Source organism: Cebus imitator, unplaced genomic scaffold (genome assembly GCF_001604975.1).
Source record: "Cebus imitator isolate Cc_AM_T3 unplaced genomic scaffold, Cebus_imitator-1.0 Scaffold397, whole genome shotgun sequence".
Taxonomy (NCBI): Eukaryota; Metazoa; Chordata; class Mammalia; order Primates; family Cebidae; genus Cebus; species Cebus imitator.
Genome location: NW_016107712.1, coordinates 783284 through 917487, shown reverse-complemented (window position 1 = coordinate 917487; position 134204 = coordinate 783284). Strand labels below are relative to the sequence as shown.

General features: G+C 37.8%; 1 protein-coding gene across 1 annotated transcript; it reads right to left on the bottom strand.

The window, feature by feature from the left end:
* Nucleotides 1-15854: 15854 nt before the first annotated feature.
* Nucleotides 15855-85634, bottom strand: SLC39A8 (solute carrier family 39 member 8). Its single transcript, XM_017508663.2, has 9 exons — nucleotides 85480-85634; nucleotides 84575-85046; nucleotides 56679-56841; nucleotides 48174-48343; nucleotides 45702-45824; nucleotides 45051-45215; nucleotides 21756-21963; nucleotides 21378-21562; nucleotides 15855-17378 (listed from the first exon to the last, which is right to left on the bottom strand). The coding sequence occupies exons 2-9, from the start codon at nucleotides 84791-84793 to the stop codon at nucleotides 17229-17231; spliced, it is 1383 nt and encodes a 460-aa protein (XP_017364152.1). The 5' UTR covers nucleotides 84794-85046; nucleotides 85480-85634; the 3' UTR covers nucleotides 15855-17228.
* Nucleotides 85635-134204: the final 48570 nt, after the last annotated feature.

Genomic DNA, 134204 nt, shown 5'->3' with positions numbered 1-134204 from the left:
GTGCCTGGCTAATTTTTTTGTATTTTTAGTAGAGACAGGGTTTCAGCATATTGGCCTGGCTGGTCTCGATCTCCTGACCTTGTGATTCACCTGCCTCAGCTCTCAAAGTGCTGAGATTACAGGCGTGGGCCACTGCACACAACCTTGATGGCATAATTCTTAACTTCGCCACTCTCTTCCTCTTGGAGATTGCATGCAGCCTCCTAAGTGTATGAAGTTAATCACCACCACAAAAATGGCCTCCTTTCCTTACTCCCAGAGACGCCAGACCCAAAAGATAACTCCAAAAACTGAGAAACTAGAGCATAGGCCAGAAACTGCTTCTTTTCCACCTACCCTGCAATAACCAAGCACTCTCTAAGACATGGTCAAGAAACGAATGCAAAAGGATAAAAGAACTTATAGACAGGTCTGTCTATTCAGGCTTTTCTCATAAAATGTGGCCATCAAAATGTCATAACAGGAGTCACGGCTGGGCTTGACTTATACTGATGAGAAAAGTTAAGTAACATCCTTCTTTCTGTTTTTCACTGAAGCAGGGGAGATATCTTGGGAGAAGAAGGATATATCCTTCTTTTTCTTCTTTAAACATATAGAGAGACATCTGGGAACATAGTGGCCCAGGGCAGAGTGGGACATCAGAATTTAGACTGCAAAAAGGAACACAGGGGAGCGCTGACTTGGTTAGTTTGCTTTAATTACTAGTAGTCAAAGAGTAACTCAAAATGGTTTGCACCATTAGGAAAGTGATTATCCAAAAAAAAATCCCAAGGAAGAGGGACTACAGGAAAGAGGCTTGTCAATTCAACAGCTAAGGATGTCCTCATGGACCATCTCTCCACTTTCTGCTATGCTTCCTCAGCACATCACCTTCATCCCCATGCTATTTCCTCTCAAGGTAGTTGTATTAGTCTGCTAGGACTGCAGTAACAAAGTGTCACAACTGGGTGGCTTAACTAACAAAAATGTGGCTTTCTCTCCAAGATGGCCGAATAGATACAACTCTGGTGCACAACACCCAGAAAGAGAGATGCAGAAATCCAGAGATCTCCTAGCTCCAACCAAGGTACCAGGGGCATTTCAACGGGTCTGGTCCTACAGTGAGCAAAGCCCAGGCAAGGCAGACCAAGGTGGGGAAGGGTGCTGCTTCACCCAGAAAGTGCATCTGACTGGCAAGTCGGAGGCTCCCCCTCTGGCACTCCAGACCAGAAACAGTGATTCCCTCACAGCCTCAGCAATACACAGAACAGGGATCTTTGCCAGTCAAGCACCAGGAATTACAAGCATGGAGTTGAATAATAATCCAGGACGGTGTCCCGGATTGGTGCACAGACCTAAACAGACACATAAGCCCAAAAGCCATCTGGAGAGCCTGCAGACTGAGCTATCACCCCCTCCCTCTACCCAGAAAGAGAGGGAGCTATAAGCAGGAGGACAGACTAAGCAGCTCAGCAGGCCTCTACCCTACAACCAGAGAGAGGAAGCTGACAGGGGGAGATGGCTGGGTGCAGCTGGGCAGGTCTCTACCCTCCCCACAAACTCCAGAGAGCTGAGGCTCCGACTCTAGTGGGTTGTGCAACCAGTGCCACAGTCTGAGCTGAACCCTGAATGATCCAGCCCAGTGGAGGAAGGGAACAACCCACCATTAGAGGGGTGGGATTGGTCTACTTGTGTTAACAAAAAGCACAGGAAGCCTACGTAGCAACAGGACAGCATTCTTGACCAACCAGCAGTGCCTACAAGTCAGTGGGAGAGGCAGGCCTAGGCTCCTCTCCCAGTATGAACAAAGAAGACACAGGAAGCTTCCCTAGTAACCTGAAGGAGTCCCTAGAAACCCAGTATCACCTCCACGGGCAAACAAGCGACATCATCAAGCAGCTCCCTGACACCATAGCCAGGTAAATCCATGAAAATGGGACAAAACCTGTGAAAGAAAGATTAAACCTCAAAGACCATAACACCTGTTCTCCTTCAAGGGATCACAACTCCTCAACAACATAGGATCACAACATGACCAAGAAAAAGTACAATGAATTGACAGAAACAGGCTTCAGAAGGTGGATAATAACAAACTTTTCTGAGCTAAGGAGCATGTTCTAACTCAATGCAAAGAAACCAAAAACCTTGAAAAAAGGTTAGACGAAATGCTAACTAGAAAAACCAGGTTAGAGAAGAAGAGAAATGACCTGATGGAGTTGAAAAACACAGCATGAGAACTACATGAAGCAAACACAAGTTTTAATAGCTGAATCGATCAAGCAGAAGAAAGGATATCAGAGATTGAAGATCAATTCAATGAAATAAAACAAGAAAGCAAGATTAGAGAAAAAAGAGTAAAAAGAATTGAACAAAGCCTCCAAGAAATATGGGATTATGTGAAAAGATCTAATCTACGTTTGATAGGTGTACCTGAATGTGATGGAGAGAATAAATCCAAGCTGGAAAACACTCTTCAGGATATTATCCAGGAAAACCTCCCCAACCCAGCAAGGCAAGCCAATATTCAAGTCCAGGAAATACAGAGAACACCACAAAGATATTCCTCAAGAAGGGCAACCCCAAGGCACATAATCGTCAGATTCACCAGGGTTGAAATGAAGGAAAAAATGCTAAGAGTAGCAAGACAGAAAGGTCAGGTTGCCCACAAAAGAAAGCCCATCAGACTCACAGCAGATCTCTCAGCAGAAACTCTACAAGCCAGAAGAGAGTGGGACCAATATTCAACATCCTTAAAGAAAAGAACTTTCAGCCTAGAATTTTATATCCAGCCAAACTAAGTTTCATAAGTGAAGGAGAAATAAAAACCTTTACAAACAAGCAATTGCTCAGAGATTTCATCACCACCAGGCTTGCTTTACAAGAGCTCCTGAAAGAAGCACTAAACATAGAAAGGAATAACCACTACCAGCCAGTCCAAAAACATACCAAATGGTAAAGAGCATCGACACAATGAAGAAACTGCATCAACTAATGGGCAAAACAACCAGCTAGCATAAAAATGGCAGGATCAGATTCACACATAACAATATTAACCTTAAATGTAAATGGGCTAAATGCCCCAATCAAAAGACACAGACTGGCAAAGTGGATAAAAAGCCAAAACCCATTGGTGTGCTGTTTTCAGGAAATCCATCTCATATGCAAGGATGCACAAAGGCTCAAAATAAATGGATGGAGGAAGATTTACCAAGCAAATGGAGAGCAAAAAAAAGCAGGAGTTGCAATTCTCGTCTCTGATAAAATAGACTTTAAAGCAACAAAGATCAAAAGAGACAAAGAAGGACATTACATAATGGTAAAAGGATCAATGCAACAAGAAGAGCAAAAAATCCTAAATATATGCATGCAATACAGGAGCACCCAGATACATAAAGCAAGTTCTAAATAACTAACACAGAGACTTAGATTCCCACACTATAATAGTGGGAGATTTTAACACTCCATTGTCAATATTAGACAGATCGACGAGACAGAAAATTAACAAGGATATCCAGGACTTGAACTCAGACCTGGACCAAGCAAACCTAATAGACATTTACAGAACTGTCCACCCCAAATCCACAGAATATACATTCTTCTCAGCATCACATCACACCTACTCTAAAATTAACCACATGATTGGAAGTAAATCACTCCTCAGCAAATGCAAAAGAATGGAAATCATAACAAACACTCTCTCAGATGACAGTGCAATCAAGTTAGAACTCAGGATTCAGAAACTAACTCAGAACTGCACAGCTTCATGGAAACTGAACAACTGGCTCTGAATGTGACTGGATAAACAATGAAATTAAGGCAGATATAAAGATGATTTTTGAAACCAACAAGAATGAAGACACAACATACCAGAATCTCTGGGACACATTTAAAGCAGTGTCTAGAGGAAAATATATAGCAATAAATGCCCACAAGAGAAGCAAAGAAAGATCTAGAATTGACGCCTATCATCAAAATTGAAAGAGCTAGAGGAGCAAGATCAAAAACACTCAAAAGCTAGCAGAAGACAAGAAATATCTTAAGATCAGAGCAGAACTGAAGGAGATTGAGACACAAAAAAAATCCTTCAAAAAAATCAAGAAATCCAGGAGCTGGTTTTTTTTGAAAAGATCAACAAAATAGACCACTAGCCAACAAAATAGACCACTAGCCAGATTACTAAAAAAAAATAAAAATAATAAAATAAAAGAGAGAGAGAAGAATAAATAGATGCAATAAAAAATGATAAAAGAGGATATCACCACAGATTCCATAGAAATAAAAACTACCATCAGAAATAACTACAAACAACTCTTGCACATAAACCAGTAAACCTGGAAGAAATGGATAAATTCCTGGACACTTGAAATCTCCCAAGCCTAAACCAAGAAGAAGTTGAAACCCTGAGTAGACCGATAACAGGGCTGAAGTTGAGGCAGCAATTAATAGCCTATCAACCAAGTCCAGGTCCAGATGGGTTCACACGTGAATTCTACCAGACATACAAGGAGGAGCTGGTACTTCTGCTTCTGAAACTATTCCAAACAATCCAAAAAGAGGGAATCCTCCCCAAATCATACTATGAGACCAACATCATCCTAATACCAAAACCTGGCAGAGACTCAACACAAAAAGAAAACTTCAGGCCAATATCCATGATGAACATAGATGCAAAAATCTTCAATATACTACTGGCAAACTGACTGCAACAGCACGTCAAGAAGCTTATCCATCACGATCAAGTAGGCTTCATACTGGAGATGCAAGGCTGGTTCAATATATGCAAGTCTATAAACGTAATTCACCACATAAACAGAACCAAAGACAAAAACCACATGATTATCTCAATTGATGCAGAGAAGGCCTTTGACAAAATTCAACAGCCCTTTATGCTAAAAACTCTCAATAAACTAGGTACTGACAGAATGTATCTTAAAATAATAAAAACTATTTATGACAAACCCACAGCCAATTTCATACTGAATGGACAAAAACTGGAAGCATTCCCTTTGAAATCTGGCACTAGACAGGGATGTTCTCTTCCACCACTCCTATTCAATATAGTATTGAAAGTTCTAGCCAGAGCAATCAGGCAAGAAAAAGAAATAAAGTGTATTCAATTAGAAAAGGAGGAAGTCCAACTGTCTCTATTTGCAGATGACATGATTGTATATTTAGAAGACCCCATCGTCTCAGCCCAAAATCTCCTGAAACTGATAAGCAACTTCAGCAAAGTCTCAGGATACAAAATCAATGTGCAAAAATCACAAGCATTCCTATACACCAATAACAGACTTAAAGAGAGCCAAATCAAGAATGAACTGCCATTCACAATTGCAACAAAGAGAATAAAATACCTAGGAATACAACTAACAAAGGATCTAAAGGACCTCTTCAAGGAGAACTATGAACCACTGCTCAATGAAATAAGAGAGGACACAAACAGATGGAGAAACATTCCATGCTCATGGTTAGGAAGAATCGATATCATGAAAATGGCCATACTGCCCAAAGTAATTTACAGATTCAATGCTATCGCCATCAAGCTACCAATGACCTTCTTCACAGAACTGGAAAAAAAAAACCACCTTAAACTTCATATGGAACTGAAAGAGAACCTGCATAGCCAAGTCAATTCTAAGCAAAAAGAACAAAGCAGGAGGCATCACAGTATCAGACTTCAAACTATACTACAAGGCTACAGTAATCAAAACAGCATGGTACTGGTAGCAAAACAGAGATATAGACCAATGGAACATAACAGAGGCCTTGGAGGCAACACCACACATCTACAACCATCTGATCTTTGACAAACCTGACAAAAACAAGCAATGGGGAAAGGATTCCCTGTTTAATAAATGGTGTTGGGAAAACTGGCTATCTATGAGCAGAAAGCAGAAATTGGACACCTTCCTGACACCGCACACTAAAATTAACTCCAGATGGATTAAAGACTTAAACATAAGACCTAACATCATAAAAACCTAGGAGAAAACCTAGGCAAAACCATTCAGGACATAGGCATAGAGAAGGACTTCATGACTAAAATACCAAAAGCATTGGCAACAAAAGCCAAAATAGGCAAATGGGACCTAATTTTAAAAAATAACAAAAATGTATTGTCTCACAGTTGTGGAGGCTGGAAATGCAATATTCAGGTGTGCACAGAATTGGGTACTTCTTAGGGCTGAGAGAGAGCCCATTCCATACCCTTCTCCCAGATTCTGATGGTTTGCTGGCAATTGTTTACACTGTAGATGCATCACCAGGATATCTGCCTTCGTTTTTACCTGGTGTTCTCAGCATTCAAATTTCCGGTTTTTGATTTTTTTTTTTTTTTTTTTTTTTTTTTNATGAAATGGTCTTGCTCTTTCGGCCTCCCAAAGTGCTGGGATTACAGGTGTGAACCACTGCGCCTGGCCTCAACTTGCCTTCTTATTCAAGGATCAAAACTCCTGATTTTTTCTTTTCTGTTTCATACTTTTTAACTTACAGACTTCTAAGAATTTGAGAACTGTAAGCTATGCTAACTGATTAGCAAGAAAAGTGACTGGTTTCTCTTCAGCTCAGAAAAATTTCTCATATAGTCACTGTGTACCTTATTTGATAAGTCTTTGTGTCCTTGTTTTTTCATTAGAAAAATTAAGCTTGTAGAAATCTGTTATTCTACAGCATGAGTGTGACTCTTAGTATGTAAACTTTTAAACTAAATTTTAATTAGTTTTTATGTTATTTGAGTTTGTATTATTAAGAACAAGCTTGAATTAATTAACTAATTCCTAATACTAACTCAACTATGTGTCAACAATATGAAATTTGGAAAGCTACTTTCTTCTACAAAAAGAGACTAACATACCTATCTCATAGAATTTGAAGGTCAAAAGATTATTAGACTATTGGTAAAAACTCTCTTTTCATCTACCAAACTCCTTTTATTTTTTAAAGGATAAATAATTTGATGACTCTTAGTTTACTGGGTGTAATACGAGTTAGGTTAGGGTTAGAGTAACTTTTGTGTCCCCATCTTGGCAATTATGTTTATTTCAATAAAGTAATTTAATTGTCCTTTGATTAGTTTTATAACTTTTGACAGATAGTTGGCCTTTTTTTTTTTTTTTTTTTTTTGATATGGAGCCTCACTCTGTTGCCCAAGCTGGAGTGCAGTGGCACAATGTCAGCTCACTGCAACCTCCGTCTCCTGGGTTCAAACAATTCCCTGCCTCAGCCTCCCAAGTGGCTGGGATTGCAGGCACCCACCACCTCACCTAACTAATTTTTGTATTTTTAGTAGAAATGGGGTTTCACCATCTTGGCCAGGCTAGCCTTGAACTCCTGACTTCATGATCTACTCACCCCAGCCTCCCAAAGTGCTGGGATTATAGGCGTGAGCCACCGTATCCAACCCTATTTCCCTTTTTAATAAGAATACCAGTCACGCCAGATTAGGAACCCACTCTACTCCAGTATGAGCTCATCTCAATGAATTACATTTACAATGACTCTCTTTCCAAATTAGGTGACATTCTGAGATACTGGAGATTAGAATTCAAACATATCTTTTTTTTGAGTGGGTGGGAACAATTCAAAACAAAACAGTAGCAAAATGGCTGCTCCAGGTGTCACACCTACAAACAAAGTCCCTAGAAAGAAAGAAGAGTCTGTATCTCCCTTACTCCTTTTGAGAATCTTCACAGCGCAAACAGCATCTTGTCTCAGTGGTCCTAACCATGTCATATGCCTACCTCTAATCAATCACTGTTGAAGGGGCTTGTATTGCAGAGATGTGGAGGTGAAATACTCCAGATGATGCAATTACTACCTTGCCTGACAGACAAAGAGAAGGAACAGAGTCAAGTATTAAGCATGTGAGTTATCATGATTCCGTAATCTTTCAGTTCTCTAAGTTGTTAGGTTTTCTCCTTTTTCCTAATCATATTGCTTAGCTTTTTTAGAATACATGTTCATTGAAGAAAGTTGGAAAACATTAAAAACAATATATTTTGAATAATTCAAAAATTCCACTGAGACTTCTTCTAATTTCTTCTTCTAATTTATTGGTAAGCACATGTTTATTGAAAAAAGTTGAGACAATATTAACATTTTACAAAGAACAAATTTAAAATGATTCATAATCCCATGGAGATATCCCATACTAATATACACACACACACACACACACACACACACACACACACACACATAACAAAAAGTGTGGCTTTTGTGTGCCTACTGCTGAGTAGCCTGCCTTTTTTCAGTTAGTATTAATTTGATTGTTTGCATTTCTTTCCTCCTTGTGGTAACATTATTAATCACAACTATCTGGAACACCTTACCCCAACCCATATTTACACTGTACAATTCTCTTTTGGTATCATTCATTGCAAAAGAGTTTCAGCTCAAGTTATGTCACAGGATAAGGCTCCTGGTTCTAGTTGTGGGAGGAGAGAAAAGGTCTGGTTAGAAATGAATTAGATGTTCACTAAACCCAAATCAAATAGTCAACTGCTACCTCCTCTGTGAAGTATTTTTTACTGACTGACTCCTCTTCCAACCTAAGGAGAATTCTCCCACTTGTGCTCCATTACTATTGAGCTCTCTGTCTATGTTCTCTAACATAACACTATGATTTGTGGTTTCACTGGTTTTCCACATGCCATGGTAACCTTGAGAGCAGAGATAAGCTCTGATTTGTCTTTATATCCTCCAGCCCTAGCATCAGTAGACATTGACTATGTGTTTTATTGAGCAAATGAATTCATTCATTCAGTAGACATTGAATATGTGTTTTATTGAACAAATGAGTTCATTCATTCATTCATTCACAGAAGAACAAGCTCAGAATTATTTTCCTCATTCTCCAGAATAGTTCCCTACAATTGTTTATCATAATTTCAAAAAAGAAGGAAAGTTTGAACAATGAATTTTTAAGGTATCATTTGGAAGAAAGTAAAATATAATTATTTCAACATTAACCTAGATACTAGGCTTAAATATCAGTGAGGCATGTGCCTTAAAAAGCCAGATGTCTATAAAAATCAAATAACTTGACAACCAGGTGATGGTTGCTAAGAAACTGCATTTTTCTGTGAACATGTGATATATGAAAAGTGGCCTAGATTCATATCCTACATTAAACATCTTTCTTGGAGTTATCTATAAAGTCTGATTTTGCATGGTTTATCAAGGTATATAAGTTATTCCCACAGTTATCCTGCTCCTGCTCTTAAAAATCATATGGATCTATATATAGAATATTATTTCAACACCATTGTCTGTTCTGAACTCAGAGTTGTTTAGGTTATAGATTGAGGCCCATTTTGGCTGCAAAAATTTTCAGTGGCATCAAATGTTAGCTACCCTTTCATAGTTATCACTGAGGAACAAACTTCACTTTTGATGTATTAATTGTGCTTAATGGAAAAAGTAAAATGTGTACAACATTTCCGTGTATTCCAAAGTGAAATAAAAATAAATAGAAATTATCTGTGAGTTTTGAAAGATTTGTTTTTCACCACTACTGGAAGATAATAGAGATTTTACTATACTCTGTCTAGGAAGTTGACTCCGGACATTCACAGCAGAGTGTTCCAGAAAGTGCTGAGGAACTGTGCTAAACTCAAGAGCTGGGAACATTGTTTGAATGAAAGATCTCAATATTTAACTGCTGTATTAGTTAAAAAAAATTTATTGGAAGCAACAGAAACCCAAATCAAATTAGCTAAAGCCAAAAAGGACTTACTGAAGTATTAGATTACCTTGAGTAACTTACAAAATTGAAGGAACTAAAGAAAAATAACAGAAAAGTACTAAGAATGTCAGGAACTAGAACCAAAGACAACACAGCAACTCTCTCCATCCAGTCCCCATATTTTCTACTCTTTTCTCAGCATCCGTTTCACTGTCTCAAGTTTCTCCTTGTGCCAGGAACATGACCACCAGCAGCTCTGGAGTCACGTACAAGAGGGAGGAGCTTTGGCTCTGCACATCCTTAGAAGTTTCTGTGTAAAGATTACAATTGACTCAGACTGGGTGAGTTGCCCAGCTTATGGCAGATAGGTAAGGTTAAGTGCACTGGTTGACAATCTCCAGTAGGGGTTGGGAGAAATCAGTTTCTAAGAGGAAGAGTGAAGCTTTTACATGGAGAAGGGTGGAAGTCAAGATACGCAGGAAAAATCAACAGAAGTGCGTTACTTCAAACATCTCTGGCAATGATTTTAATACTACTTTCACCAGTTTTGTCACCACCAAGTGACAGGACAACCCAGCTCCTAACTTACACAATGTCATCTTTATGACTATTCTAAAATGCTTTGAACTTTTTCATCTTAAAACACCAAAGGATCACTGTGACAGTGCAGGTGCTTGTTCTCACATGCATCCTTCTATAAATTGCTTAGACATGAAATTCTGAGATTTACTTTCCACAAATTAAAAGATCTTTTCATGGAAACACAAAAGATACAAAAAGTAAAAAGATGCATGTGAAGCACCTTCCTCCACAGTTTCTAGGGCTTCTAAAATCAGTGTTTCCCAGTTTGTTAACAAGCTCGTACTTAATTATTAGAGGACCACCATTAAGGTTAGCACATATAATGACTCCCAAAGCAAAAACATTGTCTATTTATGAGCATTGCTGCAAGTGGGTGGAACTCGTCAGCTCTACAGTCACAAGCAGTGGTCCCAGTGTTCTCAGATATTCCACGTAGCACTTCATAGTACACTTTAGGTGAGGGAATGTGACCTACAGATACATCTACATGAGAAAGATACTCATAAGGCATAAACTGCTCAATAAACAATTATAAAAATATATTCATTCTTCCCCATCTAGAAATCTATGTCTTTATCTAAAAATAAGTGATGATTCATGCCTAGGGCCATGTTGTCAGATAGCTGGTTATAGTCTTTCATCTATTTTATTAAGATTCTTATCTTCAGAAATGTGAGGTCTACCTATAACTAGTCTCTCAAATATCCTAATATTCTTCTGTATGCATAGCTATTCATACAAATTAACCTAATTCCATCTTGTTACCCTAGAACATTTAATGCTAATGGCTTCTTATCATCTTTCACCCCCATAAATTTTCTCCTTGCTTTCCCCTGCCAAATTCAAGCTGTCACCTCTTCTTCCAGGATAAGACATTTACTGCTAATCAATCACAACCACAAGGGAAACAAACAACTGCCATGCTCAGTGAGGTTAAGGTGAGGCAGGGTCATTGATTTACAAAGGGACTAATTACAAATATGCAAGTGGGGTGTAGGGAAACCACAAGTGATGCTACGTGAACCCAGGGCTGAAGGCAGCAGAGCTGTTACTACCCCTAGGCCAAAGGGACAGAGAGATAGTGTGCACTAAAACCAATAGAGAGGAATCACAGGGAGGTGTTGGTCCAGCAACTGTTTTTCTAGATGAACTAGGTATGGAAATTGAGAATAAGCATTTATAAGCCTCAACAGCAATTCCATAGATTGTGTCTAATAAGAAATGGGGTTTATCTAATAATAAATATAGGGTTGGATTTCCTATGTATTTATTTTTAATTGTATTTCATTTTTCTAGTAATTTGCATTCCATCTATTTACACAAGTGCCAGCTATTGACAAATTGGAAATAAGGAAAACATGCTAGGCGTTCACCACAGATATTGTAAGAAGCTTTTCTCTGGAGAAGGCTTACTTGAGGAAAACAGACAGCTCAAGGATACCCAGCATGAGACTAGTCAAGGAAATCAATACTCTATTATTCCTCTCCTCACTTCCTCCAGTCTCTTGTTGAAGTTCTCAATTTGGCTATCCTCACTGAGGTCCATGTGGGTCAGTCTTTGGAGGCAAAAAGCAGAATACAGAAGGGTGGAGAGTGGATCTCCATCCTGTACAGTTGAAAAGTTTATGTCTCCAACATAGCAAATGCACGAAGTCCCATCACTACAGTGATATTATTTTGTCACAGAGTAATGTGTCCCTGTGCCACTTATCAACTTACTGCAACTGAACTCCAGATTCACTCTAAATACATGCTCTGTCCTAATGAACAGAATTCCTTTAGCACCCATCCTTTACAGTGAGCACGAGGTTGAGCTGTCTCAGTAGAGTCCGCTGGAGGGATACTGCAGGAGGAAGGGGCTCTCCTGCTGTTTGCAGCTGCTGAAGAGGTCAGCAATCTAAGTGGGAGGGCTTTGGTCATGCTTTTCTTCCCTGGCTGCACCCCTGAGCATGTGGTTCTTTTGCAACTTCTCAGCTGCAGCCTGGTCTAGTATTAAAAATAGAGCCCATTTCACAGGCTTGTTGTAAGTACTAATTTTTTAAGGGCAGATACAATCAGTATATTAACATGCAGTTCTCATGGGGTAACTAAACAACATTAATTTCAATCCTCACTGTCCTTGCAACTCGGCTTGGGGGAGAAGGGTAGCCCTTGCTAGCCCTTCTCCTACCCCTGGATGAAACTTGGGGTGGCACAATGACTGTTCTGACACAGGACTTTGGGGGAATATAAAATCCTACAATCACTTCCAGACAAACATACTCTCAACTATTGAAAGTGTCCAGTCCAATGCATCAATCAGTAATATAATTTGTATTCAAAGGTAAGACTTCTTAGAAGGAATCCTTCCCTTTAATTTCCTTACTTCCCACTGTTTGCTAATTGGCTTTTGGCCCCACCAGGGTTAAGTTCTTAGATGAAGGAAAGAAAAGAGGGGACAAAAAAGATCGTATTTGACAGATATTGTCAAAATGTGGCTTCATGCTGTCTGTCTGACAGATGCTTAAGACGAATTTTTCTCTTACAGGCACTTTTGGGATTCTTCAGGGGGGTTCCTGCCAAGTGATATATTCTAGTTCTCCAATTGCCCCACATGACTTAGTCCTTGGTTTTCCAGAAGTCCACTCAGTACTGACCTTCTATTTTCAAAATGGTAACCCTCTTACTCAAGATTTTAAATTGTTCCAAACAGATCTTACACACCACTCGGCTCACGCTAGACCAAGGGAATATTCATCTACCCTTTGTTCCAACAAACTCTAGGATTGAAGGTCAGGCTGAGGTAGCAGCAATTCTCATCCTCACTTCACCTGCAAAGGCACTTGCCAGCCCTCCTCTGAGTTCCTCCATTTTCCCGACACTATTTCCCCGACACTATTTCCCCGACACCATCCACAGTATCTCTGAAGTCTACTAATGGAGCTTGTCACAAAATACAGACTGAAACAAGTTTTATAAACTTCCTCAGCTTATTGAGAGAGGGAAGAATTTCCCATTTGAATACTTCCAAGGAGATTTCCCGCTGTACTCATAACTCTTCATCTTTCTTTCCTGTGACCCCTAAGCAAACATCCCTTTGGTGACCATAAGCATGGCAATAAATTACCTACATGTTGCCTCACTGGGGTTTTACTACCGGTTGGTCTATACCGTTGTGGGGCTAACATGCACAGTCACTGAAGTAGGAATTAAGCCATTGCATAAAATTTAAACAAGCAAGCCCTACCCATACAAATTGTTCTTTGGTATTCTTATGGTATATATCCAAAGTAAATGAAGTTGAGATTTGATATCACCAGTAGCCCACTTAATTATCTAACAAAATCAGATAACAAACTTTTCAGATATAACTTTTCTTGTACTGCCTAACTGTAATAACCCATATGGGGGCGGGGGGCGATAAGTGGTTTTTTACATTTATTTTTGCCAGTATGTGCTAATAGTATTTACTTTCATAGTTCTGGATATGGCTCCAGTAATCAGAAGAGCTTTAAATAGAAAGATCATAGAAAAAGTTTTGTTTCCATTTCCTTAGAATTTAGATCATCCTGCAAAAAACATAGGATTTATTCGCAGTAAATAAATAGTACTCGCAAGAAGCTAAGACAGAGAAACTATAAAGAGAAGTAGTACAAGCATGTAAAGAATAATACTGGTTATAAGGTAAGACTGCTCGGATGGGCCAGTATAATTAAAAGAGTTAAAGTGTCAAGAGTTGATCTGAAACAAGTCATGAGAATCTCTACAAAAAGCCGTTCCCTAAACTGACTGCATAAGAACCATCAGGAGTAATAAGCTTCCGAATTAAACTGATAAAAACTTGTCTGTACCTCAGACAGCCAATATCCATTCTGAGCTTCTTTTCAGTAAGATAATTCTGATTTTCTTGCTGGTAATGTATCCAGCTAAAAGCAATGTTTCCCATCTTCTCCTGCAGATTGATATGGCCATGTGACTAATTCTGGTCATTGAATACACGTGGAGATTGCTGGCTATTACTTCTGAAAAGGCTCGTTAGAGAGGGATAAAGAGCTGGGTGTGAATTTTTTGCCTTTCTACCCCTTCCTCCTTCTGGCTGTGTAGAATTTGGACCTTAAGGCTGAATCTCTAGCAGCCATCTTAGAGCATGAAGTAATCTTGAAGGTGGGAGTCACAAGCTAAAGACGGCAGAGCTGACAGATCGAAGGAGTCTGGGTTCCCAGTAACCATGGAGCTGCCATGCCAGCTCTGCACTGCTCCTTCCACATTTGTTTTATAAGAAGGAAGGTAAACCTAACATAGATAAGCCCCTGTTATCATACACCATCAAATCCTAAATCCTAAACGCCAGGAGCTACTGGCGTTTTCTTAGCCTTACCAGATTTCAACAGATGATTTTCATTTTCAGGGGAGTATAACGGCCTCCACAATGCTGCCCAGCTGTAGGTGATTACAGCATACCGTTTGGGGAAATGCATGTCTTGGAATTAATGAAACAGGTATTTGGAGTCTTTAGTTTATCCAGCTGCCTTAGCTTGCCTGAAATCTTACGAGTAAACTCACCGATTCTGGGACCATCCAGAATTTGGAAATTCCCAATATGAAAAAGAAATGGCCATGAGAGAATGCCTTGTGCATACCTGGCACAGAAAGGAAGCTAAGGAAAAGAAATTCAAAACAGACATTGCAACCCACAGTTGTATGGAAGGCAAAGTATCGGTGAGAAAGAAACTGTAGTAACATCAGTGTTGGAGAATTTATTTATTATAGGCGTAAGACCCTCTTCTCTGTAATGGACCTGAAATGAACACAGAAGTCTGGAAATCAAAGTAGCCTCCTGATGAAAACCAAAGTGAGACCTATAGGATGATGATGCCAACCAGAGCATGGAGAACAGACTGGCAGTTAATATCCCCCTGGCACAGCCCATCAGTAATTAGCTGTTAAAAAGCCTGTGATAACTGTCTGGTAAACTTGTGGTGTGTTTTGGCTCTTCTTGACTAGTTCACTTCTTAAAAATTTAAGCCCCTCATTAAAGAAACCCTTTCTGCCCAGGTGCGGAGGCTCACGCCTGTAATCCCAGCACTTTGGGAGGCTGAGGAGGGCGGATCATGAGGTCAGGAGATCGAGACCATTCTGGCCAACATGGTGAAACCCCGTCTCTACTAAAAATATAAAAATTAGCTAGGTGTGGTGGCACATGCCCATAATCTCAGCTACTCAGGAGGCTAAGGCAGGAGAATTGTTTGAACCTGAGAGGCGGAGGTTTCAGTGAGCTGAGATCACACCACTGCACTTCAGCCTGGCTACAGAGAGAGACTGTCTCAAAAAAAAAAAAAAAAGTAAAAGAAAGAAACTGTTTTGGATGTGGTAAATTAATTAGAAACAGTCTACTAGGTAAGGGCCCACTAACCAACTAGAGATCACCCTAATACCACTCAGGGACTATTAAAATAAGGGACTCTCAGGTTGGCCATGTTAAGCAACTGCTATAGAAATAAACCATGGCGGGGTTAGATTTATAGTTTGAGCACATCATTGATTTCCTGTTTATATCTCTCCCCCATAATACCAGATACATGGCAGTCATTCAACAGGACACATATTAAATAACAAATGACACAATAGATGGTTTCAAAAGGTGTTTACTATTCAAATAATTTTTTAATTGTCAGTCATAAAGTGAAATGCATACCAAAATATATATTAAATATTCACCAAATCTGCATTGCTGCTACATGAAAACATTTTTTGGTCTGTTGGAAAATGTAATTCCTGAGATCATTGTTGGGTTTTGTCCATCATTTTCCTCACCATCAAATCATCTTCCCTTAAGTGACTTGGGAGTGTGGATCTAAGAAGTTCAATTTTAGACAAATTTTCTCTATCTTCTAAATGAGTAAACAGGCTCTTTTATAAAAGGTTAAAAAAATAACCATGGTATGCTAATTTTTTCCAAGATATACCATATGGAAAAGTGTAGGGTGAACACAAAAGAAGTCTTTTCTGATCGGCTCCCGATCACAGATAAGGAACATATGTTTTCCAGTTAACCAGTCCTTGGTGTACAGCAGTCCAGTTGTTGTTTTGCATTTATTAAAATATTCTGTGCTAAATAATTATGTTCGTCTTTAAAAGTAAATTGCATAAAATTGCATCCAATTTATTTCTCTAAACCAACATATTCTTCACCTTCACAAAGCACACACATGGTGCACTGAAACTGAGGTGTTACCAGCTTTACATACTGTTCTGCCATTTGTGTGGGATGCAACCACAACATAAGTCAGAAAAGAAAGCTATCCAGCTTTTCACGGAATCTGGTGAAGTTTACATTTAGCAATAAGCTTCTAAGCCTGAACTTAGCAGGGCTAGCAAAACTTTATTAATTTCCTAACTCCTATATATTTTAGAATGGTTTTCAAAATAATCCTATAAATTCCTAATTGAAATACAAAACAGAACGAAAAGCTGTGAGAAATATTTTTTTTCTTTGGCTCCTTAAAGACTTGGATTCATTTATATTAGTGTTGCATACATTTTACCTTCTACATTTTGATGTACTTGCTCTTGAAAGCACTAGAACAAATTAATTGAAATAAAACCACTCTGAAATCACTTGAATCTTTGATCCTGCCATACAGTTTTAAAGGCTTTCAGGACATATCTTGTATTTTCCCCTGAGTCTGAGTGTCTACATGATTATGAAATGTATGTCTCTTGCTTCACGGTGATATCCAGTATGCATGAAATACTGAAAAATAGGTATTTCCCAAAGACTCCTCTATACCAGGCATCTCAGACTGACACTGAAAAACTTTTGAAGCATTTTTAACAACAAATAATGGACTATTTCACAGACTGAAGCCAATAATTAGTTTTCTTGACCTACAGTTGAAAGCAAAATTATCTTTTTAACTAACTAGGATCAGCTTCAAAATCCTTTTGGAGATGTTTTTATCTATTAAATGCCTTTATTAACAACACCATTTTCCATTTTCTATTACTCCAATTCGATTTCTCCTGCATATAAGGTAATGAGCAGAATGGCCGTGAATCCAGTTAACATTCCAGCATTCTGAATCATGAAGAAGGTGAAATCGGTTTTTCTTCCAGTTACCTTTTCTCTCAGCATATCATTCATCTCTGGAAACTGGAAGACAGATACATTGTTAGATAACTGTTGCCATCTTGTGGCAAACCACAAAACAGTCACTTAGAGGCATACCTCAGAGATAGTATGGGTTTGGTTCCAGACCAGTGTGATAAAGCAAACATCTCAATAAAGCAAGTTACATGAATTCTCAGGTTTTCCAGTGCATATAATAGATATATTTGCATTACAGTCTATTAAGTGTGCAATAGCATAATATCTAAAAAGGCAATGTACATACCATGATTTAAAAAAAAAATGCTTTATTGCTAAAAAATGCTACCAATCAGCTTTCAGTGAGTTGTAATCTTTTTGCTGGTGGAGTCTTGACTCCATCTTGATGGCTACTGACTGATTAGAGTAGTGGTTGCTGAAGATGAGAGTGGCTGTGGAAAATTCTAAGATAAGATAACAATGAAGTTTGTAAGATCAATTGACTGTTTCTTTCATGAAAGATTTCTCTGTAGTGTGCAATGCTGTTTGAAAGCATTAGTAGAACTTATTTACAAACTGGAGGCAATTCTCTCAAACTCTGTCCCTGCTCTATAAATTCTGTTTATAGAATATTCCAAATCCTTTGTTGTCATTTCAGCAATGTTCACAGCATTTGTAGATTCTGTCTCAAGAGTAGATTGCTCTGTCTCAGGAGTAGATTCTATCTCAAGAAATCACCGTTTGTTCTGGCATAAGAAGCAGCCCCTTATTCACTCAAGTTTAGTCATGAGATTGCAGCAATTCAGTCCTATCTTCAGGATCCACTTCTCATTCTAGCTGTCTTGCTATTTCCACTACATCTGCAGTTACTTCTTTCACTGAAGTCTTGAACACCTCAAAGTCATCCATGAGGGTTGAAATCAACTTCTTTCCAACTTCTGTTAATGTGAATGACTCCTCTCATAAATCATGAATGTTCTTAATATCATCTAGAATGATGAGTCCTTTCTAGAAGGTTTTCAACTTATTTTGCCCAGATTCATCAGAGGAATCACTATCTATAGCAACTATACACTTACAAATTATTCTTAAATACTATGACTTGTAAGTCAAAACTACTCCATGAACTGATCCCTGAACTGCAGAATAGATGTTGTGTTAGCAAGCACAAAAACAGCATTCATCTCCTTGTACATCTCCATAAGATCTTTTGGGTGGCTTGCACTGTCAATGAACAGTAATGTTCTGAATGGAATTTCTTTTATTTTTCTGAGCAGTAGGTCCTAACAATGGGTTTTAAATATTCATAAACCATGCTGTAAACAGATACATTATCATCCAGGCTGTATTGTTCCATTTCTAGAGCACAGAGTAGATTGAGCATAATTCTTAAGGGCCGTAGGATTTTTGAAATGGTAAATGATCATTGGCCTGAACTTAAAGTTATAGCTGCATTAGCCTGCGTGAGACAGTCAGCCTGTCCTTAGAAACTTTGCAACCAGGAGTTGACTTCTTCTCTCTAGCTAAGGAAAGTCCCGGATGGCATCTTCTTCCAACAGAAGGCTGTTTCAGCTACACTGAAAATCTGTCAGTTTACTGTAGCCACCTTCATCAGTGATCTTAGATTTTCTGTATAACTTTCTGCAGCTTCCCATCAGCACTTGCTGCTTCACCTGGCACTTTTATGTCATAGAGATGGCATCTTTCCTTAAACCTAATGAACACACCTCTGCTAATGTCCAGTTTCTCTCCTACAGCTTCCTTACTTCTGTAAGCTGTCATAGAATTGAAGAGCTTTTCCTTGCTCTGAAATAGGCTGTTGCTTAAGGGAATGTTGTAGTAGTTTTCATCTTCTAACCAGACCATTTAAATTTCATTCCTGTCAGCAATAAGACTGTTTTGCCTTCTTATTAAGTGTGTGTTCATTGGAGTAGCATTTTTAATTTCCTTCATCAATCCTTACTTTGCATTCACAACAGGGCTATTTAGCACACCAAGTCTAGCTTTTGGCTTATTGTGACTTTCAACATGCCCTCCTCAATAAGCTTAGTCATTTCTGGCCTTTGATTTAATATGATAGATATGCAGCTCTTCCTTTCACTTGAACACTTAGAGGCCACTGTAGGATTATTAATTTTTTAATTTCAACACTGTTGCATGTCAGGGAATGGGGAGGCCCAAGGAGAGGGAGGGAGATGGGGAAATGGCTGATTGGGGAGGCAGGCAGAACACACACAACATTTATCAATTAAGTTCACCATTTTATATGAATGTGGTTCATGGAGCCCCAAAACATAAATCACTGATCACAAATCACTATAAGAGATATAATAATAATGAAAAGTTTTGAAATATTTCAAAAATTACCAAAATGTGATATAGAGACAGAAAATAAGCACATGCTATTCAAAAAATGGCACTGACAGACTTGCTTGAGGCAGGGTTGCCAAAAACTTTCAATGTGCAAAAAACGCAGCATTTACAAAGTCCAACAAAGCCACATGCAATAAACCAAGATGCACCTGTAATAGAATTCTGGGATGGGTGGTATAATCATTTACTTTGGATGTTTAAAGGTTTTAGTATGGAGAGTTTAATGGGAATATCTAGTTCTTTCAGGCATCAACAAGAATAAAAGTAGTGAAGTAGTATTTTTCTCCATCTGAATCAATCAGTGGGATGGGGTTTACCTTATTTTATGTTCTCTTTCTCCTTCTCCATTACCTGCTCTCTGTGCTTCACCCACCACATTCTTTCATGACCTCAAGTGCATCCAGCAAAATCTCCACACCTGCCAACAACTCTACCTGAACTTGCATTTCTCTAATTTTTCAGTGGACTAAATCCTTCATGTTTCAACTTATATCTCGCTAAAACAATTATGTTAACCAATCCTAGTTTATTCTCGATTCCTTTATTACTATCTTTCATCATATATTCTACTTTGTCTCTTATTTCATAGCATTTTTTTATTATTTTTAATTATTTAGTCATCTGGGTGATTTTTTGTTGTTGTTGTTTTTGCTTAATTTTAGGATCCCCCCTTTCTAGAGGAAAAGCCCCATGAATGGAAAAGCCCATAAACTATGCCTGTTTTGCTCACTTCAGGATCAGTACTATTTATTAATGTTATTTCTTTAAACTGAAAAACTCTAATAAGATTCCATTCTTATATTAGAAAGTAAAATGACTATAAGATACTACAAGACAATAATTTTGCACAAAAAGTTATAGATGTAGCATTGGTTCTAAGAGATGAAATCCTTGCTCTGATGAGGGCCTTCAGGGAACAATGAGCAGAGCTAGACAATTATAATTTGGAGGTAAGAATGCAAATGAAGAAAATTAAATTATTAAATTATGTATGCTGTACATCCAGTTCCAAATGCAAAAGAAATATGCCTTGATTTTCGTACCCTATCATCATTTTCTAGAAAGATGTCCATGATTTATTTGAAAATTCACAGGATAGTCTCTCTCTTACACACACACATAAACACACACACACACTCTTTTGAGCACACACACACATACACACATAGATACAAAGACACAGACACTAAACAGATATAAATATATACTATGTCAAATAAGTATTGTCAAAATTTTACCAATTTTAGTGTACCAGGTTTAATCAAAAAGCTACCACTGTTTAGAACTTTGAAATAACAAAATGCTATTTAATAAGTTATTCCTCTTCCAAACATGACATAGACACAAAAGAGGGAGAAAAAGTCCTATAGGGACATACTGTAATACAAGACAAGGTTTACCAAACACAAAGGGAATAGAGATAGAGGAAAATATCTCTATTTCAGCAAAAACAAATCATTTCACCTTCAAACAACAGGATTATTTTTAAAGAACCAATAAGGATCAGTTCCAAATTACTATTAGTGTAAACTGCTCAAGTAGAATGATCTGTTGAAATGGGAATGTTCTGTACTACAACAGAAAGGACTTCCACACTGTGGAAAGCAGAAGGCCACCTTTAGTTAACTCATAATCAAGATACTCATTTCCAAATTTTAAATTAAAACAAAATAAAAAATTTACGCTTCTTACCATATCTGCCAGAGAAATATAGAGGAACATGCCTCCAGCAAGTGCAAATATAATATTTGGAGCAAAATTATTGCCCACCAAAATGCCAAAAGCTAGTCCAACATAGCAGGAACATGCAGAAAGGAAGTTGAATAACAAGGCTTGTCGAGTGCTCATCCCTGCATTGAGTAGGATCACAAAGTCTCCTAGAATAAGAAGAAAATATCAAGTGAATAGTTTTTTTCTATTTCTGGATGAGATCAAAGATAATTATCAATGTCCAACAAGTTCTTCATTTTAGTGCATCAGAAGGATTTTAAGAGCATGTCACGTAAACAATCTCATTCCACTAAAATCAAGAAGTAAGCAGACTTTCACAATATGAGCAGAGCTCCTTACCTAACTCGTGCGGAAACTCCTCACATAGGATTGCTATGGAAGTACTGAGTCCCTGAAGGAGAGACAAAGTGCAGGAAGCCCCAATCGCCAGGCCATCAATGAAATTGTGGAGGGCATCGCTGAGCGTTATCATCCAGGCAATCGTCCCTATTTCTGACAGTTTTGGCCCCTTCAAACAGGTACATGAACTTGGCTCTTTTTTTCCATCCTAGCAGAAAATCAATCATAATGATAACTAACATTTCTTGAATGTCTCAGAAATACGGACAAGTTGGAGATGGGTTATGTTTTGGGAAAAACAAATTGTTTCAACTAGAAAGTCTTTCAGGGTAGCTAGGAAACCCTAGCAATGCATAAAAGAGCAAAGAAAACTTATGGCAGAGAGAAATAAATTAATCAACTGACACACTTGAATAAGCCACTAACAGACATCTGCCTTTACTTTCCGTTTAAAACAATCTTTTTGACTTGTATGAACTTCTTCCTACTGCCTTTCTAAAATGTAGCAGATATTACCCTAAGAATTTTATTTATACACATAATTTAAAATGAAGGAAGTTATTCAAAGACTAAACTTAAAGTCTTTTTCATGTTACAACTTAAATATGAAATCCACAACTAAAGCATGATGACATCAGGAACATTTGTTCTAATCCCTCCTATGCCACTATATGACAGTGAGCAAGTTATCACAGACAGTTCCTTCAACTGTGAAATGAAGAGAATGTCCTAAATAATTCATTTATTTGTCAACAACTTACTGAGTCTCTGTTCCAGATACCGTGTAGAGAGTTTAGGCTGTATCAATATGGTCCCTACCAGCTCAAAGTTTAATTATTTTCTTAACAAACTGCATGAAGTGTAACTGAAACAGGCTAGCCTTTATACTAACACTTCTTTTCGTTTTGAAACAATAGAAAATCCTATGATGGATTCCTTGTAAAACTTAGATTTCCAGAAACTTTACAAAATTGTACAAAATCAAATGACAAATGCCAACTAAAACATTTTCCAGAGGTCGTAGAAAAAGATAAAATGCAAATTCATTTTTAAATAGGAAAGCAGTTTGCAATTAACTGGAGAACATTTTATTCCTAATTCTTCTCCTCTCACCTCAACCTAAGCAGCTAATCAGTACCTTCACTGAACATCTGAAATTTGTAAAACACTCTGCTGAATGCTATGGGAAATACATGGAAATGGAAAACACAGCTTCTGTCTTCAAGAGGTATATTTACATTGGAGAAACAAGTCATAATGTATAGGGATACATTTTTTCTAAACATGAAAAATGAGGGGCTTACTTCAGAGCAACAATCTAAGTGACATTTACTCCAATGTCATTTTACTACTCCAAACACTTTGGGGACCAACACTTTCAGAACCAACCTTAAATCTTGCAATACATCTCTTCACTGTTTCATTAGTGGCAAATCTGCACCTTTGGATTTTTGTTGCACAGACAAAAACATTTGGAGCAAATAAATGTTCTAATTAATATGAAATGAATTGGAAACTGTTAGTAATAGGAGTCATCATCATCGTCGTCATCAATGTGGTTGTAGTAGAAATAAAAACAGCAAAGGCACATAACATTTATAATGTGCTAGACACTGTTCTAAGTACTTCAGATATCTAATTTATTTGGAACAATTCAATAAGGAAAGTACAGCTACTACCATCATTTTACAGTTGAGGAAATTAAAGCACAAAAAGGTTTGTAAACTCACCCAGGGATACACACACACACAAAAAAAAAGTCCGCACTTTTGGTAAAGGTGCTTTATTACTACAAACATATTGGGGAGAGGAATTCTTCTTTGTAATAGGATCTGAAGGCAGTTCACAAGGAGACTTTCCTTCCTCTCAGAAAACTTTCCTGAATATTTGATGCAACATTGAATAAGTATCTAATCTCCTTTATTTTAAGAAACAAAGTTTATCTGCATAAAAATAATTCTATCTTTTCTTAAAATGTGGTCTTTTGACTTTATAACTATACCTTAAATGCACAACACAATAAACAATCATAATATAGCACAGGTAGATTGGGTTGGCTTGTATAAAAAATGCCTCAGGGTGGGAAGCAATTACAGCTAAAGGAGAAACAAAGGTGGTCTTAGTGAAAGCCACAGAGGAAGTGGCCCGGGGTTTGTAAAACGTACTGCCAAGATGCACTTAATGAAATTATTTTGAATTAAAGCAGTTGTTTCCATCTTCCAATCTATCTAATTACGTGTTTAAAACTTCCTTATTGTGATGATTTCAGAAGAATACTACAAAACCAAGTCTTGACTACCTGATATCACATACAGAGTCTGTATACAAACACCCTTAATTTTACAGAAGAAATTAAATTAATATATCAGAAATGATTCTCTTACCTCTAAGTACAGATATTATTGACTGTTTATTGTGCCTCCTATTAGCTGTATGAACTTAGGTCCCAAATGATACTGTTAAGCAGAGTAAGAGTTATACATTTTTAATAGTTTTGAAACAAACCAAAGTAGGCAAATGTTCACAGAAACATCTTTTTTAATTCACCAGAACTAAATGACTGAGCAGAGAGAACACTAAATTCAAGTTCCTGTACTTAAGTTAGTGAATATGCCTATCTCTCTTTTTTCATTTTTGTTTGCTGTTATTGTTGTTCGCTTGCTTGTCTTCTTGTCTGAGTTTTACTTTAAATATGAAGCTATTTCTATCCTCAGCCAAGATGAGGCAGCTCAACTTAATGAAAAGACCCTAAGTCTAGAATATAGAACTGAGTTCAAGCTTGGCTCTGAGAAGAATTACCATGTGATCTTCAGCAAGGTTCTTAACACCTTTCACTTAGTTATTAATGGTAATAAAAGTCAAAGCAACGTGTAGTGTTATCAGAATGGGTGAGAAAGAATATCATGCACCAAAGTTATGAAAATAGAGGGAGACTAAGTTGAATCCCAACATAAATTGGAGGGGAAAAAACAGAAAAAAAAATTTTAAGTACCTAAAAATTAAAATGGAGAAAACAAATGAGCTTATTGCAGAACAGTTTAACTTCAAGGAAGGAGGAGAAAGTAGAAGAGGAGAAGGAGGAGGCTTGGGGCAAGAGGGAGGACAAGGAAATGGAGAAGTAGCATGGAGTCTAATTAAACTAAAGAGCTTCTGCACAGCAAAAGAAACTGTCATCAGAGTGCACAGGCAATCTACAAAAGGGGAGAGAATTGTTGCAGTCTATCCATCTGACAAAGGCCTAATGTCCAGAATCTACAAGGAACTTAAACAAATTTACAAGAAAAAAAGACTCATCAAAAAGTGGGCAAAGGATATGAGCAGACACTTTTCAAAAGAAGACATTTATGTGGCCAACAACATGAAAAAAAAGCTCATCATTACTGGTCATTAGAGAAATGCAAATCAAAACAACAATGACATACCATCTCATGCCAGTTAGAATGACGATCATTAAAACGTCAGGAAACAACAAATGCTGGAGAGGATATGGAGAAATAGGAACACTTTTACACTGTTGGTTGGAGTGTAAATTAGTTCAACCACTGTGGAAGACAGTGTGGCAATTCCTCAAGGATCTAGAACCAGAAATACCATTTGACCCAGCAATCCCATTACTGGGTATATACCCAAAGGATTATAAATCATTCTACTATAAAGACACATGCACACGTATGTTTATTGCAGCACTATTCACAATAGCAAAGACTTGGAACCAACCCAAATGCTCATCAATGATAGGCTGGATAAAGAAAATGTGGCATATATACACCATGGGATACTATACAGCCATAAAAAAGAATGAGTTCATGTCCTTTGCAGGGATATGGATGAAGCTGGAAACCATCATTCTCAGCAAACTAACTCAAGAACAGAAAGCCAAACATCACATGTTCTTACTCATAAGTGGGCATTGAATAATGAGAACATACGTGTACAGGGAGGAGAACATCACACACTGGAGCCTGTTCAGGGGTGAGGGTCAAGGAGAGGGATAGCACTAGGAGAAATACCGAATGTAGGTGACGGGTTGATGAGTGCAGCAAACCACCATGGCACATGTATACCTATGTAACAAACCTGCATGTTCTGCACATGTAGCCCAGAACTTAAAGTACAATTTAAAAAGAAGAATTCTTGCCTCCTGTCCCCAAAACCTTGGAGTTGATGAGTTAGTTGGGCCTACTGTCTGAGGCAGTAATACTTATACCAGGAAACATGGTCATTTTCTGATTCATTGGAAGTAGAGACTAACCCCTGGCAATTTAAAGTTCTTTATGCCCCTAGACCAGCAGGTAGATGAGGAAATCAGTATAACTAGCTAGGGTAATCACACCAAATGATCAAGGGGAATTGATTTTTTGCTACAGAATGAAGACAAGGACAGTGCTTAGAACTTGGGGAATTCAGTGGGATGCCTCTTAAGTACTTCCTTCCCTATAGTCCTGTTCAAGGTAAAATAGCAACAATCCCCCAAATAAAAACAAGACTACCAAGCACTCAGATCTTACAGAAATGAAGATTTTGGTTGCCCTAACTGGAAAAAGACCAATCCAGTCAAGGTGATGTCAGATAGTATTGGTGGTATTGTCAATGCGGTTCCCTATAATGAGCAGGTTACGTCTCATGACCAGCTACAGAAGTAAGCTGCAGCTATAATTAATGTTCCTTAATTGCATCCTCTTCTCCAAGCATTTTATATGAAGAGTGTTGCTGGGGGCCAATATTTTAGTCAGGTTGCAGTACTTGTGAAAGGACATCACAGGAATTATATGGTAGTTGATGGGATTTTGTGCATCCTCTGTGTTAGGGCCATGTATTTTTCAACCACATGGAGGACAAGATTAGAGACTGATAGAGTGAAAAGGGGTAGAGTATTCAAGATATCTTTCATTTCTCCCTCCAGATCCACTTTCTGCTTTTCTTTTCCCATAAGACCTGTATGCACTCTTATCAAAGACCCTCAGTGCTCAGCAGGTTCCTGACAATGAGCTTTAACAAAACTGGAGGGAAGGTGGAGCAGGGATCAGGATATTTACTCCCTTGGCTCCCTCCTTGAAGGGTAACTTAGGCTGGCTATGCCCCCAACTAAAGATCACTGTTCCACTTACAGTGGCTTTCTAATCCAAAAGTAGCTCCTTTCATGTTCCAAAGAAGCTTCTTTCTTCCCTTTCCCCTTTGGACATACGTTGTTAACAGCTCCACTGTTACTAGTCTCAGGTTATTGCTCTGTTCCCTGTGGTTCACCTATAATATGCTCAGAGTTTTATATATTGTCTCTCCTCCATTTATTATTTATCCTTATTTGAGTGGGCCATCTCTCTCTGGAAAGGATTTGACTAATCCAAAGTCTAATGCTCATTCCACAACACAATGCTATGAACTATATACAGAATTAAATAAGTTTTAGTGAAAAAAGTGACAAAAAGGATTACATAGAGATGAATATATTAAAAAGAGTTGGCCGGGCGTGGTGGCTCAAGCCTGTAATCCCAGCACTTTGGGAGGCCGAGGCGGATGGATCACGAGGTCAAGAGATCGAGACCATCCTGGTCAACATGGTGAAACCCCGTCTCTACTAAAAATACAAAAAAATTAGCTGGGCATGGTGGTGCGTGCCTGTAATCCCAGCTACTCAGGAGGCTGAGGCAGGAGAATTGCCTGAACCCAGGAGGCGGAGGTTGCGGTGAGCCGAGATCGCGCCATTGCACTCCAGCCTGGGTAACAAGAGCGAAACTCCGACTCAAAAAAAAAAAAAAAAAAAAAAAAAAAAAAAGAGTTAAATGAAAAAAAAAAAAAAAAAAAAAAAAAAAGAGTTAAATGCATTCTACAAATATAAAATTTTGATAGGGTTTGCTTTTATTACTAAATTTTCCAATGATTTCAATGTTTATATTGTATAGCTGGTGATTACTTGATCTTTCTCCTCATGCTGAAAAGTCAGCTAACTACAACCAAAATGAAGCTTCACATGAGAAAGGAGAAATTATGTAATACATGTTACCAAATATAATTCAAATGTACTTAGCTTCCAGTCATTTGGTTTCAGGTAAAGCTCAAAACTATTTCCAAAACTGTCTTTGCTAATTAAAATAACCATGAACAAGAAAATAACAATTTCTAGAAACCTTGCAAGTTGTTTTCTTTCCCTCTAATCCTTCTGTGGAATGTGAATAAAGTTCTTTTGGTCTTTAGTAGTTTAATTAATAATCACTTATTTTCAGTTTGGGACCACAGCATTTTTACTGCCTTGAAAAGAACAATTTAGGAGAAATCTGAGAGGTTTTCAAGAAATCTGCTACCACTTTGCCAATGGAATCTGAATTACATAATGGTTAAATATTTACAGTTATCCAAATGGACTATTTATAACACTCTAAAAGGCTGCTTACTATTGCTACAGATGAGGATGGCATTAATGCACTGGTACATTCAGGATACAGGATATCACTTCTTATAAAAAGCCTGTAAAATGTACCTCCCAGCCTACACAACTCTAGTTGTTACTGCGACATCTTAAAGGGATTCAGCAGGCACCAGGAAATGTAAGTTTCAATATAAGCTGGAGAAATCAGTTGCTAGGATCCTGAAAAGTAGTGTTTCCAAAATATAGGAATATCAACATTGATCAGCATCAAGGCTTTCAGAATAATTCATATGAGAACACAGGGGTAGGATGGGTGCCAGGGAGAAACCAAACCTGTGCAGCAGCTGCCTGTCATGTCTTACCATTTGACATGAATTACGTCAAGAACTGAAATATTCAAGATCCCACTCAATATACTCCATGTGACTCACCTGCAAAAAAAGACTGCTTCCTGTGGCAGAGACGATCTAGAAACATGCAGTCAAGGAGTTTAGCAAAAGTGGTAAGAGGCAAAGAATAATAAATAGATAAGAGAGATTAGAGCCAGTGGTAACTGCAACCACCATGACAGAACAGGCACTTAGGACCAAGTGGGAATGATAAGCAAGAGGCAAGCTGCCAATAGAGAGGAAACAAGTAACAGAGACAAACACAAAGCTCTTCTCTGCAAGGGGCACTGGTACCCTCATTTATATTTCAATAGTTCAGAAAAACAGAGGCTGCCTCCACTCTGTACATGGAGTGTAAGAAATAGGAGCCACACAGGATAAGGGTACCAGGACCGCATTCCCTCTTAAAGCTGTCACTGTGCCACTCTGAAGATATGCTGACCCATTTAAGAAAAGAAGAATTGGGCATGAAAGATACAGAATACACTACTAGAGCACAGAACAGTAATGATGATAGTATTTATAGTAATAACAGAGCCTCCTTCAGCATTCTCACTATTTGCTCCTGGTACTGTCCTATGCACTTTACATATACCATCGTTTTATCTTCACAACAACCCTATATAGATATTATCCCTATTTTACAAATGAGGAAACTGAGGTATAGAAAGGTTAGATAAATTAACCAAAGTCATACCTCTAGAAACAAGCAGAGATAGGATTTGAACCTCTATGCCAAAGAAGATAAGCCTGTGATCCCTAGGAGATGTGGGATTTTATTTTCTGTGTTGTTTGTTCCTCTTCACCCAGAATGTAGCACTGTAGGCACTCAGTGTTTGTTGACTGACTAAACAAAGGTGTAGTAATAGTAAAAGTACATCTTCTCTCATGACATGTCCACAAATCATTATCCCATGAAGCATCTATTCCAATCTTTCCAAAGAGCAAAACATACAGACATTTACGTACAACAGGGAAAGGGTGTGCATTAAAAAGTTCATTAATCAATTCCAAATTGGTTCACCAACATAACATAAAACTCAGTGCAGAGATATTTTTGTTGTTGTTTGTTTGCCAGTTCTTAACTACTGAAAGTTGAGGAGCTGGATGAAAATCTCCTGGCAGGACAAGATTTTTTTTTTTCTTTTTAGCCAAGAGTTTAGCATTTAATGGGTGTTTGATAAATACTTTTTAATTAAATTGGGGGGGGGTGTTGGTGAATTAAGTAGAGAAATGAAATAGCAAAATACATTCCAGTCAACGGATCTCAGTCCTAGTGATGAAAGCAGAAGATTTTTATTGGCAACCATCTTGCAACTAACTTTGCAGACTTACACATTTTTTCAGAAGATTGTTCGAGAAGGGAGGGCATAAAAGTAAGAATATTAGCAGCGAAGGCAGATAACCTGTTGAAGACTTACTGTTTGCCAGATACTTGTCTAAATGCCTGTGATGAGTACATCATCCTGATTACAGAGGAAGTCAATGAGGACACTGGAAGAAAGGACTTGCCCAAAACCACACAGCTAGAAAATGGGAAAGTCAGGATTTGAGCCCAGACTATTTGACTCCTAAGCCCATGCAATAAGAGGCCAAGAGACTGCTCAAGAGAATTGAGATTTTCAGATGAAGAATTTCTGAATTCAGTAGCTTGTTGCTATAAAGTAAAGAAAATATTTTATTGCTATTTGCCAGTCTCCATCCTGGAAGGTGTCAGGATTCATGTAGCTCTGGTTTTGACTGGAATACACTGAACTGATGTGCTGAGGTGTTCTGAGGATTGCTAACACTTCACGCACACTTAAAATAATACTTCCAATCATTGAGGAGAAAAAAAAACACCATCCTAGAGCTTTCAAATCCACTACATATAATCTATTGTTTACAATTGTAAACACTGATTACAAAAGATAATTGTTTGCCTGATTGGCCCATTCTTAGTTTGCAACATTTAATAAAATATCATTTTGGAGCCAATGGCTTGTATTATTAACACTGTTTAAGTGTTAGAACACAAGAATCCTTACTTTGAGGAAGGATTTCTATCTAGAATGTTTTTCAACATCATTTATACAAGCATCCACTGTGCCTATCTACTCTGTTCAACTTTCTGTTCCTAAAACCCACTGAACTGTTTCCTATCTTAGAGACTTCTGGCTGTTTCCTCAGCCATAACATTATTCTCTCTGATATTCACATGAATCGCTCCTTCTTACAATTCAGATTTTAACTTAAATGTGTTCTCCTTGAGGAAGTCATCCCTGACCACCTACACTCACATAGTGATCCAGACATCATCATATCACATTTTAAGTCTCTGCACAACATTTTTAAATTTATTTTTGTCTTTTTATGTGTACAAATGTATGGGGTACAAATGTAATTTTGTTACATGTATAGATTGAATAGTGGTGATGTCAGGGTATCCATCACCCAAGTAAAATACATTGTAACCATTAAGTAATATCTTATCATGTACCCTCTTCCCCCTGTGAGGCCCAGTTTAAGATTGTCATTATTGTTTTAGTATAAAATGTACATGATTCTAGGATTTTGATCAAAGTCACAGACACTATAAAAATTACAGAAAAAATACAGACTATTTCTGCAAAAGCAATGTTTGTCCAAAAAAGAATTTTTGAGATTCTACTTTCTAAATGGAAACAATCTCTAGATTTGGATGTTTGTTTGCAACTTAGGAAACTATTAATGATGGTTGATCCCTCACTTATTTTTCCAATATATATTTTGTAACCTAGTAATAAAGGAGGACACACTGGAAAGCATAAGACCAGAGGCCTGAATGGTTTACAGTACCTTCAAATGTAATTTCTATTGGTGTTTCCTCTGCTGCTAAATGTTTCTGACTTTTATCCACTTTCACTAAGTTGGTATAAAGGTTCAATAAAGTTATGTTCATAAGCACTTTGATATTTCTAAGTAGAAAGAGAATCGGTAAAATAAAATCTGTTCTTTTTTTTTCTTTAATGTTCTGACATCTGATAACAAATAAAAAGTAATAATACCTGAACCACTTCCAAAAAGAATTGGGCTCACACATTGGTATCTCCTTCCTACTTATTAGAATTCAAAACTTCTAAATAATATTTCTAAATAAATTGAGCCACTAATTAGCATGGAGGGCAAATTTAAAGGCAGGAGAATGTCACTACTTAATTTAAATAAATGAGAAGTTATTAACTTGAGAGCCTTAGAACAAGACTGAAATTATCTAAAAAGCAGACATATAGTAGAATCAAATTTCACCACCCAATCATTGCCCTTACTCTAACCCTTCATACTTTTATTAAGAGTGGGCACTTAAATTGTTCTTCAAATACCTTCAATTGTTTTTTTATTCACTAAGATTATCAGTGAAGTATTAATAGTTATAAAAGTAAAATTCATTATCTTGAAATTTACTTCAGACATAAAACTGAATAGGTATGACTGTAGAGACAAATATTATAGGTAAAGGAGACAAATATTATATGTGCACGTGAGACAATCTGCTAATTACTACATAATTACTGCATAATACTTGCAAAAATAGTCTGTATTTTTTCTGTAACTTATATAGCGTTTGTGACTTTGATCAATCTATAATGTCAAACTCAAAAAGCAGTTTGGCAAGACCACACTTCATTTATAGGATGCTTTAGCTTTGTGGTCTTTTTAATATGGAATCCTTATCTTGAACATATAGAATAAATAAAAGATAGAATAAATTCTGCCTCTGCAAGTGCTTCTTCAAGGGAGATGGATTTTATTTATTACAATAAAACACATCATGGTTTGGCAAATCTTTCACCATGCAATCCACTGAGTAAAAGTTACTCACCAGATCTTGATTCAGTATTCCCAAACTGCAGAATGCAGCATGCAAAGAATAGAGCACAATATAAATATTTTTAAATAAGCAAATAGCAGAAGCCAAAGAAAACAAAAAGGCCTATTTTAGTCATCCAACAATTATGAAATGGACATCCTTTATAGGGCAATCTTTTAAAAAGCCGATGTTAAAGACTGACCAGCAATAGAATATGTATTTAAATATTCCATTGTTTATCCTGGTTTGCCACTGGGCTTTCCACACAGTAGAATAGCAATTCTTTCTTATGAGCAGAATAATTTACTTGTACTTCATATATTATTTGCTCATTTCTCAAGAGAAAATGTATTGGCATTCATTATTAACTTTTTTTATTAATCAGCATGCATGAAAGAACAACATAGCAATTCTTCATTACACTAATAGAGGAAAAATTAACTCGACATCAAGCCTAATTGACTAAAACCTCACTAATTCTTCTAAATAGGGATAGGTCCTGCTTGATTAGTGAAAGCAATTTAGTATAGAACGTTTTAGATAGATGCACTTTTATTGCTTTCCAGAACTTAAGACTAGCAAACTGGGCTCCAGCAGCAAAGATGAGATACAGTGAGGTTCTTAAGAAAACCTGCCACAGTGTATGGATAAGACTAACATAACATATCAAACACATAACAACTTGGAATTTCTCTAGAAAATTTAGAAACTTTACACACAATCTTGCCAAAAACAGTGTTTCAAAAGAAATTTTATAGATGCTGCCAAAATACTCTAGAGCCAAGCCCATAAGCAAAAGAGAACAAATCATGACTTATCAGCTATGACAGATTGGTAATCAAATCTAACAAGGTTTCATTATGAGTTGTAATACAAAAGTTCATTTGTAAGCTGCTAGAAATCATAACTTATTAAAGCAATATTCTCATTATGAAATTAGTGTCATGTATATTGAGCAAACATGGGTTCGGATGCAAGACCCCAGAAGGGGATCTCAGCATAGTTTTGCCGTTTCTTATCTGTGTGAACTTGAGGGAGTCACTGTACTTAACTGAATCTTAAGGCAACTTAATATCAACTTCACAGTGTTATTGTAGGAATTTAATATAATAATGGCTAAAAAGCTACCACAGTGACCTCTACTATTACCCCTAAGCATTTATGTTCCTTTTTCAAGTATTTCTCTATATAAGAGAATATTGGCGAGCAGGTCATAGAGGAGCATCAGTGAACCCCTTTAAATTGTATGCAAAATTTGGTAGGTCTGTTGCAAAAGGCAAGGGGCTTTGTCAAATGGCTGTCTAAGGGAATGTTTAAAAACCATTGTTCTATAGCCACGTTCCTGAATTTTTCAAAATTAGAAAATGCCAATTTTTTAAAAGTAGAATGATAAAGAACTGAATATTTATTGCTGTGAAAACCAATCTGTGGTACAGAAGTATGAATGTAGAGTATTAAGCATAATCAGGTGGGCCAAGTTAAGAAGCTGAAAATGTGATAAATTTCTGTGCGTGTGTGTGTGTGTGTTTATGTGTGTGCACACATGCGTGCATAAATCCATAAGCCAGTCGACTCAAGAACAACTGAAACATCTAATTTGTTCAGTTGAGATGAGACATTATGTTAAATTCCCATTGTTTTAGAAGGCAATTAAAAATTACAATTCCAACAGCCCACAAACCAAACAAACAAACAAAAAAAACTGCAGTGAGAAATTAAAACTATATTCAAAGAGCCTTTTTTTTTTTCAGCTCAATTTCAGCACCCCAAGGAAAATAAAATCATCCATGATTATCACAGATGAAAACAAAATGAATGACTGGAAGCATCATTTGCACATAGGTTGCTGTTCTGCCCAACTGTACGATCCCAGTAAGCTCTTACATATCTGTCAAGATGGACACAAGCATCATTTTCTCGGCAAAGCATCCCTGACCACTTCACTTTCACCATGTCACATCCCAATATGCACCACTCCACTTGCATCACGTCCCACCTCACCACGCGCCACAGTGACTTGTATATGCCTCTACTCTAGTACTCATGACACGACACAATAACTATGTTTACATTTCAGTAAGTTCTAGTTTTACATGTTCAAAAAGTTCTATTCAAATAAATAAGAATTTTTTCACAAAAATAAATGTATACTTGGATTTTATTTAGTCGTTTTAATTGATGAGAAGCATACAAATCAGGAAGCAATTTTGCTTTCTTAAAAGAACTTTGAGTGTAACAAATCTAAGTTCAAATCCTTACTCTGATGTTACACCTCCCTGAAATTCAGCTTTCCTATCTGTAAAATACGGATAATTACACCTAAATGAATGTTGCATATGCATAATGTATTGGTATATTCCTTGCACGTGGCAAGTACCACCAGCATCACACCACCAACTACCACCATTATTATTTCTATTAGTTATTCAGGAGGGACAGGTACACGTATACCTCTTTTTCCCCAACATCGCTTTATTGTGCTTCTCAGATATTGTGATTTTTACAAACTGAAGGTTTGTTGCAACCTTGTATTGAACAAGTCTATGTTAGATAGAGCACCATTCTTCTTTCAGCAGGTGCTCATTTCATGTCTGTCTCACATTTTGGTGATTCTCACAATATTTCAAACTTTTTCATTATTATTATAGTGATTTTTATGTTATTGTCATTGTTTTGGGGCACCATGACTGTACCCACATAAGATGGCAGACTTAACCAATTAATGTTGTATGTGTTCTGACGGCTCCAGTGACCAGCCACTCCCTTCTCCAGGGCCTCCCTATTCCCGGAGACACAAGAGTATTGAAATTATGCTAACAAATAATCCTAAAATAACCTCTGTGTGATCAGGTGAAAGGAGGAGTTGCATGTCTCTCGCTTAAAATCAAAAGCTAGAAAGGATTCAAGTTAGCGAGGAAAACATGTCAAATGCCAAGACAGGCCAAAAGCTAGGTTTTGTGTGCCAAATAGCCAAGCTGTGAACCCAAAGGAAAACTTCTTGAAGGAAATTAAAAGTGCTACTCCAATGAACACACAAATGATAAAAAAGCAAAACAGTGTTATTGCTGACATGAGTAAAATTTGAGTGGTTTAGACAGAAGACCAAACCAGCCACAGCATGCCCTAAAGTAGAAGCAAGCCCCTAACTCTCTTCAATTCTATGAAGGCTGAGAGAGGTGAGGAAGTTGAAGAAGAAAGATTGGAAGGTAGAACTGGTTTATTAGGTTTAAGAAAAAAAGCCATGTCCATGACATAAAAGTGCCAACTGAAGCAGCAAGTGCTGATGGAGAAGTTATCCAGAAGGTCTAACTAAAATCATTGATGAAAGTGACTACACTAAACACCAAATTTTCAATGTAGATAAAACAGCCTTCTGTTGGAAGAAGATGCCATCCAGGACTTACAGATAGAGAGGAGAAGTCAATGCCTGATTTCAAAGCTTCAAAGAACAGGCAGACTCTCTTGTCTGGGGCTATTGCAGTTGCTAACTTTAAACTGAGGCCAATAATCACTTACCATTCCAAAACTCCTAGGGCCCTTAAGAATTATGCTAAATCTACTCTGTCTGTGCTCTAGAAATGGAATAACACAGCCTGGATGGTAACACAACTGTTTACAGCATGGTTTACTGAATATTTACAGCTCAATGTTGGGACCTACTGCTCAGAAAAATAAAAGAAATTCCTTTCAAAATATTACTGCACATTGACAGTGCATCTAGTAACCTAAGAGCTCTTACGGAGATGTACAAAGAGATGAATGTCATTTTCCTGCCTGCTAACACAACATCCATCCTAAAGTCCGTGGATCAAAGAGTAGTTTTGACTTACAAGTCATATTATATAAAAATACATTGTGTAAGACTGTACCTGCCATAGTAGTGATTCCTGTAATGAATCTTGGCAAAGGACGTTGAAAACATTCTAGAAAGGATTCATCTTTCTAGATGCCATTAAGAATATTTATGATTCATGGGAGGAGATCAAAATATTTACATTTACAGAAATTGAGAACAAGTTGATTCCAACCTTCATGGATAACTTCAGTAAAGGAGGACTTCAGTAAAGGAAATAATTGTAGGTGTAGTGGAAATAGCAAGAGAACTACAATGAGAAGTGAAGCTTGAAATGGACTCAATTGCTGCAATCTCATGATCAATAAATGAGTAGTTGAATAACTTGAATAAATGAGTAGTTGTTCCTATGAATGAGCAAACAAAGTGGTTTCTTGAAACAGAATCTACTCCTGGTGTAGATGCTGTGAACAATGTTGAAATGACAACAAAGGATTTAGAATACTTCATAAACGTAGTTGAAAAGCAGTAGTAGAGTTTGAGAAGATTGCATCTAATGTGGAAAGAAGTTCTACTGTGGGTAAAATGCTGTCAAACAGCATCGCATGTGCAGAGAAATCTTTCATAATAGAAGCGATCAATTGATGTTGCAAATTTCATTGTGTTAAAGCACTTCCACAGCTGCTTCAACCTTTAGCAACCACCAGCCTGTTCAGTAGCCATCAACATCAGAGGCACGACCCTCCACCTACAAAAAGATTAGAACTTGCTGAAGGCCTGGATGATTAGTAGCACTTTTTAGCAATAAGGTATTTTTAAATTAAGATGTCAGTGTCATTTTTAGACATAATGCCATAAGTACACACTTAATAGATTACAGGGTAATGAAAACATACCTTTTTTATTCACTGGGAAACCAGAAAATCATGTGAACTGCTTTATTGTGATGTTTGCTTTACTGCAGTGGTCTGGAACCAAATTCACCTGATTTTGACACTGACTATGGTTCAGAGAAAATCTGAGCGGGGACAGCCTTCCAGGAGGTAAAGAACATAATGATCTTTCTGGAACTTCATACAAGGAAGAATACTTTCATGTGACTACTTTCTGGAACTTCATACAAGGAAGCAGACTATTTTCACCTGGCTCCTGGGGCACTCCAAAGTTTCAAGGCATACTGTTCTCCTTGTCTGTAACACTGTGTGATTCTAACTAGATGGGAGACACCCATCTGTGTCTCCCAACTGTGTAGTACATGGTTGAGTCGGTAGGTGTGAAGGATGTAAAAATCAACAGTTTGGCCCTTGAAAGTGAGGACACTGGCTCAGGGCTAAGGATTCTGACTTTCTACTCAGCAATGTATTATCATCTCTAGTCAACGTGAACCACACTAAGACAGAGCCTATTAAAGCCTTTCCCACTTTTCCCCAACCCCATAGTCCTTCATTCTCACTTCCTACCTGCCTGAAATTGGGAACATCTAACACACAATCCACCCACAAACACTTTCTCCATCTTCCATCCCATCATAGAATAGGAATCCTTCCCCTTTTCATTGTAAACAGCTCCACTTGTACTCTATTTTTATTTCTTTTCTAGATATTTGCTCCATAAGACATCCCTACCACAACTTCCACTCTCTTTTGAATCTTCAACGTCTCGCTGTCCACCTGGTCTTTCCTCACTGTCTTAAATCTCCCTCAGATTAACAAAATCCCAAATCCTGATACTCCAGTGAACTGCTGTTCTCCCTCATTTTCACTTCAATAACAAACTCCTTGAAATAGTTTACTTTTCTCCTGTATCTCTTTACCAGATCTAGCCTTTCCTCTTCTTTTAGCTTCTTGCTGCACAATAATATTCCCTAGAGTAACTTCAAAAGCATTGAAAATCTATACATTCTTTACCAAAGCATTTTGTAAACCAAGGAAGGAGCTATTCAGCACACACACAGACACACACACACACACACAGAGCAATGCTTCCTAAATCATTAAGAGGAAAAAAAACTCAACTAAAAATGTGCAAAACAGATGATAGGAAACATAAAAGTAAACTGATGACCAAAACACATATGAAAAGATGCTCAACTACATTAGTAATCAGAAAGACAAATCAGAAAAAGATATCATTTCAAACATATTAAATTGGTAATAATCTTTTTAAGTCTGAAATTTCCAAGTATTGCTAAAGATAAAGAGAAAACAGAAATTATTTTTTTGCTGTTCGTGAGAGGGTAACAAACCTAAGAGTCTGGAGAGCATTTTGTTGTTATTTAACAAAATTAAATATGCACATACTCTATGATTCATTTTTATACATCCATTTATTATAATGTATATATATATTAATCATGATTTTATATATAAAATATATTTGTATATTATAAATATTTAATATTTAAATTTTATATAAATATATATACACATATATATATATACTATACACAGAGGGGAAAGTAAAACCTAAATGTCTACAGGTTATTTCCAGAACTCAAAGCTCCATAACATTGGAATTATGTTTGCATGGACCTTAAAGCATATACCAAATGACTAAAATTATAAATTCCACAAAAATACTGACCATTTGAATGTTTATCACACAATTAATGAGAATGTTACCTTTACATATGGATATCAAAGTAGTCCATGACTGACACTGGTAAGCAGGGATGCCCTGAGATAGACCCAGCAAGAGGGAAATTCCACTAACAGCAAAGACAACCCAGAATTTCTCCTCATGATTGCCTCTAGTTACAGTTTGTATGTAAGTATCAGTCAAGCAAGATCAATGGAAATCATTACTTATGTCATTTTATTATTTGCATATAGTTTTTTATTTTAATTAATTGTTATTATAGAGGAAATTAATGAATTTCTGTTTTGAAATCTTGTGATGTTCAAGAATTATATGATTTAAAATAGTAAATGGGCTTTTAGTGAAATATGGTGGACTGGATATACATATTTAACTCTAGTCCCTCCTGAAATGCTCTCCTGAATCTATTTCCTTATAAAGGAATAAAGAAGACATAAATCTGCAAGTACAGGAAGAATGAGAGCCAATAGAACAGCACTTAGATTTGTATTTTGGAAGATGGAAAGAGGAAGACAAGTTCTAACTGACTTCACAGAGGAAGAAAGTCAACAAGAAGCAAAGCGATGCAAGACCCAGAAAAGTTCAGGGATTAGAGGCACCAAGTACTTCTGAAGGCAGAGAACGAGTGGAACTAAAACTAAGAGAAGTGGCTGCAAGTTTATTTAGAGAACAAGTAGAATCTTGTCCTTCCTCCCAAGCCAATGTGGCAAGGCAGCCACCCTAAATGATAATTGGAGATCTAACACTGGGGAAAGGGAACCAGACAGACTCTCGAGGACACAAAGCAAACTGAAGGCTGTTGTGAAGTACGGTACTAAAGAAAGGGGTGTAGCGTCAAATATTCTTAGTGCCCCAGTCCCCGCCTCCTCCCACTTCACTTCCCAAGTGGCAGCCAGGAGTATACTCCGCCCTTCCCACTGCCAGGCAAGAATGAGAAAAACCCACCACCCAAAAGACTGTGGACAAGCCCCACACATATATGTACACACAGAGCTTCCAGACAGGTTTTTTTTGTATTTCATACTTTAAAAAAATAGAATGCTTCATTTTTTTCTGTACAAAATGTGTAATATTTCAGTTATGCTATGGAAGGGTGGAAAGTTTAGAATCCGCGAACTCTGCTGTCTCACTTCATCTGTTACTTCTTGAAAACTGCTCTGGGTCCTCACTCCTCTCCACTGTCCCCTTTGTGCCAGTACTTACAATAGTACCAAGTATATGTCAAGTACTGGGAAAATACTTGTTGAATGAATTATGTGTATTTAAACTCTCATGGAGCCCCAACCACCTCAAAAATGTTATCATTCTATTAGTGTCACTTCATATCAGTCATCTACAAAGAAAATCTCCCTAACATCACCACACTTTACAGCTAAATTCTATTTCATTACACCTCAACTTTACACATAAAATTCATGATAGTCAACTTCTAAAAATCACTTTATATTTAATAGTATCTATTCTTAAATGAAAGCACAGGAAACATCACAAAATGAGAAACTGATGACAGACTGCTGGAGGAATGAGCTCCAGGGGCCCCCTAGTGGCCTTGAAGAACCAACACCCTCCCGAAAGTACCAAGCATTCCTCAGCCATCAACATCCAACACCAAGGCTGTGTCTTGGCAGAGGAGCCCCACCCGGCTGCATAGATACTAAAATGACTCCACCACTTGGCTACACAGGAAAGTCAAAGAGAAAAAAACAAACCATGTCACAAGGTGACAGGTGACACATTACCTAGCAACAATAACTGAATAACTGGGAAAGCAGCATCTTGTGCACCCCTCCTATTCCCTACGTCTTCCTTGTTACCCCTCTATAGCCCTCACTTTTCCCCAAAAAGCATGCATGTGCACACACACATGCTACATGGACTGCTGTCTCACATTTACTAGGCCTGGAGAAAAGGTATTAGGGAACTCTCAAATCATTTTGTCTAAATATTTTAAAGTTATAATCAAGTTAACTGTAAAATAAAATATCTTCTATTATTTTGCTGTGATAAATATGCTTCTATGAAAACAAAATAAAACAGATGTGTAAAGCTATGGTTTTTACATGACTAAACACAGATAAAACACCAGACACTTCTAAATTTAAATATTATTGCTTAGCTGAGTATTCTGTGATGAGCCAGAACTGCTTGGATGAATAATAAAGACATTCCTAAGTCATACAGTTTAAGTATTCTATAACATTACTTTGTTCCTTCTATATTTCAGCAAGATAAAAAATCATGTTTTTATAATCTAGATTTTCATATAATTTGAATTCTATTGATAGTAATCCAAATTAGACTACATTTCTTAACTCACTATAATTTTTAGATAGTTTCTTATTACTTTAAATTTGGAAAATCTTTACTCTTTTGAAGCAGTAACAACTGAGATTGTCAATAAAATTCTTAAATCCATACTTGTAACCCAAATTGAACCCTGAATTATATTATCATACTCAATCCTTTTAATGGGGTCACCTCAGTTAAATTTTTTTATAATATAAAATATTATAAAGTATTTTAATTTTATTATTAAAATCACTATCAATCACTTACATTGTAATACCTACTCTCTTAAAACAATATCCAGACCTATTTATTTCTTAAATTTCATTTCTTTTGATTTTTTTGTGCAATGTAAACAAAACTGAAAATAGCAGTCTGTTGCTCAATTTGTTTAAACGTCTGTTTATTTGAGACTATACCTTCAACCAGAATAGTAAGAAAATAGTCCCCATAAGAAATTAGCATAAAAACTATTACCTCAAGGCCTGGTGCATGACTGTCACCCTGGCATGCACCTTCTCTTCTTTCTTCAGCTGCCTTTTTATTCCTGGAAGTGTATTTCCAGAATCTTAGCTCCATTTTTCCCTCTCTCTAGATCAGTAGTTTACCTAGGTTTACAATTCCATGGTTGTTTTCATTCAGAATATTAAAGGAATTGTGCCACTGCTCTCCAGTGTTGATGTGGGGAAGTCCACTACATTTAGCTTCCAGGTGTCTTGAGTGTGACCTGTTTGATTATTCTCAAAGTCTTCAGCACATTTTCTTCCCTGATATTTGCATGACTGGTTGTTTCTCATTATACAATTCTCTGCTGACATCTTGAGGCACCTTTTCTGATCAGTCAATCAAAAGAAGCCCCACACATCACTCTCACATCATCACACTTTAGTTTCATCTAAGTAGTTATTACTATATGACATTTTTTGTTTTTCTTGTTTCTATATTATCTGTTTCCATTGAATAAATTATAAACTCCTCAAGAACTTGCTTCTGAATTTCCAGTGCTCAGGATGATGAACAGGAACTCGGTAAATGTTTATTGAGTAAATGAATGAGGCCAGGAGCATTGGCTTATGCCTGTAATCCCAGCACTGTGGGAGGCCGAGGCAGGCAGATCACAAGGTCAAGAGATCAAGACTTTCCTGGCCAACATGGTGAAACCCTGTGTCTACTAAAAATACAAAAATTAGCTGGGTGTGTTGGCGCATGCCTGTAGTCCCAGCTACTTGGGAGGCTGAGGCAGGAGAATCGCTTGAACCCCAGAGGCAGCAGTTGAAGTAAGCCAAGATCATGCCACTGCACTCTAGCCTGGGTGACAGAGCAAGACTCTGTCTCGAAAAAAAAATGAAAGCACCACTGTCACAAGTGGAGTAAAAACCGCCTTCTGATTGTATTTCTAAATTATGTAAAACAGGATCATGTCAAGGGCCTCATCTTTGTCATGGTGCTTAGATTTACTGCCAACATGTCTTCTGGCCATAGCTAATCCTAAATCAGGAGCCTTAAAGGTTTAACTAAAATATAACTTTTAAGAAGTTAAACATATTTGTTAATTATTATTTTAAAAAGAATTTAGTCGCTTGTAAAAGCTAAAGTCTTTGACAGCTACCCTCCTGTCTAAATATAAATATTCCTATCAGCTCATATTCTGATACTCAAGGAACATTTAGTAGCTAGTTTATCCGAGTGGGTTCATCAAAAGGAACTTTACTGAAAACAGGAGAGGTCACACTGAGTTTCTAGTACGGTCAAAGAGGTTATCAGCCCTTTAAATATTTTAAATCCCAAACTGAATCTCTTCCGTGCTTTGTGTTACAGGATTTGGGGATCCCAGGGGAGAACCTGCTTAAGGTTGGACCAGATTCAAAGCTCCTTCTCTGTAGAAGTGTAGCCCTACCTAAAGTTATCTTGTTAACTCTGGAAAGATACAGGAAAATCTTCCATCAGAGCAAGAATTCAAGTTAGGCTCCAAATTTCATGGCAGGTCATCCCTCTGCCATCTGGTATCTAAAGAATTATTAATCAGTGTTTAAATTAGCAATATGGCTGACTGGCACCTCTTGAATGACTTGTCAGAGTTCAACCACCATCTCACTATAATCCAGTATTTGCCAAAAGCTTGCATAAGGCAACTAGAATTTAGATACATGGTATAAGGAAGAGTTTTAACTACCATTCTTTAGGCTCTCTCTGCTGTGCCTTGCATTAAATTATATAACCTCAGAAAGCAATATCCTTGGGCCAAATTATCTTTCCTCACTATGAAAATAAATACTTAAGAGTTGATATTGTCATCTTCCTTATAGTAGAGTAGTAACATAAGGCAGGCAGTCCAGCAAAGTGTATAAGAACACAGGCTTCGGTATAAGGCAGCCTTGGTACTAATCCGAGCTTTGCCATTAGGAACTGTGCATCCTTGGGTTTGCTATTTAACCTCTCTAAGCCAGACTCTCCTAATTATAATAACACTTGCCCCCTAGGTTACTAGGAAGATCAAATGAAGTAATTCATCTAACATTCTAGGCGTAGTCCTTGAGCATTTAATAAATGTTAGCTGTAATTATTATTATAAGAAATTATATATTTGAACACTTCCAGTTTCTTTGCAAACTGTTGGCTGAAGGCATCATTCATGACACAGCAAAAAATATTTTCCTCTTAGCTTAGTGCTAACACAGAACTGCCTCTTAAAATACACTTGAGATTTTCCTTAATCAGGTAGAGAGAAGCATATGACCAATCATGTTTTCTCTCCAGAAGGAAACTCAGGTCATTTGCCATAATAATCTCTTCCAGATTGCTCTTTTTTTTTGCTTTTTTTCCCCTTAGCTGGCTTTCCTTTTCATTTTGTTTTTAACTGTTCACTTTTATATCATGTTTAACTATATAGCTTGTGGATCTGCCATTCACTAGCTGAGTAAACCTGGAGGGGTTATTCTACATCTAAAGTTCCACTTTCATCATCTGTCAAATGAGAATTGTTGTGGACACCAGTGATACTATCTTCTCAGCATCACTTTTTGATAACCACTCCTCTACTCCATCCACATTCTCTTGATACCATACAAGGGGCCCAACTGTCTCAGCACTTAAATTCGTCTAGAAGTGATCATTTAATTCAAACTGGAACAGGAAGACATTTGCCAGGGATTTTCGACTTAGGACTGAAACAGTCAGGTCAATTTCCTCCTAGTAGCTGTAATTATAAGACAAATCTCAGGAATTGCTAGTGGTTATGTATCCCACTTATGGAAAAGATAGCCTACAGTGAAAGAAAAGAATGATACTAAGAGGCAGGAAAGAGAAGGAGGGGGAGTCCTAGTGGTTCTAATGGTTCTAGGTTCTTGTTCTTCCTGTAGGTTGGCTGTTCCATTACTCATCTAGTATCTTTCCAGTAAGTTCTCCTTTGCGTATATATAATTTGGTTTGATTTCTATTACCTGAAACCAATATAGTTCTAATACATAAGAAATAATCCCTATATGAGTAGTTGTTACAGAAAGTAAATGAGATCAAATAATTAGGAGCTAAGCATATTATCTGGTATGTGTTACTTGCTCAAGAAATTGTGCCTATTAATATTATTTAGCAGATGTGGATATAAATATAAATTCTAAGTCAGACAATTAATAAAACCAATTTTAATATTTCTAAATCTTCTTTCTTCTTGCAGTTTCAAAATCAAAGGATTATTTTATTTTGGATCTTGAAAGAATTGTAAAATAAATGCTCTGAATTAATTTTGCTATGTAATATTATATAAATGCAATTGAGAGACTCTCATATAGTAAATAATCTTAGAGAATAATGAGGCCCAAACAAGGGATCCACAGTTTCTTTCTTAACACACTTGTTTAGAGTAAACATAGAGAGGGAAGGTGGAAAAACAATACAGACTTACATTCTAGTTACCCCACATATTTAGGAATAAGTCTTACATATATAAATGTACAAAATACTGACTTAGCTGCATACACAGTCGTGTTTACACAGTCTAAACAATGCTGAATAAAGGAAAAATTGATTCAACATATACCTGTAGAGATACCACACTGACATTATCAAAATGGATATGTCCATTAGCTTCTGTGACAGCAGGATTTGCATAGCACGTTACACCATTGATGGCAGGTAATGCTTTAGGTTGATGTGTTTTTTCTTGAGGACCAAAGCTATCATTCCCAAAGTGGGTATGACCATTCTACATGGGAATAAAAACCAAAGAGATTATAAGAAGAAAAAAGATGATTCATACAGAAGAAAATAGAGTTTACTGCTTTTTATTTATAAGGAGAAAATTGTATGTCTATTCTATATGTAAAGAAATATTTCAGATGTATAAAATTTCTCTTTTTTATATGTATTTTCATTTATTAGATTCTGTTGTTATTGTCTGTTCATGTTAGAACACATATACATTCTTATTTTGATGAATATGAACAGAATATGAACTATGCACATCTGTTATTCATTATTAAATTGCTGGTACTTGCTAGAAATCTTACAATACGAACCAGGTATTTATCTGATACTTGTCAATATAGCGACTCTTTTCATTCTTCTCAAAGTCACAAGCCTAATAACTGGACCGTTCTCATAATTCTAAGAATAAAATTCCTGTCTTTATTTACCTACATAAAGTAGCTTTAAGGAAAAAAATCAGATGTTTTAAATAAAGTCCATTTACCTGACCATACGTCTTTAATAACATCTTAAGCACTCTTTCAAAAAAGAAAAGTAGGTAAAATCCACCAAACACAGCAACTGCCTTCTCAACATAATTGTCGACTTTGGGATTAAATCCAAATGCCTAAGGGAGAAAAAGGGGCAATATAGGTAAAACCAAGAAATTTAACTTGATTTTTGGAAAATAATACCAGTAAACAGTTTTCACCAAGGTTCTAAGTCTCTTTTCACGTCCAAGTAATATTGGAACCCTACCTGCCAAAAATCATAAAACAAAAACTTTGAAATTTGAACAACCAAACTGTATGAGATAGCACAAAAATCTTACAACCAGAAGTCTCATTAAAGCCAACAGAGGATCTTACAGTTTGCCAGCTATAACACCTATGGCAATATTTGCCTTGAAGGAGCAAACTTTAAGCAGTAAAGCAGCAGCACTAATTCCCACCTTTAGAAGATAATATTAGGTCTAGATAATGAAGATAAATGAGATACTGCCTACCAACTTTCTCTAAAAGTAATGTATTTGTCTGTGATATCCAGAGTCAAACTTTTAAAACAAATATGGCAGGCCACTTAGATTACTGTTTTCCCAAGAGAAATCCTCTTATACCTACAGAACTGTGATAAATCCTAAAAAGATAAATAAATCAAGGGCTAGGCCCAAGAATAAAAGCAAAAAGAAGATTTAAAATTGCCTCCAATCTCTCTTTCTTTCTCTCTCTCTCTTTCTCTCTCACACACACACACACACACACACACACACACACACACCCCACAGCAATAAGAATGGAATAATCCTTTGTTTAAAGGACAAAGAGCTGGAGTTACAGTTTGAAGTTATAAAGAGTGAAGGTGTTCCTAACAGACTAGACAAATAAACTTCAGATAAATAGAATCAGAGGAGAGAGTAATGTGTGAAAAGCCACAACTTTATACCATTCCACACATTGTAAATTACCCCTCTGAAGCAGAATAGAGGATATCTGAGTTCTTGTGCTATGTTTGCCTCTGGGGAGACCTCATGGTCACATGTTCGTTTGAGTGACTTCTTTGTGCCTGTTTGTACAATGCAAAAATGGAAAAGAAAAAAAAAAACCTGTTCCATTTACCTAACATTGAGGTTATGAAAATAAAATGAAATAAGAAAAGGAAAACCATTTTGCCACAAAAAACTCTCTATGGAAATTTGAGATATTATTACAAAGACAGATTCTTTATATTGTCAAATTTCAATAAAATAGAAAACCTTAACATCATAAATGTAGTCTCTAGTCCATATACAGTATTAGTTTAATTCAATTTGACCCATAAAGCAGAAGAGATAATACATACACATATATCATATTAAATATATTATGTGTATAATACTCTTTCGAATCAGAAAATCTGCATTATCATCATACCTTTGTTGCTAGCTGATTATAAGGCTATAATCGAATTTTTTAGTCCCCCTGGATTTTAATATTTTTCATCTCTATAACTGAGGCTTTGAAATAGATATTATCTTAGGTCCTAGATCAAATAATGATAATAAATCTATAACTCTAAAAAGCTATATCCCCACTTTCAATTATAGCTTGAAAACTAAAGGAAACTTTAGTTATAATTTTCTAAACATTATGAGATGAGGGTGGTACTCCCTGAAATGGGGTTTGTCTCTCCCTCTTTGTGTATGCACTGTGGGTGGCAGATATAGTCCATGTATACATATATTTCCCTAGTTCCCCTTTGTAGTTCCTTTCTATGAAAGTCTCTTTCTCTCTTCCTTCCTCTTCAACATTGTCTCTCTTTTCCTTTCACTTATTTTCTTTCCTCCATTTCCTTTCCTTATATGGGCACAACACAGATTTGAAATAAAGCATACATATTATCTGTTGATTAATTGAATAGTGTGCACTTTAGTCAAGATCAGATCAATAACACATTTTATCAAAGCAAAAAATAAGTTGCTATTTATTTGTCCTCAATTGATATTTTTCCACAGTTGAAAAAAATAAAAAGGTTTGTCAGCCATGCTCTCATTTATTCTCTAGTCATTTATAGCTGTAGTAAATATATGAGGGAATTTAGTAGTATATCTTAAATTATAAATTTACATTTGACATTTGCAGTGCATTTGACATTGCACACTCTTTAGAAAAATAAATAAATAATGAAATCGTGTGTGGAAAAATTAAATTTGCCAAGTGCAAGGTAGAATAAAGTTTTAAGGCCTTCTGAGGTGTCCCAGAGCTGTCTGAGCACGTCCTAGTGGCTGGCCTCCTAGAATATTAATTTTGTCTCTGACACTGATATCCATTGCAGCTTGGGACAAGCCTTTACAATTGCTGTGATTCAGCTTTCTTTTATCCGAGACACTATAAACCAGACCATAAAACGCTGTAAGAATTATGGAGGCTAAAAACATACAAAGTGCTAAAATGTTCAAAAGAAACAATTATTCACAGAAACAAATAACCAAAATCCTTACCTCTGGAATAAGTTGGAAAATTGCATTTGAGAAAAGAGTCCCAATAGCCAGCCCCACAAAAAAGGTCAAGATCTTTGGAAAGTAAGATTTCTTTATCAGTGGAGTCAAAATCAATCCGAGGAGAGATGCCAGATTAATAATCGTCACTGACAGGAATCCATATCCCCAAACTGTGGGTCAGAGGAAAAAGAGAGTAGAAATTCATCAGAGCAAGGAACCAAATGAAGTTTTCCTGTACATTAAGCTTAAAAAGTATCTTTAAAAGTTTAAAACACTTATCTTCTTTAAAAGAACAAAATCTACTCAATGAAAAGTATATAGAAAACTGAGAATAAACATACAGCATAGTAAGCATTAATAGTAATATAGTTTATGTTTTAATCAGCTCTAAATCATCATTATGGGATTAATGAGTTTCACAGTTTGCAGGGAACTTGGAGAACACCTAGAATAGCAACAATCTGAGGTCCATAGGCTCCAACCCACCTAGTTTCATCTATGGCTCAAAGAATACATTAAAACACCATTTTGGAAAAAGCAGAAGCAGTGTGAGCTTCAGGGCAAAGGTATGGGATGACGGATGGAGAGCAGGGATGGAGATGGGTCAGAAGGGGTTAGCTTCAAGGTGACCATAGCTGCTAACACTGAATTTGTCATAATCATTTGCCTGCAGACTCCTGAGGACAGCACCTCCTTGGAGAAGGTCTCCTGAAAACTAAAGTCAGCCTAATGCAATAAGCACTCAGGAAGTGAGCACACAAGGGCAAGAGGGAGTGGCTGTGTTACATAACTCACTCCACCAGACACAGATTAGGCAAAAACGGTCTATACAGAAGAGATGCTGGTGACAGAAGTAGGTGGTGCATCTTTCATGTCTTGAGACCCAGGGCCTGGCACCCAATAGGTACACACTAAGTGTTGCTTAGAATGAAATGAATGAATACTATCCTAAGCTCTACAGCTAATGGTCCCTGTGACCTATTGCCTTTGGGCCTCAATTTCCCTCTCTCTATCCTAGAGGGGCTGGCTTAAGTACAAAATGGGAACACAAGTAAAACATACCCAAGACCATCACCTATGCGTGGGTGCAGACTGAGATACAACCTGGCCCCAGGGCTATGCAACATGAGGCTTTGTCTCTGGCCCCACACGCTGTACACAAAATACAATGTGACAGAGGAGAAAGCTGCCCCTGCATAACCACTGCTTTAAAATACCCACAAAGCATGTTGAAACGGTGGGCCACTTTTTTTCCATGGCACTGTCAGTGTAGTACACTAGCAACACCTATAGCTCAAGGAGCATTTGCCATGTGCCAGGCTCTGTGCTAAGTGACCAACATGTGTCAACTCACTTGATCCTCACAAAACCGTGTAAGAGAACTATTACTACGACCTTCATACAGTTGGGGAAACCAAAGCATATGGAGTTCAAGTAAGCTGGGTACAAAGCTGGATTTTGAACCTGGACAGTCTGGCTCCCAGGCCCACATTGTTTTAGCAATATCCTTTATTATTCCTGTAGAGGTAATCTCATTTTTAAAAAGCCCTAAGGACTCAACAAAATTAAAAATATTACCTGAATTAGACATATTTCATTAACATAAGACTGTTCACTATAATTACTGTTAGCCTAGAATTTATATGTACAAATCAACAAAGTTAGTAAATGTTCATTCAGCCTAGATGATGTGGACCAAACACACACACATACATACATGCAAACACACACACAGAGTGACACAAAGTCGCCTATGCTAAGCACCAAATGAAAAGGTCAGATTATAAATGGTACTATGTAACCCCAAGAATCACTACAGCACTGACCATGATGACTGCATCTTCTCCAGAAATTTTCCTTTCAGTTTCAGGTCCCGACCATGCCCTACAACTTCATCTAACAGCCCACTTTATTCTCATTTATTACCTTACCATCTAAAACAATACTACTATCCCCCGTAGGCATTCCACTTGGAGAGAGTTCTCAGTTTCACACCTTTTTTCATGGTATATCCACATGGAATTTCCCTTAACACAAACATACTTCTATCTAATCACTAGCCTACATGCATTCATTCATTCAACAAATATTTATAATCTCATTGGGCAGACAAGATATATACATGTTGAAAACTAAAATTAAAAGGCAAAGAAATTGTTAAGTTCCAAATAGAAGCAAAGCCACATGCACAAGTTAAACTCATCAGCTTCCCTACAAACACCTGCTCCATTATCCTTGCTCTACCTACATAAATAACAGGAACAGTAGGATCAATTCAGTTTCTCACTTTCCACTAATTAATTCCACAAACAATTGGTGATCAGACCCTACCAATTCTATTTCAGGTATCTCCACCTCCAGCTTCACCATCCTCATTACCAGTGCCTTGAAGTCAGACCCTCATCGCCTCACTCCCTCATCTTATATAAGGTGACAGTTAGCGATCTGGTGTCCCTTCTACTAGTTGACATGGCCTCCAGACTTACACTAAATCAAGAAAGTGATCATCTCATGCCGCCATTTGAAACTACTCCCTATTAATGCCCCTCCTACAACCTCTCAAGGGTTATTTATCCCCTTCTCAACATGGCCTTTACCCAAACACCATGTTTTCCCAACAAAGCTTTACCTTTACACTGTGGTTCTCTGTCTGAAAACACCTTCCTATCTTCCTTAAGAAACTCATACATGGCTTTCAAAGCCAACTCAAAGATCTTCTCTATGAAGCTCCAGGCAGTACGCCAGGGCTGGTCAGGATTCCCATCAGTGTGTGAAACTAATTGGTTCACTTACCACTTCTTGTATGCTACAGTAATTTTATCATTGATATACTTGTCTACATCATATAAACTGTGAGATTCTCAATGAGAAGCACTGTTTTATTCATCCTTAGTGCCTAGAAAATTGTCCAGGAAAAAATACACATTCCTTACTGAATGAATAAATTCCCTATTTCAAGGTGCAGCCCAGAACTCTGTCAAAAAGAAATACCAATCCATCCACTTATCCAACTTTCTAACTTTCTTTGCCCTTGCACATTTATTAGCACAACTTGGGGGGTGGTGAGAGTGTAATTCATCACATTCTAGGCACACAGCATAGCTTCCCTTTCTTGTATTGTTAGAACACTATTCAGAAAAAAATGTCTGGAGTTTCCACTCAACTGAAGCCCTTTCTACTCAACTGAAACACCAAAGAATAAATTGGTATAAATCTATTCCTTAGACCTCTCTATATACACATGGGACTTTCTCAAATGATCTGTTTCAGAGAGGGACCAGTCTCCTCAAAAGCGAACCCTGAAAAACTTTAATAGGTTTCAAAGAAATATAGTCATGATAGTTTGAATGTATTGAATGTCCACTGTGTGTTAATATAAGAACTTTACCTATTTTAACTCATTTATTCTCTCAACAACCCTATGAGATAGATACTATTATTATTTCTGTTTTACTTGTGAGGAAATATGGCTCTACTATTATGATTCTCATTTTGTAGATCTATGTACAGCCCAGGCTTCAATATCTGCTGCCTGGCCACATTCTGAGAAACTGTATAGAATGGTGTTTAACAATGTGAACTCTGGAGCCAGAGGATTTGTGTTCAAATCCCAGCTCTTCCCCTCATTGGCATCATAGGCTGGTTCCTTGATTTCTCTGTGTTTCCATTTTCTCATATTTAAAATGCAGATTAAAATAGCTCTGGCCGGGTGGGGTGGCTCACACCTGTAATCCCAGCACTTTTGGAGGCCAGGGTGGGTGGATCACAAGGTCGGGAGTTTCATACCAGCCTGGCCAACATGGTGAAACCTCATCTCTACTAAAAATACAAAAAATTAGCTGGGCGTGGTGGCACACACCTTTAGTCTCAGCTACTTGGGGGGCTGAGACAGGCGATCTGCTTGAACCTGGGAGGCAGAGGTTGCAGTGAGCTGAGATCACACCACTGCACTCCAGCCTGGAAACAGAGTGAGGTTCCATTTCAAAAAAATAAAAAGTAAATAAAATTAAATTTAAAATAGCTCCTATTTCGTAGAGTTTTTATAAGAATAAAATAAAACCAATTAATGCTGTCCCTGGAATACAGTAACCCTTAACTAAATGTTAATTATTATTATATTTTAAAAAATTAGTAAGTAGAACATGACATAAATGTTAATTCATTTAATTCACTGTTATTCAGTAACAAGAATAATAAACTAAGAATCAGGAGCTCTCATCTCACCTTAGGTACCACACCTACAAGAAGCCACTTAACCTCTGTGGAGTTTAGACTTATATCACTGGTTGTATTACACAGTTGGACAATATGATCTTCAAGGATGCTTCAAGTAATAGTCTTTATCTGCTATTTGAATTAAAGACTATTTTATAACTTCATCAAAAAGTGAGGCAATTTCAACCATTAAATTAGCACTAAAATGCAATTAATTTTTCTCCTAAGGAATTTAACTTATAAGTTTACTGTACTCATCAATATCATTTTATAAAGCACAGGAAATAAATTTCAAAAACAAAAGTATCTGAGAAATGATATTATTTTATCTACCCACTGAAAGGTCAACATAAACGTATTCATCAAATTCTTATATTGTGACCCCTTAAGATTACTCTTATTTTGATTTTTTATTTCTTCCGATGAGCTAAGACTTGACTCTTCATTAAGCGAAAAGTTATATGAAAAATCCAGTACATTTAATTATCTTAAAAAGTGTTTCTTAGTGAGAAAACAATAGGATTACACAGGGGCCAGAGAATGTGGTGAACCTATGAACATGTGTATAAGAACAAAGACAGTCGTCTTCCTCTGTGCCAGCCATTGTTCCAGGCACTTACGTATATTAACTCATTTGATACTTCCCACGATTCTGTAAAGGTACCATTATGAAATCCACTTAGAGATGAAGTAACTGACCCAAAGAGATATTAAATAATCATATGGCTGCACTAAAACAAAACAATCAAGACATCACATCAAAAAGGCAATAGATTGCCAAGTTAAACATCTTAGATGGGTGAGTAATAACAAGTACTCTACTCATTTCCCTAATTCCCCCAGAAACATTTCCGTATCTTCTCCTACCCTATCCCACTCCACTCCAGCCTGATTTCAATTCCTAAGACAATATGCACCCTAAGAGGTATTTATCTTTTTATTGAGTTTTCTGTCTGAATATTTCGTGCCTTTCTGATCTCGTAACTTAAAATTGTTGACTTTTCCATTTTATGACTTGGTAGTATTGTCCCTAGAATTCTCTCTCTCACTTCCTGCTTCTGACTTAGCAGTTCTCATCTCCTGGTTCCTGAAACAGAATAACCTAGGTAACTGGGGTTTATAAATTACTTTTGAATATGAGTAATTAACTTGCACAGAGCAACTGGGGTTAAAAAAAATTATTTTTGAATATAAGTAATTAACCTGCACAGAGTAGAGTATCTGCTTTTTCTGAAACCTCACTTCCTGTACCTAGAATTATGCACATGTTAGATGTAATTATTTAACAGACCTAACAGGCCTAATACAGCACCTATATGCCAAATAATGTTCGAAGTGTTTTACAAATATGAAGTCATTTAATCTTTACAGCAAGCCCATAAGAAAGGTACTATTTTAGATGAGGAAGCTGAAGCAAGAAAAGGTTAGTCATGTTCTCAACATATCTGGATGATTACAGAGCTGGCAATTGAGCCCAGATAAACTGACTTCAGAGTCTGTGCTTTTACTGTGTAATACAGTCAAGGGTAGTATCCTAAAGCATTGACTGAATTTACTTTTGAATGTAAAGTGCAAACTGTATTTAAAGTTAAATGGGCTTGTAGAACTACAAATACACTCTAGCAAAAATATGTGCTTGAACAATTAGCAGTTCAAAATTACTAGTATTTCAAAATTGAAATTACTGTTATTCACAAGTTACAAATTATATTGATAAATTATACTTGCTGATTTCTAGGCTTTGTATATATAAATTTAGAATATCAATGAGAACATGCGTTTTGAAGCCAAGACAACCTGGGTTAAATCTGGCTCTACCACATGTAAGTTGCGTAACTCTCAGCAAACGACTTTAAGCTCCCTGTACATTTGTTTTCTTGGCTGCAAAATGGGAATAGCAGTACCTACATCATATAGTTGCATGAGATTAATATATTAGCATGTAGAGTACTTCAAAGAATGCCTGTCACATAGAAAATACAACAACAGAATCGGTTATCATCATTCTTATTTTTGCAGTTGTTATTTCTTTTACTCATATAGAGAAAGACTGAAGTGGATATACACAAAGGAATCCAGAAATGAAAAGTCACTTCCTTTGTTAAGTCTTCCCTTTTCATCTCTCTTTACTCTCTTTATCTAGCTGTACTCATGTTAGATGAGCTTACTCAGAACAGCATCTTTACTTTTATTTTTTTGAGATGAGGTCTCCCTCTGTCACCCAGGCTGGAGTACAGTGGGGTAATCATAGCTCACTGCAGCCTTGACCTGCTGGGTTCAAGTGATCCTCCTGCCTCATCTTCCGAAACAGCTAGGACTACAAGTACATGCCACTATGCCCAGCTATTTTTTTTTTAAATTTTTGCTGTGATGGGGTCTTGCTATGTTTCCCAGGCTGGTCTTAAACTCCTGGCCTCAAGCAATCCTCCATCTCGGCATCCCAAAGTGCTGGGATTACAGGGATGAGTCACCATGCCCAGCCCAACATCTTTAAATATCATCACTAGACTGGCAAATCCTCAGTCTTGATCTCCTCTGAAAGCAATCTCCTCTCCAAATGTCTGTGTGCCTTTGCCTATCAGACCTCCCTGCCTACTGGCATATGTCAATGTCTCAAAGTGACCACACCAAAAATTATACCCCTCTTCATCCTCACCACTCCCTTCCTCTGTGATAAATGGCTCCTCCCAGTCTTTTCCATCCTAGGAAATGATATAACGATCTCTCCCATTTCTCTGGCTCAAGCCTTGACTCATCATTCCCTCCCCGACAATCAACACAGGGCAAACCATTTAGCATGATCTCCGGAACATCCTGAATCTGACTGTTTCTCCACACTTCTACTTCCCCCACCTTAGTCCAAGTCCTCATCATCCTGAGCATCAGTTCCTGGCAGTAGTTTCCTGACCAATCACCCTGCTTCTACTTTTGCCCCATTACAATCTGCGCTTCAGATTACAAGCAGGTGGAATGCCCTTTTATGGATTTGAATGAGATCACAGCACTACCCTCTCTAGAATGCTACAGTGATTTCACAGTATATTCAGAATAAAACCCAATCAATTTACCACCTCCCACAAGGCTTCCTCGCCTGGCCTCCATCTCCCACCAGGATGTATCGCCTCCTACCTTCCCTGCCAACTCACTAGGCTCCAGACACATAGGAGCCTTTTGCTGCTCCTCACTCATGCCAAGCTCATTGACAAGCTATGTTGGCTGAGCCCTCGACCAAGACCACTCTTCCCCTAGAGAAGACCTTGCTGTGGCCCTCTCCTTTTGCTAAGACGAAACTTCATCAGAGTGGGCTTCCTTGATCTATCCAAGATGACACTCACGCACCATCACCTTCTACCCCTTACCTACTAATATTTTATTTTATATAAAATATTATATAAAATACTTTTCAGAGCACCTTTAACTATGAAACTATGTTATTTATTTGCTTGTTTGTTTAAATGTTTATTATCTCTTTTCTCTACTATACTGTAAGCCTTAATAGGACAGAGAATTTTTCTTCTTGCTTAATGTTGATTCCTCAGTACACAGAACAATGCTTGGTATGTCATTCAATAATTATTTGCTTAATAGACAAATGAATGAAAATTTAAAATTCCAACATAATTGGCAGACTCCCTGAACAATTGGTTTATCTCATTGGTGAAAGTTACTCTTCTACACATTTAAGCATGTGAGCTGTATATTAAGCATACACTTATTTTATTATGTTTTAAAATTTCTTTGCAGCAGATCATACCTTTAAAATACCATATTCATGGCAATACCATTGTAGTAACTTAAAATAGCTGCTTGTATTTTCTTTCACCTATGAAAATTCAAACTAATAATTTGGTCCCTGAAGATTTCATCTAGAAACATGTTAGTTCTCTTATTTCTTCATTGGTAACTGCAGATAAACTAAACAGTTTTAAAATAATATGGTAAGCAAAAGATAATGGAAATGAAATGATCAATTATAAGCCAAATAATTAAAATGCAATCCAATACACATAGCACAAAATATATATTGTTTAAAATGAAGAACTGGATCTTATAAAATTTTTAAGTGTACTAAATATAATTTTGATTCAACAAAGAGAAGAGCAAAATTTATGAAACTTAAGTGAGTTATAATTCTTCTCATTCTAAATACTTTCTGAATATAGGTATTATTCTAAGAGGTTCTATGTAGATTAATTAAAAGCAATAAAGTAGAAAAAGCAGCATATTAACTTAATTTCATAATCATTCATAGACTCTTCAAATAAAAGAGAAAAAATGCTTCCAATATACCTTCTGAATGACTCGGTCTTGTTTTGTGTGGGGGCCGATCCTCACATGGGTGAAAGTTCAATTGCTGTAAGACTGCTGGACAGATGACAGAGAAGTTGGAGCTGGTTAATTGGGTAGCATTTGAAAAGCCATGAAGGGAAAAGATCTCTTCAGCAGATAAACACTGAAATAGAATAAATAACAACAAAAAAAATATGTTAGCATAGTAAAAGCACATAAGCAAAGATGCTATAAAGAGATACAGACTATGTCATCCAGATGCACAGCACTCTTTATGCAAAAGCCCACCACAGAAACTGATAGGCCCCCAAAGTTGTAAAACAGTCCACAGCAGTTTAAACCTAGAAACAAGAAAAAGAGCAAAAAAAGAAAAAGAAAACCTTCTTAATCAACAGTCTTCCTACAGCAGAAAAAATAAAATAAAAATCGCAATACCATTCAAACAAAGGGCTTTAAAACAATTTGTCAGTACCCTCTCTTAGTTTACTTCTCTTCAGTTTGAATGGATATTTTGTGTGAGTTACTGGCATGGCTCTCTACAGCATTTCTTGTAGACAAACACCTGGCTCCCTACAGTTTCATGTTAAGAAATTCTTCTCTTCTCTACACTGCAATAAATATAAATATATAAAAGTTGTTTCAAAATATGTATTTACATAAACTGTTTTTTTGTTAAAATATGCACTATTCTCAATGATGGTGGGTAGCTTTTCTATACTATATTAGGTTTTGAAAACAGTGCTGGGCTGTTTAGAAATTCAGTAACTACTATTTAGGAATAAAATCTGCATTAGAAAAAAACTGTGAAAATGACTTTTTAAAGGTATAACATTGTTCTCACATTTTAACTGTAAGCTATCTTCCATATACAGTACTTGCGTTATTAGGAAAAATATAAAATAAATGCTAATGAATGTCATAAGAATTATAGTGTGAAAAATATCCATTCACTCAAATGGAAGAGTCTGCCTTTAATAAATGCAATTTAGGAAAGTTATTTGCATGCTTCAGTCAATGCTTACACCCCACTAAGACCTTAGATATGTACTCTTATCTTAATTATGTCACCCCAAATTCATATGTTGAAGCCCTAATCTCCAGTGTGACAGTATCTGGAGATGGGGACTTTGAGAGGTAATCAAGTTTAGGTTAGTTCATGAAGGTGGGGCCCTGGTCCAGTGGAATTGGTGCACTTATAAGAAGAGACATCAAAGAGCTTGCTCACTTGCTCTTTCTCTGCTGCATAAGGAAATGAGATAATGCTCTCTGCAACCCAAGGACAGAGTGCTCAACAGACAGCAACCATCTGGCACCTTGGTCTTGGACTTCAAGTCTCCAGAACTGTGAGAAAACAAACTTCTGTTGCCTAAGCCACCTAGGCTATGGTATTTTGTTACGGCAGCCTGATCTGACTAATACACTATGAATGATATCAAGAACTCAAGAGTTGATGTTAATTGTTTGACCATAAGGTGTTGTAATTCCCTTTACAACAGAAACAATGAAATTTAAAATGTTGTAGTATTTTGATAAAAGGAGATCTCTACTGTTTATGAAGGAAAAATGAAAAAACATCAAATATACCAAGATCTATGCAGTTGTCCAAAGAATTAGCATTCTAAGACTCCCTAAAACTTGATGACTGTTAAACAGTTCTTTTTCACACTCACATTGTAACCCATTCCTGAATCAGGAAGTCCACTTGCTAAGGTACAGTCAGCACTGTTTAACGAAGTAAAACACAAAATAATAGAAACTATAGACTATATCACACATAATGGGGCAAGTATTGCTTCACCAAATTTTAGCTTCAGTTATACATCATACATAACATCCACATATATACTGGATCATGATGTAAAATGTATTTCTTACTGTAAACAGCAGTCAAGAACTTGAATGCCACTGCCCTTAAGGATCCCAGAATTGCCCACTGTACATCATTAAAGACACTCTCCTACATACAATTAGAAAAAAAAGAAATAGTACAGTCAAATAAACATATAATTAATACCATCAGATAGCTTAGCTGTGCAGCATTTGTGTTGAAATTTGAGCTGGACAGGTGGTCATGGATAGTTGTGGTAATCATGGAAAGTGGCAACTGTCCAATCACCAGAAAGAACATGCAGATGTAGAGACGATAAAACTCAAAGCCTCCCCTTGTGACAAGAGAATGAGAACAGAATACTAACAGTGTAGCAGAACTGAATTAATTGCAAGCTTGACTTATTTAAAATAGCTATCCACCAGCAACTGGAATGCACACAATTTTGGACAGCAGCCTATTTCTGGCTTCAAACAAACTTGATATTTATTATCCTTTGATTTAACAAAGTTGAACCCAAAACAAAAGAAAGCAGTTGTCTTAGAAAGGGTGGTGTCTCCCAGAACGAGAACAAACAGGATGAGAGTCCAGCGCCTGAAGAGTGAGGGCAACAAAACCAACCGGTTATACCGTGGACAAGGAGGCTCAAACACCCTCTCAAGCACACCCTTTCACCTCCAAAACAACGAACAAACAAATTACGGAAAGGGTAGGATCATCAAGTGCTCCTCAGAAAACAAATCAAGGTGATTCTACAGAATGCTATGTGCCTTCATAACGCCATGTGCTTTCACTATCTCCTTTACATTCATGTGCAGACAGCTTTACTTCTTTTTATGTTTGTTTTTATGACACTGCTAGTCTCAAGCATGCTAAGCATACTGCCCCGATGTTTGCTGTGGCCTTTCAAGGTTTCACATACCCTCGTGTTCAGCAGGTTGACTTTTTTCCTAAGTTTGAAGTTAAACTCCCATTCACTGGTCTCTTGCCACATTCAGGTGCCTCAAATGGGCCTTATATATATGAAACACCAAAGTAAGGTAGCATTAGAGGTAGGGGACTAGGTACATATTACGAAAGAGACTGCAAAATATGCTCAAAACCATTTCAGGAAATAGTTCTCTGCATCTTGGCTTCGGCTTCTGCTCTTCCTTCTTCCTCACCAGTTTTGATAAGCTGGAAGTTTTTCTGCATCTTTCCCAAACATGTCCTTATGGGAAAATGGGGGGCTGGTTCAGAAGGGGATGAAGGAAGTTCAAGGAATTAGGGCAAGTTCCTTCCTTAGCCTTTTAAACAACTGAAATCTGCTTATAATAAATGCTGAAGAGTGGCAAGATCTGAAAACTTCAATACTGACACAGATTCTGTCCTTAACTAAATTCCAGGCAGGCTCCTCTGAGCCCAGGCCTCAACTCTAGCATCCATTCTTTTCGGGACCTGCATCACCCAGTGTTAGCAAGAAACTTTCCAAGTCAGTTTAAAGAGAGTTCTCCCACTCTCCATATCTGATCACCCTCATCCTGCCTTCAGCAAGAATCCTGTTAGGTCTGTTTAACCAAAATCCCCCATACCCTTAATGTTTTCCCTTAGTAATTTTCTATTCATGACCGCCTCCCCACTCAGCCCCACTTGTCCGTGTTGTATTTGGCATTGAGCCAAGTTCCATACTTAGGTCTCTTTTCTCCTTGTGATTGTTAATTTTGTGTCAATTTGACTGGCCGCTGGGTTCCCAAATTAAACATTATTTCTTTGGTGTTAAACATTATTTCTGAGGTGCCTGCAAGGGTGGTTGAATCTGTGGATTCCGTGAAATAGACTGTCCTTCCCAGCATGAGTCCAACCCACTGAAGGCCTGAACAGAACAAAAGGCAGAGGAAGAAATTCGTTCCTTTTTTCATTCCTCACTGCTTGAACTGGGACATTTTATTTCATTTTCTCCAATCCTCCCTCTAGAGTTTACACCACTGGCTCCTCTGGTTCTCAGACTTTCAGACTCAGGGTAAATTACACATTGGCTTTCCCAGTCTGCAGCCTGCAAACAGCAGATCCTGGGATTTCTCAGCGTCCACAGTCACTATCACATGATAGTGATATGAGCCAATTCCTCATAATCTCTCTCTAATCTGTGTGTGTGAACATTACATAATGTTTATACACACACAGAGATTATGTTCATTTTTACACAGCATCTCTTACAAATATGATGATCTGCTTGATTATATCTATATCTATATCTATATCTATATCCTGCTGTTTTTGTGTCTCTGGAAAACTCTGACTAACCTACCCCTATTGCAATGCTTCCTGAATAAAATCTGTTTTTACCACTTAAAATTGCTGTTAGGCTCTGGTTTTTTAATGATATCAAGTATAATAGCCATGAAGTTATACTACACATTGCATTAACTCTTTCCTTTATTCTATAAATATTTATCAAACCATAAGGGTCTAGGTATAATATTGATGGGAGAAGTAGAAGGTGGAAAAAGCTGGAGGATGACAACCAGGAAGGAAATGGTACGAAAATAAATAAGTCAAAGTGCCTTCCATTAGCAAACTCAAATAGCTGTGGCAGAAATAAATCAGATACATCAAGATCTATAAAACTAGAGACAAAATGATAAATTCATGAAAAACATAATAATAAAAAACTATGAGAGTTCATTTGAGGGAGAAATGATATGCAGAGGAAATAGTCAAAAACAACGTTGACGATAGAATGCTGGGAGAGTGGAAAGAGGATGCTGCTACTGCTGGTGATACATACAGGAGTCAGATAAAAGGGAGGGTCCTGGGAGAATCTCAACCTGCCTGCACACTGGGAGAACAGGGTGGAGCCATGGGAAGTTCCCATGTGGGCAAGGGGGAGGAGCCTGCCCTCTTCAGTTCCTGTGTGTGTGGCCTGGAATCAACGTGTGAGATGGGGGCCTGTTAGCAGGAAACCCTCTCATTTTGCTGAGAGTTTTTTTTTTTCTTTTCCTTTTCGCCCAGTAAATTCCATTCCCCTTACCCTTCCATGTGTCTACGTGCCCTAATTTTTTCTGGTCATGTGATAAGAACCCAGTTTAAGCTAAACTAAGGAACAAAGTTCAGCAACACTTTGATTAGGGAACCTAGGAAAAGAAGCCCATTTGGCAGGATGGTGGCAACTTTGGTTTAGACATTTTAAGTAGCAGTGCTCCCGGGACCCCAAATGGAAATGATTGGTGAGCTTTCTCTGAGAAAGGTAGAGACGAGAGATAAAGATGTGGCTTCTTCTACAAAGAGATCATAGCTAAGTGGGAGTAGAGGAGCTGATCAGGAGGATCAGCATATAGAAAAAAGAACAAAGTCTTGGGAATACATACACAATTTGTGCAAAAGCAAGAAAAGGAGCCAGAGTACAAGCCCAAGTGAATTAGATCCAAAACATAAGAAATAATCCAGGCTAGTCAAATTTGGTGGATGTCTGTGGTTTTTGCCGTCCTGGAATGATGAAAGACATGTAACCCTTGGGTTTCTATCCCATCCTCTGGTAACAGAGCTCCTTACTGCTGTGGGAACTCCCTTCCATCTGATTTTGGTAAGCATAGGACCAGTCTGGGTCCTGTACTCACCTATGCTACTGAAAAACTCTTTCTCCACCAGTCCTGCTGTGAGTCTGGGGACACCTTAAGCCATTTATGCCGCCATGGGAAAGAAAGTTCACTAAGAAGTGGAGAAAGACAGATTTTCAATACAATCACTAAGACCCTGAATACAGCTGCACCTAAAGTGGATATGCACCTTGAGTCTTCAGTTATGTGGGCCAATGATTTCCCTTTTGGCTTATGCTAATTAATTTTTTTTTTACTCTTATAAATAAAAGAGTACTGATGGATACTTAATTATTTTAAAGTCACTTTTAAAAGCTAGTAAATGAATGCTACATCATAACCTATAGGGAAATAAAAAGATAAGCCTTTCCACTTTTTAAAGCTTCTCCACTTCTTCCTGTTCTCAACACATGGGCTGTTTTCTCTGCTTGGTTGTCTTGTCAAGTGGCACACATTAAGTAATACAATACAATAAAACTATCTGACCCTGTACCATTATATCAAGGCCTTCACACCACACCAGAAATGAAATATCATCCCATTCAAATACCATCCCAGAAACGGTTTCAGATTTTGTTTTGCAATAGGTTGGGATTCTGTGGGAGGCTGAACAGCTCACATTCCCAGTAAGGGCAGGGTTACGTGTAGTTGTATTCTCTCTGGGAGGTAAAGGCAGGAAGAGACCGATTATTGCAATGCATTTAGACTCAATGACAATCAACTTTAAATACCATTACAAAGCCTCAAAGGGAGCCAGCAGGAGAACTGGGGTTAGAATCCAAGTCTGAAAAAGTTCTAACTTCTTTCCTTTCAGCCACATCTACCTTTCCCTGCCCTGCCAGTGATTGCTACAGCTATTGTTATTCAGTAAGAACTATAGCTACTTTCTGGAATTCGCCATATATGCAGCAGTCATGAAACCCATCCTTCCTCCACTCCAAGTAAATGGCAATCTCCTGTTCTTTAAAGGTATGCAACAAGTAAGAGGTTTAACAAGAATTCACCTAAAATCTTTATCTGTTCTGCTCTTACAGAAGCACATTCCACTTCTCATTCATTCTCATTCATTTATTAAGCAAACAGGTTGCTCACACCTTCCCTGGGCCCGGTATTCTGGTAAATGTTGAGACTAAGACATTGTTTCTATCTTCAACGATCTCATCATTCAGCATAGAAAGGAGACACATATGAAACAGATAAGTAAATAAAAATATGCACAACATGTTGTGAGATTAAAGGGATGAGATCAGTGAAGGCTTCCTAGAGGAGGAGATATATGCACTAAGTTTGTTATTTTGATGCATCCGACTCTTGGGGAAATGAAACATGATACACAATAAAATTAATGGAGAGATCAGTAATGCAAATGAGTATGCGATTAGTTGGTGAATAAATGTTATAAACAATACTTATCATAAGAGTTCTGAGAGGCAAAGAAGGACTACAGTAATAGCAAACTATAATATATGCTTAGCACATATCATCTCTTTAATCAACCACTCATATAGATTTTAGGTTAAATTTGGATGAAGAAATTATGTCTTAGGTAAATTTCTTTGGTACAAGATTAAACGACTTCCGTCTTAAAGACAGAATTCCGATATATGTCTTCTCATGCCTTTTGACTTGTAAGCCAATACTCTGGCTGCTATGTCTTGGTTGAACACTGAGAAGGATTCAGTGAAGGAATTATTGAGACCCTGGCAGAGAATGTACTTTGTTGCCCCAGTCGTGAGCTGAATCACAAAATTAAATTAACTAGTAAACTATATTTAGAATCCTACTCAGAGACAGACTTCAAAAACAACCCTACAATAAGAAATTATTTAATGGGCACAATGTGCATTATTCAGGTGATGGCTACACTAAAAGCCCAGATATCACCACTACACAATATATTCATGTAACAAAACTTCCCTTCTATTCCTTATATTTATACAAACCAAAAAAAAAAAATCCTACAATTCAAACATCAGCCAACTTTTCTCACCAGGGTGAGAATTTGAGGTATACCTCACTCCCTGCACTTCATTTCTTTTGCTTTTTCATAATATTGTTTAGTTTGCTGCTATGAAAGTCAATCATTTTTCAAGTTGGCTCAAAAAATCCTATGAAAACAAGTGAGAAGTTCATTAATTCACTCATTCATTCATTCAACACATTTACTGAGCACTACTGCATGCCAGACACATAGTAATATTAGTAATAGTCTTAATAAATACTAAAGTAGATATGAATTCTGGGATTCCAGAGGTTCTTTCCTATTAAATAATCATTGGGATACCTAAAAGTGTTGCAAATATAGCAACTGGCCAAAGATCCCAAGAAAGCAATTGAAATACATAAATTTAAAACGGTAGTTTGAATTTAACAGTTGGGAGGTCACTTCTGACCCTTGAAACAAATGAATAGCCCCATAAATTTATCCTTTTTAGGGCTCATTGAACAATGGAATTGGTGATTTAAATGTTCCACACTCACAACAGGAACATTCAAAGCAGGAGTGACTGAGGAAATTGCTTCCAGATTTGTTATTCCTGCAATAATGGAACTGCCTCAATTACAAGAAACTCAAGTTTCACTTCCAAATCTCCCTGATACATGCAAATATAGACATATATATGTGTGTGAGTGTGTGTGTGTGTGCACATGTGTGCATGTGTAGGCGGAATCACACACTCCACCATCTCTTCAAGTTTTTCCCTCTTTAAAATACTCTTCAAAGTTTACTCATTATCACTTTATCAAGATAAAAGACTGTGTTTCTAAGTTTTGAGCCAAGAACACTCTACAAAAATAATCTCTAGGTTTAAGGTGGCTAGTCAAGTGACCCCCAACTGTTTCCCCAAGATTAATTTTTCCATTTTTCCCCAGATTTTCTTACACTTCTTACTAAAGCCACTCTGGCACTGATGCCACCCACAACACACACACACACACACACACACACACACACACACCACACACACTCTCTCTCTCTCTCACATACACATACACACTCATATAGAAACACACTCACATGCATACACACGCATACACCCACATATATTCACTGTCAAAACTCTTTTTGTAGAGGAGATGAAGAGCACTTTTCCTGAATATGTAATTTAAAGGAGAAAGATGCTTTGTTTTATGAGACACTGCTAGGAATAAAAAGATTATTATGAAACAATATATAGAGAATGCTGCTATAAATAAGAATAAAATTGTGCTCCAAAATGTTAACAGTGTTTATCTCTGGGTGGTAAAATTATGCGTCATATTTTTTTATTTTTCCTTTCTGCTTCTTTATATCTGCCAAAGTTTTTAACAATGTACTTGTATTTCAGTTTCTTTAAAGAAAAACAAAATTAAGTCATGGTTTGTTTGTTTAAAATCTCTTTTTCCAGGTTCCCCTAAACACAAGGCAGGCTGGAATTCTTTAAAGATTTTACTAAAGAAAAAGAAAAAGTGTTGAAAGCTACAACAATCTTTTAAAAAGAGGTTTACAAGGTTTTCTGTCTTTGTCATAGTGATAGACATGTTTCCCAGCCCTGCTCCATTCCACATTCAGCTTTTCAAGGTCCTCTCTTGAAAAGAGAAGGTCTTCTTTTAGACCCCTACAAGGCTGATGTGGTGTCAGAGCACAGACACAGAGCCTAGATTCTTGGCTTCCCACCCCTGACATGTCTTCAGGGAGCATGGACATATCGTCTGCCTACTTCCCATCATCTGCCAGGGAACCCCACGGACACCATCCCATTGTGCCAAGATCAAGAGCCTTTGTTTCCTTGCTGTATGTCAAGGGTCTCCTACTCAGTCCTTCCAGGGATAAAGTGTGGAGGGCATGGTGCTTCTTCAACTCAGGGCTGGGAAGATGCCACAAGAAATGAGTGCAACCTTCAAAGCCATGTCACCCACATATACAAGGATTGGCTGTGTCCATCACAGGCCCGATTATATGACACCTCTTTAGCATGGTGGTTCTCCAAGCATGGTCCGGGGACCTCTGGGGGTTGTCAAGAACCTGCCAGAGTATATGCAAGGTCAAAATTTCTCTCAAAATAATACGAAGACTGCATTTTCCTTTTCTACTATAACTCTTTTACATGTAAACAATAAAGTTTCCAGAGGCTACAAAAGGTATGTCACAACTGATTGAATGGGGCAGCATATATGAGATTCAAACTGTCTTCTTTTAAGCCAGATTTTGAAGGAATTTACAAAAATGTAAAACAATTCCATTCGTTTTACTAATTTTTTGGTCATGGAAAATGTAGTTATTTTTCATTTAAAAATATTAGCATGGAATGAGTTTATTATGTCTATTAAATATTTTCAAGTTTTCCTAACATTAATTTCTATAATGGTAAGTATTAATAGATATAAATCATATACACTAAGGCTCTTTGGTATTATCAATAATTTTTAAGAGTACAAGGGGCCGGGCGCGGTGGCTCACGCCTGTAATCCCAGCACTTTGGGAGGCCGAGGCGGGTGGATCACGAGGTCTAGTGATCGAGGCCATCCTGGTCAACATGGTGAAACCCCGTCTCTACTAAAAATACAAAAAATTAGCTGGGCATGGTGGTGCGTGCCTGTAATCCCAGCTACTCAGAAGGCTGAGGCAGGAGAATTGCCTGAACCCAGGAGGCGGAGGTTGCGGTGAGCCAAGATCGCGCCATTGCACTCCAGCCTGGGTAACAAGAGCAAAACTCCGTCTCAAAAAAAAAAAAAAAGAGTACAAGGGTTCCTGAGACTAAAAAGTTTGAGAATCTAGCACATAAGAGTGACACACAAACAGAGACCTTATATACCACTTCACTGAGGAGCTAGGAGCTTCTAATCTAATGATATCCAATACCCTTCTCATCCTGGTTATCCTACAATTCCACAAGATTGTTTCTACTATTGGATTACCCATCAGTATGTCCTTCTTCTGCCCAAACTGCCCATCTGCACACACACATACCAAATAACAAAACAAAACAAAAAACCTTCAAAAGTACACATTTCTGGCCTGGCATGGTGGCTCACACCCATAATCCTAGCACTTTGGGATGCCAAAGCAGGAGGATCACTTGAGCCCAAGAGTTCAAAACCAGCCTAGATGACAAAAAAATTTTTTTTAATTAGCCAAGCATGACAGTGCACACCGGTAGTCTCAGCTACTCAGGAGGCTGAGCAGGAGGATCACTTGAGCCCAGAAGGTCAAGGTTGCAGTGAGTCATGATCAAACCACTATAGTCCAACCTGGGTGACAGAGCGAGACGCTGTCTCAAAAAAATTGTACACATTTCTGCCAAGAGTCTAAAGTCCTAACACTTAAGAACCTCACTTACCTGTCTCTAATGTTCCTTTCCCCCTTAAGCACACTCTAAATAGATACATGAACACTCTATTCTAACCAAACAGTTATAATCGGCCTTGTATTTTACCTTCACTGTGACTTTGCATCTCCCATGACCCCTGCCTAGAATACAATACACCCCCTATCCAACTACCAACTCCTATCTGTCCTGCAAGGCCCATTTGGAATCCGTCTTCTCTGCCTAATATTGCTATACCCACCCCTTCTCCAGAATGGAGCCATTCCTGATATCTATTTGTTTAGCACTTAATGTGTGCTTCCATGTATTATTATTTTCTCATGAAATGGATATTTCTTCAATAAGATCATAAAAATCTGCAGAGGATGAAGTTCTTCCTTTTTATATCTTCCTCAGCCCCTAATAAGTCTTTGGACATGTAAGACACTCAATTTATAAACAATAGCTAATTTTGTAGATTAAGGAAGGGAGGTGAATGAAAGGAGATCACAAACTAGCACACAGTGTTTGACTATAATTCTGAGAAATACAAATCAATAACCCGGGAGTCATCTACCAGAACCTCTGAGGAGGCAAATATTCCAGCCATAAGTTTTTCTTCTCATTCTATTAAACTTTCCTAGAATCAGCTCAGTGTGGCCCTGATGCTACAAATAAGCTAATCCTGACATCAGTGTTTCTAAGTTACCCTAGAGAACATACTTATGGGCTATGGAGAAAATCCCAGGCTAAATGAAAACAAAAAAATTCCTGGAAAGTTCATAAACTAAAAGTAATAAAAACTTTATTTCTATTTAGATGACCCATGGGTTAAATTTTAATGTACTATTACTTTTATGTTTTTTATGTGTGTAACTGGACCATGAATATGTATGAATGCCTATTCCATTTCTTCACCTCTCAGTCATTCCTCAACCCATTGTGGTCTGGCTTCTATCCCCACCACTTCCTTGAACCTTCTTATTGCTAAGGAGGAAGTTTCTAATTGCTAAATACAATGGGTGTTTCTCAGGCCTTGTCTCTCTGTTAATTGAAAAAATAAAAATAAAAATACATGGTCTACAACAAGAAAAGGAATTGCTGGTTTATGTTAAATTAAATGGGGCATCTAGGTTGACGCATCTGCTGCCATTAAGCCAGCAGAATAGAGTTCATATGTCCTTTAAGAGGATGCTGAGGAGAGAAAGGAATATTAATTTAGAAAGTTATGTTGGTTTAAAATAAATCATTAAAAACTTATCAGTTAAAAAGGTTGAAGTTATTCATTCATTCAACAAATATTTCTTGAATATCACCTAAATGTCAGACTATCCTAGTTATGGGCATAGAAGAGGCTTTCCAGGTAAATCCAGTCCTTTGCTTCATGGACCATACAGACTATTGCAGGATCCATATTGAAACATATATAATTGCAGCATGGCCTGGTAAGTGTGGAGATAGACTCCATGAATTTGGAGAAGAGAGAGGAATTAACTCACTCTGAGGTAATGGGATTATCAAAGACTTCCCAGAAAAAGCACCGTTGAAGGTGAAATGTAAAGGAAAAAGTAGAAATAAGGCTGGAGAAATATGGCAGTGGAGGCAGATGCTTCAGGGCCATAAATACCAGGCAGAGTTTAGAGTTTATTTTAACAGTAATGGGAAGTCATGTGAGGATGGTGACATGCACAGATCTGTGTATTAAAGATTCAAGTCGCCTGGATGCAGTGGCTCACACCTGTAATCCCAGCACTTTGGAAGGCTGAGGCAGGCAGATCACCTGAGGTCAGGAGTTCGAGATGAGTCTGACCAATATGGTGAAACCTTCTCTCTACTAAAAATACAAAAATTAGTTGGACGTACTGGTGGACAACTCTAGTCCCAGCTACTCAGGAGGCTGAGACAGGAGAATTGCTTGAACCTGGGAGGAGGAGGTTGCAGTGAACCAGGATCATGCCACTGCACTCCAGCCTGGGCGACAGAGAGAGACTCCGTCTAAAAAACAAACAAACAGAAAAAAAAAGATTCAAGTCTGTGACCTCAGCTGTGGACCAAGCAGACCTAATAGACATCTACAGAACTCTCCACACCAAATCAACAGAATATACATTCTTCTCAGCACCACATCACACTTATTCTAAAACTGACCCCATTATTAGAAGTAAAACACTCCTCAGCAAATGCAAAAAAAACGGAAATCATAACTAACAGTCTGTCAGACCACAGTGCAATCATATTAGAACTCGGGATTAAGAAACTCACTCAAAACCATACAACTACATGGAAACTGAACAACCTGCTCCTGAATGACTACCAAATAAATAATAAAATTAAGGCAGAAATAAGTAAGTTCTTTGCAACCAATGAGAACAAAGACACAACATACCAGATCTCTAAGATACAGCTAAAGCAGTGCTTAGAGAAAAATTTATAGCACTGAATGCTCACAGAAGAAAGCAGGAAAGATCTAAAATTGACACCCTAACATCACAATTAAAAGAACTAGAGAAGCAAGGGCCAACAAATTCAAAAGCTAGCAGAAGACAAGAAATAACTAAGATCAGAGCAGAACTAAAGGAGATAGAGACACGAAAGACCCTTCAAAAAATCAATGAATCCAGGAGCTGATTTTTTGAAAAGATTAACAAAATAAATAGACCACTAGCCAGACTAATAAAGAGGAAAGGAGAAAAGAATCAAATAGCCACAATAAAAAATATTTAAGGGGATATCACCACTGATCCTGAAGAAACACCAACTACTACCAGAGAATATTATAAACACCTCTATGCAAATAAATAGAAAATCTAGAAGAAATGAATAAATTCCTGGACACATACACTCTCCCAAGACTAAACAAACAATAAGTTGAATCCCTGAATAGACCAAATAACAAGTTCTGAAACTGAGGCAGTAACTAATAGCCTACTAACCAAAAAAAGCCCCGGACCGGACAGACTCACAGCCCAATTCTACCAGAGGTACAAACAGGAGCTGGTACCATTCCTTCTGAAACTATTCCAAACAATAGAAAAAGAGGGACTCCTCCCTAACTCATTTTATGAGGCCAGCATCATCCTGATACTAAAATCTGGCAGAGACACAACAAAGAAAGAAAATTTCAAGCTCATACCCATGATAAACATTGATGCAAAAATCCTCAATAAAATACTGGCAAACTGAATCCTGTAGCATATCAAAAAGCTTATCCACCACAATCAAGTCAGCTTCATCCCTGGGATGTAAGCCTGGTTCAACATACACAAATCAATAAACGTAATCCATTACATAAAGAGAACCAATGACAAAAACCACAATTACCTCAATAGATGCAGAAAAGCATCTATTGAGGTAATTCAACACCTTTCATGCTAAAAACTCTCAATAAACTAGATATTAATGGAACATATCTCAATAATAAGAGCTATTTATGACAAACCCACAGCCAATATCATACTGAATGGGAAAAAGATGGAAGCATTTCTTTGAAAACCAGAACAAGACAAGGATGCCCTCTCTCACCATTCCTATTCAATACTGTATTGGAAGTTCTGGGCAGTCAGGCAAGAGAAAGAAATAGAGCGTATTCAAATAGGAAGAGAGGAAATCAAATTGTCTCTGCTTACAAACTACATGATTGTATATTGTTGTGATTCACTCAGGGTGGTTGACAAAATATTAAGGGAAATATCAGGGAAAGTTATAAGATTATAGTTTCAAATCTTTTGGAAGGCTGAAAGGTTTTCATCAACTTGTATAATGGAACAGGCTGAAGGCAGCCAGTTCTGACCTTAGAGCATTGGGTCATAGGGTGAAGATTAGGAATAATAGAAGCTTCCCCAGTTAAGTCTGTTTACCCCACATTCCTTTGTTTCTACTCTAACTATTTATCTACTCATATAAACTTTGTGTCAGATGGTCCTCTCAGAAGGGACGAAGGGGGATTACCTGTTAATGGTGTTTACTCTGGACCCCAGAACCAAAGCTTTTATCTTTCACAAAACAACTTTTTTAACCATGTTAATTATCCATAAGCATGTTGACTTAGAACCTCTGTAAGTAAATCTATACTGAATAAATGTGAGGAGGAACAGCGATAGGGGTTAAGTAGCAGCAATCGCCCTCTGAGCGCAGCTGACAACCTTCTTAGCCCACTCATTCACTCGTAATGGTGTGTGAGAGTATTTTATTCATCCGTCACAGAGTCAGGATTTGCAGGACAGACCCCCGCAGGTGATCAATGTGTCAGTATATTTAGAAAACCACATCGTCTCAGCCCAAAATCTCCTTAAGCTGATAAGCAGTTTCAGCAAAGTCTCAGAATACAAAATCAATGTGCAAAAATCAAAAGCATTCCTATACACCAATAATACACAGAGAACCAAATGATGCATGAACTCTCATTCACAATTGCTACAAAGAGAATAAAATACCTAGAAATATACTTACAAGGGATGTAAAGGACCTCTTCAAGGAGCACTACAAACCACTGCTGAAGGAACAAAGAGAGGATACAAAGAAATAGAAAAACATTCCATGCTTATGGAGAGGAAGAATCATGTCATGCAAGTGGCCTTATTGTCCAAAGTAATTTATGGATTCAATGATATCCCCTCAAGCTACCATTGACTTTCTTCACAGATAGAAAAAACTACTCTTAATTTCATATAGAACCAAAAAAGAACACTTATAGCCAAGACAATCCTAAGCAAAAAGAACAAAGCTGGAGGCATCACACTACCTGACTTCGAACTATACTACAAGTCTACAATAAACAAAACACCATGGTATTGGTACCAAAACATATATATAGACCAAAAGAACAGAACAGAGGCCTCAGAAATAACACCACACATTCACAACCATCTGATCTTCGACAAACCTGACAAAAACCAGCAATAGGGAAAGGATTCCCTATTTAATAAATGTTGTTGGGAAAACTGGCTAGCCCTATGCAGAAAACTGAAACTGGACCCCTTTCTTACATCTTACACAAAAATTAACTCAAGATGGATTAAAGACTTAAATGTAAGACCTAAAACCATAAAAGATCTAGAAGAAAACCCAGTCAAAACTTTTCAGGATGTAGGCATGGGCAAAGACTTCATGACTGAAACACCAAAAGCGTTTGCAACAAAAGCCAAAATTGACAAATAGAATTTAATTAAACTGAAGAGCTTCTGCACAGCAAAAGAAACTATCATCAGAGTGAACAGGCAACCTACAGAATGGGAGAGAATTGTTGCAATCTATTGACAAAATGCTAATATCCAGAATCTACAAGGAACTTGAACAAATTTACAAGAAAAAAAAAACCATCAAAAAGTGGGCAAAGGACATGAACTGACACCTCTCAAAAGACATTTATGTAGCCAACAAACATGAAAAAAAGCTCATCATCACTGGTCATCAGAGAAATGCAAATCAAAACCACAATGAGATACTATCGCACAGCAGTCAGAATTGCAATCAGTAAAAAGTAAACAACAGACGCTGGACAGGATGTGGAGAAACAGGAACACTTTTACACTGTTGGTGAGGGTATAAATCAGTTTAACCCTTGTGGAAGACAGTGTGGTAATTTCTCAAGGATCTAGAATCAGAAATACCATTTGACCCAGCAATCCCATTACTGGGTATATACCGAAAGGATTATAAATCATTCTACTATAAAGACACATGCAAATGTATGTTTATTGCAGCACTATACATAATAGCAAAGATTTAGAACCAACCCAAATGCCCATCAATGATAGACTAGATAAAGAAAATGTGGCACATATACACAATGGAATACTATGCAGCTATTAAATAGGATGAGTTTGTGTCCTCTGCAGGGATACGGAAGAAGATGGAAACCATAATTCTCAGCAAACTAATACAGGAACAGAAAACCGAACACCATATAACACCACTCATAAGTGGAAGCTGAACAATGAGAACACATGGACACGGGGGGGGAACATCACACACCCGGGCCTGTCATGGGGTGGGGGTCTAGGGGAGGGGTAGCATTAGGAGAAATACCTAATGTAGATGATGGGTTGATGGGTGCAGCAAACCACCATGGCACCTATGTCACAAACCTGCACATTCGGCACATGTATCCCACAACTTAAAGTATAATTTAAAAAAAAATCAAGTCTGGCAGAAATGCAGAGGAAAGAGAGACGTGAGGCAGGACTGGATGCAGAGGGCAGCAGCAGTAACAGAGTGGATGTGTATTAAATACTTACAGCCTGCCAGACACAGGACAGAGCAACCAGATATATTATCTGATTTTATCTCCACTACAATCCCATAAGGTAGGTATAATTTTCTACATTACACAAAAGAGGATTTGGGAGCTTCAAAAGATTAACTAAAAGATATTTAGAAGTTATTATGACAAGATTTATGTGCATTTAATATGGGAAGGGGAAAGAAAAAGGGAGGAGTCAATATTAATATCCAGTTTCTCAGTTTAGTTCAGTGAGTAGATGCTGATACCCATCACTAAGATGGGTAAAACAGGAATATCAAAAGCTTTTGATGGAGAAAGAGATGGAGTTAGAGATGGAGTTGATGAGTTTTGTCTGAGACAGGTTTAGACCTGCTGAATTGGGGAAAAGAAAAGAGTTAGACATCAATCGTCAGTTGGGTACGGAAGGCCGAATCTCAAGAAAGCAATCTGAAAGGAGCCAACTCATGTAGAAAGCATCTACAGATAGATAACCACAGACATATGAGTCATTGAAGATATACAGAAAGGGTGTGTGAAATCAAAAGAAAAGAGGCTTGAGATGGAAACCTGAGGAGCACTAATATTCAAAGAATGAGCAAAGGAAACTGAAAAGCAGCAGCAAGGGAAGTATGAAAAACATGGCACAAACAGCTGTAAACAAGGAAAGGATGTGTTTCAAGTAGGACGTAATCAACACCAACAAAATTACCGAGTGGTGAGGCCTGAAAAGCACCCACTATAGCTAACAGTAAGGAGGTTCCACATGACTTGGTATAGAATAATTTCAAGCAAGTGGTGGGGACAGAAAAAAACCAGGACCAATGGTTTGAGGAGTGAATGAGAGGTGAGAAAATGGAACACGCATTCGGACCTTTCTGTGGTCCAGTTATACACAGAAAACGAAGCACAAAGATCACGGAATATTCACGGGAGTCAGAGCACAGTGGCTTTGCTAATACTGCATCTGATTAAAATTAGCCCAAGGAAAAAAAACTGAGGACTCAAAACTGGAATGGCTGGTCTCCTCGACAAATCTGGGCACTTTGTCTAAATTTTACCAAATGACTTATTCGTATCTCAGTTTCTGGGAGAAATGATATGTCCTAATTTTCTCATAATATTATTTTGAGTATCAAATGTCAATTGTCATGAAATAACTTTGCAAGGTTGAAAACTAGTTTGCAGAGGAAGTAATAACGAGTTTTAGAGCCAGCCCTGATTATTCCAAGTACAACTTTAACAAGGGAAAGAAAAGATTTTTTTTTCCTTTTTTCACTCAAACAAGAGGGGAACATCAGCAGAGAATACCTTCCTGCTTCAAATAAATGATTGCACAGTTCCCAGTGGCTTCAAAAAAATGGCATCCATTCTACCTTGACATCTAGGCACTTGGATGATATAAGAGGCACTTGGCTTTTTGGAAAATAAGTCCCTCTGTGGGATGATACACTTCAGCATAAGAGGCAACAGTGGAAAATGCATCGGTTATAGGATCCACTCACCCTAGAATGGAATATTTTCTCTGCCACTATGAGTCCAAATTTCTACTGATTTAAAGTGAGTTATTTAACCTACATAAAGTTGAGTTTGCTCAAGGGAATAACAAGAGTATTTACCCCATTGGATCAGGATGATTAACAGAATGGCGTATAAGGAAGAACTGAGCAGGATGTCTGGAACACGGAAGTCCTCTATAATTGTTAGCAAATATTCTTAGTGGGACAGGACCTGTTTCCTCTGCCACGGTAAAGGCCCTGCCCAAAACATTTACTTAAACAGCGTTCATCCCAAGGCTAGAGACAGAGCCAGCATCTAGTTGTTCATGCTAATGAGTATAGGTGAAGTAACCAAATAATAGACTTTGTGCTCTGGGAACTCTGGTCCTGAAGAAAACTGTAGAGCATCATGATTTCATATTCAAACTCAATTATGTGGTACCATCATAGCATGGATGTCTTAACATAAGTGTGTTTTATAGAACATATGACAAATATTTATATAAAGCAGGATCTTTTGCCAAATTTAGAATCAGCCTACTAATTTTACTGTTCACTTTTCATCTGAAGTTTGGGCTGTTTCCTTGCCACTGAAGAGCTACATTTTCCCCTTCTCCCAGTTAGACTAAAATGGTGGTCATTCTCTTACCTGCTTTCTACCCAACAAAGTTTAGTTAAACACAGAGGGTCCTGGATTCTTTGGCTTGCAAAATCCATATAGAAGTTCATACAGATTTAGAAGTAGGTCTCAATTTAAAACCACAATTCTATCCATTTCTGGAAGTATAAGGTGGTTCCCCAAATACTCACATTTCAGTGGTGATGCCAATTTGGGGCAAAAATAATAAAACAAAGCCTACTCCTAAATAAAGCATCAGAAGTCCTCTGTAGGGGAGGTAATAATTTCAATGCATATTTTAGTACTCATATTATTTTATTTGTCTCTACACCTAAGATTTACATTGTCAAGAATTTACTACCAGTGTTTAGTGAAAGGGAAGTGGAGGTAAACAGCAAAAGCCTTTCTCAAGGTAGTCACCATGGAAACCAAGACTGAAATCAAAGTCACTGCACTTATGTCTCACTGGTCTTTTTATTTCATTAATTCTTGCTGTCTTTTTATAGCTGTGCTTTCTTCTTTAAGTTGACAGACCCTTGGGTGTTCAGATCTTCAATGAAAGACAATTTTGTTAAGGATAATGTAGCTGTATCAAGTAACATAGTATTATGATGATAATAACTATGTTTTGAACACATAATTTGAGCCAGACACAATGCTAAGTATTTTACATAAATTGTCTTTGTATTATTGGAAGCAATATACGTAAGGAAAAAAGTCTCATATTTTTATTGAGTTGGCATATGTAACATACTAAATATATGTGTCCAAAATATATTAAATGTTCAGTAAATGTTTAATATTGCTCTTATTTTCTAGTCCAAAAAAAACATCCTATGAGTAAAGTTCTTTTTTTTTCAATTCACAGATGTGAAAACTAAGGATTACGAAAAGAGGTTAGGTTACTTGCCTGTGATTTTTCAGGTGGTAAGCAAGAGAAATAGAATTTCAGCCCAGGCTTGCCTGACTCCAGAAGCCAAATTGTAAACCATTGTGTTGTATTCTCTTAAGATAGTTAGAGGTCTAAGAAGCTCACCAAATAAATTGGTTACAATTATGGATTATTTTTAATTAGGTTCACAGAACTAAAGACTTAGAGGCATTATCAACACTCACTTGATTTTTTTCTCTAGCTATTCAATTTATTATTTTTAAAAAAGTCAAGGGTTTTATTTGGCCTTGGAATGCATAATGCTACATTTCAGGTTCACCTTTAATCTACACTCACAGATTTTTATTTTTATTCTCCTTAAACTTCAGGCCAAGAAAAACAACAGAGTATCTTTAGAAACAGATGGAAGCCAAATTAAACAAGGCTCCACTCTTAAGGTTTCTATGCTCCCAAATCCTATCAACACAAAGGTAATTCAGTGAAAGTTTCATTTCTTTATAAAATAACTCTCAAGACTAACCCATTTGACTAATGAAACAGACAACTGGAAATAATTTGAGAATAAATTAATTAGTTTCAACTACAAACAGGAATCTACTATTATATAGAGTTGAAAATGGGAGAATTCTGAAAACTACATAGTTTTTTAGATAGTCTAGAATTTAGTAACATTCTTTTTCTAAAATAAATTGCATTCTAAATGACCCTAATACTAGCTGTTTGCACTTAGTAATGTGTACATCCCTTGAGCAAACACCAGTTGGAATACAAGTAACTTGCAAACCCATTACCAGCCACATTAAACTGCCTTCATTAGGGGTTGCTTTCCTTTTCCTGAGGAAAATTAATCCTTCTCAGCTTCAGGCCTTATTTTCCATTTCTATTTATATTCCTATTTTTCTCCCCCAACCCCTACTACCACCAAAAGAAATTCATTTTTCTCTTAAAAAGAATCAAAAGTATATCAAACTTAAAGAAAACACCTTTAAAGAACAGTTATGGTTGAAAAGTAATGGTATTTTATGATTAGGAAGCAGAAAACTAAGTCACTAACCCTCACTCAGTATCTCCCAAGACAAGAATAAACCATGGAAAGCATAACAGCTGCAACTCTCCCACCCAGATGAGAGAACATCACTAGAAAACATCCCTAGAGAGAAACAAAGATCTATCCCAATTAAGGAGAGTTCACTTGATTAACTGTGTGAGAAAGCTCAAACTGCCTCCTAGCAGCACTGTCTTACCTATAGTTAAGAGTCAGTGATTCTGTTGAAGTACTCAGTTCACCTTCTATTCCCTCCTTGCTTCAACTCATTCCCCAACACCTACACACAAACCACGTTCTCCAGTGTTCTGCAGTTCAGAATGCACTTGCTTCAGAGGCATCATAAGGGGAGATTTCCATTCTAAACTGCCAGAAGAGACAGTGGATTCATTGGCAGGAAACTTCTAGCATAAAAGTGAGAAATGGACAGAAAGGTTTCACACTAGACATACCTGAAGTCTATCCAAAGGAGAAAGTACTCTTTTTGCTCAAAATATAGTCCCTTAAAAAAATTCATTATATATGAAAGAATAAAAGAAAATTTCATGTTCTAAAAAAGAATTCATGTAATTCACATGAAAATTCATCACATTTGGAACAAGCAAAAGTTCCATCAATAATTTTTTTAAAAAACCAAACCAGATAAGCAGAATTGACTGAGTTGTAACTTTTCCAACGACCCACCCCCCTCCACAATAAAAATCCCTCACCTTTCTAAACTACTAGCAAATCCTTTCCAGCATCCAGGTGACAATCATATATGGCCTTGTGATATGTTTTACAACATCTGCTTTGGTGATTACTTTACTGCAGCTTTGCCTTGCATATTCACTTTTCACAAGTTTCCATCTTTTTTCTTAATTATAAGGTCTCTGAGGAGCAAGACAAGTCATCATCATTGTACCCTCTGCAGCTTCCTTAATGTGACTAATGTCACATTAGTCATTAGCAATGTAGCCAGATAAGCAGTTGATGACTAGTAACTTCTGTCCGTGGTTCAAAATCTGAGGTCACTGTTGCTCTAGCTAGAGAAAGTATAGTTTTCTAGATTGTAATTCAAAAAATGCACTATAGCACAGTTTGTAAGATTGCCTCAGGTTCTACCACTAACTTCATGACGTTGGTCCAGTTACTTAACCTCTCTGTGCCACATTTTTCTTATGCATAAAATGAAGATAATAATGGGACCTTTATCATAAGATTGGTATGAGTATGAAATGTGATAATACAAATAAATTGGTTAAGAGAATCATGCCACATAGTAAAATATTAATAAATTCTAGCTATAATTATTATATTATATGTAAAAGGGTTCATATGACTCCTAGGATAGTGGGTAAAGGTGTGATTTTGGGAGGTAGGTATGAAAGAAATGAAAAGCATTTTCCTAATGGATCCAAATCACACCTGGCATCAAGGCAAACCAAGCTCTTGACATCACAGTCAAATGAATTACGAATGTCCCTCATTTCCCCAAGGCCTTGAAATGTACACAATCAACTTATGTGACAGTGATCTAATAGATCAGAATGGGGCCATTGTCTTGGAGGACTCTTGACAAGAGACCCAGGTAACCTCATCCTCTGTCCTGCCCTTCCAGTTTCTCACCTGAACAAGCAGGTTAGAAGGCATTCCTAGAAGGTTTACCCCCACCATTTCGCAGCACATAAAGGGAAAAAAAAGAACAAGTGTTCTTTATCTCTTCTGTTCACAGTCCATGCTTCCCAGAAACGCCCTCATCTAACCCATCATTACCCCCACCCCAGGAAAAAGTGCAGTTGATGACAACAAGCAATGCAAACAACATGTTTGCAGTATTCACACACATACATACACTCCTGTTTGCTACATACCACTATCCTGGCTACATATCACCAGAAATCAGTAAATCATTGCTGGCTGTGACATCCCAGAAAGGCCATCCATTGATATAAGCCCAGAGTTATTCTTTCTCTCTCTTTCATCACAGGGCTAGAAGATAATGAAGGAAGGAATCTAACAATACTTAAATAAATAACCATTACAGGCAAAGGTTGAAATAGAAAAGGCCTATCTTTGGGGCCTTCTGCATACCCTTCAGCCATGCCTGCTCTTCTAGAAGGCTCTGGAAGCAGAGGCTTTATATTACTTTCTGATTTTCTCCAGATTCAAGTGATCTTTACATCTCATGCAATCCACTGCAGATGGCGCCTTAGATCCCCCCTTTGACCTACTCCAATACATTCCACACTTCCATGTAGATTAATTTTCTGAAAACACAGGTCTTATCTTACTTTAGTTTTTAAACACATTTATTCCTAGTGTTCCATTATTGGAACGCTAAGAATGTGGGAGTTATTTACATCCTACTGCTCAAGATCATTGCCAAGGTCTGACTGCAAAAATTCAAAAAGCCACAACCTCAGGCACAAACAGGTTAGTCCCTTAATCAGACATATCACTGTATTGTGCATTATAGTTATATGTGCATATGTCATATCTCTTCCAATAGACTGCAAAGTCATGTGAGAGCTCAAATTATCATACTCATCGTAAATAATCTTCACCTATTTATTCAAAAAAAATCCAACAAATACACATTATAAACCAGGTACTATACTACTCCCTAGAAAGGAGTCAGACGATGCCCTTCAACTTGTTAAAAATCTTTTGTAGGGTAGAGGGAGGCATCAGGGGTTATAGCCACATAAGCAGAAAACTGTAATACATACAAAATAATTTACATGGTATAATATAATATAATATGTTATAATTTCACAGGCACCAAGAAATATAGGATTGCATTGAAGGGACTTCTACCTTACTCTTGAGAAGATCAAGAAAGGCTTCTCAGAAGAAGTAATGTCTAAACTGATACCAGAGCATAATCAAGTGTTTCTAGAGAACCAGGCATTATAAATAGTCCATTAAAATTGGAACTGTGGCAAAGGATAAGGCTTAAGAAACATACAGGGATCAAATCATAAAAGGACTTTAAAGCCACTATAAGTGTTTGAAGTTTATCTAAAAAGCATTGAATTGTTTTAACAGGATGAGTGATACGATCAGATTTGTAGTTTAAAATAACCACTCTAATTAGAGTGCAGCAGTCATTCAAAATGTCTGTTGAACACATGAATAGTTAAGTGACATCAGGATGGTAAAAAATATTTCAGGAATCCAGAAAATAGAGAAATCAGTAAATCATTGCTGGCCGTGATACCCCAGAAAGGTTTTATGGTGAAGTTTAACTGGGCTTAAGAAAGTAGATTTTCAAAGCGCAATTCAAGGAGAAGAACATTCCAGTCAAAGGCAGGAAGGGTCCAAGAAAGATAATCAGCTAAGAAATGGTTGAGCAAAAGCATATGAAATCTATAGAACAGTGAGTAGTTTGGTTTAGTAGGTGCTAGGTCTGGAGAGGTAGGTTGACACAGGGAGATCAGGCCTTAAATGTTAGCCTCAAGATTTAGTTTGCCAGCTAAGAGACAGTTCATGGAGGCTTTCTGAAAGAAAGAGTGTTGCTTTGGGAAGACTGAATATGAATTGAAAAAGGTTAAAAACAGAATCTGGCAACCAGGTGAGAGTAGAAATGTGAGAAGAAAAAAACTACATGCAATGCAGAAGATAGGCCACAAGATATATATCAAAAAATATGTATCAAAAGAAGAAAGAGGTAGAAGAGAGAGAAGCAGAAGTGTCAGGTTGAGGGACAGCATGAAATAAAGGCCCTCCCTGCTTCAACCTGCCATACTCACTCCCACATTCCAGCACCCTCTATGACCCTCCTTGGGGGACTCTCTGAATGGAGGCATTTCTAGCAGCTCAGTGTGATAATTTAGAAAATAGGATCCTCCTTTTTAACAGGCTGTTTAATCACTATCTACACATAAGAACTTAAAAATACAGTGGTTGAAAAGAGGAAATGAGGAAAAGAAACATTTGAAGAATGAGAAAGGAACTTCTGAACAAACAAAAGTCAGCACTGAGGCCACTATTAAATGTCCTACATTAATAACCAGGGATATCCAGATATGTGGGGCTTCCCTGTGTATTCTAGGAACTCCCCTCAATAGATCAGACCTTTATCCAGAAATAAGGGCCCCAGAGACCCATTTGGCTAAAAGGGCTCCCTCCTCTTCGTTGTTTGGGTCACTGCTTCTACCTAACTTTGTACTGTCAGTCCCTATAAGATGCAAAACCATTGGCTCAATTGGTCTACTGTCTACAATTTGAACTCAGGTCTCTTTGATATCCCAAAGCAACAAGTTAATTTAACAGTACTTAAGGATGCAGAAGAAAAATATTTAGAAAACCTCCCAAAATTGTCTAACAAATCTCCAGAGTTGATTAGTCTATTACCTGAGAAAAGCTGACCTAATAAATATCACAGCCCTCAACCAAAAGACTAGTGTTATTTAAAAACTAGGTCTTGTAGAAGATTCAATAAATTCCTGGACCCTGTAAACAAATTTTAGTCTCTTAGCCTTTTTCAAAGTCAAAAACCAAGTGTCTCACAATAGACATATGCATTGTTTATTCTACCCTGTGAGGAAACTGAAGTTGTATTCCTTAGGGTATATAAACATTAATGACCCTAATATTTTACTCCAGATTGGATGGTTTCACACTGGAGCATACATGAATGCTCAAGTCCATCAATTACCAGCAAATCAATAGATTCTTTTGGATTAGCATTTCATTTGCCATCATTTAACCAATGATTATTGTTTTCATTCAGACTTTTTAGAACATCAGGCAGAGTGCAGTGGCTCACATCTGTAATCCCAGCACTTTGGGAGGCCAAGGCGGGTGGATCGCCTGAGGTCGGGAGTTCAAGACCAGCCTGACCAACATGGAGAAACCCTGTCTCTACTAAAAACACAAAATTAGCCAGGCGCAGTGGCGCACCTCTGTAATCCCAGCTACTCTGGAGGTTGAGACAAGAGAATCGCTTGAACACAGGAGGCGGAGGTTGCAGTGAGCTGAGATTGCCCCATTGCACTCCAGCCTGGGCAACAAGAGTGAAACTCTCAAAATAATAAAAAAATAAAAAAATAAAAAATAAAGCAAAAGAAAGGGAGAGAACATCAGAAAGATGTTTATTATGTTGATTAAGTGGTAAATCTTCCTTTTATTTCCAAGGTAATTATAGGCTTCTTCCTGTCCCTTTTTGATGCCTGCAGAGGCCATAATAGGGCAGTTAAATATGCAAACATAAGAATAAGAAATAAGGTGTCAAGATACGTATAATTTTACCTATTGAGACATCCTACCTGCTAATAAACAGAGAATCATATTACTGATACACTTAACTGATTTTCCTAAATAATTTAGGAATGTTTTCTAACGTCTTTGCAAAGGTGGTGTGGGAGGTATTTAGCCCCTTTAAAATTCATCAACACCTCCAGACACTGCAAGATAAGGAGATCATGCAAGTCAAAACAATGTGTGGGCTACAGATATGCAGCTTCAAGTCAATCCTCTAAGCTTCTTTCCAAGTACAAGACCATAGTTACCTGGAAATACTGGAGTCAGCTCAGCAGTTTCCCCTATTTGATAAGAAGAGAATGCCACTAGCCAGCAAACACTTTATTTTCTTAAATATATAATTTCGTAGACATTACCTCAGATATAATACCATGGCCAGAACTGGAGCTATAGACAATTTACTAAAGAACATGTATAAGAGGGCCAGAAAACCCTCCTAGGTCAAAGAGAGACCACCTCTGATATGCCATGGCATCAGAAAGTTCCACTTTTTCTTAAGAACCATATACTTTGAGATAAGCTATTTCTAGCAAAAAGAAAATCAATCTACCTATAAGGTTATTAACGTAGAATGTATTTGATTACAGTTTCCTTAACTCTCTTCTAAAGTCATATTCATTAGGAAATTTCCAAGAGCATAGTATGCAGCATTTCCCAAACATTTTGGACCCCCAAAACTTCTTGTAACAAACTAACATTGTCCAAAAATGACAAACAATATGGAAAATACTGTATCCTGCTCTCCAATATCAGTTGTCAATGGGACAGGAGTAGAAGGAAAAAAAATCAAAGCATTGAGTTAACTGAGTTTTAAAAAGAGAGAGAGAAGTTTTGGAAGGATGCAGAAAGTACACTTTGTCTCCTCACAATTTTAAGAACTACCCAATCATAGAATATTTATAATGGAAATAATTAAGAATAATTTGATTTTATGTTTACCAACAGGTATGATCTTTACTTGCTTCTAGGTAGTTCAAAGCCGTTCTTAAACCCCAGGTATTACCAAATGCCTAGTAGTACCCTATTTATGTACTGAAAATATTTTTTAATCATTTTGGATAAATACTAGAATCAAACACTTGACCTGACATATGACAAGGAACTAACAATATAGGCCTAGCCTACCATCATCTGGATGACCAAATTAGAATCTTGGTCTCCAGGCCTCCCCGGTTTTAGCCCTGAATGCCTCATGGGAGGTACACAGGAGCCAGAACTACATTACATCTCCTTTTCAGATGGCACTGGTTACCCACCAGGCAACTGTTAACCAGGGTAGCATGTGATAATCTTCCCAGCCAACCTTGTACGAAGTGTGTGAGCTGTTATCTTTCTGGAAAGATTTAAGTAACTCATTCCTATCTAAAAAGCATCTCTTAAGGTGGCGTCACACCTTCAACTACTTCATAAACTTTTCTATAAAATCTTATAGCCACCAGAGTCTGACTTCTCAGTTCATCAGGCGTAAAACTGAGGTTTCTGGCTGCCAAATCCCTGAACAATACTCACCTTTTAACCCTTTAGCCTCATCTAGTGAAAAGCGTCACGAGTTACCGCTCTCTACTTGAGAAATATAACAAGATTCTTTCTCCTGCACTTTTTCCAAATAAAAATGGCTCATATACTAAGTGAAGTCTAAGGACACCCACAGTACAGAGGGCCACCCGGGCCTGGTGGCCTTACCTGGTTGAAGTGCAGCTGGCCAGGCTCCGGGACGCCCACGCGGGAGGCGGCTCCCATCTGCTCCAGCAGGTGCTGTAGCTGCGCCGCCGACACGCTCCGATTCGCGCCGAACACGCTCAGCACATCCTCGCTGAAGGCGAGTCCCGGCCCCTCCGCCACTCCTCCGAGGCCGGCGGCCGCCAGCAGCAGGAGCCCGGCCACCGCCCGGCCCGGGGCCATCCTGGCCTGGGCTTCCCCTTCAGGGCCCGCTACGGGCTGCCGCGCAGAGGGACGCGCGCGGGCGCACTGGCGTCCGTGCCCAAGGGCGCGAGCGTCAGTGCTCGGCGCTGCTCCGAGTCAGGGGTGGCGCGGGGCGCCCCTGGTTCTCCGACGCCTTCGAGAGAACAGCAGCTCGCGACCTGCGGGGCATTGAAGTGGCAGCGTAGCCGCGGGGAGCGATAGGCGGAGTGGGCCCCCCGGCCTCCTGGAGAGCCTGAGATAAAGAGGACAAAGGGGGACAGAGATAAAGGCCACCAGGGCACCGGCCGGCCGGCTCCAGAAACGCTGCGTGGCAGTAGCCCTGAAACGCCCGGCCGGGCATGGGGTCAGCCGCCCCGGAGCCGGGTTTGCAAACGCCCCAAGATTTGCGTACATATGCTCCTCCCGGATATAAAGCCCCAAACCACGCCACTTCTTAGGAGAAACTAAAACCGCACTAACTGTAGAACTCCACCCCTCTTCCTGTCTCTGCTTTATTCTCTCTGCCGCAAACTTGGAAGAGGTGAGACGTGCAGTCCCTCAAGGAGCTACATTAAAGGGCTCTTCCCGGAGTCCTGGGGTTTGCGCGTCTAAACGGGACCCTCCCTCTCCCCGGATCTCTCCTCTGGGCTTGGCAAGTTAATCGGAAGGACTCGCTGGCCTCTCACCTCTCCTATCTGTTTCTGTTTGTCTCTGCGTCTTTCTCTCTGCGTGTCAAACGTGAGACTCGGTCTCTGGATCTCTCTTTCTCTCTCCCGCCCCCACAATGCCTTTATCTCTGACAAGTCCGCAGTGAAACTCCGCGGTCAGCTCCGGCGCCCTTTACAGATAAGGGGCGGAGGGCCGTGTCCCCGCCTCCGTAGCACGTGGTGACCCATTTCCCCAGCCTGCACTCCCGCGCGCATCCACGCCGGGGCGCAGGACAGCCGGCCTTCCCTCCGCCTGCGCTGCTCATTCCCAGCATCAGCCGTGCCCTCTTCCCCACCCTCATCCCTGAGGGTTACCTGATGCCACCTTCGTATCGGGATCCCTGACTCCTCTCTGGTCTCGGGGACGCATGCACCTTTTTGTGACCTTCATGAAACCAGCTTCCTGAAATGGAGCCTGGACACCCTTGTATTGTCTACACGATTAACAGGAATTGCTTTTTTGTCTCACTTCTTGAAACTAGAGAAGAAAGAGGAAATCCAACGGTAGCGGTAGCGGTGGTGGGCTAGCTGAGCCAGCACTGCCCAAGCCGGCGCTTCCTGGCGGGATATCCGCAGATCAGAGGAAGGTTTGTTTGTTCAGATGGAGGCTCAAGAAAAGCTGACTTAGGTGTGATGTCAACAGGTTTGTGTAAAGTGAGTGTGGTGTTTGAGGCAAAGGTTGGGTTTGGTGGATATAGTTGTTTAGGTATAAAGTGAAACCATGCTTCACTGTTAGATGGCTGTGAAAGGAAAGTAAATCTTGAGCCTCCAAAATCACCAAGCTAAAGGGAAAAATCAAGCTGGGGCCTGCTTAGGGCAAACCTGCCTCCCATTCTATTCAGTCAACCCTCTGAAGCTCACCTGAGACAAATGCATATCTGATTGCTTTCTATTCGCCATTGTTGATGTAAAAATGAAGATTCACTGGGTCAGATTAAGTTGTGTATTAGAGGAAGGCTGATCTTGGGCTCAAAATAATGCAACATTTTATCTTTTATCATATTTCTTTTTTTTTTTTTTTTTTTTTTTGAGAGGGAGTCTCAGCCTGTCTTCCAGGTTGGAGTGCAATGGCACAATCTGGGCCCACTGCAACCTCTGCCTCCCGGGTTAAAACGATTCTCCTGCCTCAGCCTCCCGAGTAGCTGGGATTACAGGTGCCTACCACACCCAGCTAATTTTGTATTTTTAGTAGAGACAGGGTTTCATCATGTTGACCAGGCTGGTCTCGAACTCCTGAACTTGTGATCCTCCTGCCTTGGTCTCCCAAAGTGCTGGGATTATAGGCACGAGCTATTGTGCCTGGCCATCTATTACATTTCTAACCTGGAAGCTTCCACTTCCAGTTGTTGTACCTTACTGGACTGAACCAATGTACATCTTACACATATTGATTCATATCTCATGTTTCCCTAAAATATGTAAAAGCAAATTGTACCCCTGACCACCCTGGGCACATGTCTCAGGACTTCCAGAGGCTGTGTCAGGGGCCTGTCCTTAATATTGGCAAAACAAACTTTTTAAATTGACAGAGACCTGTCTCAGATATTTTGCATTCACGTGGCTAAGGACAATAAAAAGAATTCAAGTTGCTGTTCTTGCCTTTCATCAGGAGAATCACAGCCTCCTAAAATAGCACATTTTAAAGAAACATTAAGTCTAGACAAGGAGGAGAAGATGGGGAAAAGAAAAGAGAAACCTAATTACATAACTTCGGAAGAAAGAGACAGGGAGAAAACATTCCTGGGGTATAAGGACCTCGGTAGACAAAACTAAAGGACTGTCATATAAGGAAGAAGGTTTAACTGTATTACATCTGACTCCAGAGGACAGAAGGCAGCAGTCATGGGGCAAAGTCACCAAGAGGAAGGTTTCTGCGCAATTATACGGCATGACTGCCTTGGGAGATAGTGATTTCTCCATGATCAAAAGTGATTCAAATCAACAGATCTTGGGTAACCACCTACAGAATGTGGTAGGAGGATTCACACCTGAAGGGAGATGAACTAAATGATCTTGATATTGTGCTCTTTCAAATTATAAAATCTGCACATTTGTTAATAATAAATTACAGAATTATGTTGATACAAAAAGATCAAATATAATATTTCACCTAAGGGCCAGAAGTAAGTTAATATCATAGTTGTGCTCTTAAATAACTCAGCTGGTGGGACTCTTCAAGCCTTTTATTGGATTTTAAAATATAGTTTGTTGCCTATTTTTCCTTTGGACTTCCGTGATGCAAAATGATTCTTGGAAATTAATGAGTGCTCTAAATGGTTAATCTGTACCCAGCAAGTTGTTTTTTTTCCAGCTTTTCTAAAACTAAATTTGTTCATAAAGTGTTGGATTTTAACAAATATAAAATGTTTTTTAAAATACAAATTTTGGCTGGGCACTGTGGCTCATCCCTGTGATCTCAGCACTTTCAGAGACCAAGATGGGCAGATCACTTGAGATCAGGAGGTCGAGACCAGCTTGGCCAACATGGAGAAACCCTGTGTCTACTAAAAGTACAAAAATTACCCAGGCATAATGGTGCGCACCTGTAATCCTCGCTACTCCGGAGGCTGAGGCCTGAAAATCACTTGAACCTAGGAGGCAGAGGCTGCAGTGAACCAAGATCACAACACTGCACTCTAGCCTGGGTGACACAGTAAGACTGTCTCAAAAAAGAAAATAATAAAAATACAAATACAAATCTGACATTGTGGATTTTGAGAATATATAATTTATTTATTTATCAGTCATTCAAGACTATGAACATACATTTTGCCAGCCCAACAATTCCACAAAACAAGAAACAGTAAAATAAATGATCAACCTGCATGCCAACTTTACTGAGCCCAATTTATGTAACACAATTAAGAGAAAGTATTCAGAAAATTTCAAGTTACTAACTACCAAATAAGTAATGTTAACTTCTAGATTGTCCACTCTAATAAACTATAATCACCAAAGAACTACAGGTTAAGCATCTCTAATTCAAAAATTCCAAATCCAAACTACTGGGAAATATGAAACGTTTTGAGTGCTGAAATGATACCACAAGTGGAAAATTCTATACCTGACCTCATTTGACAGGTGCACAAAATTCTTGGAAATATGTAAAATTACCTTTAGCCTATGTTTATAGGGTGTATATGAAACATAATTTGTGTTTAGACTTGGGTCCCATCCCCAAAATATTTTATTATATAGAAGCAGATATTCAGAAATCTTAAATAATCCAAGTTTGAAACACTGCTGGTCCCGAGCATTTCAAATCAACTCATGACCAGATAATGTTTCATTTACTTATTTATTTATTTTAGGAGGCAGGGTCTCGTTATGTGTTTCAAGCTAGGATGCAGTGGCTATTCACAGGCATGGTCCAACTACTGACCACCACGAGGTTTTGACTTACTCCGTTCAGACCTGAGCCAGTTCACACCTGCTCAGGAAACCTGGTGGTCCACATTCACTACCACCCCATGCCTGAAGGCCATCATATTGATGCCAAACTTAGTGGCTGGCACGGCCCACTACATCCCAGAACTCCTGAGCTCAAGTGATCCTCCCACCTCAGCTTCCTCAATAGCTGGGATTACAGGCCTGTACCACTGCACGCAGCCAGATAAATTTTAAGGCCCAAAATATGGCATTCTATAAGCAATATTATTACAAAAGAAAAATACTTCCAATTAAAAATATAAGGTATAATGTATAAAATATTTTTTTTTTAGAAATTTGCCTTAAAGGCCAAATACTTTTAAACGATAATGAGAGTAGCATGCCAAGAATAGTGGCCAGCATGTTGAAAAATGTAATGTTTCTCGGTGTCTCAGGCACTTGGGAAACCTGGGAAAATCATTTGACCTCACTGGGATGAACTCCCTCATCCATAAAACAAGATAAGTGGGATGGAAGAATTTCAAGTCTCCATTCCAGCCTTTTTATTTCTAAGTTTCGAATTTGGAAGTCACTTGTCAGAACAAAACATGAAACACCTAAAAAAGAAATAAGACTTTGCTTCCCCAAGTGAAAGGACAGTTAACTTCAAATCTAACTTTCTCTAATGGTTTCAAATTTTTCTCAGTTCAGATCTTTTGTTACTATTGCAAATATGGAGCAATTTGGCTCTTCCAAACATTTTCATGCATGCATTTCCCTGTGGAAGAACTAATAAGAAAATCTAAAAGATGGCCCACCCCTTTCTCTTCTTCTTCTTCCCTTCTCTTCCTTACCTTCCAGTCTAGAAGTTGTTTGTTAAAATATAGCACAATAGTGTCTGTGTGGAGGGGAGTCATAATGGCCCAAAGAAGGGTGTTGGAGCTTGAACAAGAAAAAAAGAGTAAGTAGGAGGGAACATAGCATGGACAGTAAGAGCCCAAGTAAGGTCCTGAAGGTGTCCAGATTTGGGAAGGGACATGGGAAATCAGAGATGCATCACTAATGGGGTAGGGGTGCATGCATGTGCCCAAGCACTGACTATCAGACCCAAGTATGATCAGCAGAGCATCCTTCCCAGCATAATCTGTCAGAGACCAAGCTGAAAGAGGAGGGTGTCCACCAAAGTAGTGGCCAGGTGTTGGGTGTCGGAGACACCATAGATCTATGGAAGCATCCATAGATCTAGCGGAGAGAGAAGGAGACAGCCAGTGTGGAGAGTCAGAGCCTGAGAAGGTGATAAGGGCAGCCAGCCCTTTAGTGGTCATAACAGAATATCATAACAGAATGGAGGAAGGTGATGCTGAAAAGCAGTAGCATGAGCTATCAGAGTCTGTGTAGTGAGAATGGCAGCCTGGCATGGGTGTGTCAGAACTTGGAGTGGATAAGGAAGGAATCAGTGGGGAAGAGGTTGGCAGCAGAAATAACATTCGTTATACATAATAGGATTCATGTAATAAGTAAATATATTAGATCATTATAGCCAGTTTTCTCGTCTCAGAAGGGATGAGAGAAAATTGCAAATATGGAGAGAAAGCTAGAATGAACCCTCTGGTCTTAGGGTGGAATTGAAGAGATCAGTATAAATTCATGGTTTCCAGTGTAGAAACATATATATATATATATAGTTGTAAATAATTCCCAGCTCTGTCCACTGACAGGGTCTGAGAACAATGACACTAATAGCAAAGAGCATACATAACTAGGGCACTGAGCTTGGCTTCTAAATATTACTATTCTCTACCAAATGAAACCAGAGCCCCTTAGCAAAAGGGCTGATTCCAGAAGCAGGCAGGCAGAGAACAGGATGAACCTGGAATATCACCTTGTGCCTGAAAGCAAGGGAATGGCCCAAGAATATAGAAAATTTATGTTAAATTATTCCAGGATAACATGAGATTAGCAACTTACTCTGAAATGAATCCGAAGGGAAAAAAAAAGATATTTTTACTGTGCTGGCCACTTTTCTGTAGGTGCTTCAGAATTTTAAAAATAAAACAATGAAAACTAATGAGGAACGAAGAATGTTCCTGAAACAAGTGACATTAAAATTAAATCTAAAATTTTGCAAGAATGATAATTTTCAGTAAAATTAATTTACTCACTAATACATATTTTTAGCATTTGCATCATAGTCCATTGTGTCTGGGAATACAAGAATGAAAAGACACTCCTTATTCTACTCTTAAGTAGCTTGTAGTTACAGATTGGAGGAAAGTGAGAGAAGGTTGCTGTAATGAAGACTCTAAATATTTTAGCGGAGAGAGATAGGAGCACCAGTGTCTGCAGATGATAGCGAGCAAAGCGGGTAAGCTTTAAGGATAAGTAGAAGTTCGACAGAAAGACAAAAAAAAATGGAAGAACATTCCAAGATGAGAAAATGCAAAGTGCCCTGAGAGGCCTGAGAGAATAAAGAGAACTGCAAGAGGTTTCTTGGAATTGGAGAGTCTGGAACAGAAAGGCAGGATCTGGCAGAATAAGAAAAAATCTCAAAATTCCAAGTCTTTGTCTGATGATGTCCCCAAAGATTCCTTATGATCATCTGAGGCAACAACAACAAAATCTCTTCAGTGGATTTAAACTTCCTTTATCCTGTATTATCAGTATCAGTATTTATTCCTCATTATTACAAATAAGCTACACCTAAAATGCTCAAATAAGAGCAAGATAATGATTCTATCTGGACCATCTGTGTCTATTCACCCATCCATACCAGAGACAGTAATAGGTAGGAATCAGATTTCCGCAAGGCCTCTCTTAATTCCTAATCTCTAAAATGGGGATTAAAATCATACCTGCTTAATTTACCTCACTGAATAATTGTGAAAATCAGATGTGATAAAGTGTGTGAAATCCCTTTATCAACTGCAAAGCAGAATGCAGGTGTTGATATATGCTGGAATAGTAGGGTAACACAGCCCATGTAATAGGCCTAGCAAAGGGCCAAAGGGAAATGGACGAGGACAACCAAGAATATCTCAGAGCGAAGACTACTTTATATCTTACAACGCTCTTAAGGTTTTTTCTAGGAAATTAAAGCACTAATTAGAAATGGAAAGATCAAGGCCGGGCGTAGTGGCTCACGCCTGTAATCCAAGCACTTTGGAGGCCAAGGCGGGCGAATCACCTTAGGTTGGGGAGTTCAAGACCAGCCTGACCAACATGGTGAAACCCCATCTTATAAAAAAATAAATAAAAAGAAAAAAAAAAAGAAATGGAAAGATCCATAAATTACACCAAGTCTAAACTTGTCATTTGGTGGGTAAGGAAAAGAATGCTCAGGAGACTTAACAGGATGGCCAAGTAACACATTTAGACTGTAACAGAAGCCCAAACTTGCCTTTTTCCATTTTACCACTGAAAAATAAACCCAGTCAATGTTTCAGGGACAGCACCCTTATGACTTTAATGTGATTGAGTAAATGAAACTGGAAATTATACTAACCTATGTTCTAGCTCTTCTTCTTCATCCTTTTTCTTTAATTCTTTTCTAATGAACCAGTGTCCCCACCCTTTGCGCTGCTGTTTTAGCTGAGCTCACCCAGCATTATCTTAGCATGGTTTCTGTGCTTTATAATTCTATAATTTTTTAATCGTTCTTAGAATGTTAGGAAAGTGTATGCATACTAACATGGAAATATACTGAATAAATTAATGAAAAAACAGGAGGCAGAACACATTTTAAAACAATGTAAAGTTTGTATGTGTGTGTGTGTGTGTGTGTACATTAACAAAGGTCTAAGGAATATGTACTATGTTGTTACAATGTTTTCCTTTTAAGAAAGTAGGTCTGAGGACAGATGATTCAATGGGGAAGAACAATACTTTGCTTTGTAGAGAGAAATGCGTTGTTTTCCTTTATATCCTCCTTTTTTTTTCTTTTTTTTTTTTTTTTTTTTTTTTTTTTTTTTTTTTTTTTTTTTTTTTTTTTTTTGATATAGGGTCTTGTTTTGTCACCCAGGCTGGAGAGCAGTGGTGTGATTTCAGCTCACTGTAGCCTCCATATCTCAAGTTCAAGCGATCCTCCTGCCTCAGCCTCCTGAGTAGCTGGGACTACCGGCATGTGCCACCATTCCCAGCTAATTTTTGTATTTTTAGTAGAGATGGGGTTTCGCCATTTTGGTCAGGCTGGTCTCAAACTCCTGACCTCAGGTGATCCACTCACCTCAGCCTCCCAAAGTGTTGGGATTACAGGTGTGAACCACCATGCCTGGCCAGTCCTTACATTTTTTCAAAAGGTATGTTTTACTTAAAGGAACAAAAAGGTAACAAAATGTAGATGATGGTAGAAGTTTGAGTAGCCTCTAAATGGGGACAGAGAGAGTAAAGCTCAGTAGATTTTCTCCCTGTGCCTAATGAGAAGAGAGTCCTGAGCAGCAGGCAGGAAGACCCCATGCTGTGTGGCTGGCATGCTTCTTTGTCACTGAAAGCTAACCAAAAAACAGAGATTTATTCAAAATAAATGTTTTACAAAGCCCTGAAAAGCATCCAACTCCTTTCACTCTGAATTCTCAATAACCCCAAGTGGTTGATGGGTATGGGGTAAGCTGAAAAGCAGGCATGAATAATTCTCCATGAGAGCACTTCCCGTATCTCCACTCTCCCAACTCTTAAGGATCAGAGTCCGAAAGCCTGACTGAAATTGAGCTGCTGGGAAATCCAATCATGTGAGAACAATTAAAAATTTTGTTTGCAAGATAAGAGCTTAGTACAAAGCCTAGCCCTAGACAAACTTATGAAATGAAACTATGACAAGGAACTCTTCTCCTCTGGATTCTCAACCTTTCAGTACCAGGAACCCACAGCCTCTTCTCTTCCCTTTCCTCCCTCGCCTTCTTTTCCTTCAAATCTCCTAACCTCAGTATCTTTATGCATACTAAAATACTAAAAATTAAGGGCGAAAAATGATAACTGACTCAAGCTCTATTTGCTTTTTTAATTTTTTTATTTTTGTGATATCCCTGGTTTATGTAATTTGCAAAGTACCTTTAACTTAAGAATTTAAGTGAGACTACTGGAAATTTAAAAAGCAGAGAAAGTGTTCTCTCTTCAGTATATGTACCACTAGGAGCTTAAATCTATACAGGAATTGTCTTGATTAGTTTCAGTCCTTTCCAGATATCTATTCACATCACATTCTTGCTGCAGAACACCTTTGTGAAATGATGTGTTTACTCTCACTGTTATTAGGGATTCATCTGTAGCTCATGGTTAAATCATAAAGCCCTGTTTGAAGGGGCTTTATGCTCTCTAAGGAATGAGCATAAACTATCCCAGCCCAAGGTCTCCTGGCAGCACAGTATTGTGGAAAGAACAATGAAATAATAACGAAGATTTGAGTTCTGATTCTAACTGAAACAATGTGAACAGTTTTGTAGTCTTCACAGTTTAAGCCCCGTAACAATTCTGTGTATCTCAGGAAGTTATTACAAGAATTAGTTAAGATGACATAAATTAAAGCATTTTATAAGCTCTATATTTAAAGAAACTTAAAATTTCAAACTGGCCTAACCAGGTTGAGAAGTCATTTTGAGCATGATTTAGAGCATTGTGACACTACTCGTTCTTCTGTACACACGTAACATCAAACAAGCTAGGTAGCACATCCTCCAATGGAAAAGTAATTCTCTGCAGGTCCAGGGAATCCACTGCAGCAAACACGGGTCTGTTTTTTCTTTTTTAATGGAATTTGTCATTTTACCATAGACCCTTTAATGTTTTCCAGTTTTATTTCCTGTTCTGATACTTTTGATTGGTACACTTCAGGCAGAGAAAAACATTTCTTGGCACATACAAATGACAAACCAATATTTGGCACCTGTGGTTTTATATTTACATATGAGCCATTCTTGTATTAAAGCCTTAATGCAGATAAATGCATTTGAAAATAAAGTATGATTTACACAAAAATAAACTAAATCTAAGGATAGATATTACAGGAAAAGATGGTTTGAATACACAGGAAACTTACAGTTCAAAAATAACATATCCTACTATCCTAAAAACCATAAGGAAATGTTCAATTTGTGTTTGAGATAGAAGAAACATTCGTGAGTCATAAAGTCTGCTGCCATGGAGAAAATGACAGATTTACTAAGGTCTGATGATTTTTATGTTCCAGGCCCTAATTCTAGAAAGGCCTTTTGGTGCCTTCTCTGGTAGATACGTATTTCTCAAAGTCTGTGGGCAATATATGGACCTTGTATGCCTTCTGTGACCCCTACAGTCACTCATTAATTCAAGTAAACCAAAACATGCTTATTATCTTTCTAAAAATGAAAAATATACTTTTCACTGCAGTTTTGGAACAAATTTGGACTTGAAACAATTTTTTTTATGTTAAAGAAGTACAAAAGTTTACTTAGACAAAAGCACATGAGTCTTTTAAGGTTAACAACAAACAGGAATAAGTAGGTGCTTTGCTTTGTTCCAAAGTCTCATTTGCCTAATCACCTAGATTTCTCTCATCTAAAAGAAGAATAAATGGCTGTGATGGAGTTAATTCCAGGAAAATAGGGAGTTCATATGGATTTACTTTCAATATTTTATTATTTATCATTTGTGAATTTGAGGGGAAAAGAGAGGAAGAAATAAGGAGGGTAGAAGAGATATTCTGTAACTATGAGTTTGACAATATGTTTCATAGACTGAAGTAAGTTCTTCTTTCCTTTGACATGTCCCAATTAGTTTTATTATTAAAGGTGTAATCACATGTTCAAACTCTAATTTTCAAACTTTTATTTTCAAACTATCTTGAGATCTTATTATATATTTGAACTCTAATCCTACGGTTGTAAAAACAAGAACTAAATAAGCAAACCCTATATTTAGCAAGAAAAGAAATTCCCCAAGGCCAGAAATTTTGTGCTCCATAAAACTTGCCAACTGCAACTGCACCCTCCCACATGTGAAGGGAAAATTTAGACTAAAACCTTAAAATCCAAATGAGTAAGATATAATTAGTGACCTAATAAATTCTGGATAGTTACCACTTTGCAGAGTTTTCATCTAAAATATTGCATAGGAATAGTAATTAAGTTAGAGAGTTCTAATCTAAAATACTACTCAATGTCTAAATAAACTCTAAATATTTAATCTAAAATAAAATCATGAAAAATATTTCATGAGTATCAAAAACAGGAATAAAGTACTTCTCCAAGTTGTTTCTTCCTACTTAAACTACAAAAATTTAATACAAAGCAAGCTTTTACCATTGTTATGACAAAGTTTTTAATCATTAAAATGCAAAATTATGTCTTTCAGGTCACTGCCTGTTTTGTTCTTCATCATTTTCTGACTCTGAGATTTGAATCTTTAAAAAATACTCAGAAAAATCTTGGAACAAACATGGAGCCAAAATAAATTTGCCATCCAGAGAGTAGGACAGAAAGTCTAAGCCGATAGATAAGCTCAAATGTCCTTTCTGCTCTCTTATCTTAAGAGAAGCCTGTAAGTCCTCCATCTTAGCCAATGCTGGAGAGTAAGAGCAGAAAAATGGGACTAGAAAAGGAACCAGGGTGTTGATAGCATTAGTGTCTGCGAACATTACACCTGGCCTGTGTGATAGGTACAGAACTGAAGAGTGGAGTTGGGCATCATCACAGACCAAATCATATCAAACCTGTTTCCAAAGTTGGTTCAGAGACACCTGGGTTTTAAAATAAATAGAGAATGTTTATCATTGTTGTTTTTTACTCATCTATGTCCCTGTTGACACTCTAGAACTCAATGTGTATGACTATTAAAAAAATACCATCAACAAAAATAGTATCTATAATTATCCTCTCTAATCCACAGATACTATGATGACGTAATCACTCTGGGGCAATTAGATCTATGGGGCAGTTCTGATTGAAGCCTATGGTGGAGATAACACTATTCTCACTATACCATTCAGATTAACGTGTCATCAGCTAAAGGCCATCATTTTCTTACAGATGTTCATTTCTTTGTATAACTTTTGCTTGACTTGCTATCTGATGTTTCAATTCTGGTATGTGAAAATGTAGAAAATTAATTTATTGCCTTAACCAGACAAGAACACTTTGCATATGGCCTATATTCTTAAATACTAGCAGTGAATTTAAATCAAAGATAGACAAAATACAGAAGAATAAATTTGTTTTTGAATGTTGATTTGTTTAAAACAAAGGCCAAAATTAAAAATCATAAATATGTATTATATTTCAAATTTATAATCTTCTTTTGATATAAATATTAATAGAGATGATCAAGACCATTATCTATTTATAAGCTGATCTACATTTGAGAAACAAACAAACAAAAATGCCTACTGACTGGGCTTCTCGCCAAGAGCCCAGGTTAAAGTACAAAGAGACTGCAGTGTTTGATCACCCCGTGAAGTTTGTTATGAAGAAGCTAGGTGTGCTTGGTCACAGTGTATTTTTACCTTCAATTATTTCAAAATTGTTAAAATATTTGCTTTTTAATTTTTTAATTGATCTTTATCCTAAAGATTTCTTTTTAAAAAGTTGTAAAACTCTATTCTTCTCAACTTTGTAATGATTACATAACAACCTTCAAAGGACCTGTTCATGTGACTGTGTGCTATTAGCCTCTGGCCTACTACATGAACATATTTATTACTTAGATAGTTTTAGTATATATGGAAAAGAGGGACCTTTTTGGCCAGGGAATGCTGTTATGAAGTGTTGTGAGGATTAAAGTAGATAGTATATGTAAAGTGTCTAGCATAAAGCCACAAAGCAGAAGCTCAGTAAATGCAAAATGTATAAAAGTGTGTACACATGTATCTCAAGCACTGTGCTGTGCTGTCATATACTTTTTTCCTTTTCCAGTATATGCCACAATGCCCTAAAGGAATACTAACGATGATTATAATATTGGTGTGAATTTCATATCAAAAACATTTGTGACCAGATGCAGTGGCTCATGCCTATAATCCCTCCAAGGCTGGAGGATTGCTTGAGCCAGGAGTTCTAGGCTAGCCTTGGCGATATAGTAAGACCTCATCTCTACAAAAAGCTTTTTTTTTTTTTTCAATTAGCCAGGGCCAGGTACAGGGGCTTATGCCTGTAATCCCAGTACTTTTGGAGGCCGAGGCAGATGGATCACCTGAGGTTGGGAGTTCAAGACCAGCCTGACCAACATGGAGAAAACCCATCTCTACTAAAATTACAAAAATTAGCTGGTTATGGTGGTGCATGCCTATAGTAATCCCAGCTACTTGGGAGGCTGAGGCAGGAGAATCACTTAAACCTGGGAGGCAGAGGTTGCGGTGAGCTGAGATTGCACCATTGCACTCCAGCCTGAGCAACAAGAGCAAATCTCTGTATCAAAAAAAAAAAAAAAAAAAGATTAGCCAGGCATGGTAGCAAATGTTTGTAATCCCAGCTACTGAGGAGGCTGAAGGTGGAGAAGGCTGACTTGAGCCTAAGAAATAGAGGTTGCAGTAAGCTGAGATTATACCACTACACTGCAACGTGGGCAATAGAGCAGAATCCTATCGCCAAAAAAAAAGAAAAGAAAAAAAGAGAAAGGAAAGAGGTGAAGGGTGGGAGAGAGGGAGGGAGGGAGGGAGGGAAGGAGGGAGAGAGGGAGGGAGGGAGGGAAGGAAGGAAGGAAGGAAGGAAGGAAGGAAGGAAGGAAGGAAGGAAGGAAGGAAGGAAGGAAGGGGAAGGGGAGGGAAGGAAGGAAAAGGGAAGGGAAATAAAGGAGGGAGGGAGAGAAGGGAGGGAAACATTTATTTCTCCTTTACTAAAAACAAAAACACTGAAAAGAGAAACTTTTGCCATCATAAAATTTACAACCCACCCTTAACTGAATTCTTAAACTCTGCCTTCTTTTCTTTTTTTTTTTTTTTTTTTTTTTGAGACGGAGCTTCACTCATGTTACCCAGGCTGGAGTGCAATGGCACGATCTCGGCTCACCGCAACCTCCGCCTCCTGGGTTCAGGCAATTCTCCTGCCTCAGCCTCCTGAGTAGCTGGGATTACAGGCACGCACCACCATGCCCAGCTAATTTTTTTGTATTTTTGGTAGAGACGGGGTTTCACCATGTTGACCAGGATGGTCTCGATCTCCTGACCTCGTGATCCACCCGCCTCGGCCTCCCAAAGTGCTGGGATTACAGGCTTGAGCCACCGCGCCCGGCCTTGCCTTCTTTTCTTGAATGGTTTCTTGCAAGATCAGCCTTCCAGTGGATCTCATCCTCTGTTTCCTACTCAAGTTCTTTGACTCCACAATTTTAACCTTCTTTCTCCTACTGTATCACCAGTTCACCCCATGTAGTAGATCATTCCCATGAGCTGAAAAATTGTCTCTTATCTCTTAAAAGTTCCTTTCACCCTACAGCTCTGTCAAGCTACTGCTGTATTTGTTATTGGTTGAATCATGTCCCCAAAAGGAAGACATGCTGAAGTCGTAACCTTCAGTAACTCAGAATGTAACCTTGTTTGGAAATAGGGTTGTTGCAAATGGAATTAGTTAAGATGAGGTCATCTTAACCAACAGGGTGGGCCCTTGATCCGATATGACTGACGTCCTTTTAAGAAGGTAGCCATGTGGGCCGGGGGTGGTGGCTCAAGCCTGTAATCCCAACACTTTGGGAGGCCGAGGCAGGTGGATCACAAGGTCAGGAATTCAAGACCAGCCTGGCCAAGATGGTGAAACCCTATCTCCACTAAAAATAGAAAGAAAAAAAAAATAGCTGGTGTCGTGGCAGGCACCTGTAATCCCAACTACTCAGGAGGCTGAGGCAGAGAATCGCTTGAACCCAGGAGACAGAGGTTGCAGTGAGCTGAGATCGCGCCACTGCACTCCAGCCTGGTTGACAGAGGGAGACTCTGTCTCAAAAAAAAATTAAAAAGTAGCCATGTGAAGACACAGAGGAACACACAGGGAGAACACCATGTGATGACAAAGACAGAGATTGGATTATGTGGCTGCAAGTCAAGAAATGCTGAAAATTGCCATCCACCACCAGAAGCTAGGAAGAGGCACGTAAAGATTACCCTAGAGGTTTCAGGGGAGCATGGCCCTTGCCAACAACTTTATTTCAGACTTTTAGCCTCCAAAACTGTGTGCAAGACAGTAAATTTCTGTTCTTCTAAGCCACCCAGTTTGTGGCACTTCATTACGGCAGCCCTAGGAGACATATAGGTCATCAGTTTCCCATTCTGTACTAAATTATTCCCATGAGCAGAAAACATTATCTCTTATCTCTTAAAAGTTTCCTTGACCCTACATCTCCTGAGCTACTACTGCCTTATTGTTTTGCTTTCGTTTGATGGCAAATTTCTTGAGTTACCTACAACTGCTGTCTTCACTTCCTCTCCTCCCATTCTCGAATGCACTCATTCTGATCATGATGCCTCATCCCACTCTCCACTCCCCAGAGGACAGTTTTGTCAAAGTAATTCATGGTACTGATTTTTCATTATAACATGTAAAACTATACGTCTTTAATGTAGCTTTTTTCTGTTTCATGTACTAGACTCTGTAAGTTCCAAAAAGACAGGGAATAGATGTATTTTTTTAACCATACTCCAGGCCCTGCCACTTCACATATCCTCAAAGAAAATGGATGAAATGCATTTGCTTTTAGATGTAGAATTACATCTAGTACAGAAAATTTGCATTTGGATATGAAGTCTTTGTTTATGGGTGCTAAAATGTTGCAATGATTTTATTATAATTTTTCAACAATTTGGAAGTTACTACTAACATAAAGTTTACATGTTGTGCAAGCATACATTATCACTGATATTTTATGCCAAGATAAATTATGATGTCTTTATGTTGTACATTCCACAGCTATTAGCAGAATCTTCACATTCATCCTTTGTATTAGGAAAAAGAGGTGTTTAACTTTTATCTTACAGATTTGGAAATTAAGGGACTTAAGACCAAAGGGCCTTTCTGTGATATCTAAGTGGATACATGATAAAATGCAAACCAGGATAGGAACTTTGAACTATGAAATCAGTTTAATTTCCACTAAAATCCCTCAGTACTATAATTTCATTGACATGTAAGATTATTATCTTAATTATATTAAATGAGAAAAAATAACTTCCTCCTGGATATTAAGGCAATTTACAGATGAGAAATATGAAATCAGATATTATGCAAATATATGCAATAAATGTATATTTCTTGCTCGGTTCTTGTTCTCTGGGCCAGCAGAAATTTAGCACAATAAACTGAGTAAAAAGAGCAAATTAAGGAGGATTGTTAAATGTATTCATAGAATGCAGTACCTAATTTGAAGGGGGCTATGATCACATTAGTGATGTGATAGTTTACAGTAATCACCACTTATATCCACATAAATTTGACTTTTCCATTTTATTGTTGCCTTCTTAGTAAACAGTAGCTTAATAGCATGATAAGGCAGCATATTAAAAATATTGTAACTTTGCTAACTGAAGATATCAGGGATGAATCATTACAGTGTCCTAAATTGCTATACTTTCTATCAAGGCCTCCATAGAAGAGCCTTGTTTTATTCAATATGTTTTATTCAAGCTACCTTTTGGGCACGAGTTCATATAACAACAGCATTTTAGTCATCTATGTGTGTACATTGTAACAATAATTTTATTAATCCTTTATGTTCATATTTCCACTGAACTCATAATTTTTAAAAGGATGTCTTAACGATACTGATATCATGAATAAAAATTTGAGAAATTTCAATGATGAAGTGACATTGGACTTCACAACATAGAAATTATTTTAAATATATATTTGTGTGCACTCTTATCATATCTTACTTTAAACTTTAGTTTTATTCCAACGAACTTCCCTCTCCCCCAAAGCTCTGCTCATATAACCATCCCTTATTACTCTCCAGTCATTTTTCCCATCCCCTCCTCCTTCCACCCTAGTTAAATGGAAGTGGTGTCTCTACACTTACTAAGATGAATTTCATGTCTGAGGCATGGACACTTTTCTCTTGCACTGCCGCAAGCCAGTCAGCTGCTCTCTCCTGCCTCTTTAGCCCTTTCCTCACCCACTTGAGGCTTCTTCCCAGTAGCTCCCAAACACACCTACTCTGTGCTGCCCTGAAGATGCTTCTTCTCCTGGCCCAAGTTTTCACCTTCTTTTCAAACACCAACCCATGAGCTCAACAATCTCATAGTATCTTCTTCTACTGTGCCTCTCAGTAGCACAGGGCATTGGCTGACTATTCAATCATTCTTCAAACAGTCCTGCCCTTGACTTCCAGGAAGTCATACTTTCCCAGTTTTCCTTCCATTTTCCTGTATTATTTTGTAAGCGTTAAATGCTAGTCCTTTTAAGTCTTGGTATCCCTTCAAACCTTGTTCTTTCCCTCATTCTACACATGCTTCTTGAACAAGTTTAACTATTCCTTTTGTGTCGATTACTACCTGTTATGGGCTTAGTTGTGTCCCACCCCCTACAAAAAAAATGATATGCTGAATTTCTAATACCAAATACCTCAGAATGTGACTTTCTTTGGAGATAAGACCTTTAAAGAGATAATTAGGGTAAAATGAAGTCATGTGCATGAGCTCTAATACAGTATGACTGGTATTCTTATAAAAAAGCAAAATTCAGACAGAAACACAGAGGAAAGACTATGTAAAGACACAGGGAGAAGACGGCCATCCACATGCCAAAGAAAGAGGCCTGAGAAGCAATAAATCCTGACAGCAGCCTCCAAAAGTGGAAGACAATACGTTTCTGTTTTTTAAGCCATCCAGTTTGTGGTATTTTGTTATGGCAGCCCTAGAAAACTAACACACTCCCTCCGATTAGACTGTAGCTCCTAAACTCATTACTGTGGTGCCAGCTCTGAATGCCAGACTGTATTCCTCTACCTACTGGATCTCACCACATGGATGTCTCAAAAATATTTCTAGAATTCAACATATGCCGGCTCATCCAGTTTCCTGTGCCAGAAACACGGTCATTGTATGAGACCCTATTTGTGCCCCGCATCATATCCTCTTAGCCCTCCTCGAATTGTAGTTTCACTTCGAGTCATTCTCTCACATTTTTTATCTCAGGTTTTCTTTAGAATTCTAACAACTTGCTCAGCAGCTTTCAGGTATAGAGGAGTTAACATCCCTGGAGGCGACCCTACACCAAAGAGAAATGAGAGTCAGAGAATAAAGGCTCAGTCTCCAGTCTTTCAAAGGGCCACTTCTGAAAAACTTTCAACATGGTTTCTCTGGGAATTCTTACAACATGTGCCCCAGGGTTTTACAGCAATAAACAGTTCAATAATGCACACTTTACTGGCTTTCTTCCTTCCCTGAATTAGCTTTTCTCTTTCCTTAATACACTTTCCTCATTCTCTCACTCTTATTTTTTGGGATCATCTCTAAAATAAACCCCCTGCATCCCAGTTTTTGACACAGACTTGCTTTTAGGGAGAAGCCAGGCTAAGACAGTCAATGTCATTCCCTTGTCTTTCTCCTTTATATACCCTCTCTGTGACCATCAATTGTCAAGTCATCATAAGTCTACTATGGCTCCCACTGCCTTTATCCTAGGATAGGCTACCATAAGCTCTTATCTGGATAATATGCAATCTTCCGTGTCCCTGCCTTGCAAATTGTCCCTTACCAAGTTATTCTCCATGGGGAAGTCAATGTGTGCTTTCTAAATAGACTATCTAATCCTCCTCACTCATCATAACCTTTAGTTATTTCCCATTGTCTTTAATATGAAGTCCTTAATATGATTTTTTAGGTATGTTCTAATAAAGACCTGGTTTTCCTCCACAGTCTCATGTCTCACCATTCCTACTTCTCACCTGATACACTAGTCCCACTGAGCTATTCTCTGGTCTCTGACCAGCCATGTGGTCTGTCACCTCAGGGCCTTTGCACATGCTGCCCCCTTCTCTTGAAATGCTTTTCTTTCCTCCACATCTCCACTTCCAGCTTCTTACTATTTCTAGTTTAGATGACATTTACTCTTGAAAATCTTTTCATGTTAGTTTTTGGTTAGTTGCCCCTCCTATGTGATCATACAACATTACACTGTATTTTAATTACTATTTAGATTTGTTTATATCATCTATTCAATTAGAGTTTTTGACGTTTTCTATTTCCCACTGTGTCTAAAATACTCCACATATTTTAGGTATTCAATAAATACTTATAGAATAAATGAATTCAGGAGTAAAATTAAAAAGTTAAAGAGTGTTAAATTTTTTAACAACAAAAAAACTGACAAGTTTTCAAATCATATGGAAAGAGCTGATGGAAATCAAAAGCAAGGCTGATAAATAGAAACTCTATAAAAATCTAGGACAAAAACTCTATCTTCAGAAATCTTTGCTATCATCATTGCTATAACCATGGATACATGCCTACTCAGATTTTTTAAAATCCATTACTTAGAAAGCAATTTTAAAAGCTTATAATATAAAGCAGGCATTTTTAAATGGAAAAATTAAGTCAATCCCATATGTTAGTCTGAAATGGTATTTTATGAAGATGGCTTTAATTTGTGACCTCGCCCAATGGAACTGTAAGGTGTTGAACAGGGCTAGCCTTCACTAAGACCAAGAATTAAGTAACAGCTGATACAGGCCTTTCACTCCATAATTTCCTACTCTGACAGCACCCTTTCTCCTCTTCCTGCTTCTGCTGCAGGTCCTTGCTCTGAAATCTGAAGACTCCTGAGTCTGCCCACGGCCGCACCCCTTGGTGAACATAAGTGTCTCACCAGGATTTCCCGGTGAACTTCTCTTCCCAGCTATCACCCATGTAAACAGTATGTTATCACTGACACTCCCTGTACTTCCACTTCATTGGACGCAAACAAATACCAGCATTTGAATGGACCTGTGGGGATTTCAGGTCAGCTGAAGTGAAGAGGCTGGTTTCCCAGGAAATCTACAGGGAATATATGGAGGGCAAGGCACAGACTTGAAACCATACAAACTGCTTTCAGTGAGTGGGTCTCATCCAGGAAGCTTCAAGATGGTGAGGAACGAATGTTCTAGCTGGGACCCTGTCAGCAGCACATTGCTACCACCAAGTCAAAGTTATTTCCAGCATAAACCAGTGTTGTTTTGCTCAAAAGAGTGCTTAATCCTTACCAGCCTCTTAGCAACAGTGTGCCTTATTCTCAAGATAAGGGGCAGGGCAGGAACAATATTATCCCATCACTGAAAAATGCACAACCTGCTAATGATGAGCTGGTCAAAACATTGTCATTACTGACTATATGAAAAAGCCACTATAGAAATCAGTTCCTTAAAAACACTGTAAGACTGCATGATTATTTTGATCCTTAATTTAGCAGGCAATAACTTTTACTACAAGTAAATTCTGGTTTGATTCTAAGGAATAGCTAATGAGATCACACAAATTTCAATAATACAATTCTTTCATTTATTCAAAAAATATTTTTGGGTGCCCACCAGACATTCTTCTGTGTGCTGGAGGGATCATTGATGAACAAAACAGGCTGCTGGGGTGGGGAGGACAAGAAGTAGAGATGGTTAATGGGTACAAAAAAATAGTTAAAATGAATGAATACAGCCTAGTATCTGTGACTATCATCAATAGTAATTTAATTGTACTTTTAAATTAAAAGAGTATAGTTAGATTGTTTGCTACACGAAGGATAAATGCTTGAGGGAGTGAATATGCCACCTTCCATCATGTACATATAATGTTAAGTGAGGAGAAAAAACAAGGATACAAAACTATATAGATAGTATAATACTCGAGCTTATAAGAATAATTAATTGAGGCATATATAGACATAGATAAGCTTTCAGACATAGATATTGATTTACGAAAAGAAAAGAAAACATATACACATAGCAGCTACTACTGTTATCTTTGGGATGAGATTGCCAATAGCATTATAGTATTTTTAAAAATATTTCCTGTATTTTCTAAACTTTCATAATGAATACATTATAGGTAGCAAATTAATACTACATCATGTATTTTTAAATGCAAAAAGCAAGGTAAGATGCCACTTTAGTCATTACTGCCAAAAGTTGGAGGCAACTAAGATCTCCTTCGGTAGGCGAGTGTAAAAATAAACGGTGGTACAGCCATACAATAGAATATTATTCAGAGATAAAAAAAAAATAAGCTATCGAACCACCAAAAGACATGGAGGAAATTTGAGTGCATATTGATAAATGAAAGAACTCAATCTGAAAGGGCTACATACTATATGATTCCAACTATGTGACCTTCCAGGAAAGGCAAAACTACGGCAACAATTAAACGATCAGCGCTTGCCAAAAAGTGGGGGGGAGGCATGGATGTTTAATAGGTACCACACAGAGCATTTTAGGACAGTGATACTATTCAGTAGACACCCTGGATATTATTCAGTAGACACCATGGTGGATATATATTATATATTATCAAACCCTAATGTACAGCACCAAGAGTGAAGCTTAATGTAAACTGTGGGCTTTAGTTAATAATAATGTATCACTATTGGTTCATTGATTACAACAAATATATTGCACTAATGCAAAATGTTTTTAAGAGAAACTTATAGAGGGATAAAAGGAAGTTTATGGCAACTTTCTGCTCATTTTTCTGTCAACCTAAAACTGCTCTAAAACAGAATTAATTAATTTTTTTAAACAATAGGCTAAGGTGAACTGTATCGTTTTGACCTTCCAGTGTTATGGATAATACAAGTTTGGGCTATAATCCCAAAAGACACAATTCTGAGGGCCATAATCTGAAATGTTGAAATCCCAAAAGGTCAAAATCCCTAAAATCCTAAAAATCACCATCCAGAATGTCAAAATTCCAAAAATAAAACTCTGGAAAAAATAAATTAAAAAAATTATTTAAAAGACGTGTTTACATTTTTATTTATTATTATTATTATTATTATTTGAGGCAGAGTCACTTTGTCACTCAGGTTGGAGTGCAGTGGCTCAATCTTGGCTCCTGCAACCTCTGCCTCCAAGGTTCAAGCCATTCTTGTGCCTCAAACTCCCAGAATTACAGGTGCACACTACCATGCCCAGCTAATTTTTTGTATTTTTAGTAGAAATGGGGTTTCGCTATCTTGGCCAGACTGGTCTTAAACTCCTGACCTCAAGTTATCCACTCTGCTTGGCTTCCCAAAGTGTTGGGATTACAGGCATCAGACAGCACGCCCAGCCTACATTTTTAAAAGGAAACTTACTTAAGAAACACATAAAAACATGGTGGAACACCTCATAGGTCACTTTTTGCAATAAAATAGGGAATGCTAATTACATATTTTTGCAAGAATAAACATTCAGGTATACTAACAACAGTTGCACAAGTGTGGCAGTTGTAAGCAGACAAACTGGCCAGGCGCAGTGACTCATGCCTGTAATCCCAACACTTTGGGAGGCCAAGGCAGGTGGATCACCTGAGGTCAGGAGTTTGAGATCAGCCTAGCCAACATGGTGAAACCCTGTCTCTACTAAAAATACAAAAATTAGCAGCACATGATGGCAGGCGTCTGTAATCCCGGCTACTCAGGAGGCTGAGACAGGAGAATCGCTTAAACCCGGGAAGCAGAGGTTGCAGTGAGCTGAGATTGCACCACTGCACTCCAGCCTGGGCACCACAGCAAGACTCCATCTCAAAAAACAAACAAACAAGCAAACAGACTGACAAGCTATATTTATAAAGAAATATGACTTGGGGAACAGCTGAAAGCATTCCCTTTGAAAGCCAGCATAAGACAAGGATCTCCTCTCTCATCACTCCTATTCAACATAGTATTGGAAGCCCAAGCAAGAGAAAGAAATGAAAGGGATCCAAATAGGAGGAGAGGAAGTCAGACTATCCCTGTTTGCAGACGACATGATTCTATGTCTAGAAACCCCATAGTCTCAGCCCAAAAGCCCTTCAATTGATAAACAATTTCAGCAAAGTTTCAGGATACAAAATGAACATACAAAAATCACTAGCATTCCTATACACCAACAATGGCCAAGCCAAGAACCAAATCAGGAATGTAATCTCATTCACAATTGCCACAAAAAGAATACAATACCTAGGAATATCATTAACTAGGGAGGTGAAAGATGTCTACAATGAGAATTACAAATACTACTCAAAGAAATCAGGGATGACACAAACGAATGGAAAAACCTCCCATTCTCATCAATAGGAAGAATCAATATCATTAAAATGACCATACTGACAAAAGCAATTTACATATTCAGTGCTATACCTATCAAACTGCCAATGACATTCTTCACATAACTAGAAAAAAATTACTTTAAAATTTATATGGAACCAAAAAGGAGCCTTAATAGACAAGACAATCCTAAGCAAAAAAACGAAACAGGAAGCATCATGTTTCCCAACTTGAAACTATGCTACAGGGCTATAGTAACCAAAACAGCATGGTACTGATACAAAAACAGATGCATAGACCAATGGAAAAGAATAGAGAACCCAGAAATAAACCTGCACATCCACAACAATCTGATCTTCGACAAAGCTGACAGAAACAAGGAATGAGGAAAAGACTCCCTATTCAATAAATAGTGCTGGGATAACTGGCTAGCCATATGCAGAAGACTGAAAGTGGACTCCTTTTTTATATCATATACAAATATCAACTCAAGATGCATTAAAGACTTTAATATAAAACCCCAAATTCAAAAACCCCGGAAGATAACCTAGGTAATACCAATCTGGACATAGGAACTGGAAAAATTTTGTAACAAAGATGCCAAAAGCAATCACAACAAAAGCAAAAATTGACAAATGGGATCTAATCAAACTTAAGAGCTTCTGTACAGCAAAAGAAATTATCAATAGAGTAAACAAACATCCAGAAACAAACATACTGAATGGGAGAAAATATTTGCAAACTATGCTTCTGACAAAGATCGAATTTCCAGCATCTATAAGAAACTTAAACAAATTTACAGGAAAGAAAACAAACATCCCCATCAGAAAAATTGGACAAAGGACATGAATAGACACTTTCCAAAAGAAGACATAACGTGGCCAACAAGCATATGAAAAAAAAAAACCCTTAATATCACTGATCATTAGAGAAATGAAAACCAAAACCACAATGAGATACCATCTCATAGCAGTCAGAATGACTATTATTAAACAGTCAAAAAATAAAAGATGCTCGCAAGGTTTCAGAGAAAAGGGAACACTTGTACACTGTTAGTGAGAGTGTAAATTAGTTCAATTATGTGGAAAGCAGTGTGGAGATTCCTCAAAGAGCTAAAAACTGAACTATGATTCAACCCAGCAATCCCGTTACTTAGGCATATATCCAAAGAAATATAAATCATTCTACCACAAAGACACATGCACCCGAATGTTCACTGCAACATTATTAACAATTGCAAAGACATAGAATCAACCTAAACGCCCATCAATGATAGACTGGACAAAGAAAATATGATACATATATACCATGGAATACTATGCAGCCATAAAAAATGGTCATGTCTTTCACCAGAACATGGATGGAACTGGAGACCATTATCCTTAGCAAACTAATCCAAGAACAGAAACAAATATCACATGTTCTCACTTATAAGTGGGAGCTAAATGGTAAGAACACATGGACACAAAAAGGGGAACAACAGACACTGGGGCCTACCTGAGGGTGATCCAAGGTAAGAGGATAGAGAGGATCTGAAAAAAATAACTAATCATTACTAGACTTAGCACCTGGGTAACGAAATAATCTGTACAATAAACTCCATGGCAGGAGTTTATCTATATAACAAACCTGCACATGTACCCCTGAACATAAAAGTTTATTTTTAAAATAAGAAATATATCAAAAGCAAAATATATAAACCCATAGCACTATAGTTGGTAATTGTGAGCACCCAGCTTTATAACTGCAGTCATCTGAAACACCATGACAGGCAACCTAATCTTTCAGTGAGATCAATCAAAGACCACCATGGGTCACCACCACGTATGCAGTCACCAAAGAGCTGAGAGCTTGAGAATTTTATCTTTCACAAATGCAGATGTACAAAAGGGACATATCTTCATTTATTGAGGAAATTTCAACATTTTCATGTACATACACAATGCTTACACAGAAAAAACCTTGTACCAATGAACTTTTTTGGAATTAAATTTGCAAAAAAAAAAAAAATTGTGTAAAATAGCACTCTCTAAAAGTCATCACACAATTTATACCTCCAGTATTGGAAATGATGCAAATATAAGATATATAGCATAACAAATTGGCACTATGTGAAGGGGCAGAAGTCATATGTGATTGAATAATTTGGCAGAAGTAATTTCTTCTGTGTTTTCACTTCTATGATTGAAATACTTGCTGCAATTGTATTTAGAGAGTGATTGTGACCTATAAATTTTTTAAATATATGCTGTCCATTTGAAAGTCTGTTTATTGCTTGGCCATTGCAATTAAACAATTTTCTACTTTCACAACACCAGTAATTAGTTTTCAAACATATATCTTTCATAGTTAAGTAGCTTTGTATGCTTAATTTATCCCAGTCTTTTTGCAAGGGGACAATTTCACAGATCTCTTCCTTTGTGTTTCAAGAAATACAGCAAGAAGGAATACTATTTGGCTTTCCCAATATCAAATCTGTGTTAGTCAGGTTAGTCAGAGAAACAAAACCAGTAAAATATGTACATAGATACATGACAGGGGTTCTAATAGGGGAGTTGGCTCATGTAATTATGGTGGCTGAGAAGTCCAACAGTCTGTAAACTGGAGACTCTGGAATACAAGTAATGTAGCTTAGTCCAACTCAGAAGGACTCAGAACCAGGAAAGCCAATATTATAATTCTGTATGAAGCCAAAAGTCTCAGAAGCTGGGGGAAGCACTGTTGTAAGCTCGGGAGTCCAACAGTCAGCAAGCCTGGAGTTCTGATGTTCAAGGAAGCAGAAGAAAAGTCTGTCCCAGGCCAGGCATGGTGGCTCACAGCTGTAATCCAAGCACTTTGGCAGGTGAAGGCAGGAGGATCACTTGAGGTCAGGAGTTTGAGACCAGCCTGGCCAACATGGTGAAACCCCATCTCTACTAAAAACTACCAAAAATTAGCCAGCATGACAGCTCACACCTATAATCTCAGCTACTTAGGAGGCTGAGGCATGAGAATCGCTTGAACCCAGGAGGTGGAGGGTTGCAGTCACCCGAGAGTGCACCACTGCGCTCCAGCCAGGAGGACAGAGTGAGACCGTCTAAAGAACAGGGCGAGGGCGAGGGCTAGGTCTAGGGCAAGGGAGAGGGCGAGGTGAGGCGAGGCTCTAAAGAGAGACCAACTTCCCTTCTGTATTTGTTCACTCTGGGCCCCCTGCTAATTAGATGTTGTCCACCAGCACAGAGGGAAGGATTTCCCCACCTAATCCACTCAGACATACACACTAATCTTCTCCAGAAATACCTTCACACACATAGCCAAAATAATGCCTTACCAGGTTTCTACGTATTCCTTAATCCAGTCAAGTTAACACCTAAAATTAAATCCACAAAACTTGGCACCCATATGCAGCTCCTTAAACCATACTTAATTTCCAAAAAATGATAGTAACAAGGTAATAGTTCTGCCTAACGTGATGCAACAAGCATAATGCTTGCATACAATCAAAAACACACTAATCCCTTCCCTAGAATTCAGCTTTCAGGATTTAAATATCTGGAGTTTAATCTTCAGGATCGTAATTTTCAGGGGTTTAGTTTTTATCAATTTTTAGGGATTTTGGACTTTCAGGATTTCAACATTTGGGACTATGTCTTTTAGGATTATGATTGATACTGAACAAAACAGTGATTCCCAGATCTTGGAACTTTAGAAACAATAAAATTTTCCCAAAAAGGTTAAGGGGAGAAAACAAAGTTTCCCGGGGAATGATATTTTATAACGTAAAAAGTGTGGTCTTTTTTTTTTTTTAACTTTTTATGGCTTATTTTTATTCAGCATAATGATTGTACAATTCATTTTTGTTGTATGTATCCGAAGTTCATTGTTTTTATTGCTCAATGGTATTCCATTGTTTGGATAGCCTACAATTTGTTTATCTGGGCATCTGCAAATGACGATTTGGGTTTTCTATTTTTCACTGTTACAAAGGAAATCGTTATTAACATTCACATACAAGTCTTGGTCTGGATGCATGCTTATTTATTTATTTATTTTTGTTTAATTACCTAGGAGTGGAATGGCTCCATTTTATGGTAGGTGTACTTTATTTTATTTTATTTTTTATTTTAAGTTTTGGGATACATATGCAGAATGTGCAGGTTTGTTACATGGGTGTGCATGTGCCATGGTGGTTTGCTGCACCTATTGACTCAGCATCTAGATTTTAAGCCCTGCCAGCATTAGGTATTAGTCCTAATGTCTCCTACCTCTGACGGGCCCCAGTGTGTGATGTTCATCTCCCTGTGTCCATGTGTTCTTACAGTTAAACTCCCACTTATGAGTGAGAATATGGGGTGTTTGGTTTTCTGTTTCTGTATTAGTTTGTCAAGAATGATGGTTTCCAGCTACATCCATGTCCCTGCAAAGGGCATGAACTCATCCTTTTTTATGGCTGCATAGTATTCTATGCTGTATATGTGCCACATTTTCTTTATTTGTCTATCATTGATGGACATTTGGTTTGGTTCCAAGTCTTTGCTATTGTAAATAGTGCTGCAGTAAATATACATGTGCATGTGTCTTTAAATTAGAATGATTTATCATCCTTTTATATACTCAGCAATGGGATTGCTGGGTCAAATGGTATTTCTAGTTCTAGATCCTTGAGGAATTGCCCCACTCTCTTTCACAATGGTTGAACTAATTTACACTTTCACCAACAGTGTAAAAGCGCTCCTATTTCTCTGCATCCTCTCCAGATTCTGTTGTCTCCTGACTTTTTAATAATGGCTATTCTAACTGGCATGAGATGGCATCTCATTGTGGTTTTGATTTGCATTTCTCTAATGACCAGTGATAATGAGCTTTTTTCATATGTTTGTTGGCCACATAAATGTCTTCTTTATAGAAGTGTCTGTTCATAATCTTTGCTAACTTTTTGATGGGGTTGTTTATTTTCTCATAAATTTGTTTAAGTTCCTTATAGATTCTGGATATTAGATCTTTCTCAAATGGATAGATTATAAATTTTCTTCCATTCTGTAGGTTGCCTGTTGACTCTGATGATAGTTTCTTTTGTTGTGCAGAAGCTCTTCAGTTTAATTAGATCCCATTTGTCAATTTTGGCTTTTGTTGCAATTGCTTTTGGTGTTTTAGTCATGAAGTTTTTACCCATGCCTATGTTTTGGATGGTATTACCAGGTTTTCTTCTAGGGTGTTTATGGTTTTCGTTTTTACATTTAAGTCTTTAATACATCTTCAGTTAATTTTTGTATAAGGTGTAAGGAAGGGGTCCAGTTTATGTTTTCTGCATGTGGCTAGCCAGATTTCCCAGAACCATTTGTTAAATAGGGAATCCCTTCCCCCATTGCTTGTTTTCCTCAGGTTTGTCGAAGATCAGATAATTATAGATATGTGACATCATTTCTGAGGCCCCTGTTCTATTCCATTGGTCTATATATTAGTTTTGGTACCAGTACCATGCTGTTTTGGTTACTGTAGTCTTGTAGTATAATTTGAAGCCAGGCAGTGTGATGATTCCAGTTTTGTTTGGTTTGGTATGGTTTGGTTTGGTTAGGATTATCTTGATTATACATGCTCTTTTTGGTTCCATATGAAATTGAAAATAGTTTTTTTCTAATTCTGTGTAGAAAGTCAATGGTAACTTGATGGGAATAGCATTGAATCTGTAAATTACTTTGGGCAGTATGGCCATTTTCACGATATTGATTCTTTCTATCCAAGAGCATGTGATGTTTCTCCATTTGTTCGTGTCCTCTCTTATTTCATCCTGCAGTGGTTTGTAGTTCTCCTTGAAGAGGTCCTTCACATCCCTTGTAGGTTGTATTCCTAGGTATTTTATTCTCTTTGTAATGATTGTGAATGGGGGTTCACTCATGATTTGGCTCTCTTCTTTTCTATTATTGGCGTATAGGAATGCTTGTGATTTTTGCACATTGATTTTTGTATCCTGAGACTTTGCTGAAGTTGCTTATCAGCTTAAGGAGTTTTGGGGCTAAGACAATAGTTTTCTTTATTTATTTTATTTATTATTATTATTATTATTATATTGAGATGGAGTCTCACTCTATCACCCAAGCTGGATGCAGTGTTGTGATCTCAGCTCACTGCAACCTCTGCCACTGGTGTTCAAGCAATTCTCCTGCCTCAGCCTCCTAAGTAGCTGGGATTATAGGCGCCTGCCACTGTGCCCTGCTAATTTTTGTATTTTTAGTAGAGACAGGCTTTCACCATCTTAGCCAGGCTGGTCTTGAACTTCTGACCTCATGATTCACTCACCTCAGCCTCCTAAAGTGCTGAGATTACAGGTGTGAGCTACTGTGCCTGGCCTATTTTATTTTATTTTTTTATTTTTTATTTTTGAGACGGAGTTTCACTCTTGCTGCCCAGGCTGAAGTGCAATGGCACAATCTCGGCTCACTGCAACCTCCACCTCCTGAGTTCAAGCAATTCTCCTGCCTCAGCTTTCCGAGTAGCTGGGATTACAGGAATGTGCCACCACGCCTGCCTAATTTTGTATTTTTAGTAGAGACAGGTTTCTCCATGTTGGTCAAGCTGGTCTCGAACTCCCAACCTCAGGTGATCCACCTGCCTTGGCCTCCCAAAGTGCTCAGTTTACAGGCATGAGCCACCATGCCCAGCCAACAATGGGGTTTTCTAAATATACAATCATGTCATCTGGAAACAGAGACAATTTGACTTCCTCTCTTCCTATTTGAATATCCTTTATTTCTGTCTCTTGCCTGATTGCCCTTGCCAGAACTTTCAATACTATGTTGAATAGGAGTGGTGAGAGAGGGCATCCTTGTCTTGTGCCAGTTTTCAAAGGGAATGCCTCCAGCTTCTGCCCATTCAGTATGATATTGGCTATGGGTTTGTCATAAATAGCTCTTATTATTTTGAGATATGTTCCATCAATACCCAGTTTATTGAGAGTTTTCAGCATAAAGAAATGTTGAATTTTATCAAAGGCCTTTTCTACATCTATTGAGATAATCATTTGCTTTTTTGTCATTGGTTCTGTTTATGTGATGGATTACATTTAGTGATTTGTGTATGTTGAACCACCCTTGCATTCCAAGGATGAAGCTGACCTAACTGTGGTGATAAGCTTTTTGATGTACTGCTGGATTTGGTTTGCCAGTATTTTATTGAGAATTATTGCATCGATGTTCTTCAGGGATAATGGCTTGAAATTTTCTTGTTTTGTTGTGTCCCTGCCAGGTTTTGGTATCACGACAATGGGGAAGAGTCCTTCTTTTTCTATTGTTTGCAATAGTTTCAGAAGGAATGGTACTAGCTCCTCTTTGTACCTCTGGTAGAACTCGGCTATGAATCCATCTGGTCCTGGATATTTTTTGGTTGGTAGCCTATTAATTACTGCCTCAATTTCAGAACTTCTTACTGGTCTATTCAGAAATTCAACTTCTTCCTGGTTTAGAGTTGGGAGGGTGTATGTGTCCAAAAATTTATCCATTTCTTCTAGATTTTCTAGTTTATTTGTGTAGAGGTGTTTATAGTATTCTCTGATGGTAGTTTGCATATCCATAGGATCAGTGATGATATCCCCTTAATCATTTTTTATTGTGTCCATTTGATTCTTCTCTCTTTTCCTCTTTATTAGTCCAGCTAGCGGTCTATTTTGTTAATCTTTTCAAAAAATAGTTCAATGATTTTTTTTGAAGAGTTTTTCGTGTCTCTATCTCCTTCAATTCTGCTCTGATCTTAGTATTTCCTGTCTTCTGCTAGCTTTTGAATTTGTTTGTTCCTGCCTCTCTGGTTCTTTTAATTGTGAGGTTCGGGTGTCGATTTCAGATCTTTCTACCTTTCTGATGTGAGCATTTAGTGCTATAAATTTCCCTCTTAACACTGCTTCAGCTGTGTCCCAGAGATTCTGGTATGTTTTGTCTTTCTTCTCATCAGTTTCAAATTACTTCTTTATTTCTGCCTTAATTTCATTATTTACCCAGTAGTCATTCAGAAGCAGGTTGTTCAATCTCCATGTAGTTGTGCTGTTTTGAGTGTGTTTCATAATCTTGAGTTCTAACTTGATTGCACTGTGGTCTGAGAGACTCTTATGATATCTAGGGGTTTTTTTTGTTTGTTTTGTTTTGTTTGTTTTGAGATGGAGTCTTATTCCTTGCTCAGGCTGGAGTGCAGTGACACATTCTTGGCTCACTGCAACCTCCACCTCCTAGGTTCAAGCAATTCTCCTGCCTCAGCTGCCCGAGTAGCTGGGATTACAGGCATGCATCACCAAGCCCAGCTAATTTTTGTATTTTTAGTAGAGGCAGGGTTTCACCATGTTGGACAGGCTGGACTAGAACTCTTGATCTCGTGATCTGCCCTCTTCGGCCTCCCAAAGTGCCAGGGTTACAGGCATGAGCCACCGTGCCCAGCCAGTTTCCATTATTCTGCATTTACTGAGGAGCGTTTTACTTCCAATTATTTTGTCGATTTTAGAATAAGTGCAATGTGGTGCTGAGAAGAATGCATATCCTGTTGATTTGGGTTGGAAAGTTCTGTAGATGTCTATTAGGACTGGTCGATCCAGAGCTGAGTTCAATTTCCTTGTTAATTTTGTGTCTCATTGATCTGTCTAATATTGACACTGTGGGGTGTTAAAGTCTTACACTATTATTGCATGGGAGCCTAAGTGTCTTTGTAGATCTCTAAGAACTTGTTTTATGAATCTGGGTGCTCCTGTATTGGGTGCATACATATTTAGGATAGTTAGCTCTTCTTGTTGCATTGGTCCCCTTGCCATTATATAATGCCCTTCTTTGCTTTTTTGAACTTTGTTGGTTTAAAAAAGTCTGTTTTATCAGAAACTAGGATTGCAATCCCTGTTTTTGTTTGTTTGTTTGTTTTGTTTTGTTTTTTTTTGCTTTCCATTTGCTTGTAAATATTCTTCCATCCCTTTATTTGGAGCCTAAGTGTGTCTTTGCATGTGAGGTGGGTCTCCTGAATACAGAACACTGATGTGTCTTGACTCTTTATCCAATTTGCCAGTCTGTGTCTTTCAGTTGGGGCATGTAGCCCATTTACATTTATGATTAATATTGTTATGTGTAAATTTGATCCTGTCATCATGATGTTAGCTGGTTATTTTGCACATTAGTTGAAGCAGTCTTTATATTTTGGTATGTTTTTGTAGTGGCTGGTACCAGTTTTTCCTCTCCATATTTAGTGCTCCCTTCAGGAGCTCTTATAAGGCAGGCCTGGTTATGACAAAATCCCTCTGTATTTGCTTGTCTATAAATGATTTTATTTCTCCTTTGCTTATGAAGCTTAGATGGCTGGATATGAAATTCTGGATTGAAAATTCTTTTCTTTAAGAATGTTGAATATTGGCCCCACTCTCTTCTGGCTTGTAGGATTTCTGCAGAGAGATTCACTGTTAGTATGATGGGCTTCCCTTTTTAGGTAACCTGGCCTTTCTCTCTGTTTGCTCTTAACATTTTTTTCTTAATTTCAACCCTGGAGAATCTGATGATTATGTCTCTTGAGGTTGCTTTTCTCAAAGAGTATCTTAGTAGTGTTCTCTGAATTTCCTGAATTTGAATGTTGTCCTGTCTTGCTAAGTTGGGGAAGTTTTTCCTGGATAATATCCTGAAGTGTGTTTTCCAACTTGTTCCATTCTCTCTGTCACTTTTAGATACACCAGTCAATTGTAGGTTTGGTTTTGTCACATAGTCCCATGTTTCTTGGAGGCTTTGTTCATTCCTTTTCATTCTGTTTTCTCTAATCTTGTCTTCACGCCTCATTTCAGTAAGTTGATTTTTAATCTCTGATATCCTTTCTTCTGCTTGATCGATTCAGCTAGTGATATTTGTGTATGCTTCATCAAGTTCTCGTGCTGTGTTTTTCAGATCTATCAGGTCATTTATGTTCTTCTCTAAACTGGTTATTCTAGTTAGCAGTTTCTGTAACCTTTTATCAAGGTTCTTAGCTTCCTTGCATTAGGTTAGAACATGCTCCTTTAGCTCAGAGGAGTTTTTTACCCACCTTCTTAAGCCTACTTCTGTCAATTCATCAGTTTCATTCTCCATCTAGTTTTGTGCCCTTGCTGGAGAGGAGTTGTGATCAGTTGGAGGAATAGAGGCATTTTGGTTTTGGGAATTTTCAGCATTTTTGTGCTGGTTTTTCCTCATCTTCATGGATTTATCTACCTTTGATCTTTGAGGCTGATGACTTTTGGATGGGGTTTTTGTTGGGGGTTCTTTTTGTTGATATCGATGTTGTTGTTTTCTGTTCGTTAGTTTTTCTTCTAACAGTCAGGCCCCTCTTCTGCAGGTCTGCAGCAGTTTGCTGGTGGTCAACTCCAGACCCTGTTTGCCTGGGTATCACCAGTGGAGGCTACAGAACAGCAAAGATGGCTGCCTGCTCCTTCCTCTAGAAGCTTCGTCCCAGAGGGGCACTGGCCTGGTGTCAGCCAGAGCTCTCCTGTATGAGGTGTCTGTCAATCACTGTTGAGAGGTCTTTCCCAATAAGGAGGCATAGAGGTCAGGGACCCACTCGAGGATGCAGTCTGTCCCTTAGCAGAGTTTGAACAGTGTGCTAGGAGAACCCTCCTTTTCAGGATCCACTGCTCTCTTCAGAGCCGGCAGGCAGGAACATTTAAGTCTGCTGCAGCTGCACCCAAAGCCACCCCTTCCCACAGGTGCTCTGTCCCAGGGAGATGGGAGTTTTATCTATAAGCTGCTGACTGGGGCTGCTGCCTTTCTTTCCTAGATGCCCTGCCCTGTGAGGAGGAATGTGGAGAGGCAGTCTAGCCGCAGCCACTCTGCTGTGCTATGGTGAATTTCACCCAGTCCAAACCTCCTGGCCTCCTTAGCACTGTCAGGGGAAAATCACTTACTTAAGCCTCAGTAATGGCAAATGCCCCTCTCCCCACCAAGCTCTATTGCCCCAGGTCAACTTCAGACTGCAGTGCTTGCAGTGAAAATTCCAAGTCATTGGTTCTTAGCTTGCTGGTTTCCGTGGGAGTGGGACCCACTGAGCGAGACCACTTGGCTACTTGGCTTCAGCCCCCTTTCCAGAGGAGTGAACAATATTCAGGGAGAATTCCTGATTCTTCCATTCAGCTAAATTCTCTTTCCTTCATTCTAAGGCAAGTGGGGACTCCTGGAATACTGCAAGGCTTTGATGGTAAAGTCCCTGAACATGGGGAGGGGAGTCACACACGTCCCTCTCTTCCTTCACAATTTCAGGCCAAGTCCACATTCTTCCTCCCAAACTCAAACCAGAGATTAGAAACAGAGAGTTTGAACTGTGCCTTGGGCATCTCCTTAGGCACTTGAGCAGGTATAGTTCTGAGAAGAAAGCATAACTAAAATGATGGCCACATGATTCTACCTGGCTCCTGCTCTGAAAATTGACAAAGACAATTCATCTTTTATTCTAGCTCTACAGAATTTACTCCAAATTAAGGGGAAATTTTTAATTATAAATTTTAAGCATCAAGTTACAAATATGTAAGCTTAATGCCTCCTTTTAAGGGAGGCATTAATAAGAGAAGATTGATGAAGAATACCTTCAATAAAAGAAGAATACCTTTCTTCTAAGGGTATTGGTCTTTCAAGAGAAAAGGAATCTTACACAACTGATACCAGGAGTCAGTGCTATGATAAAATGTAATACACCCATTGTGCACCATTTAAATTATTTGACTTCACTCATTGACGCCTGTTTCTACTAAATTGATATCTCAGATCTAAGAGCGAAATTTGCATATTCTAGATATGATGAAGCAGCCTGGTGCAAAATAACCTTATAGTGTTCACAACTGACACCTCAGCCTAGGCAAAATCATGGAGATGCAGACCACACACAAAATTGAAGCTGGTGATGTGAGACACCTGGGATTATCACAGCCATCCAGAGAGCATCCTTCTCCACACACATAAACTGAGGCATGTGTCCTATGCCCTTTCTCCAATATGATTTTCCTCGAATCTATGGAACCACTAGAAGAACACTAACTGCCTAACTCTTCTCTTCTCTTGACAATACCATGGATGAATTTTCGAACCAGTTTTCCTAATGTTCCATGTACTGGTTTGTTTTGACAGGTTAATCTAGTGAAGTAGAGTCTTGGCAACAAAAGATAGAGGACCCAGACTAAGCAACTTGCCTAAACCTGGGGACTAGAGTCATGTTTATCATGGCTCATTGACTTGATATATTGACATGTAACTCTCTCCTAACACAGTTACACTCCCACTCTCTCCCTCCATTCCTATTCCTGGTAATTCCAAACCTCTCCTCTCCAGTCCTCTACCTTCCAGATGTACTAGTTAGCACCTTCTCCTCATGGCTAAGAAACAATGGATTACTATTCTATTTGACAATCCTGATTCTACCTTTCTCCCCATCTTTCTTCCTTATTCAGAGAAAGAATGTTATTGCTTCTCAGTTTTTTGACTAAGATTAAGTGAGAATGAATGAGTGAATATTAATTTTATCTTGTACTTATTGAAGTAACTTCTATGTAAAATGGTAAAGTGGACATTTCTGTTTCAACATCTTCTTGCCTTTGGCAACCTTTCAGACAAACATCTCAGGCTTCCATATTTTCCCTACTCTCTGCTCTAAAGTAACATGATTTCCAGGAAAGATAATAAATTACTCAGTGTAAGGTAAAAGGTTGCAAAGTTTATACCTTTCCAAAGATATTTGCTTTAACACAGGACCAAAATTTTAATTTCCAATTCTAGAAATGCAACATTAGTAAGAGATCTTGAAGAAGGAAAACTGTCTGGTATCCTTTAAATTATTACCCCTAAAAACACTGTATTCAAATTGAGGATGGTTTATAAAATCATTTCAATGAATTAATATCAGTATATTTTTAATATAATGGAAGGAAACAAATATCAATGTATATCAAAATTACTGTTTCTTAGAATTTTCATTTCTGTTTTTTATAAATGTATTATATATGTATATGTAATTATAAATGAAACATATAATGCATTTCTTATAATGATCATCATCAAAAAGTTTGAAAGTTACCTGCCCCAGACCCCTAGATCAATTTACCAGATGCTTTTGATTCCTCTTGTGCAACTTCACTAACATCCATCCCTGCTTTTTCATCCCCATCACTGTCTGCATAGTCAGATTATTCATTTCCATTCTGAAATTCTACAACAATCACAAAGTCTACATAACTGCTGTCTTTTGCATTTTTCTGGGTGTTTACAGTTTCTAAGGCAAATTATTTCCTAATTCAAACTCTTAAATCTTTGTAAGACAAAATCTGAATTCCTGTGTCTAGCCCTCAACCATTTGGACCATTTTTACCTTGCCAAACCTTATCTCCTTCAGTTACCCAACTTGCCTCTAGGCATTCTTCTCCTTTCTGCTCCAGATCTCTGCTCACACCCTCCTCCTCCTAGTCTTTAACCTGAAATTACTCCCTTGCCTCATCCCCATGGCATCCTATCAGTCCCTTGAATCCTCCAAGGCCCCGCCCCCTTTCCATGTCTTTCATCCCCCGGTAAATATATCCATTGACCACCACTCACTTCTCAGAAAGCCTTGAATCTTATTATTTTTAACTTTTTCACTGGTGCACATTATTTGGTGCCCTCATATTTTCTGTTATTTTCTACATTCTTATCTTACCTATCCAAGGAGATTGTAAATTCCTTAAAAGAAAATATATCTATCATAAGTCTTTCTCACTTGTTGCACTTACAGCAAAGGTCCTCCACAAATGTTTTGACTGATTTTTTTCCTGCTATACACATGATTCTAAGATCACTGTGACCCAATAGTTGGAAAATTGGCCATTAATTTCAAAAATACTTCCTATTGTGTTTATTTTTTATTTTCCATCTTATTTCATTTTCTAAACTAATAGTTATTAACCTTAAATAACTTGTGAGCAATTAATTTTAACTTTTTAACCAACTGTACTACTACTAATAATAAGAATAATAATGATCTGTCTCATTTTCCTTGCCTCAGCCCACTCTGCAGGAAGTTTTAATGAGAAAAATAATTTAAGTCATTAAAACAATAAACACTTTGGGAGGCCAAGGTGGGTAGATCATGAGGTGAGGCATTCAAGACCAGCCTGGCCAATATGGTGAAACCCCATCTCTACTAAAAAATACAAAAATTAGGGGGACGTAGTAGTGCATGCCTGTCGTCCCAGCTACTCTGGAGGCTGAGGCAGGAAAATCGCTGTAACCCCAGAGGCAGAGGTTGCAGTGAGGCAGAGGTTGAAGTGAGCTGAGATCACGCCACTGCACTCTGGCCTTGGTGCCAGAGCGAGACTTCATTTCAACAACAAAACAAAACAAAACAGAAACAAAAAATACTCTAAATTTAGGTGTAATGGGTGATCTTTATGATAGTTTCTTCTCACTAGAGAGATTGAATTACAGGTTTCGTAAATACTTAGAAAAGGTATCTATAGGGGGATTCAAACATCAGATGATGATTGAACTTTGTGAATTTACCATTCCAACCTTGAAATCCTAAAATTCTAAATTCTGCTTGCTTAGTAAGTAGATTCTGAGCAACCAAAAGTCACCTGTTTTCTCCTTACCACCTCACCTCTGAACTATGTCCTGTAATTTACTTACATCACAATGGTTCATTAAAGTAATGATAACAAAACTTACAGTTAATGATAAATTACAAGAAAGCTAGCTCTTTAACATTGTGTGGATTATCTTTTGAATTTGTAAGAAATTATTGTGTATATAGATATTATAATATTTATTATCCTTGTCTGGGTTTACTTATATTTTAACAAAAAGAATAATTATTCTTTATATATTTATTAAAGTGTTAAGATAATGGATAGCCTGAGAAATGATAAGAGTGAATCCCCACAGGAGATACTGAGTTGCAAATACAGTGAAGATACAGCTCACATTTTATAAATCTCTGATTAAAAGAGAAGGGTCATCAGTAACATCAGCAAAAAGAAAAGGATGTCTCCTTTTATGACTTCTATTCAGCATTGTACTGAAGGATCTAACCAAGGCAATTAAACAAGAAAAAGAAATTAAAGACATCCAAATTGAAAAGAAGAAATAAAACTACCATTATTCACAGATGACATGATCTTATTTATAGAAAATCCTAAGGAATACACACATATACACACACAAAAACTATTAGAGCTAATAATTTAGTTCAGTGAGGTAACAAGACACAATATCAATATACAAAACTCAATTATATTTCTGTTCACTAAGAATGAATAATCTAAATATAAAACTAAGAAAACAGTCCCATTTAATATAAGACCAAAAGGAATAAAATAGTTAGAAATAAATAACAACAGAGTTGCAAGACTTTGCACTAAACACTACAAAATTGAAAGAAATTTTAAAAGGCCTAATTAAATGGAGAGACATTCTATCATCACCAGTCAGAAAAGATTTAATATTTTTAAATGGTGATACTCTACAAATTAATCTAGAAATTCAATGAAATTCCTATCAATATCTCAGCTGGCTTTTTTTTGAAAAAATTTACAAGATTATATCATAATACAAATAAAAATTCACAGAATATAGAATAGCCAAAACTATAATAAAAAATGGGTTACTAACCTGGATGACTTATATTCCCAGATTTCAAAACGTGGCATAAGGACAGACATATAGATTAACGAAATAGACTTAAGAGTTCAAACACAAATTCATACATTCATTAATGAAGTAACTGATTTTCCACAAGGGTGCCAAGACAATTCAGTGGAGAAATAATAGTCTTTTTCAACAAATGGTCCTGTGATAACCAGATATCCACATGAAAAAAATGAATTTGGACCCCTAACACCATATACAAAAATTAACTCAAAATAGATGAGAGGCCTAAATGTCCAGCTAGGATTATTAAACTGTTAGAACAAAACATAGTTATAATTCTTCATGACCTTGGACTGGACAATGGTTTCTTAGATTTAACACCTAAAACATAAAAAAAGAAAAGTATATGTACATTTTACTTCATCAAAATTGAAAACATTTTTACTTTAAGGGATGCTGTTCAGAACATGAAAAGACCTACAGATGGAAAAAGATATTTGCAAATCATGTATTCAATAAAGGTCTAGTATCCAGAATATATACAGAAGTTATATCATTTAACAATTAAAAAAAAACAAAAACTCAATTTAAAAATGAACAACGTGCTTGAATAGACATTTATCCAAAGAAGACATATAAATGAACAAAAAGTACATGAAAAGTCATTCAAGATTGTTAGTCATTCGTGTTAGTCATTAGGGGAATGCAAATCAAAACCACAATGAAATACTACTTCACAGCCACCAGAGTGGCTATAATGAAAGGAGGAACAAGATGTGTTGGCAAAGATGTAGAGAAGTTGAAAACCTCACACATTGCTGTTGAAATGCAAAATAGTGCAGCCACTTGGAAACAGTTTGTCACTTCCTCAAACTGTTAAACATAGAGTTACCATATGACCCAGTAATTCCACTCCTGGATATATACCCCCCAAAGTTGAAAATGTATGTTCAGAGAAAAATTGTAAAGAAATGCTCATAGCAGCATTATTGACAATAGCTGAAAAGTGGAAAGAACCCAAATGTTCATCAACAGATGTCTGGATAAGCAATATGTGGTATCAGTAAATTAAAATATCATTCTGTCATATAAAGGGAGAAATTACTGATACTTGCCAAAACTTGGATGAACCTTGAATATATTATGTTAGGTGTAAGAATTCAGACACAAAAGGCCACATATTGGCCACATATTATAGAATTCTATTTATAGGAAATGGCTAGAATATGCAGATCTCTGTTACAAAGACAAAAGGTAGATTAGTGTTTTTGCCAAGGGCTTGGGGGAATGGGGAAATGGGAGTGACTGCTTATGGGTTTGGGGTTTCTTTTTCAGTGATAAAAATGTTCTGGAATTAGATAATGGTGAGGAGTATACAACCTTGTGATATACCAAAAACTACTGAACTGTACATTTTATTTAAAGGGGCAGGTTTTATGGCATAGGAATTATATCTCAATTCAAAAATGATGAAAAAGAAAGGTCAAACTACTTACAGAAGATCAAACCACCTAGTTATCTGTGAACACACTTGACTCATGCTTGTAACCAGTGCTATCAAACTATCAGTGATGTAGAACTAATTTTTTTTTTCAATTTCCTCTGAGTCTTGGACCACTACATTAAAAAAGCAGTAAGAATAAATTACTAGCAGAACAAAATGAACACACTTAAAATTACTCTATTAAGTTGCTGCAATAGTTCTTAAAAATTTACTCTCAATTAACATGCTTATTTCATGTGGACTGGGTAAGAAACAGTTTGTAGATCAGCATGGGTCCATGGCCCACACTTTGAGTATGACTGTTTTAGACTATATATTCTTCAAGGATGGGATATGCGTTATTCACCTTTGAATCTGCTCAGGTAGAGGAAAGTAGGCACAGGTAGGACAGATTGCTCACTGGTTAAATGGAATCAGTCAATCTACTTCTAATGGCAGCTTCAACAAGAAATAATTCTACGGATTCAGGCCACTGGTGTTACAGAAACTTGGTAAGATCAGCTCAACTTCTAATCAATAGTGTATAGAGTCATGGGTTCATAATAGCAATATTATTCTTCTACATTAAATGGCAATTGTGCTTTCTTCCTTTCACACATTTATACCTTACCTCCCTTAAGTTGGTGGCATCATTTAGGAAATAAATAACATACAATCAAAACAAAGCCAAAAATAGAGGCAAGAATCATTTTACCTCTCAAGTGGCAAATCATTTGTGTTGAACTTTGATATATAATTCATAGATTATTTACAAAAAGCACCTTTTAATGTTGCTAAGAATTGTCCTTTGTTTTTTTTTTTATGATGGAAAAGAGTGTGGAGTTTGAAATTTTTTTTAAGTTTCTTTACCTAAAATGCCAGTAATTATGCAAGTAGCTACTAGACCAAGAGAGTGTTTGTGAAACAGAGTTGAAAACTGGGCTAGGATACCACAACAGATTTTCTAATACCTGTTTATTATGATTGCAAAGGGCATGAGGAACAATTATTTTAAATCTCTACACACTCCATTAGCTAGTCTGAGAGGATTTTAGCTGGAAAGGCCCTGGGGACGAGATTTTTTTAGGCTTAGTTATGTTTCTGATTCTGTCTGAGGCCTGAAAAAATAAGCTCCATTTACTTGATCACCACCAGAGAGGAAACAAAGATTCCTATGTGTGGCCCCCTTTAAAGAAGTGGAGCAGTGGTATGCTAGGTATAACAGAACAGGAACCACAACAGCTTGGCCCAGATTAGAGCTGTGATTCCATGTCCCAAAATGCCTGGCCACCAAAGGACAGCCTTTTCATAGGAGTGTGTTATTTCTTGTTATTTGTTAGAGGGGATGTTATTCTACTCCTTGAATGCAAGAAATAAAGTGAGATTATGTGTCTGGCCAAGTTTAGATCCTTACGTATTAACTCTTAATTAGGTTACTCTGATGTGTTATACTCCTGAAGAATTTGAAGAGCAAGTGAATGGTTACATAAAGTTTGTTATATAAATATAAGGATAGAAACTTCCATACAAATAGTCATTTAATACAGTGCATTATGTCACAGTACAGACAAACAGCAGTAATTTGTCTTGTTTTACAGAAAATTTACTGTGTGGAAAATGAGAAATGCTAGGTTATGTTAACCAAATAACAATTATTTATCAGCCGGTACGATAGCTAGCATTTCAGGTAAAATAATTTTTCCAATATTTATTCAAACTCCTTCCCTCTTTTTTGTAAAAACTATGTATACAAAACTAATTGCTTAGCTTCAGAGGATGATATAGAACCAATTTAGTGTCTTAAAAACAGGTAAAGGGCTAGAATCAAATGTTTATTTTGTTTTTTATATATAAGCAGTGCTACTAGCCAAACAAATAGAAGATGAAAGAAGCATCTCTTTATAAAAGGTATTTCAACTAATAATTGAAAACCAAATGATAGAAATAGAACATCACCCTGTTGCAATCTGCAATGATTTAATGAATTGAGGCAAGGAGTGTCAATGTCTCCTAACATCAGAAAAAGGCAAACAGCCAGGAATTATGGGTCAATGAAATCAAACCTGAGTCTGATCAAGCTCCTGGAATTAGCTGCCAATTTTCAGGAAATACAGAAGACAAAAGAGAATGTTGAACTTCACCATGAGGATTCAAAACAAAAATCCAGACTGCAGGACACTTTGTGCTAAATGCCTTAAGTTTTACAATAGATAAGCTATAAGGCAAAGAATGAAATGGAAAATAAGCCCATAAATTAAAAGGCATACCAAATTTTTTTAATAGGCAAAAACAGCTATAGTGTCTAATAATGCACACAAGTGATGAACCCATAAAGAAGGAAGGAACCCAGCCTGGGCAACATAGTAAGGCCTGCATCTCTACAAAAAAAGAAAAAAATAGACAGGTGTGGTGGCACACACCTGTAGTCTCAGCTACTTGGGAGGCTGAGGTGGGAAGATCTCTTGAACCCAGGAGGTTAAGGATGCAGTTAGCCGTGATTACACCACCGCACTCCAGCCTGGGAAACAGAGTCAGACCCCGTCAGAAAAAAAAAAAAAAAAAAAAAAGACAGAAGGAAGCAACTGCCAGGTTGCTGGCAGCTATTAGGTTACCTGGTTAATTTCCAAGAGAGGAACAGGTGTGATGGGGAAAGGTCACCTGGAGAAGCTGCTAGAATGGCTGGCAAAACTTTATATTTTGGCCTGGGTGGAAGTTGAAAGTATTCGACTTCAATAATTTAAAGCTAGACAATTTGTGTGGTTTTTCTCCATCTGTATTTTATTTCACAATAAAAAGGAAAAGTATATAAGCCCTGAGTGATGGTTGATACTGAGTGTCAATTTGATTGAATACAAGTCTGTGGGTGTGTTGCCAAAGGAGATTAACATGTGAGTCAGTGGGATGGCAAAGGGAGACCCACCCTTAATCTGGGTGGGCACAATCTAATCAGCTGCCAGTGTGGCTAGAATATAAGCAGGCAGAAAAATGTGAAAAGAGAGACTGGCCTAGCCTCCCAGCCTACATGTTTCTCCAGTGCTGGATGCTTCCTGCCCTCACACATCAGGCTCCAGGTTCAGTTTTGGAACTCAGGCTGCCTCTTCTTGTGAGGTGTTCACATTCATCAGTTTTCCTGAGTACATATCTTAGTACTTTGATATTCAAATCAATCTCTCTGTCTCTCTCTCTCTCTCTCTCTCTCACTCTCTTTTTCTATTTTTTGAACCAGAGTCTCTGTTGCCCAGGCTGGAGTGCAATGGCACCATCTCGGCTCACTGCAAACTCCTCATACCAGGTTCAAGCGATTCTCCTGCCTCAGCCTCCCAATTAGCTGGGATTACAGGTGCATGCCACTGATCCCAGCTAATTTTTGTATTTTTAGTATAGACATGGTTTCACCATTTTGGCCAGGCTAGCCTTGAACTCCTGACCTCAGGTGATCAGCCCTCCTTGGCCTCTCAAAGAGCTAGGATTACAGGCGTGAGCCATTGTGCCTAGCCACAAATCAATCTCTTTTGAAGTACTGTGCATTCCATCTTCTGGGTAGACTTTCATTGTCTTCTATTGTTAACTGGTTTAATTGTGCCTAATGTACTTTTTGCAATAAAGGGTTGAGAAGTTCAACATTGTGTTTAGTGACTTCATGAAATCCATGTTTTTGTGAGATTTAGAATTTCACTTTGCAATTGGTTTGTATTTTTAGTATAACATCAAAAAATCGGTAAAGGGCTGATGGAGAAGGCACAAGACAGGCAGCAAAAAACCATAGCGGTGCTAAGAGGAAAGGAAGCATAAGTGGAGATTAATCTTGTAAGCAGAAGTTCATTAGTAAATATTTTCATATCATAAGGACTTTTGATTTCTTAAAGCAAATTTATGACTTTGGAACTCCCTTAATTTGGAAGCAAGCAAGAGCTCCCAATATGGTTATCTCAACCTTCTTTAGTGATTATTATTAAAATTGATTGACCCAGCTGACAGAATGTTGAATTGTGACTCTCCTTGGGCTACAAATATTGATATCCTTTAATACACATATCTTTTATTATCAAATATAGCAATTACAACTCTTTTCCAATTTGACTAAATCTGAGAGTGAAATGAGTAATGGAATTTTAAGTAAGATTGTCACAGAAAACACTGAAGGAAGAATTTCAGGAAACAACACAACCTAGAAGAGCAGTCAGATATATGAACAGGGCTGACTGGGAAGGGGATCATATTGACAACATAGTCAAATAGAAGAATATCATTTAAGCTGCTCAGAAACATGGATCCAGGTTACTAGCAGCATAAACAAATGAAAATAAAAGGAATGTATACTAGAACTACAAAAATTAAGCAACCAAGCAAACAAACAAATAAAATTCTACTAATTTGTAGTTTTCAATATTTTTTAAAATCTTTGAACCCATAAAACTTGTAATCAAAAAATATTTGCCTTCCCTTGGCATTATTCAAGTCCTACTGTCCCATTTTATTTTACACACGTTTAGAAATTTCCTTCTACTAAAATTATTTAGCAGCTGACTATTCAAATAGTTGTATTTCTTGAGCTTTTTTTTTTAACCCTTCTTCTGTTTTATTGTATATTGGGCAATTCTGTGCCAAATTTCAGTAGGATACAAAAAAGCAGAAAGATTAATCACTCCGTTTCAGGAAGTCTAGTAAAAGTTTTGTGAAAAGTGTATGCTATCCTCTTAGTCAGCATTCTCCAAAGAAACAAAACCAACAGGATGTGTAATGAGTGAGGGAAAGGGAGAGAGATTTAAGTAACTGACTCACACAGTTGTGAAGGCTGGCAAGACCAAAATCTGCAGGGCAGGCCAGCAGGTTGGAGGCCCAGGGAATTGCTGTTTAAGTCCGAAGGCAAGGTACTGCCTGAATTTCCACTTCTTCAGGGGTCAGTGTCAGGGGTCAAGAGGAGTCACCTTTTTTTATTTTATGGCCTTCAATGGGTTGGATGAGGCTCATCCACACAGTGGAGAGTGATCTGCTCTACTCTTCTATCAACGTCTACTAATTAAAATATTAATCTCATCTAAAATATGCTTTTATGGAAACATCTAGAATAATTTTTGACCAAAAGCTGAGTACAGTGACGAAGCCAACTTGACACAAAGCATTTATCATCACAGGTATCCACTAAAATTTAGTACTGGTTGGAAGGAATTTATCTCTAGAGTCAGTTAAATTTCAGTAGAAATCCATCACCCCCAAATCTCTACGTGACCTTACAGACTAAGCGAATAAGAATTTCTTCACCTCTAAATATAGCAATAAATCTTTTTTTACTTCCTAGGATTATTGTGAGCATTAAATAATTTAATCAACAGTGTTGAACACATCCTAGATGCTCAATAAATACTACGTGATTATTATTTTATTATTATTTTAACACATATTCAGCTTTTTTTGACCTCTATATTTTATCATTGAGATATGAAGCAGACAATTGTAAGATAAATTTATTTTTTATATTTTTTCACTCAAATAATATTAGCAAATTAGCATGCATTCTTTACCAGAAGAAATATCAGAATATTTCAAACTCTCTCATAAGTTGGCTGCCTAGTTGTCTAGGCTTTCTTATTGTAAAAGTAACACATGGTTATTATTGAAAAATAAGAAAATACACGTAAACATAAAGCAGAAAATAATAATCAAATATCTCTTTCTCCATTCTCTCTCTCTCTTTCTCTCTCTCTCTCTCTGTCTCTCTCTCTCACACACACACATGCACACACACACACGCATATGCACCAGAATATCAAATTGGCTGCATCTGAAAATCCAAGGTACAAAAGATAACAGATATAAAATTGAGTTTTGAGGCAGACACTAAAATACAGATTTCAAAGGAACTTTTCAAAAAACACATGCACAGCCTCCTTCCTGGATTGAAAGGGGAAGAATTTGAGAGAAATGTCTGAGATTTCTTGAGTGACAGCTCTTCAGATAAGAGGTCACAGTGAGCATCCAAGTGAAGGCTGGGGCCCTGCATCACTCACTCTGCCTTGAGGCACATTAAAGGCCCACAAGTAATTATGATCCTTAATTAAATCCTCAATACCAAATCTCTGGATTTAGTGCCTTCTTTAATTGAATAGCATGCCTGGGCCAGACTAAAATATGGTAACAGCCCACAGTGACAGCTCCTCAGGCATTCATCATTTCGTGAGTGAAGCTTTCGTAGTCTTTAATCCCCATGGTGGTAAATCACTAACTTTCTGATGTAGGATTTTGGTTTTGTTCGTTTGTGCTTTATTTGTTTTTGTTTTTGTAGCAGTGGTGCAACGTGGGGAAGGGAGGGAGTTATTACACCAAACTCCTCTTCCCTTGATTTAGCAGGGCTGACAGACCACTGACAACATTTAGAGCGGGAACCCACATTCATGTACTAGGGATTAACAGGTAAGTGTGTATGACAGTTTGTGCTGCACAAAACTCAGCTGTTGCTCTGGTCATCTTTGCTAGCTCATGCATAATTTTTACATTCTATAACATGGGAATAGATGTAGTCTCCTGCTTGAAGAAAAGAAAGGGGGCTGGAGTCTTTATTGAAATCTCTTCCAGGAAGGTTCAGCTTCTAATTCACTCCATGGTATAAATTCATGGCATATATTTGCGGTACATTTAACTACTCAAGAGCCTAGAACCAGGGTTGATTATGTGATTTGCCTTTCTTTGACTGTTGATTGTTTTTTCTTTCTAGTTTGAAGCTATAGTTGAAAGTTCTCTTGAAAAAGAGTGTCAACATATAACCTCAGAATTATCAGGGTTAGACTGATATTCAGAGCTGATTGATTACAGATATGGTTGAAGGCCCTTCAGAGATGCATCATTACTAGACGACTAAGTCACCTTGTGACCCTGAGGAATCTTGCTTTATTACCAGTTCCTAGGAAGTATGTCCTTTTGTCAAATAAAAAAATCTTGCCACACCACAAGGCTCTGGCCTACAAGCTTACAGACCTCAACATGAAACTTTTATCTCACAACAGCCTGTTAAGTCCTTGTCCTACAATGCTTAGCTTATTCTCTATTCCCTAATTAAGAAGATGTTCACATCAGCCACTTTTCTGCTTCCTCTTGAACCCCACTGAGAAGGCTCCCGGTGTGCCATCTTATATGCTGAACATGGTGCCACAGTTTCCATTTTAAGTGTGTATCTTCCCCTAACCTCCCAATTTTTAGGCCTCCCCTTATAGCTATGCCCACAACACAATAAAAAATAGAACCCTATTTTCCCTTACATAAATGAAAATTAAATAAGCCAGAGCTAAACATCTGTTTCATGATTAATCATTATGGTACTACTATCATCATGTGCATTTAACGTCGCTCCTTCCTGCACCCCCCCAACACACACACACACACACACACACACACACACACACACACACACATTTTATAGCTGGAAATAACTCTGGTATGGGCAGGTATTTGTCACTTAGGATAAAGGGCAAGGGAACTAACATTTTTTAAATGCTTACAAGACAGGGTAGCATCATGAGCCCTGTGATGCAATGGAACAAGAACAGGCTGTCAAGTACAACAGGTCTGATTTGAATCCTGGCTTAGCCACTCACTCATTACGACTTCAGGCATATTACTTACCCTCTTTGTACCTCATTTCTTCCTCACTTAAATGGGAAAATAGTTCATGCTTTATAAGGTAAGAAGATCAAAAATAAAGAACATGCAACATGTAGCACATCATCAACAAAACATAGCTATTGCAATTGTCTCCACTTTGCAGAGAAGGAAACTGAGACTTAAAAGAATATAAACCAAGGCCACACAATTTCGTAATTTAAAATATCATTATTCACACATGCACACACATGTTTTATAGCAGCACAATTTGCAATTGCAAAGATATGGAACCAATTTAAATTACCCATCAACCAATGAGTGGAAAAAGAACATGCAATATACACACACTATGTAATACTACTAAGCCATCAAAAGAAATGTCTTTTGCAGTAACTTGGATGGAGTTGGAGACCATTATTCTAACTGAAGTAAGTCAGGAATGGAAAACCAAATAGGTTCTCACTTACAAGTGGTGAGGAAGGAGACCCCCTGCTCCCAAGTTTCTAAGGCCATTTCCCCTTTAGCCTTCTACATTGCATCTCAAAAGAAGTTAAAAGTCAGCCAGAGGAGGGACTGGTTGGCGCCTGCTGGTCAGGCCTAAAGGATTAAATCCCCTACTGCTACTGCTAACCACAATCCTCTCTATAGATCATCGATATGATATGGAGGAATTTTCCCCGGAAGCTGCTGTTCTTGCTTAATCACAATTAGATCCCCCACCTAAGCCATGTCCCCCAGGCTCTCGACCCTCTCACATGTGCACCTCTTAGACTGTAAGCCTTTAAAAGGGCCAGGGTTTTGTCGGAGAGCTCGGTTGCTGAGGCATCCATGACTGCCATGGCATCCATGACTGCCATAGCTCCCAGCCGAATAAAATTACCACTTCCTTCCCTGTTTGGTGTTCAAGAGGCCCTCCTGCTTCAGTGGGAGCCAAGCTATGAGACTGCAAAAGCATAAGAATGATATAATGCACCTTGGAGACATGGAGGGAAAGGGTGGGAGTGGAGTGAGGGATGAAAGACTACATGTTGGGTGCAGCATACACTGTTTGGGTGACAGGTGCACCAAAATCTCAGAAATCCCCACTAAAGAACTTATTCATGTAACCAAAACCCACCTGTACCCCAAAAACTATTGAAGTTAAAATTAAAAGAAAATTCTGATCTCTCTCTCTCTATATATATATATATATATACACACACACACACACACACACACACACACACACACACATATATAGTCATTCAATGTTCAGTTACCTTTTGATTGATATATGTGCTGGATTGTGGTTGATATGTATATGTTTGTTTCTTCAAGCAAGATTTCTCAAATAAGGTGTTTCAAAGGACAGGCCAGGCTGGGGAAAATTCTGCATACCTCCCACTTCTCAGCACTTTCCTTTATTCTCTTCTCTCCTGGTGCTAAAACACTTTCTCAGATGCAAATTTTGTAACCCAATCATTACTACAGGACTTTGCTGTAAGCCACCTGTCAATTAAATTTCCCTGGAGTCTCTCAAACCACTCTACACTGCCTATTTTAAATCCATCACTGGATGTGGATATG

What these genes read in the sequence shown, in the direction of transcription:
- SLC39A8 (XM_017508663.2), bottom strand. Translation starts at nt 84,793, where the DNA reads ATGGCCCCGGGCCGGGCGGTGGCCGGGCTCCTGCTGCTGGCGGCCGCC. An exon ending in GCCAGCTGCACTTCAACCAG is followed by an intron (nt 56,842 to 84,574) that starts GTAAGGCCACCA and finishes ATTCTATTTCAG; the next exon opens with TGTTTATCTGCTGAAGAGAT. An exon ending in AAGACCGAGTCATTCAGAAG is followed by an intron (nt 48,344 to 56,678) that starts GTATATTGGAAG and finishes TCTGACCCACAG; the next exon opens with TTTGGGGATATGGATTCCTG.